This window comes from Phyllobates terribilis, unplaced genomic scaffold (genome assembly GCF_046119375.1).
Source record: "Phyllobates terribilis strain yellow unplaced genomic scaffold, ASM4611937v1 Scaffold_2__4_contigs__length_985480577, whole genome shotgun sequence".
Lineage (NCBI taxonomy): Eukaryota > Metazoa > Chordata > Amphibia > Anura > Dendrobatidae > Phyllobates > Phyllobates terribilis.
In genome coordinates, this window is record NW_027362762.1 from 517,259,031 (window position 1) to 517,403,209 (window position 144,179).

At 46.3% G+C, this 144,179-nt stretch overlaps 1 protein-coding gene across 1 annotated transcript; it reads left to right on the plus strand.

Annotated features, from left to right (window-relative positions):
- The first annotated feature begins 32,363 nt into the window (after nt 1-32,363).
- On the plus strand, nt 32,364-94,477 carry CLSPN (claspin). Its single transcript, XM_073665941.1, has 25 exons — nt 32,364-32,480; nt 35,171-35,303; nt 38,495-38,916; nt 39,666-39,821; nt 45,670-45,735; nt 45,977-46,049; nt 46,127-46,235; nt 46,510-47,045; nt 51,183-51,374; nt 51,475-51,668; nt 52,365-52,522; nt 82,601-82,659; nt 82,790-82,986; nt 83,133-83,293; nt 84,553-84,785; nt 87,258-87,363; nt 88,940-89,015; nt 90,017-90,135; nt 90,269-90,433; nt 90,510-90,631; nt 91,199-91,335; nt 91,440-91,539; nt 92,817-92,896; nt 92,985-93,146; nt 93,894-94,477. Exons 1-25 carry the CDS (start codon nt 32,457-32,459, stop codon nt 94,002-94,004), a joined length of 3,891 nt encoding a protein of 1,296 aa, XP_073522042.1. The 5' UTR covers nt 32,364-32,456; the 3' UTR covers nt 94,005-94,477.
- Nucleotides 94,478-144,179: the final 49,702 nt, after the last annotated feature.

The following is a 144,179-nucleotide window of genomic DNA, read 5'->3' on the forward strand; positions in this document are numbered from 1 at the left end:
CATGTCATTGGTGGCCAGTGGTTACCTAAAAGAAATTAGTTCATACATTACCTGTCCCCGCCGATCGCCACCTAAAATAAAGTAAAAATAAAAAACTACACCTATACTCACCTAGACACCTAATTCCCCGAAGCCATCGATCTCCTGTAATAAAATATAAAATAATAAACCACAACCTTATCCTTACCCCTCCGGAGTAGTCCACGAGTGTCCCACGAAGATCTCCAGTTCAGAGCAGCCACATAGAATGTGACCGCTCTGAACCGCTGCCGCCGCTAGAATGACGGGGCCGTAAGGGTTCACCGGAGTTCAGGCAGCGCTGCTCCGGTTAGCTCCTTTACGGCCCTGCTGTATCGTGAGAAATTCCCACGGTACAGCAGTGCCGTAAACGAGGTCTCCGGAGCTGCGCTGACTGAATGCACTCCGGTGACCTCAGTCAGTGGCTCCCGCTGCCGGGAGCGGATGTGTTCCCGGCAGTGTGAGCTTACAGCAGCCATGCACAGCTGTCACCTTCTCCAGATGTGACAGCTGTGCATGGGAGATCAGCGCAGGAACGTGGACAGGTAACTTATTTTTAGTAAACTAAGAATTAAATAAAATGGTGTGTTTTATTTCAAATAAATTATTTTTTTCTGGGTGTAGTGTGTTTTTTCTTTTTAACACTTTGTAGGTTAGTAATGGGGGTGTCTTATAGACGCCCATCATTACTAATCTGGACTTCATGGCAGCTGGCGCTGACATGAACCCCACCACTATTACCCCCTGCCACCGCACCAGGGCAGCGTGGAAGAGCGAGGCTAAGTGCCAGAATTGGCGCATCCTATGGATGCGCCATTTCTGGGGCGGCTGACGGCTGGTGTTTCTAGCCTGGGAGGGGGCCATTATTCATGGCACCCTTCCTGGGCTATTAATATCAGCCCCCAGCTGTCTGCCTAGCCTTTGCTAGCTATTAAAATAGGGGGGACCCCACGTCATTTTTTTGGGGGGGTCCCCCATTTTAATAGCTAGTAAAGGCTAGGTATTCAGCTGGGGGCTGATATTAGTAGCCTGGGAAGCTCCGTGGGTTTTACCCCCTTCCCAGGCTTCAAACATCTGCCCCAGCGGTCTGCTTAACCTCCGCTAGAGACTAAAATTATGGGGGATCCCACGCCATTTTTTTTTTAAATAAATCCTTTATTTTAACACTAAATGACATTTGAGGAGTTAATAAAGATGCAGTCCCTAAATTATTATTTATTTTTTAATTAATTTTTCCCAAAACTTTTGACGTGGGCTTCGCCATATTTTTGTATGCCAGCCAGGTACAGCATCCAGCTTCTATGAACGCGCCATTTTCCGGGGCGGCTGCGGACTGCAATTTTCAGCGGGGGGGGGGGGGGGCAGAAAGCTTGGGCCTCCCTGCGCTGCAGATTCCATCCCCCAGCTGCCTAGTTGTACCTGGCTGGACACAAAAATAGGGAGAAGCTCCACGTTTTGTTTTTTTTTAATTATTTCATGAAATTCATGGAATAATTAAGAAAAAAAGGGCTTCCCTATATTGTTGTGTCCAACCAGGTACAAATAGGCAGCTGGTGGTTGGGGGCAGCCCGTTCCTGCCTGCTGTACCTGGCTGGACACAAATATAGTGCAAAGCCCCACGTCAATTTTTTTTTAATTATTTCAGGAAATTCATGAAATAATTAAAAAAAAATTATGTGGGGCTTCGCTCTATATTTGTGTCCAGTCAGGTACAGCAGGCAGGAACGGGCTGCCCCCAACCACCAGCTGCCTATTTGTACCTAGCCGGACACAACAATATAGGGAAGCCCTTTTTTTCTTAATTATTCCATGAATTTCATGAAATAATTAAAAAAAAAAATACGTGGGGCTTCGCCCTATTTTTGTGTCCAGCCAGGTACAATAAGGCAGCTGGGGGCTGGAATCCGCAGCGCAGGGAGGCCCAAGCTTTCTAGGCCCCACCCGCTGCAAATTGCAGTCCGCAGCCGCCCCAGAAAATGGCGCGTTCATAGAAGCGCCATCTTCTGGCGCTGTACCCAACTCATCCAGGGCCCTGGTGCGGTGGCTCACTGGGTAATAAAGGGGTTAAGGCCAGCTTGGCATTATCAGCTGGCCCTAAGCCCGAAATTCATGGGGTCACGCCAATATTAGACATGACCGCCATGAATTTCTAGTAAAGTATTTAAAAAAAACACAAACACCCAGAAAAAAGTCCTTTAATTGAAATAAAGACACAATTCTTTATTGTTCTAAATTAAACCATACTTACAGTCACGCCCATTCCAGCTGAAGCCAACGATCTCCTGCAATAAAAGTAAAATAATAAAGCAACCTCATCCTTACCTTTCCATGGTTCCCACGACAGCTTCAGCTCTGCTACATCGAGATGACAGGCTGGACCGCAGCAGAAAGCTGCCATCCAGCCTGTCATCCCGCAGACACTGAGAAGCGCAGGCTTGCTTGCACGCCTCAGTGTCTGGCTGTGACGGCATCCAGATGAGCCGAGGTCATGTCCAATGAACTCAGCTCACCTCATGCACGTCACTGACAGCGTGGGAGAATTCTCCTGCACTCAACGCTTCAGCGTGAGACTTCTCCCACGCTGTCAGTGACATACATGAGGTGAGGTCATGTCCAATGAACTCAGCTCACCTCATGCACGTCACTGACAGCGTGGGAAAATTCTCCTGCACTCAGCGCTTCAGCGTGAGAATTTTCCCACGCTGTCAGTGACGTGCATGATGTGCGCCAAGTTCATTGGACATGACCTCGGCTCATCTGGATGCCGTCACAGCCAGACACTGAGGAGCGCAAGCATGCCTGCGCTCCTCAGTGTCTGCGGGATGATAGGCTGGATGGCAGCGTTCTGCTGCGGTCCAGCCTGTCATCTCGATGTAGCAGAGCTGGAGCCGTCGTGGGAGCCATGGAAAGGTAAGGATGATGTTGGTTTATTATTTTTCTTTTATTGTAGGAGATCGTTGGCTTCAGCTGGAATGGGCGTGATGGTAAGTATGGTTTAATTTAGAACAATAAAGAATTGTGTGTTTATTTCAATTAAAGGACTTTTTTCTGGGTGTTTGTGTTTTTTTTAAATACTTTACTAGAAATTCATGGTGGTCATGTCTAATATTGGCGTGACCCCATGAATTTCGGGCTTAGGGCCAGCTGATAATGCCAAGCTGGCCTTAACCCCTTTATTACCCAGTGAGCTACCGCACCAGGGCCCTGGATGAGTTGGGTACAGCGCCAGAAGATGGCGCTTCTATGAACGCGCCATTTTCCGGGGCGGCTGCGGACTGCAATTTGCAGCGGGGGGGGCCCAGAAAGCTTGGACCTCCCTGCGCTGCAGATTCCAGCCCCCAGCTGCCTAGTTGTACCTGGCTGGACACAAAAATAGGGCGAAGCCCCACGCATTTTTTTTTTAAATTCATGAAATTCATGGAATAATTAAGAAAAAAAGGGCTTCCCTATATTGTTGTGTCCTGCTAGGTACAAATAGGCAGCTGGTGGTTGGGGGCAGCCCGTTCCTGCCTGCTGTACCTGACTGGACACAAATATAGGGCGAAGCCCCACATCAATTTTTTTTAATTATTTCATGAATTTCCTGAAATGATTTAAAAAAAATTGACGTGGGGCTTCGCACTATATTTGTGTCCAGCCAGGTACAGCAGGCAGGAACGGGCTGCCCCCAACCACCAGCTGCCTATTTGTACCTGTTTGGACACAACAATATAGGGAAGGCCTTTTTTTCTTAATTATTTCATGAATTTCATGAAATAATTAAAAAAAAATAATACGTGAAGCTTCTCCCTATTTTTGTGTCCAGCCAGGTACAACTAGGCAGCTGGGGGATGGAATCTGCAGCGCAGGGAGGCCCAAGCTTTCTGCCCCTGCCCCGCTGAAAATTGCAGTCCTCAGCCACCCCGGAAAATGACGCGTTCATAGAAGCTGGATGCTGTACCTGGCTGGCATACAAAAATATGGCGAAGCCCACGTCAAAAGTTTTGGGAAAAATTAATTAAAAAATAAATAATAATTTAGGGACTGCATCTTTATTAACTCCTCAAATGTCAATTAGTGTTAAAATAAAGGATTTATTTTAAAAAAAATTGATGTGGGGCTTCGCCCTATATTTGTGTCCAGCCAGGTACAGCAGGCAGGAACAGGCTGCCCCCAACCACCAGCTGCCTATTTGTACCTGGCCGGACACAACAATATAGGGAAGCCCTTTTTTAAAAAAATTATTTCATGAAATAATTAAAAAAAAATTGACGTGGGGCTTCGCACTATATTTGTGTCCAGCCAGGTACAGCAGGCAGGAACGGGCAGCCCCCAACCACCAGCTGCCTATTTGTACCTGGCCGGACACAACAATATAGGGAAGCCCTTTTTTTCTTAATTATTCCATGAATTTCATGAAATAATTAAAAAAAAAAATGCGTGGGGCTTCGCCCTATTTTTGTGCCCAGCCAGGTACAACTAGGCAGCTGGGGGCTGGAATCCGCAGCGCAGGGAGACCCAAGCTTTCTGGGCCACCCCCGCTGCAAATTGCAGTCCGCAGCCGCCCCAGAAAATGGCGCGTTCATAGAAGCGCCATCTTCTGGCGCTGTACCCAACTCATCCAGGGCCCTGGTGCGGTGGCTCACTGGGTAATAAAGGGGTTAAGGCCAGCTTGGAATTATCAGCTGGCCCTAAGCCCGAAATTCATGGGGTCACGCCAATATTAGACATGACCACCATGAATTTCTAGTAAAGTATTTAAAAAAACACAACACCCAGAATAAAGTCCTTTAATTGAAATAAACACACAATTCTTTATTGTTCTAAATTAAACCATACTTACCATCACACCCATTCCAGCTGAAGCCAACGATCTCCTGCAATAAAAGTAAAATAATAAAGCAACCTCATCCTTACCTTTCCATGGCTCCCACGACAGCTTCAGCTCTGCTACATCGAGATGACAGGCTGGACCGCAGGAGAACGCTGCCATCCAGCCTGTCATCCCGCAGACACTGAGAAGCGCAGGCATACTTCCACTCCTCAGTGTCTGGCTGTGACGGCATAAAGATGAGCCGAGGTCATGTCCAATGAACTCAGCTCACCTCATGCACGTCACTGACAGCGTGGGAAAATTCTCCTGCACTCAGCACTTCAGCGTGAGAATTTTCCCACGCTGTCAGTGACGTGCATGAGGTGAGCTGAGTTCATTGGACATGACCTCACCTCATGTATGTCACTGACAGCGTGGGAGAATTCTCACGCTGAAGCGCTGAGTGCAGGAGAATTTTCCCACGCTGTCAGTGACGTGCATGAGGTGAGCTGAGTTCATTGGACATGAACTCGGCTCATCTGGATGACGTCACAGAGAGACACTGAGGAGCGCAAGCAAGCCTGCGCTTCTCAGTGTCTGCGGGATGACAGGCTGGATGGCAGCGTTCTGCTGCGGTCCAGCCTGTCATCTCGATGTAGCAGAGCTGGAGCTGTCCTGGGAACCATCGAAAGGTAAGGTTGATGTTGCTTTATTATTTTTCTTTTATTGCAGGAGATCGTTGGCTTCAGCTGGAATGGGCGTGATGGTAAGTATGGTTTAATTTAGAACAATAAAGAATTGTGTGTTTATTTCAATTAAAGGACTTTATTCTGGGTGTTTGTGTTTTCTTTTAACTTTGACTATGGGGTTAGTAATGGGGGTGTCTTATAGACGCCTCTCCATTACTAACCTGGGCTTGATGTCATCTGGCATTATAAGCTGACATCAACCCCAGCCCTATTGCCCCACTGCCACCGCTACAGGGCAGTGGGAAGAGCGAGGCTAAGTGCCAGAATTGGCGCATCCTATGGATGCGCCATTTCTGGGGCGGCTGACGGCTGGTGTTTCTAGCCTGGGAGGGGGCCAATATTCATGGCACCCTTCCTGGGCTATTAAAATCAGCCCCCAGCTGTCTGCCTAGCCTTTGCTAGCTATTAAATTAGGGGGGACCCCACGTTATTTTTTGGGGGAGGTTCCCCCATTTTAATAGCTAGTAAAGGCTAGGTATTCAGCTGGGGGCTGATATTAGTTGCCTGGGAAGCTCCGTGAGAATTACCCCCTTCCCAGGCTTCAAACATTTGCCCCAGCTGTCTGCTTAACCTCCGCTAGAGCCTAAAATTAAGGGGAACCCCACGCCAATTTTTTTTTAAATAAATCCTTTATTTTAACACTAAATGACAAGTACAGTAATCAACACTGTCACTGTACTTCATATATATGTGACTGACATGTTTCTATCTATCTAATCTATGTGTGATTCTCTATTCTTTCTATTCTAAATTGTCGGGTACAGATGCTGAATTGCCGGCCGGCTTTCTTAAAGAGACGGTGCACGAAAACACTAATATTTTTTTACATAAATCCTTTACACTAAATGACAAGTACAGTAAGCAACACTGTCACAGTACTTCATATATATGTGACTGACATGTTTCTATCTATCTAATCTATGTGTGAAGCTCTATTCTGTCTGTTATAAATTGTCGGGTACCGATGCTGAATTGCCGGCCGGCTTTTTTAAAGAGACGGTGCACGAAAACACTAATATTTTTTAAAATAAATCCTTTACACTAAATGACAAGTACAGTAAGCAACACTGTCACTGTACTTCATATATATGTGACTGACATGGTTCTATCTATCTAATCTATGTGTGAAGCTCTATTCTTTCTGTTGTAAATTGTCGGGTACCGGTGAATGCCGCTGATGAATTGCCGGCTTTTCATGTCATTCTACATTATTCTTAGTTGTTTTACTTCATGTAGAATTAACCTACAAGGAAAGAAAGGGTTTATTTTCATTCCGATATTTGTGTCCCATTGACTTGCATTGGTTTCCGGTATCGGAATCGGCGATATCCGATACTTTTTGGGTATCGGCCCGATCCAATCCGATACGATATTTCCTGATATCGGAAAGTATCGCTCAACACTACTCGTGACGCCACCTGTGGTTTCCGGTAATGGTTACTGGTGCTGCTGCAGACCTCCGGGGGGTGATGGGATGGCAGCTGGGATGTTTCTGCTCCCCACAGGCGGAGCGGGCCCCCGGGGCAGTGTAGGTGCAAATGGTGGTGATGCTGGGGCTTGTAGTGCAGGAGAGATGGCGCAGCAGGAGTAACTGCCAGAGACAGGGGATTCACTTCGGTACCTTTACTGGTGCGGATGTCAGGTATGGTCCAGGGTACTCGGTAGGAAGGGTGCACTTCAGGACTTCTCCCAAGTGAGCGGGTTTAAGACCTCCTGGTCCGTGTCTCCCTCTCTCTAAGCTCCTGGCCAGCCTGCAACTGGGCCTAGCTTCTGTGTCGTGCTGTTCCTTCACCTGTCGCTTGGTAGTAGGACCTTTTTCTGGCAACCACTATCCCTGGACGCCGGGGCCTTCGTGGTTCCTAGTCCTGTCAAGGGTTTAGCTTCAGGTCGACCAGGGACTTGTAGTCCTCTTGGTATGCCGGTGATCCCTATTGGGTATAAAGGACCCTGTAGGCGCGGACCCGGTGTCCGGTTTGTGTCTTGGGGTGAGCCTATGTTGCTCCTCTGTCCCCTCAACTCCTTTCTCCTCTCCTCTTTGCCTCCGGCCACACTCGGGGCCCTCAATACAGCAGCAGCCGTGCTACATCTTCACTGCTCTCAGTGGCAGCACACTCTCTCTCACACTGAGACTCTCTGACTGAACTGCCTGACTCCACCCTCCATATATATATCCCTAATGAGCTCCCTCTGGTGGTATGAGGTGGAAGGGTGGAGGTGTTTGTTTGTAATGAGGGCCTCTTGTGGAGAAGTCCATCCATGCACCCTTTTGGGTCCTGTGGTACCTGTGAACAGCAGGGTGCCACACATACATAGTGATCTTTTTCGACTGTTTGACCTCAATTACAAACCCTTACTTGGTCAAGTCCATAAGGACTTTAATTTATGGACTGTAAAGAATTTCCCATGGTTTGGCAGAGTAAATATACTGTATTAAAAATGAATATTTTACCTAGACTGCTTTACCCTTTTCAAACTATCCCAACCAGAATCACTTTAAATTTATGGAAACATCTACATAATAGCTTTTGTAAGTTCATCTGGTCGTCCACGTATTCGTGGTGATATGTTAGTCAGGTCTAAACAGATGGGAGGCCTCAGTCTTCTGGATTGTAGAAAATACTACATGGCGGCAGTCCATGTCAGAATATTTGATTATTTTCACCATCAACATGGGAACCTTTGGGTTCATATAGCACAAACTATATGTCCAAGGGCATTTACTACACTCCCCTGGAACTCACATCCCTCAGTCCTAAAACCCTCTTAACAATCCTACAGCACATACTGTACAATCCTATCCCTACGTCGAGACAATAAGATGATCTTTCTAATTGACCCACAGGGCCCATTATACACTATCTCAGACAATCCTACCTTTTTACCGGGGCTATCTTCCAATTGATTTCTGGGTAGAAGTAAATATCGCCCTCTTCACTTTGCTCATGTACTATCTAACGCATCTTTAATACCCCTCAACGAGATATTTCAGGACTGCTCTATCCCTCCAAGAGCCGACTATGACTATAGACAATTGCAACATTTCTATTCCCATGTTAGAAAAAATAGATAGCTCAATAGGGATCTTACAAATTTTGAAAAACTGTGCCTGTCGTCGTCTCCACCCTTGCACTCCATCTCATTGCTCTACAAACACCTAATAGCTCATACTACAACTATCAAACCACCCTATTGCGATGCATGGGAAAGAGAACTGGGCAAATCTGTTGAAGACTCACAATGAGCTAAATGTTTTCAACTTGCTCACAAAACTTCAATTGCAACCAAAGCTCAAGAGACCTCCTTTAAGATAATCTCCAGATGGTATCGGGTTCCCGTATTACTTCATAAGTGGTTTCCCGCAGTATCAGATGCTGGAGATGTGGAGTGGAAGAGGGGACGATGACACACATTTGGTGGAGCTGTCCCATAATAAGAGGTTTCTGGACTCAGGTAATTCAGACTATTAAATAAATGACTAGTCTCTCTGTGCCCGACTCTCCTGAATCTCTTTTGCTCTTTATGATCCCAACTAGTCTCACCAAATACAAAAGGTCTTTAATAAGCTACCTTATACAGGCTGCTAAGAATATCATTCCTCGTCACTGGAAAAGTACTTCACCTACTCTGGAGGAGTGATTCTGTGAAATAACCCTTCTAAATAGGATGGAATATTTGATTGCCCAATCCCCCAAAGATTGTGATAGATACTGTGAGACTTGGAGAGACTGGATTGAAAGTGAAATGTTTCCCAGTTCCATTGGCTGCAACACAACCTCAACGCATGATTGATCCACCCCCATGCTTAATGGTTGGCGAGATGTTCTTTTCCTGAAATTTTGTGCCCTTTTTTCTCCACATTTACCTTTGATCATTGTGGCCAGTTTTATTTTAACCTTATCGTTCCACTGGACTTTTTTCCAAAATGCATCAGGCTTGATGTTCTTTTGCATACTTCTGATCCCCATGGCTGCTGTTTTTTGGCACATGGTTAGAGGAGGCTGGGTTTTTATAAAGCTGGGAAATTTGCATCACCTGACCCTTCCTAACAATGATAGTGGAGAAGCCATAACCTTAACAGGCTAATTAAGGTCTGAAACCTTAGTCAAAGTTATCTGAGCACACAAATCTCCAAGGGTGCCCATTTTCCTTTTTGTAACTTTTAAAATGTAAAAATGACAATATTTTTTTTTTGCCTAAAAAAAAAAGGAAATGTGTCATCTTTAACTTTAATCTTCAACTTACATACCTGTTCACAATAACAGTAATTTTGACCATGGGTGCCCAAACTTTTACATGCCACTGTATTTATGACTACAGTGACTATTTTGGCCCCTCAGGTGTTTTCACTCTGCAACATCCACGCCAAATATTTTTCTGGAAAATTACAAATGTACAGTAAGAGCTAAGTGCCTATACTTAGTGTCCATCTTGTCCTTCTGAAGTCTTTCCCACTACAGTAGTGCTATTTATGTGAATGTTAACTGAGTTTTTGCACACTGTTGGGCTCGGAATGGCAGGGGACATTTGGATTTGGTAGTGCAGATTTCATCTGTGGGAAGGGGGAAGGATGGGACTTGGTTGCTTTTCCAGAACCTTTGAACTGCAAAACAGATTGAAACTCCCCTATTTTCCTTTGTATTTGCGGTACATAACTATTTTTTCTTCATTTTTTAAGACTTTGCTCACATAAATCAAAGGGTTCCCACTAAATCACAAAAAAATAAGACTCCGACAAAACCTCCGAATGAACCATTCACTATAATGAGACAGATTGTAATGCACACGCCCGGACTGACTGGCGTGTGCGTGTTTAGTGGTTCCACTGTGCCATGAACCGGAGAGTGCCTGGAGGGGCGTAACTAAGTATCTGCCCGATCCGACCAAGGTCGCACGACGGCATACGACGCCAGTGCACCAGGGAGGAACCGAGCAGAGGGACCAGGGTCTACTCCAGGTCAGACTCCGGACACGGCTGTTGACCCACACCGGGGAATACAGGAGCAGGCAGACTAGAGCGCAGGCTGGGTAGGGTCCAGTACAGACTGGGAGACAAATTCAGAGCCGCAGATGCGGTAAACAAACAGAGTAAAGCGAAACCGCAGGTGCGGTAGACAAGGCTGAGCAGAGCAGAACCGCAGACGCGGTAGACAAGGCTGAGCAGAGCAGAACCGCAGACGCGGTAGACAAGGCTGAGCAGAGCAGAACCGCAGACGCGGTAGACAAGGCTGAGCAGAGCAAAATCGCAGACGCGGTAGACAAGGCTGAGCAGAGCGAAACCGCAGACGCGGTAGACAAAGCTGAGCAAAGCGAAACCGCAGACGCGGTAGACAAATCTGAACAAAGCGAAACCGCAGATGCGGTGGACAGGGCTGAGCAAAGCGAAACCGCAGACGCGGTGGACAGGGCTGAGCAAAGCGAAACCGCAGACGTGGTGGACAGGGCTGAGCAAAGCGAAACCGCAGACGCGGTGGACAGGACTGAGCAAAGCGAAACCGCAGATGCGGTGGACAGGGCTGAGCAAAGCGAAACCGCAGACGCGGTGGACAGGGCTGAGCAAAGCGAAACCGCAGACGCGGTGGACAGGGCTGAGCAAAGCGAAACCGCAGACGCGGTGGACAGGGCTGAGCAAAGCAAAGCCGCAGACGCGGTGGACAGGGCTGAGCAAAGCGAATCCCCAGACGCGGTGGACATGGCTGTGCAAAGCGAAACCGCAGACGCGGTGGACAGGGCTGAGCAAAGCTAAACCGCAGACGCGGTGGACAGGGCTGAGCAAAGCGAAACCGCAGACGCGGTGGACAGGGCTGAGCAAAGTGAAACCGCAGACTCGGTGGACAGGGCTGAGCAAAGCGAAACCGCAGACGTGGAGGACAGGGCTGAGCAAAGCGAAACCGCAGACGCGGTGGACAGGGCTGAGCAAAGCGAAACCGCAGACGCGGTGGACAGGGCTGAGCAAAGCGAAACCGCAGACGTGGAGGACAGGGCTGAGCAAAGCGAAACCGCAGACGCGGTGGACAGGGCTGAGCAAAGCGAAACCGCAGACGCGGTGGACAGGGCTGAGCAAAGTGAACCCGCAGACGCGGTGGACAGGGCTGAGCAAAGCGAAACCGCAGACGCGGTGGACAGGGCTGAGCAAAGCGAAACCGCAGAGGCGGTGGACAGGGCTGAGCAAAGCGAAACCGCAGACGCGGTGGACAGGGCTGAGCAAAGCGAAACCGCAGACGCGGTGGACAGGGCTGAGCAAAGCGAAACCGCAGACGCGGTGGACAGGGCTGAGCAAAGCGAAACCGCAGACGCGGTGGACAGGCAGAGCGGGCAAGAACCGCCGGAGCGGTAAGCAAGGCAGAGCAGAGGGGACAGGGCTCTGTTCACACGGAACAGACTGGAAGGGAAAGGTAGAACCAGGTACACACAGGATACTTGCAATGAAGTAGCGAGTGGACTCTAAACTCACAAACGGGAGTACAGAGACAATGAGTAGGAGATAGGTACGGGATCAGATTCTGCAGGAAAAGGGAAGGTACTTACATAGAGAAAAACAGGTAACAGGCTAGGAGAGTATACAGACAAGAACAGACACAGCAGCAAGATACAGGAGCGAGTCTAGGTATGCGACCCCTAGAAGGCGGAACGAAAAGGCTAGGAGCGTGTTCAGACAGGAACAGGCAAGATACAGGAATGGGTCTAGGTATGCGGCCCCTAGAAGGCGGAAAGAACAGGCTAGGAGCGTGTTCACACTGGCCTGGAAATACAGCCTCCAGGATAGGCAGAAGACAACAGGCTAGAAGATAGTTCAGACAGGACATAGTTCAGACACGGGAACTGATACCGCAAAGCAGGAAACATAGACAGGACCTGGCACATCAGTGACCGGAAACCAACTGACAGAACACAATGCTCAGGCAGGGTTTCTTGGGAGGAGCTGGGTTAAATACCAGGTGACAGACAGCAATAGGCTACCACACGTATGCATTAAAAAGACAGATACCACTGGAACAGAGGCCAGACAGTCCAGTGACTTCATCTGCCCCATTATAATGAATGGTTCCATTGGGGGTATTTGTCTGAATGTCATTTTTTGGGGCTCTAAACAAAAATACCCAGATAAGTTCTTGGCATAAAGTAAAGGATAAATGTGAACCAAGCCTTTAAACTGACTTTTGAGAGGCACAATGAACAAATAAACAGCCGTTCAAAAATTATTTTTTGTTTCAGTACTTTTGCACTAAAAACGATTTCTTATAAAAGTGTTTTGTTACCATATTCGAGGGCTATAAGCTTTATGAGAGCTTGTTTTTTTCCGAGTCTAGTTGAAGTTTTTATTTGTAACATTTTTTTTTTCAGTTAAAGATTTATTGTTTTTTTGCAAAAGATAATATGCAGCATTAAACAGAGGGAATAGATTTAGTAAATCACACACATTAGAACAAATGCTCCTCAACACTCCAATTCAACAAATAGCAATGAAAACAATAGGACTTCTGTGTGTGCGCCACACATTTATTATGTCATAAATAGAATACTGAAGTGCAGGGTGCATTCAAAATACGATTGACAATAAATTGGAAAAGAGTATAAAGAGCAATCAAACAAGGAGGACTGAAATTCTGTGAAAGAATTAGTAGGTCACGTTCCCACGATGAGCTTTTGGTGCGTTTGTGATGTTGCAAAATTTCTGCACCTATTATTTTAATTAGGTTACTTGCGTTTTTTCATTGCGTTGTTTTGTGCATTTTTAGGCTATGTGCCCACGTTGCAGAAATGCTCAGGATTTTTTCCTGAGCGTTTCTGCATCTCCCTGGCAGAAAAAACGCATGCGGATTGTACATGCGTTTTCCTGCCAGGGACATGCGGATGTGAAGCGTTCTTCACATGCATTTCCGCATGCGGGTTGACAAGCGCTTTCCAAGCGATTTTAGCATCACTTGGAAAGTGCTTGTCAACTTGGTCACACTATATAAATCCATTCAAACGGCATGGATTTATATAGTGTGACCGAAGAATGGTAAAAAATAAAAAATAAATATATACTTACCTTCTGATGGCCCCCGCAGTCTTGCTTCACTCCGTCCTGGCTTGCCGGCAGCTCGCGGTACCTCACTGAAGGACCTGCCATCACATCATGACTATGACATCAGCGCAGGTCCTTCAGTCCACCGCGAGCTGCCGGCAAGGGAGGACAAGCGCAGCGGGGGCCGTCAGAAGGTAAATATGATATTTATTTTTTATTTTATTCTTTTTTTTACAGGTTCTATGGTACCCGGGTCCGGAGGAGAGTCTCCTGTCCTCCACACCCGGGTACCATCCGCACATAGAAACGCTTGGATTCCGCATCTACAGATGCAATGATGCGGAATCCAAGCGATTCAATGCAAGTCAATGGCGGCAAAAACCCAGCGCTTCCGCAAAATAATTGGTAATGCTGCTTTTTTTTCCGCAATGATAACCCGCAGTGGAAATTTCCGCAGCATGTGCACAGCACATGCGGATTATCATTGGGGAACATGGCAGACCTTCTACCATGCGTTTTTTAAGCGTTTCTGCAGCGTTTTTACCGCTGCGGAAATGCTTAAAAAACGCATCGTGGGCACACAGCCTTAGCATGCATTTTTATCTCTTTTTTTGACACTGCATTTTTTTGTCTCTTTTTGGTGTGTTATGCTTTAAATAATGCTGCTTTGTTTTTGATACTTCCTGTTTTTTTGTTTTGACAAAACTTTATTGGCATACTTAGGATGCGTTTTTGATGCGTTTGAATGCAGTCTAAGGAAATCAAGACATACTACTCTTTTAGCAAAATTTGTACAATGCAGGTAGTGCTTTCTTTTACTATGTAAATAAATGAGAAAAAAACTAGAGTAGTTTCCAGCACAACTGACTGGATAAAAAATGTAAGTGTATTGAATCAAGTTAAAAGTCCATTAAAAGTTAAAAACCTCAACATCTGATGCGTTTCTGGTGTGCTAGGACACCCTTAGTCATAGGATAGCATGTGAGGTAAATAAGCAAGTATATAGAACCAAGGAACCAATAACCATTGAAACAAATAGATTGCATTGGAAAAATGTTGCTGTGTTTGTCCCCATATGTTAATGCGATGGAAGAAAAGTACCACACCTATGTTAGTGCAATTAGAAAGAATTGTACCATACATGAATATTAGTACAGTTGTTCTCAAGAGTTTACATACCCTGGCAGAATTTTTCCTTTCTTGGCCTTGTTTCAGAGAATATGATTGATAACAAAAAACTTTTTCTCCACTCATGGTTATTGGTTGGGTGAAGCCATTTATTGTCAGACTACTGGGTTTTCTCTTTTTAAATCTTAATGACAACCAAAAACATCCAAATGCAAGATGCCTGTCTATCAGCCGTGCCTGCCAGCCTGTTTATCAGCCGTGCCCGCCAGCCAGTCTATCAGACGTGCCCGCCAGCCCGCCTACCAGACGTGCCCGCCTGCCCACCAACCGTGCCTATCTGCCGTGCCAGTCAGCGCCTGTCATCAGTCCCGTGGGATTCATTTGCTCTCACACGAGGTCGGTCCTGGAGTAGCACCTAGTCCACCTGCCCGGTTCACGGAGTCGACTAAGCTTCCATATAGCCAAGGTCGGTCCAGGGTAAGGTCCCTAGTTATGCCCTCCGGTCCCTCATTGTACCACGGCACAGTAGTTCCACCATCCAGACCCGTAACAGTTTGCTCAGGCCATGAAATCCGGTGGCTCCCAGGCTCCTTCGGTCTCGGACCTATATCAAGAGGTCTCCCGCCAGAGATCGCAACAGGATACAATCCTGTTGTTCCAGCGGACTGTGCACCCCCGCCTGGATGCACTGTCTACCCCGGCTGTGTCCACCTCTACCCAAGCGGCAACCGCTCCGGTGGCATCTCAATCCAGTGGTGGTGTGGTACCCGGCTTCGGACCCCGACTGTCTGCACCTCCACTCTTTGGCGGTGATCCTGCCCTATGTCAAGGCTTCGTCAATCAGTGCACGCTGCACTTCGAGCTCCTGGCTCATCTGTTTGCTTCTGATCAGGCCAAAGTGGCCTTCATTATGTCTCATCTCACAGGAGAGGCATTGGCGTGGCTCAATCCCCTGTGGGAAAGGGGGAATCCTCTGGTGTCTGACCTCCAGGCTTTCCTTGCGGTCTTCCGGAGGGTTTTTGATGAGCCCGGCTGCACGTCCTGAACTGTCTCCTCTCTCTTCCATCTACCCCCTGTCGTTGGCCGAGACCTGTGCCATGTCTGAATACATCGAAGAGAATCTTGCCAGGAGATTTATCCAAAAATCCACCTCTCCGGCTGGAGCAGGATTCATCTTTGTCAAGAAGGACGGCTCTCTTCGCCCTTGTATCGACTATAGAGGTCTAAATCCAATTACTATCAAAAACAAGCATCCTCTGCCTCTCATCTCCGAGTTGTTAGATCGCCTCAAAGGCACAAAGATCTTGACTAAGCTTGATGTCCGTGGCGCATACAATCTGATGCAGATTTGCCAGGGTGACGAGTGGAAGACGGCATTCAACACTCGGGATGACCACTACGAGTACCATGTGATGCCCTTCGGACTCTGCAACGCACCAGCAATCTTTCAAGAGCTGGTGAATGACATCTTCCGAGATCTTCTATACTCATGCGTAGTAATGTATCTGGACGATATCCTGGTGTTCTCTTCTGATCTGCCCTCACATCGAAGAGACCTTCGACAGGTATTGCAGAGGCTCAGGAAGAATTGTCTGTATGCCAAATTCGAGAAATGCGTTTTTGAACAGACTTCTCTTCCCTTCCTGGGATACATAATCTCGGAGACCGGGCTTTAGATGGACCTCGAAAAAGTGTCTGCCATCCTAAAGTGGCCCCCACCCGAGGGGCTCAAGGCTATTCAGCGGTTTCTGGGATTTGCTAATTATTACCGCCTGTTCATGCCTCATTTTTCCTCCCAGACTGCTCCCATTTCTGCCCTGACCCGCAAAGGGGTTAATCCCAAGGAATGGACTCCCGAGGCGGAAAGTGCCTTCATGTCCTCGAAACAAGCCTTCTCTTCTGCTCCGGTGCTTCATCTTCCTGACTGCAGTTCTCCCTGGAGGTTGATGCCTCTTCCTCTGGGGCCAGAGCAGTTCTCATCCAGAAATCCTCGTCCAGGCGAATGGTGACCTGCGGCTTCTTTTCCAAGCTCTTCTCTCCCTCGGAGGCAATTATTCCATTGGAGATCAGGAATTGCTTGCCATCAAACTGGCGCTGGAAGAGTGGCAGTTCTTACTAGAGGGGGCCCTGCATCCGGTGGTTATCTACACGGACCACAAAAATCTTGCCTACTTGCAGTCCGCTCAACGACTCAATTTTCGTCAGGCCAGATGGTTTCTGTGATTTGCCTGCTTCAATTTCACTCTCCATTTTCGTCCAGCAGATAAAAGTATCAAGGCAGATGCGCTCTCCCGATCATTTCTGTCTACCGACCAAGAGGAGGAGCCTCAACACATCATTGAGCCCTCCAGAATAATTACTGTCGACCCATTTGATCTGTCTCATCTTTCTCCTGGTAAGAATCTTGTGGCGGCTCCGGATAGGAAGAGGGTCCTACTCTGGGGCCATTCGTCTAAACTGGCAGGCCATGCCGGTCAGAGGAAGACGCTTCTGCTAATTTCCCAACATTATTGGTGGCCAACCCTGCGCAAGGACATTGTGGATTTTGTCTCTGCTTGCTCTACCTGTGCCCGAAAAAAGATGCCTAGGCAACTCCCGACTGGTCGACTTCTTCCTCTACCTGCGCCTTCCGCTCCGTGGAAATATTGCAATGGATTTCATCACGGACCTTCCTGTATCGGCCGGTTGTACTGTCATTTGGGTGGTCGCTGACCTCTTCTCCAAGATGGCTCCCTTCATTCCCTTGCAAGGTCTTCCCTCTGCGGCAGTGCTGGCTAAAAACTTCATCCTTCACATCTTCCGTCTCCACGGCCTACCTCTTCATATAATCTCGGATAGTGGAGTTCAGTTTACTTCACGCTTCTGGAGAGCCATGTGCAAGCTTCTGAATGTCGCATTGGATTTCTCATAGGCCTATCATCCACAGTCCAATGGCTAGGTTGAGCGGATCAATTAGATCCTCACTAGCTTCCCCTGGCACTTCGCCAACACTCACCATAACGACTGGGTGGAACTTCTGCCGTAGGCCGAATTTTGCTACAATAGCCATGTGGGTGAATCCTCAGCCAAATCTCCGTTCTTTGTGGTGTACGGACAGCATCCCAATATTCAGTTTCCTGTTTCTACTTCCGTTGACAATCCTGCTGCGGAGTCTCTCGTCAAAGACTTTTTGGGAGGGCCCTAAATCTACGCTGCTGCTGTCCTCTGAGCGGATGAAGAGGCACGCCGACAAGAGACATCTGGACCCGCCTCTATTCCGTCCGGGGACAAGGTCTGGTTATCCTCCAAGTATGTACATCTCAAGATACCTTCATACAAGTTGGGTCCACGCTTAATGGGTTCTTTCGAGATTATGAGTCAAATCAATCCAGTGGCGTACAAGTTGAAACTCCCTGCCTCGTTACGGATCCCCAATTCCTTTCACATGTCTCTCCTGAAGTCTGTCGTCCTCAATTCCTTCTCTGACTATCCAGGTACCACTCCAGCTCCAGTCTCCGCTAAGGACGTTTTTGAGTGTAAGAGGAAAGACTTTCTTTCTTGTGGATTGGAAGGGGTTTGGTCCTGAGGAGAGGTCATGGGAGTCCAGGAAGAACATTCATGCTCCTCTTCTTCTGGAAAAATTTCTTGTGAGCTTGAAGAAGAGGGGGCATAAAGGGGGGGTACTGAAGCATCGCATCTCTGCCTCCTGCACGGCAGAGACGCCAATCCCTTTACCGCCACGGCCCTAGTCCAGTGTCCACCGCTCCTCCTCCCCGCTCCCTCTCGCAGATCCCCGGGCACTTTGCTTAGGGCGCACAAGTGCGTGCTCCCTGCTTCTTAAAGGGACCGCGCGCCGTCCTAAAATGACCCCAGCCAATGGCCAGAGGACATCTGCTATTTAAGGCACCTCCCACAAAATGGAGGTGCCTGAGCAATGTTGTCAAGTTGTGTTTAAGACGCTTGTCAGCCCTTAGGTACCATTGCTGCCTGACAGCCTGTCTTTCAGCCGTGCCCGCCAGCCTGTCTATCAGCCGTGCCCACCAGCCTATCAACCATGCCCGCCTGCCTGCCTACCAGCCGTGCCTATCGTCAGGCCCTTCATCAGGTCAAGAGTGGTGATGTACCTTGTCGGTCCAAGCCTTTCAATGAGTTCGTCGATGCGGGGCATCGGGTATGCATCACACTTGGACACCTCATTCAGCCAGCGGTGGTCGTTGCAAAACCTCCACTCTCCGTTGGGTTTTGGCACGAGGACGATTGGGCTCAACCGCTCAACTTCATCGGGGGTTCTTCTCCTGGGACCTGGCTTTTACCGACGCTACTTAGTCCGGTTCCCTTTCCCCACAAGTCCCAAATCAAAGAAAAATCACGGCCCAGTATAACGGGATGTATCAGGTCCTTAACTACTCCGACCTTGTGGGACTGAGCACCACAGTCTGTCCCCACTGTTACTGTGGCCACGGGGTAGTCCTTGGTGTCCCCATGGATGCACCGAATGCCCACAATTTTGGAAGGGACCAACTGGTGTGGAAGGGTAGCTCTGATTAAGGTCACCAGACTCCCAGAGTCTAACAGTCCAAGCACCTTTACTCCATTAATGGACACAGCACATGCCTGCGGCCCCTCGCCGGGTCGACAGTCCACACTGCAGGCTGGATAAGCATAATAGGTCTGCTGTCTGCCGAGACTGCAGTTCATGGGCTCAGGGGACATATGACACCAGGCGGCTACGTGCCCGGGGTTGTGACACCGCCAACAGACTATATCCTTAACAACAGTCCTTGTGGCACCTTCAGTGGAAGTGGGACACCCCCAGTTATGGCTCTAAACGCCTTCCGTGGTGAACCCGCCCCCTTTTAGGTATCCCAGTACGGGGAAGTGACTATATCCGGTTTCCCAAGGGATTTCTCAACCACCTGGTACCTCTCTATCAGGCCGATGAATTCATCTGCGTTCTAGGGATCGCCCTGGGTAACCCAAGCCTGTACCGACTTGGGAAGGAAGTGCATGAATCTATCAATCATCACCTGCTCGACCATCTGGGCTGGAGTGGAGGACTCTGGCAGAAACCACTTCTGAATGAGATGCAGTAGGTCAAACATCTGTGAGCGAGGGGGTTTGTCGCCGGCATACGCCCAGTGGTGGACTCGTTGGGCTCTCACTGCCATATTTACTCCTATGTGTGCCAAGATCTCTGTCTTTAGTTTGGCATATTCCTTGGCATCCTGCAGTGCCAAGTCATAATATGCCTTTTGGGGTTCACCCGACAAATATGGCGGCAGAACCTCTGCCCACTGTTCTGGTGGAAGTCTCTCCCGATCAGCCACTCTCTCAAAGACTGTCAGAAAGGCTTCTACATCATCCCCGGGGGTCATCTTCTGCATGGCCCGTCTTACCACCTTCCGGACGTGTGAGTCAGCAGTCGGCCCTGGGGGTGGTGTGGTTGCTCTGCCATGGATAGCGTCCGTCAGAAGTTGAATCTGCTGTTGCTGCTCCTGCTGGTGTTGCTTCTGCGCCTTTTGCTGCAATTGGATCTGTTGCAGCAACAGTTTGGTCGTCTCCTGATGAGCTTGCTGCTGCAGGATCTGCTGCTGTAATTGCTGCAAGTGCTCCTGGTGTTGCTGCGCTTGGCTCTGGACTAAATGCTTAATAAGTTCCTCCATGTTGCCGGACATCTCTGACTGGCTGACGGCCTTCACCCAGGACATCCACTGTTCTCTATGGCAGGTACAAGTGTTCCTGGAATCTTGCCAGCATTCTCACACCAACTGACGTAAAATGACTTGCTTGGCTCTCCAGAGGCAGACACAGGACACACGGTTCGGGTTAACTTCCTGCTGGTTTATTGCGTGCCATAAACTCCAGAGTCCATTAGCAAGAGAGGCTTTGCCCGCTCCAGGTAGGACAGTGAAGTCTCACCAACACCAGTCCTCCGGTGTTGCTCTCTGGCTTCACCAAACACAGCCTGGAGACTTCACTCTCCAGACTACAGACTACAGACAAAAAAACAGTGCCTGAGGATTTAACTTGCTCAGCCACACCCTGAGGGGAGGTAGTGTGAATAGCTTCCCACCCTCTTTGCCATTCACAACAAAACACACCCTTTAAGTGAGTTAACCCCCAGCATACACCTGTGGTCAAAATTGTTGGTACCCCTCGTTTAATGAAAGAAAAACCCGCATTGGTCATAGAAATGACTTGCATCTGACAAAAGTAATAATAAATTAAAAATCTATGAAAATGAACAAATGAAAGTCAGACATTTATTTTCAACCCTGCTTCCACAGAATTAAAAAAAAAAATAAACTCATGAAATAGGCCTGGACAGAAATGATGGTACCCCTGAAAATAATGTGACAAAGGGGACATGTTTATTCAAGTTGTGTCCGCTAATTAGCATCACAGGTGTCTATAATCTTGTAATCAGTCAGTGGGTCTGTATATAGGGCTACAGATACTCACTGTGCTGTTTGGTGACATGGTGTGTACCACACTCAACATGGACCAGAGGAAGCAAAGGAAAGAGTTGTCTCAGGAGATTAGAAAGAAAATTATAGACAAGCATGTTAAAGGTAAAGGTTATAAGACCATCTCCAAGCAGCTTGATGTTCCTGTGACTACAGTTGCACATATTATGCAGAAATTTAAGATCCATGGGACTGTAGCCAACCTCCCTGGACTTGGCCGCAGGAGGAAAATTGATGACAAATCAAAGAGACGGATAATACAAATAGTAACAAAAGAGCCCAGGATAACTTCTAAAGAGGTTAAAGGTGAACTTTAAGCTCAAGGAACATCAGTGTCAGATTACACCATCCATCGTTGTTTGATCCAAAGTGGACTTCATGGGAGATGACTAAGGAGAACACCAAAATCATAAAAAAGCCAGACTGGAATTTGCCAAACTACATGTTGACAAGCCACAAAGCTTCTGGGAGAATGTCCTAAGAACAGATGAGACAAAAATTGAAGTTTTTGGCAAGGCACACCAGCTCTATGTTCAGAGACGGAAAAATGAAGCATATCAAGCAAAGAACACTGTCCCTACTGTGAAACATGGAGGAGGCTCTGTTATGTTCTGGGGATGCTTTGCTGCATCTGGCACAGGGTGTCTTGAATCTGTGCATGGTACAATGAAATCTAAAAACTATCAAGGGATTCTAGAGAGAAATGTGCTGCCCGGTGTCACAAAGCTTGGTCTCAGTCACAGGTCATGGGTCTTGCAACAGGATAATGACTAGTGTTGAGCGAGTATGTTCTATTAACCCTTTCGGCGAGTATGCTCGGGCCGAGCTCCGAGTATTTATAGCTGCTCGGTGATATGGTTGAATCACTCCTGTGTGCATGATTTGCAACTGTTTGACAGCTTTATTACATGTGAGGAATGTCTATTTCTTACACATTCCTCACATGTAATAAAACTGTCAAACAGTTGCAAATCATGCACACGGGAGCGATTCAACCATATCACCGAGCAGCTATAAATACTCGGAGCTCTGCCCGAGCATACTCGGCGAAAGGGTTAATAGAACATACTCGCTGAACACTAATAATGACCAAAAACACACAGCTAAAAACACCCAAGAATGGCTAAGAGGAAAACATTGGACTAGTCTGAAGTGGCCTTCTATGTGCCCTGACCTAAATCATATTGAGCATCTTTGGAAAGAGCTGAAACATGCCGTCTGGAAAAGGCAACCTTCAAACACGAGACAACTGGAGCAGTTTGCTCATGAGGAGTGGGCCAAAATACCTGTCGAGAGGTGCAGAAGTCTCATTGACAGTTTCAGGAATCGTTCGATTGCAGTGATTGCCTCAAAAGGTTGTGCAACAAGATATTAAGGTAAGAGTACCATCATTTCTGTCCAGGCCTATTTCATGAGTTTAATTTTTTTTTTAATTCTTTGAAAGCAGGGTTGAAAAGCAATGTCTGACTTTCATTTGTTCATTTTCATAGATTTTTAATTTATCATTACTTTTGTTAGATTCAAGTTATTTCTGTGACCGTTGTGGGTTTTCCTTTCATTAAACGAGGGGTACCAACAATTTTGACCACGTGTGTATAACATGCTGGCAGAAAGTTTGTAGGTTTCAGTTCACACAGGCTAGCAGCTGGAATGACACATACCTCCACTCGTATATCACACCAGTGACTCTGTCACAAGAGATAACACAGTGATGTCACACTACAGAGATAATAAACAGTGATGTCACAATACAGAGATAATAAACATGGTGATGTCACACTACAGAAATAATAATCACTGTGTAATGTCACAGTACAATGATAGTAAATACAGTGATGTCACAGTATAGAGATAATAAACATGGTGATGTCACAGTACAGAGGTAAATACAGTAATGTCAAAGTAAATGGATAATATACATAGTGATGTCATGGAGATAGTGATGTCTCCATGTTACATAGTGATGTCTCAGTACTGGAATGATAACTGTTCAGGAATAAACTGTTCATTATAGGGATAATGAACAGTGATGTCACAGTATAGGGATGATCAACACAGTGGTGTCACAGTACTGGAATAATAAACAGTGATGTCACAGAACAGAGATAATAGACATAATGTCAAAGTGCAGAGATAACTTAACATAATGTCACAGTGAGGAATAATAAGTGAAATCACAGTACAGGGAAAATAAACACAGTCATGTCACTGTACAGGGATAATGACAGTGATTTCACAGTACAGTAACAATAACCACAGTGGTGTCACAGTACAGAGATAATAAACACATTGATGTTAGAGTACAGAAGTAATACACACAGCAATGTCACAGTACAGGGAAATAGACACAGTCATGTCACATTACAGTGATAATAAACACAGGGATGTAACAGTAAAGGGATAATAAGGACAGTGGTTTCACAGTACAGAAACAATAACCACAGTGATGTCATCGTACTGGGATAAAAACAGTGATATCAGAGTATAGGAGTAATTCTCACTGTGATGTCACAGTAGAGGGATAATAAACACAGTGATGCCACAGTACACGAGTAATACACACAGTGATGTCACATTACAGAGATAATAAACACAGTGATGTCACAGTTTTGTTTTTTTTTAACGGCCTTCGGCTCGATCTCGAGTCATGGCAACTTGATGGATGAACTATCTGTAGGAAGATCGAACTTGTGCAAGCCTAGATAGGTCCACCAGGGTCTTCTCCGCCATCATCTTAATAGTAGAAAGCTATCAGGTTGCTGGTATTCCTATTCACCTTGTTCCTTCTATTCTTATGACCATAATGTCCTTCTCCAGTAATTGCTCTCTTCGGATGATGTGTCCAAAGTAAACCTAGCGAATCATAGCTTGGTGATCCTTGTTTCGAGTGATATGTCTGGCTAGATTTGTTCCAAAATTCATTTATTTGTTCTTCTTGCCATCTATGTAATTGATAACATCCTTCTCCAGCACCACATTTTGAAGGCGTTAATTGTTCTTCTGTCTTGTTTCTTTATCGTCCAGGTTTCGCATCTGTATGTTACCACAGAAAAGACCAAACTATGTAAGAGCCCTGTCTTCTTTGTCAGTGAAAGGTTCCTCAAATTGTTGATTTGCCCCACAACTATTCTCCTATTGACTTCCGGTGTCGTTGCTGTATCTTGAGTGATCCCTGATCCGAGTAGGTTGAAGTCCTTGACAGCTTCCAGTTCGTCCATCTGAAATGTGTTCCGGTCGAACCTGGCAGTAGCCAATAGCTTTGTCTTCTTTAAATTTAGTAGCAGTCCCATGTTCGAGCTTTCCATTTTGACACTCCGTAATAAATCCTTCATTCCATCTATGCTTGTTGCTAGAAATATTGTATCGTCTGCGTATTTAAGATTTTTGATGATTCGTATAGCAGTTTTGATTCCTCCTTCTTTTTCGTTTAGTCCAGCCTAATGAGGGTGATCAGATGGTTCGGTACAACCATGTCCTTCATGGTATTCCAAAATTTCTGAGGATCAACACAGTTGAAGGCTGTGATGTAGTGGCTAAAGCAAAAATAGATCTCCTTGCTGTATACTTTGGCCTTTTCCATTATCCATCCAAGGCCACGGTCCCACTGTCAGTATTTGGTCAGTATTTTTTCTCAGGTGTGGGAGCCAAAACCAGGAGTGGGTGATAAATGCAGAATTGGTGCACTTGTTTCTATTATACCTTTTCTCTGATTGTTCCTCACCTAGTTTTAGCTCCCACTCCTGAGAAAAAATTATTCTGACAATACTGACCGAATACTGACCAAATACTAATAGTGGGGCCGTGGCCTAATGTTAGCAATCACATCTCTCTACCTTTTATGAATCCTGCTTATTCCTCTGGCAGTTCTTTGTCAAAGTACAGCTGTAACCATCTCTGTAGGACCTTCAGTTGTATTTTGCTGGCATAAGGTATGAGTGCAATAGTCCGATAGTTTAGCACCGGCGTCTCTGCCTCCTGCCCGGCCGACACGCCGTCACAGCGGCTCTGCTTCTGCGTCCTCCGCTCCTCTGGCTGTGTGTTCCCGGTGTGCGCACGCTGCGAGCAGATCCCCGGGTACTGCGCTTAGGGCGCGCATCATCTCCCTGCTTCTTAAAGGGGCCGTGCACGCCGTCCTAATATGTCCCTGGCCAATGGCTAGCCGATATTTTAGGCACATTCTCCAAAATGGAGGTGCCTGTGCAATGTTGTAGTTTGTGTGCTAACACGCTCTCGGTCCGCCTGCCTACGAGCCGTGCACATCTGTCTGCCCATCTGTTGTGCCAGTCCGCTTCGGCTATCAGCCCCGTGGGAGTCGCCTGCTCTCACACGAGGTCGGTCCCAGAGTGGCACCTGGCTCGCCTTCCCGTCCCTCCTTGGTTCACGGAGTCGACTAAGCCGCCGTGTAGCCAGAGTCGGTCTGGGTAGGCACTTAGTTACGCCCCTCTGGTCCCTCCTTGTACCATGGCACAGTGGTTCCACCATCCGGACCTGTAACAGATAGTTTCCAGAATCGGTAGCGTCTTCCTTTTTCGGGATATGAATAAACATCGATCTTGTTCAGTCCTTGGGTCTCTTACCAGTTGTCCATATTTGTTGATACAGGGGAGTGATGACATTAACTGCTGCTTCAGAAGACTTTATTAGCTCTATTGGAATATTGTCACATCCAGGCGCTTTGTTGTTTGACACAAACTTTATCACAGCAACAACTTTGTCTTTCAGGATGTTCGGCTCTCTATCATTTCCAGTTTCAGTTTCTTCTCGTATCACTGAGTCGTTCTTGTAGAGTTGCTCCATGTACTCTCTCCATCTTTCCTTGATCTGTTTTGGCTCAGTTAGTTTTTCTTGTTGGCATCTTTCAACATGCCCACTCTTGACTGAAACGTTTGTTGTATCTTTTTGATCTTTAGGTATGACTTCCTCGTCTTGCTGTCACGCACGGTGTGGGAAAGACTAAGTGCAACACAAAGGGATGAGGGGAAGGTAGCCCAAACGCTAGGGAAAGGGAGAGTGGAGACCTCTAGGCAGATCTAATATCACCCTACCTATCCTACCATCCCTATATAGGTTCCACATCTATCACCGAACAGGAAACCTAATCCCTCTATATCCCTTGAGCTTGGCCCTAGATAGGGTGGGGGGTGACCACTTGTCAGGCCCAACTATAAACTAAAGACTAAGGTAGACAAACAAAAGGGGAAAACTTAACTTGTGCAGAAACCAGAGATAACAACAAACGTCCTCCAAGGGCAACAGAGAGGAAGCTAGCCGACTGCTATTGCTCTAAGCCTGCACAAGGGAAAATGGAAATATCACCGGCGACACCCTGAAGCAGACTGAGAGTTTATAAACACCCAGACCAGGGTGTGTCAATCAGAGCAGGAGGGAAGTTGCCGCTGTTTCCAAAAGTAAGAAGGATTAAGAAGGTGTCTGCAATGGCAAATTATTATTATTATTATAGCGCCATTTATTCCATGGCGCTTTACATGTGATAGGGATATACATAGCAAAAACATTTACTTAATCTTAACAAAACGAGTCAGCAACTGGTACAGGAGGAGAGAGGACCCTGCCCGCGAGGGCTCACAGTCTATAAGGGATGGGTGAGGATACAGTAGGTGGGGGTAGAGGAGGTCATGCAGTAATGTGGTGGAGCGGTGGTTACTGCAGGTTGTAGGCTTGTCGGAAGAGGTACGGCTTCAGGTTTCTTTTGAAGGCTTCCATGGTAGGCGAGAGTCTGATATGTTGGGGTAGAGAGTTCTAAAGTAAGGGGGATGCGCGGGAGAAATCTTGTATGCGATTGTGGGAAGAGGAGATAAGAGGGGAGTAGAGAAGGAGATCTTGTGAGGATCGGAGGTTGCATGCCGGTAAGTACCGGGAGACTAGATCACAGATGTGTGGAGGAGACAGGTTGTGGATGGCTTTGTATGCCATGGTGGGTTTTGAACTTGAGCCTCTGGGCAATGGGGAGCCAGTGAAGGGATTGACAGAGGGGAGAGGCCGGGGAATAGCAGGGGGACAGGTGGATTAGTCAAGCAGCAGAGTTTAGGATAAATTGGAGGGGCACAAGAGTGTTGGAAGGGAGGCCACAGAGCAGGAGGTTGCAGTAGTCAAGGCGGGAGATGATGAGGGCATGCACTAGTGTTTTTGCTGAGAAATGCACAGATCCGGGAGATATTTTTGAGTTGGAGTCAGCAGGAAGTGGAAAGGGCTTGGATATGTGGTTTGAAGGAGAGATCAGAGTCCAGGGTTACCCCAAGGCAGCGAGCTTGTGGGACTGGGGAGAGTGAACAGCCATTGACATTGATGGATAGGTCACATGGGGGATATGAATGAGAGAGTGGAAAGATGATGAACTCTGTTTTATCCATGTTAAGTTTTAGAAATCTGGCAGAGAAGAAGGATGAGATGGTGGACAGACATTGTGGGATTTTGGTTAGCAGGGAGGAGATATCGGGTCCAGAGAAGTAGATCTGTGTGTCATCAGCATAGAAGTGATACTGGAAGCCGTGAGACTCTATGAGCTGTCCCAGGCCGAAGGTGTAGATGGAGAAGAGCAGAGGTCCTAGAACTGAATCTTGGGGAACACCGACAGATAGGGGGCAAGATGAGGAGGTGGTGCGTGAGTGGGAGACTCTGAATGTCCTGTCTGTTAGGTATGAGGAGATCCAAGATAGGGTCAAGTCCGTGATGCCAAGAGATGAGAGAATCTGTAGTAAGAGGGAATGGTCGACTGTGTCGAAGGCAGATGACAGGTCTAGGAGGAGGAGGATGGAGTAGTGTCGCTTGGATTTGGCGGTTAGTAGGTTGTTGGTGACTTTGGTCAGGGCAGTTTCAGTCAAGTGATGCGGGCAGAAGCCAGATTGTAGGCGGTCGAAAAGGGAGCAGGAGGAGAGGTGGGAGGACAGTTCAAGGTGGACATGTTGTTCTAGTAGTTTTGAGGCATAGGGGAGAAGTGATATAGGGCGGTAGCTAGTCAGAGAGGATGGGTCAAGGGAGGGCTTTTTGAGGATGGGTGTGATTGAGGCATGTTTGAAACATGAGGGGAAGACACAGGTTGTTAGTGACAGGTTGAAGAGGTGGGTTAGGGTTGGGATGAAGACTGTGGTAAGGTTAGGGATGAGGTGGGATGGGATTGGGTCAAGTTCGCAGGTGGTGAGGTGTAATTTGGAGAGTAAAGAGGAGACTTGACCTTCTGTAATGGTGGAGAAGTGGGGTTTGGAGGAGGAAGGTTGAGTAGATATGAGGAGGGGTTGTGCAGACTTTAGGCAAAACCTTCGTCTGATGGTGTCAATCTTCAGCTTGAAGAATGAGGCAAAGTCTTTGGCTGAGATGAGAGAAGAGGGAGGAGGTGCTGGGGGACGAAGGAGAGAATTGAAAGTGTTAAATAGCTGTTTAGGGTTGTGGGACAGGGAAGATATGAGAAGTATGTTTGTTTTGCTGCAGTGAGTGTGGACTTGAAAATAGTGAGGGACTGTTTGAATGCAATGAAGTGCTCGATGGAGTGAGACCTTATCCACCTCCGCTCCGCAACCCTGGAGGCCCATCGCAGTTCTTTAGTAAGTTTGGTGTGCCAGGGTTGCCTGTTGATTGTGCGAGCTTTGGTATGTGTGAGGGGGGCGATCGAGTCGAGAGCTGCAGCTATTGTGGTGTTATATAAAGCGGCAGCAACATCTGCATTGTGTAAGGAATTTATGTCTGTAAGAGGGAGGAGGGATTCAGAGAGTGAGTGTAGGTCAAGGTGTTTGAGGTTTCTGCGAGCATGTGTAAGTTTGTGGAGTGGGGATTGCGCACCTGGAGAGGAGAGGGTAGAGAATGTGAGGAGGTTATGGTCAGAAAGAGGGAGAAGTGAGTTAGAGAGGTTAGATAGGGAACAGAGGCAGGTGAAGATGAGGTCCAGTGTGTGGCCATCTTTATGAGTAGCTGCAGAAGACCATTGAGCAAGGCCGAAGGAGGAAGTGGGGGATAGGAAATTAGAGACAGATGGGGATGTTGAAGTCACCCATTATGATAGTGGGGATGTTAGCGGAAAGGAAGTGAAGCAGCCAAGTGGTGAAGTGGTCTAAGAAAGTGGTGGCTGGCCTTGGGGGTCGGTAAATGATGGCCAGTTTGAGGTCAGATGGGGAATAGATGTGCACACAGTGCACCTCAAAAGAGGGGAGTGTAACGGATTTGGGTGAAAGCGCAGGTATCTGACAGGAGAAAACCTACGCCTCCACCATGTTTGCCGTTGGGGCGGGGGGTGTGGGAAAGGTGGAATCCGCCACACGAAAGTGCAGCTGGGGAGGCTGTGTCAGAGGGGGTGAGCCAGGTTTCGGTGATGGCGAGGAAGGAAAGTTAGTTAGTATGCAGTGACCTTCTGCAGCCAGATCCAGAGCGACTGTCTGTTACACCTGACACACCCGTGACACTTGCCCCGCAGATGTTCGCTTTCTATCTCTGTACATATATTTTGGTAATTAAGTTCTTTGTTTCCCAAATGGCTCTCTTTAGTCTTTTACTGATGTTGTCAGCATCCTACTTGTTACCTTTTGCCATTCATTTTTCTTCGATGATCTTTAGGGCCTTCTGTTAACCATGGCATCTGGGGTCTCTTCTGCATCTTTTTTATTGTCTTACTGGCTTCTTCAGTAATAATAGTCTTTATATGTGTCCATAATTCCTCAGGCTTTCTTTCATCTGTGTCCAGGGATGTAAATCGGTTGTGCAGACCGTTCCAAAAAACTTCAGGTATGTTGGTCAAATCGAAGTTGGAAATGGCCTGTTGGTTAGTCTGTTTGTCCAGCTTGACTCTATTCTTTGATCTCAAAAGCTCATGACCAGTTCCACAGTCAGCGCCTATTTTTTTTTTCACGGTAACGATTGACGACTTCCATCTTTAGAGAACACATATGTATTCATTCTGATTCTTATAGGTCCCATTTGGGTGATATTCATGTCTAGAGTCTCCATTTGTGATTTTGGAAGAAAGTTTTCATGATGGACAGTTGATTTGTCGTACAAAAGTCAATGAATCTTCCTCGAGCCTCATTAAGTTCACCAAGTCCAAAGTTTCCAACAAAGGTTTGTAAAGCACCGGCTTTCACAATAGTGGGGTAATGAGGAAGTTATCCAAGATAATTCAACTCAAATGTCTTTATTTTGGCAACTCACGAAAATAAACTCAAACTTCATCCTCCGGTTTGCAGCCAGATCGTGCGTATCAATCTGTTGCCGTGGGCGACTGCACCACCATGTAACTCGTGGGTGCAGCAATGGCTTTTCAAAATCAAATACTGACACACCTAATCCTTAACTGAAAGTTTAAATGGGAATCATGGACATGGGCCACTCCCAAGACTCGGAGTGGAAGGAGAGATCCGTTCCACTACCTTCCTACAGATCTCTACAAAAATAAAAGCCCATGTCAGATTTTCCTAAATCTGACATGGTCAAATAGCTTGACCAAGTCCACACTCTCTTTTACTTTGCATTGTAACCACAGCTGTGGCTGTAATTACAACACTCTCCAGCGGGTTTAGTATGTTTCTATGCACATGTAACGACCCTTGACCCCCTCTTTGCCTCACAGGTTCCATGTTTGCCGTGGCCCACTTTGGCATTCAAGTCTCCCATGATAAGTAAAGTAAGCTTGTTTTGGCGTCTTGTCGATTTCCTCTTGAACTTGATTGTAGAATAGTTCAACGTCCTCCTCCTCTGCAGCTGTTGTTGGCGAGTAGACTTGTATAATTGTGACATGGATATGCGCTCCCTGTAGTCTAGTGGTAACGGGATGACTCTATCACTGACTGCATTGTACTTCAGGACAGTGCCGGCAAATCTTCAATTGAGAATAAAAGCAACACCATCGCGTCACGATGTCACAGTACTGTTATAATAAACACAGTGGTGTTAGTCCACTGGGAAAAAAACACGGTGATGCCATCAAGCATTAAAAAAAACAACCCGCCTCTCACCTATCTCGCTCCGACGACAAGCGGTTCTGACATCTTCCTCCTCCAAGTGTTGTTAGCGCAATACAGTGACATTACTGCGCCACTTGCAACAGGACACTGATGGACACAGCTGCTGAGGGCCTTTGACAGTCTGATAATTTGCAGAGTTAGGGTATATTCACACTGCGTCTTTTTGGCACATTTTTTTTTACACGGGAAATGCAGCAAAAAATACTGTTCTCAAGAATGAACATATTAATTTCTATGCAAAATGTGTTACTGTTAAAATATTCAGGCTTTTGAGCTGTTTTTTTCTGTTTTAGTTGCATCACTTTCTAGCATAAATAATAGTATGTTTGTTGGGGTGTGGTGGCTTCTCTCCTATTGATAGGCTTCACCCACTTTTCAGAAAAGTGCCATGTGTGGCGGTAAAGTTGCACATTTTTTTTCCGCACAACAGTTGAGCTCTAAATTTGCAACTTTTGTCTGCATTGTCTTAAACTTATGCAAGTCCGTGAGTAACTCTGTCCTCCCTGTATTGTCAAAATCCACGGGATTCCCCTAGGTCAGACCCCCACTGACAGTAATGTAATTGTGCATCAGACCCTTCTACCCTTGTATAAAAAGAAAATGGTGGCATTTTCTTGTATTACTAGTTTTACAAAAACACAACGAGATGTAGTTCTAGTGGAACCTTTATTTTGGGAATGCATACGTCTTTTTATTCTATTTTATTCAGAACTAACGAAAGGAACTGGTCAAAAACATGACATAATACTTTATTCTTTTGGATTGTTATGAATGCAGCGATATTTTTTCCATTGTGTGGGGGCTGTTTTCTGGTTCCCCAGCTCAGACCCTAGTGCAGGGAATAGCATCTGAGCAGCAGTACCTGAGAAAGCCATTATACAGTGGAAGGCCACAGTGGTAGCCACAAACACATGGTCGGGGAGGGTGTTGGACCCCCAGGATTTGATATTGATGACCCATAGTCAAGATAGGACATCAAAATACCAGGCGTTGCCGAGCCTTCAAAGGAGCAAGAACAACTTTTACCCACAATGCCATGGACTACATTATACATGTTATGTAATAATATTATAATTATACAGGTAAATGTACAGTTGGGAGACCTGACTATACACGACACACAGCACTAACGCCAGCACCAATCAGGAACAGCTGTCGCCTTTCTGGTGACAACAGATGACGTCACCAACTCCCCATCCCGGTGTAGGCGCAGTCACGCAGCTGCTTACGTCAGCCCGCAGCCCTCAGCCCATTGGTGGATCAGCTCTATGCCCCGCCCATCTTTCGGGGCGCGAATTCCGAGGCGGCTGCTGCAGGCTGTATTGGCGGGAGCTGTCACCGGAGAGCGCGATGGCCGCCAGCTCGGAGTTTCAGGTGAGCAAGAGCAACGCCTTCACTTACCGCCATTTAATACAGACAGCGGCTTTTCTGATGTGTGCACGGCCGTATACACGGCATTGTGGAGCGCAGGGTCTGCAGAGTAATAATATAAATATCATAGTGTGTGTGTATATATCTATCTATCTATCTAGCTACATGTACGTTAGTCACACATACTATATATGTATATATAATACATTCCCATAGCCTTACATGTATATACCTTCATGTACATTAGACACACACACTCTTCCTGTGTGAATGACGCCTTACAAATTCTCATACCCATACTACATTATGCTGGGACTTCATGCGGCTTTGGCCAGTAATGGCGCTATGTAGCGACACCGCAGCTTAAAATGAGTGAATGTTGTCGCATTGCCACCGGGAAAAATCCTGCTGTTCCTAAGTTTTGTGAGGTTGGCAGCCCATTGTGCGTGGCAGTGCGGCCCTGCTCATTAACACTACTCTGCGTTTTAGCACGGTCTTTGTCTGTAGCTCCAGACTCACTGGTCACTGCTGCTGCGCCGCCATGTTTTGTATTAATTAGATTTTAAAGTTTTTATTGTAATATTACAGTCAAAAGAAAAACATAAATTTATACACAGAGCATCTTTCCTTTCACTGTTGAGAATTTAAAGTATTTTACATGTTATCTCTAAGGGCCGTGCGGGTGTCAAAAATCTGTCTAGTTGCTGTACAATCTTCTTTCACAAATATGCTGCCATTGTCCCGCCGTTGGGCAGAGCTTCTGCCGGCCCCAGCACATTGGGTCACGTTTGCACTGGTTCTGATCTGATAGTTTGTTTGACTTAAGGGGTGGACTGGAGGAGAGGTTGGTCCTCCACTAAGGACTGGTTTGGATTTTTAGGGGGTCATGTTTCATTACTGTCACAAACTATAGAAGCTTCCATTCCTGCTATTCATGCCTCATTTTGTTTTGACCAGGGTTCATAACCGGAGGCCACGTGTAGCCTCCCCCATGCCATTCAATGCATGCAGCCTCAACCATCCTGACATAGAAGGGTTCATACCCAGGGGCCACATGCAGCCCAAACCATCGTGACATAGAAGGGTTCATAACCGGAGGCCACATGCAGACCCCCATGCCATCCCATGCTATGCATGCAGCTCCAACCATCGTGACATAGAAGGGATTATCACAAGGAGCCACATGCAGCCCCCCTTGACACTCTATGCAGCCTCCCATGCCATTATATGTAGCCCCAACCATTGTAACATAGGTTTTATAACTGGAAGGCCACATGGAGCCCCTCATGACATTTTACGCTGCCCCATCCATTGTGACACCGAAATGGCAGGTAGTAATGGTGCACTGAGGAGCCATCTCTGGGACTCCATACATTTGCCAGGAGTAACTGAGTGTGGGTATTTCACACGATGTCGTATTCTAATCCACTATAAAAATGACATTGCTGTGCACATGTTCAGTCTTTTGTTACTACTGTTAACTTCTTCATAGTTTGAAAACCGTGAAACGATTAAAATTAGTAGCATGTTTATCCTTTGTGTGCCTTCTGTTAGGAAACTGTTCACTAGTTATAGTTTAAGTTTATATAAAAAAGTCGCTGGTGATGGAGCCGCCGCACAATGGGAATACTGTCACCAAGGCCGCTTCAGAAAAAAGACCGCTGGCTTTTTCTTGAAGTGGAGTAACCCAGGGAAACTGTGGTGGCTCCACCATTGTCTTAAAGATGCCGTGTGCACATACCCTTTGATGTGGCCATTTATGCACGTGCATCTCTCCATTGTAGTTTATGGGAGTTGAGAGATTCTAAACTGTTACTGTACCACCCATTATCTTTAATATGGAAAGCTGAAAGTATGCATGGTCTCCTGTGCAGTGGGGAACCCTATTATCCTGGTACAGGCAGGTAAAACTTTCAGGACTGCCTATATATCAGATATTGATGGCTTATACTTTTGTTATGCCATAAATGTTAGTGTGCTACCACTTTAAGGCCAGTTACACACATCGGCGTGTCGCAGTCAGATTACGATTGCTTGCGGATCTCCTGACCTGAAGTTGACAGCCTTACTCGCAGCCTGTCAGTGAATCGTTGACCGTGATACACGGATGTGTGAATGCAGCAGGAGGTTTTGTGGAATCGTTCATTATTATTATTGGAAGTGGTATAGGATGATGATGTGGTCTTGAGACCATAAAATGTTGTGAACCTTTGGTCAATACTTATGATACTACTCCTGTCAGTTAAGGGCTACCTTGGCTCTGCACTCACAGAACATCTTAGCCACCAAAAGTGTCCAGCTTAGTTCTTTAATTTACACGTTCCTTGAACTGTTTAAAAAGTAATAATGCATATGTCTCTGGGTCTTAAGCACAAACTGAGACCCCAATTTAAAAAAAAAAAAAAAAATTCAAGCTTTGTTGTTCTTTGGCTATGACAAAATGTATGCCCAAAAAAAGTTTCACAAAAATGCAAAAAAAATAAGAGTATAGTCTAATAAAAAAAAATGTATTTTGTTGCTGTTTTACCAAAAACATCTTTCCTCATGAGTTTGAGAATTCCAGTATAAGAATACCACAAAACTAGCGTGTGTGACTTCACCCCTGTACCTTTGCATGGTCAAGCTGATAAATACTTTATGGCTGCTCAATTTCCTTTTATTTTTACTGAATTGGTTTATTATGTCAACATTAGGTATATCTGGCCTCAGAAGATAACAGTATTGGACCAAAAGTCTTGGAGAGTGATACGGATAGTGGCCAAGGCAGCTGCAGAATGGGTTCTCCTGGAGGCCAGCAGGAAAGCATGAACTTGCTGGAGAATGAAGGTACTTTACAGACAGACCTGTATGCTCGTGTCACATGTCATTTAATAAAAACTTAGGCTGTGTGCCCACGATGCTTTTTTTAAGCGTTTCCGCAGCGGCAAAAACGCTGCATAAACGCTTAAACGCATGGTAGAAGGTCTGTCATGTTCCCCAATGATAATCCGCATGTGCTGTGCACATGCTGCGGAAATTTCCGCTGTGGATTATCATTGCGGAAAAAAACGCTGCACTACCAATTATTTTGCGGAAGTGCTGTGTTTTCGCCGCCATTGTCTTGCATTGGAACGCGCCAATTCTGCAAGACTGCATCTGTACTTGTGTAATTGGCGCATTCTAATGTGCGGATTGTACCCGGGTGTAGAGGAGAGGAGAGTCTCACCCACACCCAGGTACCATTAAAAAAGCTGAAAAAAAAAATAATAATAAATGTATATTTACCTTCCCGCGGTGCGCTCCTCCTTGCTTCCCGGCACTTCTTGATGGAATGAAGGGCCTGCGCTGACGTCAGAGTCATGTGACGGGTCACGCGACGCTGACGTCGACGGGTCACGCGACGCTGACGTCGACGGGTCACGCGACGCTGACGTCGACGGGTCACGCGACGCTGACGTCGACGGGTCACGCGACGCTGACGTCGACGGGTCACGCGACGCTGACGTCGGCAGGTCCTTCAATCCACCGCTGCCGGGACGGTGAAGCAAGACAGCGCGGGCCATCGGAGGGCAAGTATAGATTTTTTTTTTTTTTTGACATTCTTTCGGGTCACACTATATAAATATATGCTGTTTGCATGGATTTATATAGTGTGACCAAGTGACAAGCACTTTCCAAGTGATGCTAAAAGTGCTTGTCAACCCGCATGCGGAAATGCAAGTGAAGAACGCTTCACATCCGCATGTCCCTGGCAGGAAAACGCATGTACAATCCGCATGCGTTTTTTCTGCCAGGGAGATGCAGAAACGCTCAGGAAAAAATCCTGAGCATTTCTGCATCGTGGGCACATAGCCTTATTGTCATTTCATAGGGAAAACACGTGATGATCTTTTCATAGAATTCAGCAAATTGCCATTGTTGTCGTTCCCTACAGGGAATAGAACAATAAATTGTTACATGTGTTACTCTTCCATATTACACACTATAAGTATTGAATGGACAGTCAGTGTATAAAGACGCAGCTTAGTCGCTCACTTTATTCTTCCATTCCATGAAGATGATAGAGGAACTACTTAAGGCAAATATCTAAGAAAAGATCATCTAGATCTGCTATTTTATTGGCAAGTACAAGTATTTCACAACAAACCGCTTAGAAAAGCTGGCAGTTTTTTAAATGTACTTCTGGGTTCCTCCCACAAAGTTAATTTTTAACCCTAAAGGGATTTTTCTCTTTTCTGAAAGTATACTCCAATTGATTCCTGTAATGTAAAATTGTACTCACTCTTTCTGGTACCAGCACTGTTTGTTTGCTTCTGCTCAGAGCTCTGTGTTTTTGCTGCAGTGGTGATGTCATTGCTGCAGGCAGTCAATGAGCTCAGCAGCTCTGCTGATGTTGATGGAATGAGCTGCTGGGCTCAGTGAATGGCTGCAGCTAATACTATCTGGCTTTGTTTTTTAAAATTGTAGGAATTGTTTGGAGTCCACTTTTCGTGCATTGCACTTGAAGGGTAAGGGTATGTGCACACGATGCAGAAATGAAGCAGAAAATTTCTGCATCATTTCTGCATCTCCCTGGCAGAAAAAACGCATGCAGATTGTGCATGCGTTTTTCCTGCAGAATACATGCGGATCCACATGCAGATTCACATGCGTTTCCGCATGCAGATTGACAAGCGCTTTCCAGGCGATGTTAGCATCACCTGGAAAGTGCTTGATAACTAGGTCACACTATATAAATCCATGCAAACAGCATGGATTTATACAGTGTGAACCGAGAGAGTGTATATACTTACCTCCGATGGCCCGCGCTGTCCTGCTCAATCTGTTCTCCCTCGCCGGCAACTTTGAATTGAAAGACCTGCCGACGTCAGCGTCACGTGACCCGTCACATGACTCTGACGTCACCGCAGGTCCTACAACTCACTGCAAGTGCCGGGAACCAAGCGGGAGCGCTGTGCGGGCCGACAGATGGTAAGAATACATTTATTTTTTATTTTATTCTTCTTTTACAGCTTTTTTAATGGTACCTGGGTGTGGATGAGACTCTCCTCTCCTCCACACCCGGGTACCATCCGCACATTAGAACGCACCAATTACGCAAGTACAAATGCTGTCTTGCGGAATTGGCGCGTTCTAATGCAAGTCAATGGCGGCGAAATCGCCGCGTTTCCGCAAAATTAATTGACATGCTGCGGATTTTTGACCGCAGCGTTAACGCTGCGGAAAAATCCGCATCATGGGCACAGCACATGCGGATTTCCATTGGGGAACATTGCTTCCCTTCTACCATGCGTTTTTCATGCGTTTCCGCGGCGTTTACGCAACTGCAAAAACGCCGCGGAAACGCATGAAATACGCATCGTGTGAACACAGCCTAATGCAGGAAAATTATTCAACAACCATTTTCTTCCCCAGCAGGGATCTTTTGTTGTTTTTGTAGTAATTAAAAGGATTGAGCACTTTCTGAAACAATCTCTAGAATTGCTAACCATGGATCCAGTGTATAAATGTTTGGCACTGGCATTGCTGCATTCATAGCACTCAATATGGCACTAGGCACCTGATTTGCCCATGCGACCATCATGAGGGGGTTTAAGGAATTTCGATGCCAATTTATGCAGTTTTGCAGATTTTATCAGATAGTAGTGAACCTGTTTAGAACCTCATTCAGATGTCAGTGTACAGTATGTCATGCATGGACTGTCCCGATCTCATGACCTGAATTTAACAGTCTCCTATATTAAACTGTCAAGTTTGGGTCAGGAGACCCTTGGTCTGTCCGTGCATCACAGATCGTGTTACACGGAGTTCTGAAATGAGACTAGATTGTAAGATTTGTGAATACCAAGAGATTTCTTGGTGCTCATGACGAACATAAAACAAGATTCTAGCTGAGCCTAATTTGCTCGTATACTTTACAATAACAATATTTGGCCGCAGAAGAAATATTTTGAAAAACGCCAACAAAAATTCCCTACAACTGCTTCAAAACATTGTGTAACTTTAGCTTTATAATGCAATTTTATTTTTCTCTGAAGATTCAGATGATGAAATCCTGGTACATAAGAAATCTAAAAATAAGAAAGTGTTTGAAGAAAGTGACAGTGACCCTGAATGTGACACCAATGTTATCACCAACACTAAGCTGAGTCTTGAAAGTGATGAAGAGAACAAATCCACAGATATGGTAAAGCCCCGGAGGATCCAAGCAGCTCTTCTTGACAGTGATGATAGTGATGGTGACCTTGTGGCAAATAATGAAGTAAATTATGTAGGGGCAACCAGTGATAAAGACAGTCCACCAAAAAACACCTCCGTTAATAAGAAAAACAAGTCTTTGGACAATCAAACTGGTATAGAAATGAAAGAAAAGAGCAAATCAAAACGAAGAGCAGAGAAGGAGAGAGAGAAAATGGCAGCAATTGAAAAGATTAACAAGTATAAGATGCAGAATACGTATGTAAGTAATAAGAGGTTTGGTAATGGGGTATTGGAGTCACAAGACTCCCTCATCTGAAATCGCCATCAGGTGGTTATTTTACTCACTTGCAGTATATAGAGCCATTAATTCCACAGCGCTTTACAGACAGTATCTGCACTATCCCCATTGGGACCCATTTGGAAAGGTCAATCATTTTCAGTTTTTGCTACATGTTTGACCTTATGTTCATCTTTTTTTAGTCACTTTGGTCATGACATGATATGTAAAATATTGTCCACCATATTGTATTACTTCTCTTGCCACATCCACATGTCTAGAACGTCTTAATGCATTCAGAAGTTTGTCTATTAAATTCCATTTAAATATGACAGAATATAATTGTGCCATGATCCACAGCTTGCCTTATTACAGCCCCATACAAGTTGCCTTATTACAGCCCCATACAAGTTGCCTTATTACAGCCCCATACAAGTTGCCTTATTACAGCCCCATACAAGTTGCCTTATTACAGCCCCATACAAGGCATGTTATAACTAAAGCCTTGTTTTTGAGTGATCTCATCTCATTCACACGGTTCCTGAGTGAGCATAGTTCCACTTGTACACCAAATTTGTGGTGCTCTGCATGACCATACAGTCTTTCGTGTTTTTAAGCTGTTTTGACTTGAAAATGTAACCAAAGTTATACTTTAACTTCCAATGTGTTATCCTATCAAAATGCACTCGAGTGTTTTGCCCTTTTCAATTGTGAATATTTTATTTTCTCAGCCACAAAGGGAAGGGGAACAGCCTCCTTTAAATGATAGTGGCTGTCTTTTAGCTGATGGTGATCTTTTTGATAAAGATGAGGAAAGTGATAATCCTGAAGAAGAATCCCTAGATGCTATATGTGCCAATGTGAAAGGCAGATTGAAGAGTCGTTATGTAAGTATTACTGAAGAGTCCAATGATCAAAAGTTTGAGACCTTTAGCCACTCTTGAATGAATTCAGCATAGTTTGGTGTCTGATATAAGGTGTATAATTTTTTTTTTTATGCCTCATTAAAACAGAGACATCGAACCCAATACATATGCGCATGAAGCCTATATGTACTTACAGCAGCTTGCAAAAGTCTTAACCTCCTTGGCATTTTTCATGTTTTGCTACCTCACAACCTGGAATTTCATTTTTTTTTTTTTTTTTGAGGGGTTCACATCAGTTTAAAGAACATGCCTACCATTATGAACATTTAGTTTTCATTTATTGTGAAACAAGCAACAAATAGGACAAAATAACTGAAAACTTCAGTGTGCATAACTCTTCACCCCACTAAAGTCAGTACTTTGTAGAGCCTCCTTTTGCGGCAATTGCAGCTGCAAGTCACTTTGGATAAGTCTCGCTGAGCTTTCCACATCTTGTCACTGGGATTTTTGCCCATTCCTCAAGGCAAAACTGCTCCAGCTCCTTCGAGTTAGATGGTTTCCTCTTCAAGTCTGACCACAGATTCTCAATTGGAGTAAAGGGAACCTGTCATATTGGTTGGAGCATGTAAACTGCCCCCAGGTTGTTGTTAGTGATTCAATATGCAGCACTAACACGCTTTTTTCATGAAATCGGTGCTATAATCTTTTGTAAAAAGCACTTTATGTACTTGTATCATACCTGCTCGTTTAGTCATAGGGGTATTCTTCACTTCATTCAGCCCCGCTTGTCTCCGCCCACTCAATTTGAATAGTTTGCGCCAACGTCACATGAATGTTCCTGTTGAAATCCCACGCTTGCGCACTGTATACTATCAGTCACGCTTGCACAATGTGTATTTTAAAGCCGCGCTTGCTCATTCCTGATCGGCTATCCGTGCGTGCGCTGTGATGAGCGGCTCCCGCTTGTCATGCGACATCAGTGCAAACCCGGGGACAGTTCAAATTGAGTGGGCAGCGACAAGACGGACTAAATCAAGTGAAGAACACCCCTATGACTAAACAAGCAGGTATGATATAAGTACATAAAGTTCTTTTTACAAAAGATTATAGCTCAGATTTTAATGAAAAAAGCGTGTTAGTGATGAACATTGCATCACTAACAAAAACAACCTGGGGGCAGTTTACATGCTCCAACTGACATGAAAGGTTCCCTTTAAGATCTGGGCTTTGACTAGGCCACTCCAAAACATTTACATGTTTCCCCTTAAACTACTCGAGTGTTACTTTAGCAGTATGCTTTGGGTCATTGTCTTGTTGGAAGGTGAATCCCTGTCTCAAATCACTGACAGACTGAAACAGGTTTTGCTCAAAAATACCCCTGTATTTCGCACCATCCATCTTCCGCATTGACTCAGACCATTTTCCCTGTCTCTGCTGCTGAAAAACATTCTCACAGCATTATGCTGCCATCACAATGTTTCACTGTGGAGATGGGTGGGTGATGAACTGTGTTGGTTTGGTGCCAGACATAGCGTTTACCTTAGTGACCTGTGAGGGGTGCAGGGTGGTAGTCATGGCGAGGGGTTGCTGTTCTTCTCCCACACCCTGGCTCCCCACAAATAAAAAATAAAGTCCTGTTCTTCGTGTAGTTTGTGTGTATTTGATAACACTCAGTTTTCCTTGAGGGTCCTATCTGCTCTGGAACTCCGACCTCAGCTGCAGGCAAAAAATCAAGCACAGTCTCTTGTTCCTTATTTAACAGTTCAACTTTACTTAGGCTGCGTGCCCACGTTGCGTATTACAAGCGTATATGCTGCGGAATTTCCGCAGCGTAAACGCTTGTAAAACGCATGTATATCCGCACCCCATGGTCCCCAATGGCATTCCGCAATGTCAATGCCCATGCTGCGGATTTTTCCGCAGCGTATATGCTACGGTCAGAAATCCGCAGCATGTTCATTAATTTTGCGGAAGCGCAGCGGAATCAATGTGCGGATGGTACCCAAGTCTGGATGAGAGGAGACTCTCATCCAGACCTGGGTACCAAAGAACCTGTAAAAAAAAGAATAAAATAAAGTTTATACTTATCTTCTGATGTTTTCCCTCCGTCGCGCTGTTGTGTGAAGGACCTGCCACGTCATTGAGTCATGTGACCCATCACATGACTCAATGACTTCACCGCAGGTCCTGCACACAACAGCGTGAGCCGCTCAAGACTCCGGACGGGGCAGAGAATGCATCGGAAGGGGAGTATAAACTTTATTTTTTTATTTTTTACCATTCTGATTCTTTTTTTTTTAACTATTACTTGGTCACACTATATAAATCCATGCCGGTTGCGTGGATTTATATAGTGTGAACAAGTTGTCAAGCACTTTTCCAAGTGATGCTTAAATCACTTGGAGAAGTGCTTGATAACCCGCATGCAGAAATGCATGCAAAAACGCTGCAAAGACGCCTCACAAACGCTTCTACCTGGCGGGAAAACTGCATGTAAAATCCGCATGCGATTTTCCCGCCAGGGAGAAGCGTAAAAAATATGCTTCAGTTCCGCAACGTGGGCACTTAGCCTAAAAATGTTCAGTTCAGTTTTGGACTCAGTTACAGCACATTGGGGTATAACAGACACCGTTTCAGCCTTCTTCAATACCCCTTTCACTCCTAACTCTTTGTTCCCCAGGTATGATCCACCTGGTACTGCAGCTTTCCAAAACCCGGTGCTGCTTCCTATATGGATATCCCCGTCCGTTTCCCCTTCTTGGGAAGTAAGGCTGGCTCCTCCAGGCCGTAGACCCTGGATGTTTAGGGAAGATTCCTTGCAGTTTACCGCTCCCTTTTCCATAGTGCTGCTTCTCTTTCTCTGCCTCTTGCTGCATCACTGTCGACCTTCAGCCCACTGGCCCTGAACTTCTCCACTCTGTTATCCCTCCTGCACATAATTCAACGTTTTCACCAACCACTAGATCTTTGACTGACTGAAAGAAACATTTGTGTACTCTAGCCCAAACCCCTCTCACTTTTAACTGGACCAATCACCAACTGTCTCCATTGGTTGCTGGGCAAACTTTACCCTTCACCACTTAACTGCAGTCACTATCCTTTAACAACGTGCATTGAACTTCTTATATCCTTATCTCTTATACGCTAATAGGCCCACCTCTGCTTATCTATCACTAACTAAACCCTAAACTGTATCCTATGCTTTCCCTATACACTATACATGAAAAACATTATACATTAATCAAAATAAATTACAGTAACTGTGTACATTAGTGCCTATGAAACAATTTTGATTCACAAAAATATAATAAACCATACAATCGGTACAAACACTGTTTAGAGAGGGAGAGGCAAATGACAGCCCCTTGTCACACACTTACAGGCCAAAAAGTTCAATTTTGGTCTCATCTGACCACAGCACCTTACTCCATACATTTGGGGAGTCTCCCACATTTGTTTTGGCAAACTCCAAACGATCCGGACAATTTTTGTAAGTAAAAGCTTTTTTTCTGCCCACTCTTCCAAAGGCCACCTCTGTGGAGTGTACGGCTTATTTTGGTCATATGGTCAGATACTCCAGCCTTTGCTTGGGAACTCTGAAGCTCCTTCAGGGTTATCTTTTGGTCTCTCTGCTGCCTCTCTGATTAATGCCCTCCTTGCCCGGGCTGAGAGTTTTGGTGGGCGGCCCTCTCTTGCCAGGTTTGTTGTGGTGCCATGTTCTTTCCATTTGATGATAATGGATTTGATAGTGCTCTGCGGTGATGATCAGAGATTGGGATATTTTTTTTTTTATAACCCAACCCTGACTTGTTCTTCTCAACAACTTTGTCCTTTACTTGTTTAGAGGTCTCCTTGGTCTTCATGGTGTTGTTTGGTTAGTGGTGCCTCTTGCTTAACCCCTTCCCTTCCTTTCACTAAACATGTGACTTATGAAGGTAATTGCTTGCTCCAGAAATTTTTAGGGGCTTCATCGCAAAAGGGGTGAATACATATGAACAAGCCAATTTTTAGTTATTTGATCCCATAAATGTAATTTATGCCTATATATTTCTCACTTCACTTCTCCAACTAAGACTATTTAGTGCCGATGCATCACACAAATTGGATTACAAAACTATTTAAACACCGGTTATAATGTAACAAAATTGGTAAAAGCAAAGGGGGTGAATACTTTCGCAAGCCACTGCACCCATACTCTGGATTTGCAACTTTTGAGCCTTTCCTTTAAAGGGAATCTGTCCCCCCCCCCCCACCCAGGGAGCTATCAGACCACTAATATGGGCTTACTGGTTATAGAAATGTGAATCTAGACATAGCTGTATGTCCCATATTAGCGGGCTTGTGCCTATGAAATTGCTTTTTATAAAATCCTTTCTAGGCTTGGCGTCTGGGGGACGCCAAGAAATGCCCGCCTATATGCTTAATTTAAATATTCCCCCCTCTCCCCTGCACGTCACATGACCCTGCTCTATCTTACTGATCTGCTCTAGTGCGCGTGCGCAACAATGAGGTTTGGTCCCCACTTCCAGGATGCCGGGAAGGAGTGGGGACCAAACCTCATTGTTGCGCATGCCGGAGGTCAATGGAGCGGAAGTCAGTGACTCCCGGCGCCTGCTCAACTAGAGCACAGCAGTGTAAAATAGGGCAGGGAGAGAAAAAAATGCGCATTGCGCATGCGCTGGATGTGCAGCCCTAGACTGCACATCACAGTGCCCTGTGACGTGCAGGGGGGAATATTTAAATTAAGCATATAGGTGGGCATTTCTTGGCATCCCCCGGACGCCAAGCCTAGGAAAAAGGATTTTTATAAAAAGCAATTTCACAGCCACAAGACTAAGTGTTTAGTTTTATTGCAATGTTAAAACTGCATGTCATTTGATGACAAACGCCTTTAATTTACATCCCACAGGTTACTTGGGGTTCTGACATCTGCTGTGTAATTTTTCTTCACAAATAATGATCTATATGGAGATTTAAGCCTGCATCAAATAGCGTATGTAACTTGCTGCAATTTCTGTCAAAAATCCACAGCATTATTTGAATGTTCCACTTGCGGATTTTGCTGCAAGTTCGTTGTGAATTTGCAGAGAAACCTGCAGGTGGATTATTCCTTCATGTGTTGCTGTACCCTTGAAGGGTTGAGCCACTACTGGACACATCCATTCTGAATAGCCCCGAGGTGCTTCATAACATAAAAAAACTCTTTATTTACCTCCCGGACCGGTGCGGCCTCTATGATTAGTCTGCAATCAGAGTGGCGCAGTTCCAGGAGGTAAGTATTGTGTAAATGTAGCATTCCCTCCTCTTTGTTCATGAATAAAGACAGTTTGATATTTTTATTTTTTTTGCTTGGGTTATTCATTTCCATAAGTCTGCCGGTAGAAAAGGGAATCTGCATTCTGATGGAAGATGCTACCTTGTCTAATAAGAGATAATTTTCTTTTGTTAAGGTTTTGAGCATAATATCTTGAGAGAATGGGTGCATGCTGTTTACACACAAACATCTCTTAACTGCCAGTCCGTGGGCAAGCTGCTCATATGCTATTTGGCTTGCATCGAGACCAACCAAGTGGTGATTCCCCTATGAAGCCACCCTACCTGGGGCCCTCTAATTTCTTCCTGCTGCCTCCTCTGCTGAGTTTGGTCTTCTCAAACTCTTGCTTTCAAGATGGCAGATGCAGTGGCATGTGGAGTGCAGTGGTAACACTAAACCACACCTTCCCTGCTTTCCTATCCCACAGCACAGGAATGGTAGGAGAGGTGGGATTTAATCTTACCACAGCAATTGCCATCTTGAGGGTTGAGGGTGCTTTAAGAACTGTACAACTTCATTACTCATTAACCATGTGATCATTTTTATGCCTCGCAGTCTCATTTATCTGACGGAGCAGAGGAGGAAGATGTGTTTGAGGAAAAAAATTCTGCAAAAAGAAAGGTTAGGCGTTTTGCTCTTTTTAAGTGTTTTCCAAGATTTCACATTATTGGGCTACCCTGATGTATGGCCAGTGGGTATCCAACCTTGAGTCTGTTATTATAAAACTTTTGTGGTTTTCTTTTTCACTGTTTAACATACAGCCTTTCTATGGTAATGATGGAAATGTACAAATGGTCACAATTTTCTAATCTTTTTCCCCCTAAATACAGTTGATCTAACTATAAAGTGTTTCATATTTAAGGAGAGAAAAGCAGCCCGAGTAAGTAAGGAAGCCATAAAGCAGTTGCACAGTGAGACACAACGAATCCTGAGAGGTAAGCTTTCACTGTTATCTGTGTGGATGGTTGCACAGCGTCTAGCCCAAAATTAACTGTACAACCGTTTTTCTTAGAGTCTGCAGTGTCTCTTCCATATCACCTACCTCAACCTAAAAGCATTCATGACTTTTTCAAGCGTCGATCAAGACCAGTTTGTCAAGGAAATGCAATGCAACTAATCAAGTAAGAACATATCAATAAAAAAAAATGTGTATTACTTTTGTTACGCATGACCAAATAGCGCCTAGCTTGTTCTGTCACACTCGTGGGTGTGAAAATAGAGCATCAGTGTGCAAAATATACTGGGATTTGATTGCAGTCTGGGACTGCATCTGGATGGGAGCCAGTGCAGCCACTTTTTTAATGAACTGTACTTGTAGGGAAGTTCTACTGATAGATCCATGTGGGGGACTATTTTGTACTCTTGTCATTTATTGTAACACTTTGTATCTTGTAGGTCCCCAGCCTACCATCTATTAAATGAAGATAAAATGGAGACTGACACAAAACCCTCAGAGCATGCTAGTTGTGACTCTGCATCCGCACCAGATTGCGACGTAAACTCTGAACTGCCTCTCCAGAATCCTCAAGCAGCTGTTGTACAAGAAGGTGTGACAAATACTGCTGCAGATAGTGAATGTCAGTCTGTGGGCGACTTGGAATACAAAGCAATTGATGTTGACAACTCAGAAAAATCAACATTATTTTCTGCTACTGTCAGTGCATTTAATAATCAGGAAACTAAAGATTGCAGTGAAGAAAAGACCACTGAAGTGTTACAGGATGTTTCTGAGCCAGAACTCAAGAGTACAACACATGACCATGGTGATGAAACTGAGCACAGCTGCTCGAATGTTACTGGAGCTCAGGAGAAGCCCAAGATTTCAAAACTGGAAAAACTACGTGCCCTAGGAATCGACCTGTCAATAAAACCTCGCCTCTGTCCAGATGATGGGTCTTTTGTGAACTTGGATGAGCCAAAGCCGAACAAAGGTACTCAATTGCTTTCAGAATGAGGGTTTTCAGGAAGGTGTGAATGAGCTCTGAGCAGTCCTCGCCCACTTCTACCCACTTATTTCTTGTTACCTTGTTTTTTTCCCCATTAGATTAAGAGTAAAAAAAAATGCAAATGCTTATCTAATTGAGGGACTTCGGCATGTGGAGTATGCAGCTGCTTTGGTGACCATAAACTTCTGCAGAGTTTGATGCTAAGGGTTCTCCAGGCTTAATATATTGATGACCAGCTCAGTTCTGACACCCACCACCCCACCGATCAACTTTTTTTTTTCTTTTTTATATAGCTCTGGCAGTGGTTGGATATAAGAAGGAATTGAGCCAAACATCTGTGTGGTGGCCATTCTCAAGTGCTGCGATAGCTCCTCTTGAAACAGATAGGAATGGCACTGCAATACCTGGGCATCGCTACCACACATTACATAGAGCAGTAATGGTTAATTCAGTTCACTCTATGTATCCAGCTGGACCTGAAAACAGCTGGTTGGTGGGGTGTCGGACCAATCTGACATTGATTGCCTATCCTTTTAACAACTATGAAACTAAAATATTTCCAGATCTGTGTGACTAGTCAATAGAAAGTAATTTCCAGGCTTTTTCTACCCATTGATTGGTAAAAAATGAACAGCATTTGGATAACACACAAATGGCATCAGGGTTAGCCATTATTATTTTTTTACAGACCTACTCACTTCAATGAGCTAGTTTCATCTGCAAATCAAATCAAAAACGAACAGTTTTTTTTTTCACCTGGGCAATTAGTGTGCAAAAAAATCCCTAAAACATGTAAACATTTGTGTGGACTAGAACTTGTTCTACCTGTGAAAAACCATACATGTAAATGCGGACTAAGTGGCAATGTTTCCATCACTGCCCATTGATTTTAATGATAGTGACCATATGTATGCTTGGTAAATGAACCCGAATAATGGATGTGGATGGTAGCATTTATTATACTGTTTCTGGAGACGACATTGTGCAGCGGGTGGGTTTCAATATTGTACTACATGTAGAAGGCACAACTAAATGTACTGGGGTATTATTTATACTGGGTTGGTGGGTGGATTTATTTTGGTGTGATTGACAACAGTTGTTGACCACTAAATAGTGTCTCTTAATTTATTACCGCTCTGATTATACGGTAAAAAATAAATAAATCCAGCATACAGTCCTAGAGTTATGGACCTTTTTATTTAGTGCTAATTTTTATGGTCTTTACTAAAGGGGTGTAGCTCACATATTTTTGGGGGGATGTGTCTTTTGGCTGCATAAAAATTAGACCAAATTAAAAAAAACATCTCTGGAATTGTATATCGATTTAAAAACCAAAACTGAATTCTCGAGCAGTGGTAATAAATAAAAGCCACTTTTGATCTGCTGACATGTTCTGTTTAAATATATTCTGGACAGATGCAATAAATAAGAACTAAATTGTAACATAGCATATTCTGGACACTGAATGGTAGCATTTATTGATAATTGTATGGAATAGTTTGTATTGTGTGAGTGACCTCAACTCTGGCCTCATTCATGTTTGATTTTGTTGTATGTGAGCTAACCATTTTTAGTTTTTAAATGGATAACACAGGAACACAGTATAATCTATGGCCCCTCTCGCGTCTGCTTTTTTTTTTTTCTCTGGACCATTGTAGCAGTATTCTAGGTTTGGTCCCGTTCGGAACATGGATGCCATTCACATATTGTCCATGTTTCACTGGTTGGTGGCTGAGGAGAATCTTAAGCCACTGTTCTTATTTATTTTTTTGCATTGGAAAAAATTGAATGGCATATGGATGAAAATGGATAAATATCCAGCACACTGATAAGAATCAGTACTTTTTTGAGTACAAGAAAAATCTGATATATGAATTTGTTGTCTTTGTTTTTATACTTATTGTATTTATGATTCATGCATTCATTTTCAGTAATGGCAACATTGTTGTGCAGTATGCTCTGTGCTGAGAACTGTTGGTAAAGAGTGCAATGAAAAATAGTAAAGGAACTTTGTTTTAAAGAGTTTTTCTGACCCCTGGCTGGTTTATAATTTTTGTTTAAAAACAAAAACAAACAGCTGTACTCACCCTCTTTGAGTCTGGTCTTTGCCGCTGCTCCTGTAGTCTTGTTTGCAGCACTGACATCATGATTAGCCATAGTGTTGTCCACCCGACATCAACCATGCAGACAATAAATACACACTGGGTGCTGGACCCGAGAAGGTTATTTAAGTAAGGCTGGTTTCACACGTCCGCATATCTCCGGATAAAACCGGTACCGGAGATATCCGTGTATCCGAGTGTCACATGTGGCAACCGTGTGCCGCATCAGGACCACACGTTTCGGCGCCTGGGAATCAGCGCTACAGTTAACACTGTTCCCAAGCACCGGTGCTGAACACTACCCTCATCATGGTTGCCTGCCGGCGCTGTGATCAGCAACAGCAGGGACAGTGATGAGGGTAGTAGTGTCTGCTCCCGGAGTCCACCTGTGTAAAAATAAGAATAAAATCAATATACTCACCTGTCTGGTGATGTCCCCCTCTGTAATTCATGCGACCGCTGCTGCAGAGGAGCCGGGGAGAATGAGCCGCTCCGGAGCTGCGCTCAGTGAGTGACTGGACACCGCTCCTGAGCTGCAGAATGGCTCCGGAATGGCTCATTCTCCCTGGCTCCTCGGCAGCAGCTGTCACATGGATTACAGCGGGGGACTCCTAGGAGAGGGGTAAGTACATGGATTTTAATATTTTATTCTTTTTTTTTTTTTTTCACATGTGGACACTGCGGGAGAAGACTACCACTACCTAATCATTGTCTCTGCTGGTGCTGATCGCAGCGCTGTCAGGGGACTATGATGAGGGCAGTGTTAAACACACGGCGCTTGAGAAGAGCGCTGACTGTAACACTGATTCCCAGGCGGCGGTACATGTCACACGGATGGCATCCGTGTGCGGCACGTAATTACACGGACCCATTGACTTGAATGGGTCCGTGTGATCTGTGCTGTCGTCCAAAAAACGGACATGTCTCCTTGTGAATCACACAGACACACGGTCCGTGAAAACACACTTGAGATGTGTGTCAGTGTCTCCGGTACATGTGGATACTGTCACCACTCGTATCGGAGATGCTGATGTGTGAAAGAGCCCTAAAGCAGTGTCGTCTTTTGTTTTCGTTTAAAAAAAAAAAAAAAAAAAAATGCAGCTGGGGACAGGGGTTTCTAAAACTGGAAAACCCCTGTAAGTTTCTTTAAATTTTATTGACTAGGGTTTACTTGGCATAAAAGACTGATAAACACAGCTTCAATGAATACTATATATTAGCTCAAACACCTTCTCTTGATAATGAAGAAATTTTTTTTGTGCATTTTGACTAATAACTTTGTTTTCCCCAATGACTGGTACTGCAGTGGTAGCTGCATATGCATGCTACTTTCTCCGTTGTAGTGTATGGGAGTTGTGAAATGCCAGGCTCTTATCACAACACCCCAGGGATCGATTCAAGACTGGCTTAGTGCAAACTCGTGCTACACCAGGTTTGACAGCGTACATACCGCCAGATTCATTGAGGCACCTCTAGTTAGTGGCATGCGTCTAACACAAATGCTAGTCCCGTAGCATTTCTGGGGTAAAAAACGCCCTGTAATGGTTTCTCCAACTCCACCCATTTTGTTGAAGCTGGTCCAAAGTGTAGTGAAAACTCAGTGGCATAAAAACTTTGAATCTGCTCCATCATCTTTAAAAAGGAGAGCTACATGCATACCGAGTCTTCTCATCTCTAAAGTACTAAATGTGTTAAGTCTCCAGAATGGTTAAGTTTCATTTCCAGGACACTCACCATCAAACATTTGACATATATTTATGATATCCAATAATAGGCTCAAGGTAACATCCCTTTAAGTTTTATTGTGGCCCTTGTACCAGATATGAGTGTGCTTCCATGTCCTGGACCGTTACAGCATCTGTTTTACACCTGAAACATGTAAAAATGTTCCCATGTCTACCGTCCCGTAACTTTATTTTCATTGTCTATTCAAATTTTATCTTAATGTATGTGATTTTATTTCTTTTATTTCATTCTCTAAAGTTTTTTTTTCTTTACTCTCTTTCCAATGCTGTCTTAGATCTTGAAGCATTAAAGGAGCGATTCCTGAAACACAGCTTGCGCAAAGTAAAGGCTGTGACTGAGAAGAAAGTTATTCTGAACATTGTCCGCAAAGAGATTACTGCTGATGGTAAAGAAGAGCTAAAAGCAGATGTTGTACCTGTCACTGTAGAGGGTGAAAACCTTGAAGACAAAGTACATGGCAAGCCAGGTAGTGTGTATTATAAAATAAAAATTTCTGCATAAACTTATTTGCATTTTGTTTTGTATTTTATTCTTACTAAAATGTTGTTGTTTTTTTTTTTGACCAGGTGAGAAACTTCATGCTCTTAAAGCAAAGCTTCAGGTGGCAATGAAACAAAGACGATCTGAAGAGCGTCAGAAGCGCATAGCATTGTTTAATCTTGATAATGAAAATGGCTATGAAGATGAGGAGGAAGAAGAAATGACAGATGAATCTGAAGAAGAGGAAGAACAAGGGTATGAAGAAGAGGGCAATGCAGAGGTAAGTGTAAATTTAGAGCAGATTGTATCGTCCTAGGTAACTCCTTAATGATGTACGACTTTGCTTTACGACCTATGAAGAAATTGTAAGTATGAAGCTGGCTCAGGATCTGTCCAATGCCGGCTGTATTAAAATAGTCGCTACCTGCATGTATATGCAGTAACCAAGAACTTGTTGTGATCGCTGCAGTTCAACCATTTGAAAGCTGCTCTTAATGACAGTCGCACTTAAATGACGCCGCTACCATTGTGGCGAACAGATGTATTCCTATGGCAGCCTGGAACATGGTGATTCAAAGCCCAAAGAAAGACCAAAAATATTTTAAAATTTCTGGTGTATATAAAAATATTTAACGAAAAAATCCGAACACCACAAGTACCAATTTTCGGTCTCCTCACTTCTAATAAAAATCTATCAAAATGACATTTACCCAAAAATGGTTATCAATAAAAATGTCAGCTCACAACTCAAAAAGAAGCCCTTACCCAGCTCCTTCAATGAAAAATTTAAGTTACAAAAACTGTAGACACCATTATTTTTCCTTCTAAATTTCAGGTATTTTTTTTTACCACTAAAATAATAATAATAATAAAAAAAGCTGCAGCAAATTAAAAAAAATAACATATTGTACACGTTTTCTCTGACGCAATGAATAAACATATCAAATGTTCCATGTTTCTATTCGGACTTTCATAGACTTTAGAGTATCTCCTTGGAGAAGATGGCACTGAAGAGGAGTCTAAAGATGAAGGTCTGGAGGAAAGTGGTATAAGTAAAGTGACAATCTCTGTGCCAAGGCCTGTACGAACAGAATCAACTTTGATGCTGTTTAAAGACAGTTCAACTAAACTTGGGTAAGTGTAAGTGTTTATAGTTGGTTGCAGCATCTGTCCTCATTTTCTCTCGTTCTTTCTAGTTGAGGATTTGTGCTGTTATACTATTAACTCTTGCTGGCTGGAAACTTTTTACACATTGAAACACAATTACCTAACTCCTAAAATTAAATCATAATCATATTATACCCCACATAACCATATTGTTTCTGAAAGTAGATAGGTGGCGCAGTGTGTAGATGACAGCCAGCACTTGTGACGCGCCCCCTTGGCCATGTTCAAGGGATACCCGGAGCCGGATCTGGATGGGGGTAGTAGTCCTTGTGGCGGTGACCCGGTCCGTGCCCAGGGTGTCAAACTAAGTGTGTGGCAGTCTTGGTAGATGTTGTTTCTGTGTCGACTACGCCACCCGTTGATTTGCGGTCACAAGGCCGCCGCTGCAGAACAGTCCGCTGAGGCCGGTAGTATGTGTGCAGCAATGGTGGTATAACCCCCAACGGGAGGGGTATGGCCTCAGGGCAGCTGGTGCGGATGATGGAGGTAGTGGTAGTGCAGAAAGAGTCAGAGACGTGAGATGCAGTTTCAGGGTTTTTACTCACTGATGTTGCTTTAGTCACTTCGGCCGGGAGTGACCACCCGAGCCGTACTGCATTCACCAGGTGCGGGACTCGGCTAACCCCCAGGCAGTTCCGGAGCGTGGTCCTGAGCTTCCCTCTCACTCTCTTTCTCCTGGCCGTCCCCACCAGGGATCCACCTTTGTCCGGTTCCCTTGGGCCTTCTACGGTAAAACCTTCTCTGGCTTTCCTGACCCTACTCGTGGTGTGCCTTCCTGGTGGATGTGGTGAGGGTCGCGCCAAAACTTGACCACGACCTCCGGTTCCTGGCTGAGGATCATTAGCCTCCACCAGTTTGGGTTCCGGTACCCTTTTCTGCCAACCCTTCACCCTTTTGGCTTAATTCTGGGATCTTAGGGTTCCCTCTCTTCTGCGTCTCTGGGCCTTCCTTCTTCCTCTCCACTACAAGCCTGGCCCTGGAGCTGGGCCCAGCCGGAGCCACAGCTCCTAGTCAGCCCTCCTGGCTGAACTCTCCTTCAGCTTCTCCTCAGACTGACTGACTGACCCTATCCTAAGATGGTGCCCACCATATATACTCCCTCTATGTGTGAGCCCAGGTGACCAGCACCCAATGGGCTCCTATCTCTATGCCCAGAGCCCCTCCCCTATCTGCCCCTACACTACTGGGATGTTCCACCCCCCCTCCCACTCCAGCCAGGGACAGACGCTGTCGTACCTGCACATTTACTTGGTGGGAGTACCGTAGTTCTGTCCCCCGGAAATGGGATGTATGTAGTGCATGCAGCCTACTGAGCTCAGTCCCACACTCCATCCTTACCCGGGAGTGGAATACCACACCTCTGGAGTGAGGTGCAATACCCCTGTAGCAGCCGAGTCCTCAGGGTGCTACACTTGCAGTCATAGGTGCTTTAATGCAAGTAGTGTCTGAGATGCATAGCACCTACATCTTGGGAACTTTCTTCATGATGGCACTTATTTGCTGCTTGTCCCCTCCCGTAGTGTAACACAAAACATTTGTCGTGCAGCTCCTCGATGTGAAATGATTTCTGTGCCAAAAATATTACACTGAGAATATTGCGCTTGAAAGGTTTCATTCTGTTTAGCTGTGAGTGTTGCATAGGACCTCAGCAAGATCACAATATTTTTTTTTTTAACTGTCATCAATATCCACCATATAGCCTCCAGTGCCCACTAGAAATTTTTCTCATGTTGGGGAGGGTATATTCTGTCTACCGTGCTTAGGGAGCTAGTGTGATACGATGTTGAGGATGGCAATGTTTTTTTCATTTTCAACTAAAAAGCATTTTGGCAGATAATTATTTGTCTATTTATTGGTCTCTTTCTGCAGTTTGTGTAAAATTGTGTTCATCAAGTGTAAAAATTGTCTTAGCATCTAAAGTGTAAAACATTTAGTTACACTAAGCCAAAAGTTTGTGTAAAACCCTCAAGTGCTTATCGGAGGTAAAACAAAATCAAGCATATAGCTATGCAACCTCCTTAGACAAGTATTGGTAGTAGCATAGGTGGTATTGAAGAGCTTAGTCACTTTAAAAAATGGTACTGTCATAGGAGTCAAATTCTGAACTGCTATACATGTGGCCAGCTGTAAATGCTGTTAATAACTAGAATTAACTTCAACACGTGATCAGAGTGTTGAAGTCCTTCAATACATCACTCACTACAGAACTCCATAGTGAGAGACCTGTCAATCAACTGGAGTGGGGCTGGGAAACGTCGGCCGGTGGTTGCTCCAGACTAATCTTGTTTCCGGCTGAATCTTCGATCTATATTTTCTCTGAAATGCTAGTGCGTTTCTGAGAAAATATACCTGGCTGCAATCGTGCCCGTGATTTGGGCAGCATGACTCAAGTGACAGGTTCTCTTTAAAGAAGTGCACGGCTCTTAATGAATTTGTCACATCTGACTCTAGTGCTCCCATTGGTAAAGGGAACCTGCCAGCAGGATTTTGCTAAGTAAACTACAGGCAGTGTCATGTTGGGGTTGTTGCACTGATTAATATGATACCTGAGGTGAAGAAATCGATCTTGGGGTTCTTGTGTAACCAGTGTTCGCAGTTTTGAGTTAGAGATGCCTGTGCTCCAGGGCAGGACTGTAGGCAGCACAAGTATGTTCCTCATCATAGAGACAGCCAAACACAAAGCAAGATAGGGGCAGGTCTTTTCTTGCTGATCTGGCCTAGAGTACCAAGGAAAGACCCTGCCTACAGTCCTGCTTCGGAAAACGGGCATCTCATTAACTCAAAACTGCAAACACTGATTACACAAGAACTGCAAGATTGATTTCTTCACCTCAGGTATCATATCAATCAGTGCAGCAGCCCCAACATGACACTGCCTGTAGTTTACTTAGCAAAATCCTGCTGACAGGTTCACTTTAAGACTGGCATACAAAATGGCAGTCTTGAGTCTGGGCCATTGTCTGGTGGTTCCAGGCATATATGCTGTTTTTTTTTTTTTTTTTTCTATCCATCCTTGCATGAGCGTGTTGGACCTCCTGATTGCTGACTTGATTTCCTTTCCCCCAGGCCTTATTCCTACATACCTCTTGCATACCATTTTACTCAGTGGTTAAAATCAACAAACATTATGGGCCACATCATTACTTTGCTCTGGTCAATTTGTGGCACTCCAACAGTCATCAGTCATCCCTAGGGTGACATGGGCCACTCTTCAGCCTCAGGTGGGACTTTCTACAACCTAATTGTTTAAAGGGAATCTGTCACTCCCTGGGACTTATGACCTACTAATATGGGAATACAGGTGATAGAAATGTATATCTATTTCTACCTGTATGCCTCATATTAATAGTCATGTTTTGTGAAATGTAAGGTTTTATCTTTATGGTAATGATCCCTTGAGTGCCACGGGCCCGTAAGAAATCCCCGCCTCCTGTGTTAATTATAATGTCTTCCCCGTCCCCTGCACGTCGCAGTGCCTTGTAAGGTGCAGTTGCAGCGGCCAAACACTGCGCGTATGCACTTCACTCTTTACATAAGGCGCACTTCTTCCTCCCGTCTATGGGCATTGTACTTAAGGGATCTTGTGCTCAGGTGAATCACTGTGACCCAATGATGTCTTATTGTGACCCATGGGTTTGTTTCAATATGGCCTTCGGACCAAAAACTGTTTGATTTAAGTAGGGAAATACGTCATCTGGTCAGGGATTGATATGCAATGCCAATCCACTTGGCTACCTGTCATAAATTTTCCTAAGGATTTGTTTAACATGGATTCCAATTTGCTTCATTCTGGTCCCAGTCTCAAGATTCAATAAAACTGTGGAGGGTGCTCTGGTCACCCTTGACAGTGATTGTTTTCTACTCCACTTCTACAAGTTTTCAAGCAGAAAGCATTCCAGTTCTTTGTCTCTCTCCTGACTTGCATCGCCTAGGCAAGTACCCTACCAGGTCACTCTGCTCTTGGCCTTGGTCTTTGCTGGAACCAATTCTTTCAGGAGAATGGAAACTCTCTTCCATCGAAGCTACTAAACTTTCATTTAGTTACATGGCTGTAGTAACCATCATACTAGTTCACATGTTCCTTTTCTTTTTTGAACTCCCTTAAATGAGTTGTGCCTGGCTTTCATTTGTGAAAAAATCAGAAATTTGGCAAAAATTTTGAAAATTTCGCAATTTTCAAACTTTGAATTTTTATGCCCTTAAATCAGAGAGATATGTCACACAAAATAGTTAATAAATAACATTTCCCACATGTCTACTTTACATCAGCACAATTTTGGAACCAAAATTTTTATTATGATAGGAAGTTATAAGGGTTAAAAGTTCACCAGCGATTTCTCCTTTTTCCAACAAAATTTACAAAACCATTTTTTTAGGGACCACATCACATTTGAAGTGACTTTGAGGGGCCTTTATGACAGAAAATACCCAAAAGTGACACCATTCTAAAAACTGCACCCCTCAAGGTGCTCAAAACCACATTCAAGAAATTTATTAACCCTTCAGATGCTTCACAGGAATTTTTGGAATGTGGAAGAAAAAAATGAACATTTAACTTTTTTTTTTTTTTCAATAAAATTTTACTTTAGATCCGATTTTTTATTTTTTTTTCCCGCAAGGATAACAGGAAAAAATAAACCCCAAAATCTGTTGTTCAATTTCTCTTGAGCACGCCGATACCCCATATGTGGGGGAAAACCACTGGGCGAACGGCAGGCAGGGCTGTGGAGTCAGAGTTGAAGCCCATTTTGGTTGAGTCGGTATAAAATGGATCCACTCAGACTCCTAAAATATATAATAAATTGGGTACAGTAGTTCAATGCAGTTTGTGGGGAATATTTTTTCATAAGAATTTGGGAAAGTTATGAAATGTCCTATAAATGTCTGTCCTATTCCTGATCTAAGGGTCTAGACTTTTAGCTGAGATAAATTGACTGTAGCACAGATTCATCACTTAACCCTTTCGCAACCCTGGGATTTTCCTTTTTTGTTTTTTGCTCCCCTTGTTCCCAGAGCCATAGCGTTTTTATTTTTTGGTGAATATGGCCATGTGAGGGATTATTTTTTGCGGGACGAGTTGTACTTTTGACCGATATTACTGGTTTTACCATATTGTGTGCTGGAAAACGGAAAAAAAATTCCAAGTGCTGTGAAATTGCAAAAAAAGTGCAATACCACAGATGTTTTTTTTTTTTTACCACGTTCACTGAATGCTAAAACTGACCTGCCATTATTATTCTCCAGGTCATTACGAGTTCGTAATTCTGGCGTTCAGATTTTTTCTTCTCGTTGCGCCGTTTACCGATCGGATTAATTTTTTTATATTAATAGTTTAGGTGATTCTGAACGCCGTGATACCAAATGTGTATGTGTTTTTTTTTATTTTATTTTGAATGGTGCTAAAGGGGGGTGATTTTAAACTTTTATATATTTTTTAAAACCATTTTTTTCACTTTTTGCTTGCTTCTATAGTCTCCATAGGAGACTAGAATCAGCACTTGTCAGATCACCACTATGTAGCAGAAATGCTCCTGTGCTATGAGCGCCGACCAGTAGGTGGCGCTCATAGCGATCAGCTCATGACAACAACTGGAGTCTGCCCACTCATCGGTGACCCTTCTGTCGGAGATTGACAGCGGCATTTAACATGTTTACAGCCGCGGGTGGATCGCAATTCCACCCGTGGCTGTTGCGGGCACATGTCAGTTGTAATAATCAGCTGACGTGCCCGGTTCAGTGCGGGCTCAGCGCCTGAGCCCTCACTAAACCGGGGATTACAGCCTGGTGCGTGCTAATACGTCCCAGGCTACGAGGGAGTCCGTGTCGAAGGTTTGGCTTACCGACTCCACAGCCCTGACAGCAGGGCTTGAAAGGGAAGGAGCGCCATTTGACTTTTTTTATGTAAAATTTGCTTGTATAATTAGCGGATGCCATGTTGCGTTTGGAGAGCTCCTGATGTGCCTAAACAGTGAAAACCCTCCCCCACAAGTGACACCATTTTGGAAACTAGACCCCTAAAGGAATTTAATGTGTGGTGGGCACCTTGAACCCACAGGTGCTTAACAAAATTTTACAATGTGGATCTGTAAAAATGAAAAAAATATATTTTTCCCACAAAAATCTTATAGCCCCCATTATTTTCATTTTCACAAGGATAGCAGGAGAAAATGGACCCCAAAATTTGTTGCGCAATTTTTCCTATGTACGCCGATACCCCATATGTGGTCGAAAACTACTTTTGAGGCACAGTGCAAACCTCAGAAGGGAAGAAGCGCCATATTGAAGTTCAGATTTAGCTGGACTGGTTTGATGCTGTTATGTCACATTGGCAGAGCCCCTCAGGTGCCAGAACAGCAGAACCTCCCATAAGAAACTCCATTTTACAAACTATACCTCTCAATGAATTAATCTAGGGGTGCAGTGAGCATATTGATACCACAGGTGGATCACAGAATTTTATACCATTGGGCGGTGAAGAAAGAATAATATTCTTACCACCCAGATTTTATATTTTCACACTGGGAAATGGGTAAAAATGGCATCAAAATTTGTCACACAATTTCTGCTGTATGTAGAAATACCCCATATGTGGCTGTGCAGTACTGCTTAACTACACGGCAAGACTCGGGAGGGACTGAACGACTATTTGCCTACTGGAGCACAAATTTTTCTAGAATAGTTTGTGGATGTCATCAGGGTCGGACTGGGGCCCACAGGGAGAACTGACTCTAGTGGCCCACCTACAGCCATATGCAAATATCTGTTATCCGCTATCCCTGTTATAGTGGAGCATTGACTGGCGGCTCCTGCACATCTACTGTGCACCACTATAACTGGGATGTACAATTACGGTAGTTTGCGTTAAAGGGCTTCTTTGGTTAAAACAAGTTATCACCGATCCATGGGATCCACAGGATCGGTGATCACTTATTGATCGTTTGGGTCCGAACATCGGAAAACACGCCTATCAGAAGAATGGGGAAGTTTCATCCCTGACAGGACACTTATCCCCATTTTAAAATGCAGCTTCCAAAAAAGAGCAGCGCTCACAGTCACTGAGGGAATGACTGGATGAGTGGTCGCATCTCACATGCCGCTCCAGTCTAATGGGGAGAAAAGCTCCACATTCTGCCGATTGTGTCCCAGCAGTCAGACCCCCACCAATCAATATCATCACTGATCCTGTGGAGAGGTGATTACTTGTTTTCACCAGAGAACCCCTGTAAGTGCATCTCTGCCGCTCTGGTCCAAGTATTTAATCTCTAAGGCTGCGGCCCCACTATCAGTATTTGGTCAGTATTTTTTCTCAGGAGTGGGAGCCAAAACCAGGTGAGGAACAATCAGAGAAAAGGTATAATAGAAACAAGTCACCAATTCTGTATTTATCACCCACTCCTGGTTTTGGCAGCTACTCCTGAGAAAAAATACTGACCGAATACTGATGGTGGGGCTGTGGCCTAATGGAAAAAAATCTTTTCCTAGTTAATATCAGCAAGAACAAAATGACTGCCATACACAACACAGTCCACTATATCAACACCAATAATACCACATACAAAAGAGACAAATATCGCCACACCATGACTAGATCACATATTACCACCACATAGTGACCGAATAATACTACATACAAGGAACAAATACGGCCACACCATGACCAGACCACATATTACCACCCCAAAGTGACCAAATACTACAATACTGATCATGAATACAAACCACAATACTAACAACACTGTTATTACCACCAGTGACATTATACACTGGAGCTCAGTATATAGTGTCAGTGTACAGGTAATACAGGGTTCACCAGTGACATTATACACAGGAGCTCTGTATAGAGTGTCAGTGTACAGGTAATACAGTGATCACCAGTGACATTATACACTGGAGCTCTGTATTTAGTGTACAGGTATTACAGTGGTCAGTGACATTATACACAGGAGCTCTGTATATAGTGTACAGGTAATACAGTGGTCACCAGTGACATTATACACAGGAGCTCTGTACATAGTGTATAGTGCACAGGTAATACAGTGGTCACCAGTGACATTATACACAGGAGCTCTGTATATATTGCACAGGTAATACAGTGGTCACCAGTGACATTATACACAGGAGCTCTGTATATAGTGTACAGATAATACAGTGGTCACCAGTGACATTATACACAGGAGCTCTGTATATAGTGTACAGGTAATACAGGGATCACCAGTGACATTATACACAGGAGCTCTGTATATAGTGTCAGTGTATAGGTAATACAGTGATCACCAGTGACATTATACACTGGAGCTCTGTATATAGTGCACAGGTAATACAGTGGTCACAAGTGACATTATACACAGAAGCTCTGTATATAGTGTATACATAATAGTGATCACCAGTGACATACACAGGAGTTCTGTATATACTATATACACACGTGGTCAGAATTGTTGGTACCCCTCGTTTAATGAAAGAAAAACCCACAATGGTCACAGAAATAACTTGAATCTGACAAAAGTAATAATAAATTAAAAATCTATGAAAATGAACAAATGAAAGTCAGACATTGCTTTTCTGCTTCCACTGAATTTAAAAAAAAAATTAAACTCATGAAATCGGCCTGGACAGAAATGATGGTACCCCTGAAAATAATGTGACAAAAGGGACATGTTAAATAAAGTTGTGTCCACTAATTAGCATCACAGGTGTCTACAATCTTGTAATCAGTCAGTGGGCCTGTATATAGGGTTACAGATACTCACTGTGCCTGTATATAGGGTTACAGATACTCACTGTGCCTGTATATAGGGTTACAGATACTCACTGTGCTTGTATATAGGGCTACAGATACTCACTGTGCTTGTATACAGGGTTACAGATACTCACTGTGCCTGTATATAGGGTTACAGATATTCACTGTGCCTGTATATAGGGTTACAGATACTCACTGTGCTTGTATATAGGGCTACAGATACTCACTGTGCTTGTATATAGGGCTACAGATACTCAGTGTTGTTTGGTGACATGGTGTGTACCACACTCAACATGGACCAGAAGAAGCAAAGGAAAGAGCTGTCTCAGGAGATTAGAAAGAAAATGATAGAAAAGCATGTTAAAAGGTAAAGGTTATAAGACCATCTCCAAGCAGCTTGATGTTTCTGTGACTACAGGTGCACATATTATTCAGAAATTTAAGATCCATGGGACTGTAGCCAACCTCCCTGGACGTGGGTGCAGGAGGAAAATTGATGACAAATCAAAGAGACGGATAATATGAATGGTAACAAAAGAGCCCAGAATAACTTCTAAAGAGATTAAAGGTGAACTTCAAGCTCAAGGAACATCAGTGTCAGATCGTACTATCCACCGTTGTTTGATCCAAAGTGAACTTCATGTAAGACGACCAAGGAGAACACCATTGTTGAAAAAAAAAAAATAGTAAAAAAGCCAGACTGGAATTTGCCAAACTACATGTTGACAAGCCACAAAGCTTCTGGGAGAATGTACTATGGACAGATGAGACAAAAATTGAAGTTTTTGGCAAGGCACATCAGCTCTATGTTCACAGATGGAAAAATGAAGCATATCAAGAAAAGAACACTGTCCCTACTGTGAAACATGGTGGAGGCTCTGTTATGTTCTAGGGCTGCTTTGCTGCACCTGGCACAGGGTGTCTTGAATCTGTGCAGGGTACAATGAAATCTCAAGACTATCAAGGGATTCTAGAGAGAAATGTGCTGCCCAGTGTCAGAAAGCTTGGTCTCAGTCGCAGGTCTAGCAACAGGATAATGACCCAAAACACACAGCTAAAAACACCCAAGAATGGCTAAGAGGAAAACATTGGACTATTCTGAAGTGGCTTCTATGAGCCCTGACCTAAATCCTATGGAGCATCTTTGGAAAGAGCTGAAACATTCTGGAAAAGGCAACCTTCAAACACGAGACAACTGGAGCAGTTTGCTCATGAGGAGTCGGCCAAAATACCTGTCGAGAGGCGCAGAAGTCTCATTGACAGTTACAGGAATCGTTTGATTGCAGTGATTGCCTCAAAAGGTTCAACAAAATATTAAGCTAAGAAGAAGAACCATCATTTCTCTCCAGGCCGATTTCATGAGGTTAATTTTTTTTTAAATTCTGTGGAAGCAGAAAATCAATGTCTGACCTTCATCTCTTCATTTTCAAAAATTTGTAATTTATCAGATTGAAGTTATTTCTGTGACCATTGTGGGTTTTTCTTTCATTAAACGAGGAGTACCAACAATTTTGACCACGTGTGTAGTGTAAGTGTACATGTAATACACTGACTCACCAGTGATGTCTCTAGGTGAAGTCCTTCATCTTCGCTTTTCTTCTTCATCTGGCACAGACAGCCATCACTTCTTCCAGCCAGGAATCATCTCTGCAGAAAATAACACACAGTTATTATTAACTGATCTCTTCTAGAGAATATTCCCACTTTCCCCCCCCCCGACCTCTACACTACACCAGTTGAAGAAAAAAAGCAACATAGTGCCGTCCTGCACAGTAACAGGACCTCTCTTTTGTCCCATCCCATGGAAAACAATTTCCTAAAAAGTAAATTATATTACAGAAGTAATAATGTAATAATAATAATTGGAATCTAAAGTAATAATGTTCCCCACTGGTCACCATAAACTAATAAAGTATGTTCCTCAATCTGGCTCCCAAACAGTAATTAAGTCCCTTGTCTAGCCAGGCACCCCCATGTGTCCCTTCTGGCCACCATTTGTCTAGTGTGACCCCTCCATATATTTATCCTAGCACATGTGTATCGAGCCTGCCCCCTCCCATATACCCATCCTAGCCCCCCCATGTGCCAGTCTGCCCCCCCACATATCCATCCTTGCCTCCCCACATATCCATCCTTGCCTCCATGTTTCCAGCCTGCGTCCCCATATGTCCCCCCCCATATATCCTCCATGTGTCCAGCCTGCCCTCTACATATTCATCCTGGCCTCCATGTGTCCAGCCTCTCCCCTCATATATCCATACTGCCCTTACCCCCTGCATATATCCATCCTGACACCCCCCATATATGCAGCGTGCCCCTCCATATATTTATGCTAGCCCATGTGTATCAAGCCCGCCCCCCCCACATATTCATCCTAGCCCCCCATGTGTCCAGCCTGTCCCCCCCCCCCCCCTCCCCCATATATCCATCCTGGCCTCCATAAGTCCAGCTTGCCCCCCCCCATATATCCATCCTGCCCCCCCATATATCCATCCTGCCCCCCCATATATCCATCCTGCCCCCCCATACTGCCCCCCCCATATATCCATCCTGCCCCCCCATATATCCATCCTGCCCCCCCCATATATCCATCCTGCCCCCCATATACCCATCCTGCCCACCCCCCTTTGCCTGGGTCCACCTTGGTTCCCCCTTGTGTGTCCAGCCAGGGCTCCCCTCCCTTGTGTGTCCAGCCAGGGCTCCCCTCCCTTGTGTGTCCAGCCAGGGCTCCCCTCCCTTGTGTGTCCAGCCAGGGCTCCCCTCCCTTGCGTGTCCAGCCAGGGCTCCCCTCCCTTGCGTGTCCAGCCAGGGCTCCCCTCCCTTGCGTGTCCAGCCAGGGCTCCCCTCCCTTGCGTGTCCAGCCAGGGCTCCCCTCCTTGCGTGTCCAGCCAGGGCTCCCCTCCTTGCGTGTCCAGCCAGGGCTCCCCTCCTTGCGTGTCCAGCCAGGGCTCCCCTCCTTGCGTGTCCAGCCAGGGCTCCCCTCCTTGCGTGTCCAGCCAGGGCTCCCCTCCTTGCGTGTCCAGCCAGGGCTCCCCTCCTTGCGTGTCCAGCCAGGGCTCCCCTCCTTGCGTGTCCAGCCAGGGCTCCCCTCCTTGCGTGTCCAGCCAGGGCTCCCCTCCTTGCGTGTCCAGCCAGGGCTCCCCTCCTTGCGTGTCCAGCCAGGGCTCCCCTCCTTGCGTGTCCAGCCAGGGCTCCCCTCCTTGCGTGTCCAGCCAGGGCTCCCCTCCTTGCGTGTCCAGCCAGGGCTCCCCTCCTTGCGTGTCCAGCCAGGGCTCCCCTCCTTGCGTGTCCAGCCAGGGCTCCCCTCCTTGCGTGTCCAGCCAGGGCTCCCCTCCTTGCGTGTCCAGCCAGGGCTCCCCTCCTTGCGTGTCCAGCCAGGGCTCCCCTCCTTGCGTGTCCAGCCAGGGCTCCCCTCCTTGCGTGTCCAGCCAGGGCTCCCCTCCTTGCGTGTCCAGCCAGGGCTCCCCTCCTTGCGTGTCCAGCCAGGGCTCCCCTCCTTGCGTGTCCAGCCAGGGCTCCCCTCCTTGCGTGTCCAGCCAGGGCTCCCCTCCTTGCGTGTCCAGCCAGGGCTCCCCTCCTTGCGTGTCCAGCCAGGGCTCCCCTCCTTGCGTGTCCAGCCAGGGCTCCCCTCCTTGCGTGTCCAGCCAGGGCTCCCCTCCTTGCGTGTCCAGCCAGGGCTCCCCTCCTTGCGTGTCCAGCCAGGGCTCCCCTCCTTGCGTGTCCAGCCAGGGCTCCCCTCCTTGCGTGTCCAGCCAGGGCTCCCCTCCTTGCGTGTCCAGCCAGGGCTCCCCTCCTTGCGTGTCCAGCCAGGGCTCCCCTCCTTGCGTGTCCAGCCAGGGCTCCCCTCCTTGCGTGTCCAGCCAGGGCTCCCCTCCTTGCGTGTCCAGCCAGGGCTCCCCTCCTTGCGTGTCCAGCCAGGGCTCCCCTCCTTGCGTGTCCAGCCAGGGCTCCCCTCCTTGCGTGTCCAGCCAGGGCTCCCCTCCTTGCGTGTCCAGCCAGGGCTCCCCTCCTTGCGTGTCCAGCCAGGGCTCCCCTCCTTGCGTGTCCAGCCAGGGCTCCCCTCCTTGCGTGTCCAGCCAGGGCTCCCCTCCTTGCGTGTCCAGCCAGGGCTCCCCTCCTTGCGTGTCCAGCCAGGGCTCCCCTCCTTGCGTGTCCAGCCAGGGCTCCCCTCCTTGCGTGTCCAGCCAGGGCTCCCCTCCTTGCGTGTCCAGCCAGGGCTCCCCTCCTTGCGTGTCCAGCCAGGGCTCCCCTCCTTGCGTGTCCAGCCAGGGCTCCCCTCCTTGCGTGTCCAGCCAGGGCTCCCCTCCTTGCGTGTCCAGCCAGGGCTCCCCTCCTTGCGTGTCCAGCCAGGGCTCCCCTCCTTGCGTGTCCAGCCAGGGCTCCCCTCCTTGCGTGTCCAGCCAGGGCTCCCCTCCTTGCGTGTCCAGCCAGGGCTCCCCTCCTTGCGTGTCCAGCCAGGGCTCCCCTCCTTGCGTGTCCAGCCAGGGCTCCCCTCCTTGCGTGTCCAGCCAGGGCTCCCCTCCTTGCGTGTCCAGCCAGGGCTCCCCTCCTTGCGTGTCCAGCCAGGGCTCCCCTCCTTGCGTGTCCAGCCAGGGCTCCCCTCCTTGCGTGTCCAGCCAGGGCTCCCCTCCTTGCGTGTCCAGCCAGGGCTCCCCTCCTTGCGTGTCCAGCCAGGGCTCCCCTCCTTGCGTGTCCAGCCAGGGCTCCCCTCCTTGCGTGTCCAGCCAGGGCTCCCCTCCTTGCGTGTCCAGCCAGGGCTCCCCTCCTTGCGTGTCCAGCCAGGGCTCCCCTCCTTGCGTGTCCAGCCAGGGCTCCCCTCCTTGCGTGTCCAGCCAGGGCTCCCCTCCTTGCGTGTCCAGCCAGGGCTCCCCTCCTTGCGTGTCCAGCCAGGGCTCCCCTCCTTGCGTGTCCAGCCAGGGCTCCCCTCCTTGCGTGTCCAGCCAGGGCTCCCCTCCTTGCGTGTCCAGCCAGGGCTCCCCTCCTTGCGTGTCCAGCCAGGGCTCCCCTCCTTGCGTGTCCAGCCAGGGCTCCCCTCCTTGCGTGTCCAGCCAGGGCTCCCCTCCTTGCGTGTCCAGCCAGGGCTCCCCTCCTTGCGTGTCCAGCCAGGGCTCCCCTCCTTGCGTGTCCAGCCAGGGCTCCCCTCCTTGCGTGTCCAGCCAGGGCTCCCCTCCTTGCGTGTCCAGCCAGGGCTCCCCTCCTTGCGTGTCCAGCCAGGGCTCCCCTCCTTGCGTGTCCAGCCAGGGCTCCCCTCCTTGCGTGTCCAGCCAGGGCTCCCCTCCTTGCGTGTCCAGCCAGGGCTCCCCTCCTTGCGTGTCCAGCCAGGGCTCCCCTCCTTGCGTGTCCAGCCAGGGCTCCCCTCCTTGCGTGTCCAGCCAGGGCTCCCCTCCTTGCGTGTCCAGCCAGGGCTCCCCTCCTTGCGTGTCCAGCCAGGGCTCCCCTCCTTGCGTGTCCAGCCAGGGCTCCCCTCCTTGCGTGTCCAGCCAGGGCTCCCCTCCTTGCGTGTCCAGCCAGGGCTCCCCTCCTTGCGTGTCCAGCCAGGGCTCCCCTCCTTGCGTGTCCAGCCAGGGCTCCCCTCCTTGCGTGTCCAGCCAGGGCTCCCCTCCTTGCGTGTCCAGCCAGGGCTCCCCTCCTTGCGTGTCCAGCCAGGGCTCCCCTCCTTGCGTGTCCAGCCAGGGCTCCCCTCCTTGCGTGTCCAGCCAGGGCTCCCCTCCTTGCGTGTCCAGCCAGGGCTCCCCTCCTTGCGTGTCCAGCCAGGGCTCCCCTCCTTGCGTGTCCAGCCAGGGCTCCCCTCCTTGCGTGTCCAGCCAGGGCTCCCCTCCTTGCGTGTCCAGCCAGGGCTCCCCTCCTTGCGTGTCCAGCCAGGGCTCCCCTCCTTGCGTGTCCAGCCAGGGCTCCCCTCCTTGCGTGTCCAGCCAGGGCTCCCCTCCTTGCGTGTCCAGCCAGGGCTCCCCTCCTTGCGTGTCCAGCCAGGGCTCCCCTCCTTGCGTGTCCAGCCAGGGCTCCCCTCCTTGCGTGTCCAGCCAGGGCTCCCCTCCTTGCGTGTCCAGCCAGGGCTCCCCTCCTTGCGTGTCCAGCCAGGGCTCCCCTCCTTGCGTGTCCAGCCAGGGCTCCCCTCCTTGCGTGTCCAGCCAGGGCTCCCCTCCTTGCGTGTCCAGCCAGGGCTCCCCTCCTTGCGTGTCCAGCCAGGGCTCCCCTCCTTGCGTGTCCAGCCAGGGCTCCCCTCCTTGCGTGTCCAGCCAGGGCTCCCCTCCTTGCGTGTCCAGCCAGGGCTCCCCTCCTTGCGTGTCCAGCCAGGGCTCCCCTCCTTGCGTGTCCAGCCAGGGCTCCCCTCCTTGCGTGTCCAGCCAGGGCTCCCCTCCTTGCGTGTCCAGCCAGGGCTCCCCTCCTTGCGTGTCCAGCCAGGGCTCCCCTCCTTGCGTGTCCAGCCAGGGCTCCCCTCCTTGCGTGTCCAGCCAGGGCTCCCCTCCTTGCGTGTCCAGCCAGGGCTCCCCTCCTTGCGTGTCCAGCCAGGGCTCCCCTCCTTGCGTGTCCAGCCAGGGCTCCCCTCCTTGCGTGTCCAGCCAGGGCTCCCCTCCTTGCGTGTCCAGCCAGGGCTCCCCTCCTTGCGTGTCCAGCCAGGGCTCCCCTCCTTGCGTGTCCAGCCAGGGCTCCCCTCCTTGCGTGTCCAGCCAGGGCTCCCCTCCTTGCGTGTCCAGCCAGGGCTCCCCTCCTTGCGTGTCCAGCCAGGGCTCCCCTCCTTGCGTGTCCAGCCAGGGCTCCCCTCCTTGCGTGTCCAGCCAGGGCTCCCCTCCTTGCGTGTCCAGCCAGGGCTCCCCTCCTTGCGTGTCCAGCCAGGGCTCCCCTCCTTGCGTGTCCAGCCAGGGCTCCCCTCCTTGCGTGTCCAGCCAGGGCTCCCCTCCTTGCGTGTCCAGCCAGGGCTCCCCTCCTTGCGTGTCCAGCCAGGGCTCCCCTCCTTGCGTGTCCAGCCAGGGCTCCCCTCCTTGCGTGTCCAGCCAGGGCTCCCCTCCTTGCGTGTCCAGCCAGGGCTCCCCTCCTTGCGTGTCCAGCCAGGGCTCCCCTCCTTGCGTGTCCAGCCAGGGCTCCCCTCCTTGCGTGTCCAGCCAGGGCTCCCCTCCTTGCGTGTCCAGCCAGGGCTCCCCTCCTTGCGTGTCCAGCCAGGGCTCCCCTCCTTGCGTGTCCAGCCGGGCCCCCCCCTTGCGTGTCCAGCCGGGCCCCCCCCTTGTGGGTCTGTCCAGCTGGCCCCCCCCCCCCCTTGTGGGTCTGTCCAGCTGGCCCCCCCCCCCCCTTGTGGGTCTGTCCAGCTGGCCCCCCCCCCCCCCTTGTGGGTCTGTCCAGCTGGGCCCCCCCCCCCCCCCCCCTTGTGGGTCTGTCCAGCTGGCCCCCCCCCCCCCCCCTTGTGGGTCTGTCCAGCTGGCCCCCCCCCCCTTGTGGGTCTGTCCAGCTGGGCCCCCCCCCCCCTTGTGGGTCTGTCCAGCTGGGCCCCCCCCCCCTTGTGGGTCTGTCCAGCTGGGCCCCCCCCCCTTGTGGGTCTGTCCAGCTGGGCCCCCCCCCCCCCCTTGTGGGTCTGTCCAGCTGGGCCCCCCCCCCCCCCTTGTGGGTCTGTCCAGCTGGGCCCCCCCCCCCCCTTGTGGGTCTGTCCAGCTGGGCCCCCCCCCCCTTGTGGGTCTGTCCAGCTGGGCCCCCCCCCCCTTGTGGGTCTGTCCAGCTGGGCCCCCCCCCCTTGTGGGTCCAGACCATTACATACATACATACACACACACACACACACACACACACACACACACACACACACACACACACACACACACACACACACACACACACACACACACACACACCTCTTACCTTCCTGCGATCCCGTGCGGTGTCCTCCTTCTCCTGAGTTGCGCGCCTCCTTCACAGCAGGCGCATGACGATGACGTCATGCGCCGGCCGGCGAAGGGAGACACGCAGCTTCAGCTGCTTCACTGGGACGTGCGCCGCGGTGGTTCAGGTAATGAACGCTGCGTGCGCGCGTCCCTGCATACACTGTGCCTGCGCTTTTAAAGGGCCCGTGCCCCTTAAAACCGCAGGATTTTTTTTTGTTCTCTTCTCCCCCCTCTACTCTGCAGCAGGGGGCGGGGCCCACCGGGAAATTTCCCGGTATCCCGCCAGCCCAGACCGACCCTGGATGTGATATACAGAAACCCTAAGTGCTAGAAGAGCAGAATCTCCCCTCAAGTGACCCCATTTTGGAAATTATACTCCTCTGGGAATTTATCTACAGGTGTAGTGATGATTTTGACTCCATGGGTATTTTCCAGAAAGAAGCAGCAGTGGTTGCTGCTGAGTGAAAATTGCAAATCTGCCATTGTAGTGACCAGTACATTATGCCCAGCTCATGCTTCTGGAGACATGCACCTATAAATTAGAAGGGCTCTCATCGCTACTGAAATGCTAAACATGTGGACTCTAACTGCGGTTTAGGTACACTGGAGCTCAGACGGGAGGGGGCACTTGGATTTGGGAGTGCAGAATTTGCTCAATTTGCCATGGTGCTTTTCCAGAGCTAAAATGGAACCCCCTATATTTCTGAAAACAGATGACGGACCTGAGTGGGGACTTGCTTTTTTTTGAGGATTGAGTTGAAGCTTTTGTTGGGAACATTTTACATAACATTTTGGATCACATTTAGCCTGCGCTTTACGCTGAGCACTTATATTTGGGTTTCCATCTAAATCTCCAAGTGACGTGATTCAGATAAAACCCCCGAGGAATCAATTCACTATAATGAGGTGTGGTGCCCCTGAGGGTTCAGTCGCCACAGGGGTACTGCACCTCAGATAGAGGTGTGGTATCTCCTCTTCCAGGTAAGGATGGAGCATCTCACAGGACCCCACTTCACCACTCAACACTACACCACTCCTGTCCTGTAGGGGGTCTAAATGCACCAGGGTGCTGCCCCGTCCTGGGATAGAGGAGATGGGGGGAGAACCAAAGATAGGGGGAACCAGGTAGTGGATGAGGGTGGAGGAAACACTTACAAGAAACACATACAGAATCATATATAATCTACGGCCATCTTAAGTTCAAGGTCTTTTGATTGTGGTCTTCTGTCAGGGTCCAGCAAGAGTCTGTAGCTGGCTGAAGATACACGGTCCTCGTACTCTGGCCTTGAGACGAGGAGCGGGTCATAGTTAACCAGTGTCTCTGCCCAGTCAGGGTCTTGTTCTAAGGCCTTGGAGGGGAGCTCCACAGGCAAAAGGATCCCAGGGGTTACGGACGGAGCGGAGTCGCCACCTGTATTCTTCACTCTGGCTTAGTCAGAGGGATTCCTGCTGCAAGAGGGGTAACCGGCCCCCGATATCTGACTTTGTCACTTCACGTCTCAGTCAGAAAAGCCCGGAGGCTTAGTGGATCCCAGGGGGATACAGACGGAGCTGATTCGCCACCTGTATCTCTCAAACCTGCTTTTATCCAGTGGGACCCTGCCTTACACAACATTCATACCACACACAGTCAGGAGAAGACTCAGTGGGAGAACTTACTAAGGAGAGGAACACACTAACGGGTCTTGACAGGTGCTCCTGATCTACCTGGGGAGCGCTGAACCCCCCTCCTGGTGGTCGCAGTACGCCGTGTGTAGCAGAGAGAAGCTTTGCGGCTGAAAGTTCATCTAAAGTGAGTAAAGTACTCGGATGACATCATTCACCGTCTCCGCTTGTTTATTCCTGCACGGCACTGCACCCACCATTCCTCCACAGTTCATCAATCACTGCCCTGAGGCCTACTCCGCCTGTGGGGAGTAGTACCAACCAAGCTGCCATAACATCAGCCTCAGAGGACTGTCGCAGCGCTAGTGGCCTTCACCAGAAACCACAGGTGGCGTAGTCGAACAACCACTCATCCAGAAGCCCAATTTTTGTGACAGCCCTGGGCACGGAACGGGTCTAGGCCACAACTGCATCACCCCACAACATCCGCAAGGCCCGGCTCCGAGTATCTCCCCCAATTCGCTCAGGGAGGGCGTCACAGAGGCAGCAGAGTTACTCTGGACTCAGTCTGGCCTCTCTTCAGCATTGTCCTTTTTTGAAGTTAACAAAACTGAGCGATGGCACTTTTATGCTTGCCTAATAAAAAGATGAACGCCGACAGATCATAGGCCAGCAATACCAGATTTATAGCGGGTTTTAATGCTTGGCTGCTGTCACACACTAAAAGACACTTTTTATTGCACAAACTAGTTTTTACATCGCCATAGTTTGAGAGCTATAATTTTTCCATATTTTGACCGACACTCAAAAACCTTCTTCGGGTCAGTACTATTACAACGGTACCACATTTATAGCGTTTTGTTAGTTTTTATTGTGCAAAAGCACCAAAACATTTTTTAGAAAAAAAAAATTTTTTGCAGCGCTTTATTCTGAGAGTTATAACTTTTTTTTATTTTTCCGTTGATGGAGCTGTATGGCAGCTTGCTTTTTGCGGGACAAGATGACATTTTCAGCCGTCACATTTTTATTTACATTCGTCTTTTTGATCGCGTTTTATTACACTCTTTGTTTGGTGGTATAATAAAGCATCGTTTTTGCCTCCTCTTTTTTTGCGCTGTTTACTGAAGGGGTTAACTAGTGGGACCGTTCTGTGTCAGGTTGTTCCGGATGTGGCGATACCAAATGTGTACTTTATTTTTATAGGGAAAAAAAAGGTTACTTATGGGTACAATATATTTTCTCCTTCCCCCATGACGGCACCACGGAGAGAGGGGATCCGCCCTTCAAGGACAGGAAACCTACAGATAAAAGGGCGGTGCCTCTCTCCCGCATCAGTTGGTTTCTTCTCCTTGACGGGATCCTACAGTCAGGAGGAGGTATACCTGCGGGGTGCCAGAAGATGGTCGTCGTGGAATGCCAGGCCCGGCCAGTCCGATCCAGGCAGCGGGGGTCCCCCTGCCCGGCTGGTGCGGTGCCCTGAAGCGCCACCGCTGAGGTCAGTGGGCCTTTAGGGTGTGCGGAGGGGGGTCTGGACGAAGAGGAGGCGCAGGACTGTGCTAAGACCCCCCCTGGTTGCGGAGGTGAGAACGCACTCGGCCCGGCAGCATGCATTTAAGCTTCCGGGTTCACCGCGCATACGTGGGCGCCCCTGGATGATGCGGCGCCGCAATGCATGACTGGGTAGCCAGTCTTGGCAGGCGCGGACGTCCGCCCCCGGTTGACGCGGCGCCGCAATGCATGACTGGGTAACCAGTCTGCATGGGCGTACCTCCACAGGTGCGGGGGAGGAAGGGGGGGGGGCGGGTCACTACAGGCACCTTGGGAGGGACTCCCAGTGCCTTAAAACACAGCAGAGGACCCCAGTATTTGCTCTTCTGGGCTCTGGCACGCTGTGTGAGAAAAAAAAAAAAATATATATATCTCACATCCTCAGTCGCCGCCACCACCGCCAACCCAACGGAAAAAGGGACCGGAAGAGACGGGGCGCCAGGACCGGAGTGGAAGCGGGCGCTCTGGCAGATCGTCGCAGCGCTGCAAGGACTCCACCTCGGCATCTTCCAGGAGGACTCCGGCTACAAAGATGGCTCCACCTCCTGAACCGGTACCTGCTCTTCCGTCTGGTTGGTAAGTGAGCTTCGTGAAAGTCCACTTTGTAACTAGGGGCCCTTGCTCTCTCTTGTCTCCCGTAGGGAAAAAAGAGAAAACAAAAAATAGGACTTGTGCATTATGCACTGAGGTCTTGCCCACTACTTGGGAAAAGAGACTCTGCAGCTCATGTATTGAGCAGACTATATGTGAGGGAACCCCGAGATTTGCCTCTGAAATTTAGAGACCTAATTAAGTCGCAAGTCGAAAACACTATTAAATCTTTTCAGGGCAAAAGATTAAAGAAAACTAAAAACATATCCCCCGAGTCCACGTCTAGTAGTTCTGAGGATGATGGGGATTCGGACTCTTCCTCCTCCTCTTCCTCGTCTACAGTTAGAGGAGGTCGGAGCTGTTTTCCCGTTGAGGAAACAGCCTCATCAAGGCAGTCAGGTCTACCATGGGTCTAACAGATCCCCGGCCCAAAAAATCCATACAAGACATGATGTTCAGCGACCTAGAACAGAAAAAGGAGATCTTTTCCACTCAACGAACATGTTCATTCGCTGATTATGAAAGAGTGGAAAAGACTGGAGAGGAAGGGCTTCCTTTCCCCTAAACGAAAGTACCCGTTTGAGGACCCCGTATGCTCCTTTTGGGAGAAAGCACTGAAACTGGATGTCGCTATAGCCAAAGCCTCAAAAAAAAATACTCCCTTCTATTTGAGGACATGGGTGTCTTAAAAGACCCCATGGATAAAAAGGCAGACACCTTCTTAAAGGGTTCATGGGAAGCTGCCGGGGAGGGGGGGGGTTTAAAACCGGCGATAGCTGCCACGTGTACGGACAGATCTCTAATGGACCAGCTAAAATCACAACTGAGGCAGAAGACATCCAGAGACACAATCCTTGAAGCTATCCCGATAATGAAAGGGGCAGCGGCCTTCCTGGCAGACGCCTCGGCGGACTCCGTCAGGTTAAGTGCTAGAGCGGCAGGGCTTGCTAACGCGGCTAGACGAGCCCTCTGGCTCAAATGTTGGCCACGGGGAACCTACAAACTAAATCCAGATTATGCTCCATCCCCTGTGAGGGCGAGTTTCTATTTGGGCCTGCCCTTGATGACATCCTGGATAAAGCAGGGGATAACAAGAAACGGTTTCCTGTCCCGTCTGATACTGCCTACATGATGCCTTTTCGGAGTAGAATATTTATGCGTAGAAAACCCCCCCCCCAAAGAGCAGGATAGGTGGGAAGACAGGAGAAGGAAGACCAAGGGATTCCTATTTAACAAGCCCTCCAATGATAACAGAAAGGCCCCCCAATGAAGATTTGCCCCAGGTGGGGGGAAGGCTATCAAGTTTTCTCCCGGCCTGGGAGATAATATCCAACAGTTCATGGATTCTGAGCCTAATACAATCGGGCCTGAAACTCCAGTTCCTCAAAGTCCCGCAGAGAAACTTTATCATAACCCCCGAAAGATCTTCAAACGAGGAGCAGGGAAAAGGTAGGGAAAGCAGTCCTCCAGGAGGTCCCGGGGGGGAGGAAGGCATGGGCTTCTATTCTCCAGTATTCCGGAGAAAAAAAACAGATGGGACATACAGGACGATTGTGAATCTGAAAAAGCTGTTGAAGGTGGAACCCTTCAAATTGGAAACAATAAAATCTTCAATAAAAATGCTGTTTCCTGGTTGTTTCATGGCCGTCCTGGACTTAAGACATTTATTATCACGTCCCGATACACAAGGACTACCAGAAGATCCTCGTTGGCTGTTCCTATGGGTGGAGTGGTCAAGCACTACCAATATACAGCCCTCCCATTCGGCATCGCCGTAGCCCTGAGGGTCTTCAAAGTGGTTGCAGAGGTGATGGCTCATCTAAGGGAACAGAACACCCTGGTCGTCCCATACCTAGACGACTTCCTGATAATAGGCAGCTCCTTCCTAGACTGCAAATCCCATCTGGAAAAGGTCATGGATTCCTTGACTCGCTTAGGGTGGCTTTTGAATCTGGAAAAGTCCAAGACCGAACCATGCCTGATACAGGAGTACCTAGGCGTCATACTGGATTCAAAAATTCAGGAGTGTCGTCTCCCCTCAGGGAAAATTCAAAAAATCTTAAACCTGATATCACAGGCAAAATACTACCCGTCTATGTCCCTTCGGAAGGCCATGTTCCCTGACAGCGTGCTTTCTGGCCGTTCAATGGGCTCAAATACATACCAGAACCCTTCAGTGGGAAATCCTAGAGGCAGAAAAAGCACTAAAAGGGCGTTTAGAAGGGCTGTTAACGCTATCTGTAAAAACCACACTTTCCCTAGAGTGGTGGGGGAACATACACAATCTGGCCCGGGGGATTCCTTGGACAATCCCGACACCGCAAGTCCTGACCACAGATGCAAGCCCCGGGGGCTGGGGGGCCCACCTCAACAACCTGGTGGCTCAGGGGGTCTGGACAGAACGCCTGAAACTAATGTCCTCAAACATGAAGGAGCTCCTAGCAGTAGAGCAGGCACTCCGGGAGTTCATGCACACACTACAAGAACATCACGTCAGGGTCTTCTCAGACAACCGAGTAGTAGTGGCATACCTGAACCACCAAGGGGGTACACGATCCCATTCCCTAATGCATACGACAGAGATCATCTTTCACTTAGCCGAGGAGAACTTGCAATCCCTATCCGCTCTACACATAAAAGGGGTAGAAAACCGCACCGCAGACTTTGAGTCGGACTCAGTTGAAGCAGGGCGAGTGGGAATTAAGTCAGGCGGTTTTTCGGCAGATTGTACAAAGGTGGGGCCGGCCCTCCATAGATCTGTTTGCTAACAATCAGAACAAAAAAACACGCTCTTTTTGCTCCCTAGATCCCAAAGGGAACCCGGTAGCCGTGGATGCCTTTATGATCCCTTGGAATTACCCTCTAGCTTACGCTTTTCCTCCAACCGCTCTGATTCCAGCTGTTCTGAGGAAAATCAGAGAAGAGGAAGCGAGGGTAATCCTAATAGCCCCCTTTTGGCCAAAGAGAGCATGGTTTTCATGGCTGAGGAGGTTGTCAATCTCCGATCCATGGGTTCTCCCGGAGCTTCTTTCTCAGGGTCCGGTCCTCCATCCTCAGGTGTCAAGCTTACACTTGACAGCCTGGAATTTGAGAGGGCTCTTCTGAAAGACAAAAGGTTTCTCCCCAAATTTGATCACCACACTACTTCAAAGTAGAAAACCAGTCACCACCAAACTATACGGGAAAACCTGGAAGAAATTCCTTTCAGTCTCAGGTTCCAGGTTGGGTGGGGAGGTTCCTTTGACAGCTATCCTGGAATTTTTACAGAGGGGTTTGGAGCAGGGCCTGGCCACAAGTACCTTAAAAGTTCAAGTTGCGGCCCTGGGAGCGCTCTATAATTTTGACCTAGCCAGGGATAGATGGGTATCTAGGTTCATTAAGGCATCAGCTAGATCCCGTCCTATCCCATCCCGAGATACTACACCCTGGGATTTAAACTTGGTCCTTTCAGCCCTAACAGAGGCACCTTTTGAACCCCTGTCAGAAGCATCCCTAAAAACTCTGTCTCTAAAAACAGCACTCTTGGTAGCCTTCACATCCGCACGTAGGGTTAGTGATATTCAGGCCCTATCGGCAGGCCCCCCGTTCACACAAATCTTGGAGGATAGGGTTATTCTGAAAACTGACCCTGCCTATCTACCAAAGGTGGTGTCAAGATTTCACAGGTCCCAGGAAATCACCCTCCCTTCTTTCTGCCCTAACCCTAGGAACATGAAAGAGAGGGTCCTGCATACACTAGATGTCAGAAGGTGCCTAATCCAGTATCTAGAGGCAACACAAGAGTGTAGGCAGGATAGTTCTTTGTCTGCTTTCAGGGTCCTCGTAAGGGGAAGAAAGCTTCTAAGGGCATGCTGTCCAGATGGATAAGGGAAGCCATCACATTATCCTACTCCTCACGTGGAGAAGCTGACCCGGAGAAACTGAAGGCCCACTCAACAAGATAGAGCAGATATGTAGAGCGGCAACCTGGTCTTCCCCCTCTACCTTCTTTGATCACTACCGGCTAGACTTAACCTCTTCTTCAGACCTTACTTTCGGGAGGAGGGTTCTGGAAGCTGTGCCCCCCCCCCCCCCCCCCCCTAATGAGTCACTTCTCTGCAATTCTCTCCATGGTGCCACCATGGGGGAAGGAGAAAGGCGTAGTTACTTAACGGTAACGGGATTTCTCAGAGGCCATGACGGCACCCGTACATTCCCTCCCTTCACGTGTGGGTGTGCACGTTTATTGGTTAATTTTTGTAGCCACGTGGTGTGTCTAGCGAGGTCTTAAATTGTAAAATTTTGTGTTACTAACCTGGTTGTCCTCTCATGCTCTGTAAACAACGGATGCAGGAGAGAGGTACCGCCATTTTTATCTGTAGGTTTCCTGTCCTTGAAGGGCGGAGCCCCTCTCTCCGTGGTGCCGTCATGGGCTCTGAGAAATCCCGTTACCGGTAAGTAACTACGTCTTTTATTGTGATTTTTATGTATGTGTGTGTGTAATATATATATATATATATATATATATATATATATATATATATATATATATATATATATATATATATATATATATATATATATAATTGTACAAGCTTTCTTCCCTCTGCCTGCACACTAAATGCTGCGATTGCAGCATTTAGTGTGCAGGCAGAGTCCCGGCTGTCACAATCAGCTGACATCCAGCGGCGATCAGAGGCTGCGCGCGCAAACTCGCCTAGACGTATCCATACGTCCCTGGTCAATAAGTACCAGGCCACAGGGACGTATGGATACGTCTCATGTCAGAAAGGGGTTAAAGTCACCTCCTTGATCTGCCATTAAACACACAAGTCCTTATGCGCTGGTGTAAATTAAGATACTCTACTTTTCACTTCTTGATGACCAAATCCTTTCCATTAATATGTTCATATAACCTTAATCCTTTAGCTGATAGGGCTGTGTGACATTTTGCATCTCTGGTAGCAAGGACAATTTTCACATATTGGACATGTACAAGTAAAGTCTTATAAATTAAAACGCTGCAGCCCTTTCCTCCTCCTTTACAAGCTGATGGGTGCTTTTATAGGCTTTCTCTCAGCCTGGATCACAGATACAGAAGCAGTTCAGAGCTCATTTTTAATAATTGTTAGCATTAAAATGAGAGCAGAATCTCGGCTGTAGTTGCAGTCATGCCCGTGATATCATGGGTTAAAGAGAGTCAGGAGTGCCTATTGCCACACACCTGCAGTTTTCAATTTAACCCCAGATATCTTGACCTGGGTCACTATTACAACGGCCATTCTGGCTCAGCTGGCTAAAATATGACATAATATTAGTAGTTACTGAGTTGCTACGCTTGGCACAGCGTATGAGATACATTCTTGGATGGGAAAGGGTTAATCTGATCTTTGATTTATTAATATTTTTGGGGTGATCACCAGGACAAGGTGATTTAGACCTTGTTCCCCTACTCCCTAAGTAGGTTTTTAACCTTTTGTGTAATTGGGACATCAACCTCTTTTTCCTTCTGTCAGGCTTGTTTCTTCCACAGTGGCATAATGGGCTTATTTCCGCAGTGTAGACATCTTCCTGTTCAGAATAGCCGTTCCAGTGTAGCACAAGTTTTATGTTTCTAATCATCTTAAATCAGGGGTCTCAAACTCGGCTGGGTATATGGGCCGCACATGGAAAAAATTTGAATTTGGGGGGCCGCATTCTTTGTTCAATGTGACATTTTTAGCGATACCATTTTTTTTTGTATACACCTTTTGAACATTTTTGCCGTGTTTATTTTCTTATGGCTTGGGTCGTTATGGATGTGGCGATAATAAACGTGCACTTTTTTGTGTTTACTTTAGTTTACTTATAAAACAGCATTTTTAGTGCCCAATATTTTTTCATGCTTTATTTTATTTTTTATTTTTTTTACAATTTTATTTCCCCCAATTGGCCACATACAGTAATATTGTCTTACAATTAGCATCATATAGTAATAATGGAAAACATCTTGTAGTAATGTTCCCCATCCAAGTCCCCATCTTGTACTAATGTGCCCCATCCAGGTCCCCATCCTGTGGCTATGTGCCCCATCCAGGTCCCCATCTTGTGGCTATGTGCCCCATCCAGGTCTCCATCTTGTGGTTATGTACCCCATGCAGGTCCCCATCCTGTGACTATGTGCCCCATCCAGGTCCCCATCCTGTGGCTATGTGTCCCATGCAGGTCCCCATCTTGTGGCTATGTACCCCATCCAGGTCCCCATCCTGTGGCTATTTGCCCCATCCAGATCCCCATCTTGTGGCTATGTACCCCATCCAGGTCCCCATCCTGTGGCTATTTGCCCCATCCAGGTCCCCATCCTGTGGCAATGTTCCCGATCCAGGTCCCCATCTTGTGTCTATGTGCTCCATCCAGGTCCCCATCTTTTGGCAATGTTCCCCATCCTGGCGCCCATCTTGTACTAATGTGCCTCATCCAGGTCCCCATCTTGTGGCTATGTGCCCCATCCAGGTCCCCATCTTGTGGCTATGTGCCCCATCCAGGTCCCCATCTTGTGGCTATGTGCCCCATCCAGGTCCCCATCTTGTGGCTATGTGCCCCATCCAGGTCCCTATCTTGTGGCTATGTGCCCCATCCAGGTCCCTATCTTGTGGCTATGTGCCCCATCCAGGTCCCCATCTTGTGGCTATGTGCCCCATCCAGGTCCCCATCTTGTGGCTATGTGCCCCATCCAGGTCCCTATCTTGTGGCTATGTGCCCCATCCAGGTCCCCATCTTGTGGCTATGTACCCCATCCAGGTCCCCATCCTGTGGCTATTTGCCCCATCCAGGTCCCCATCCTGTGGCAATGTTCCCGATCCAGGTCCCCATCTTGTGTCTATGTGCTCCATCCAGGTCCCCATCTTTTGGCAATGTTCCCCATCCTGGCGCCCATCTTGTACTAATGTGCCTCATCCAGGTCCCCATCTTGTGGCTATGTGCCCCATCCAGGTCCCCATCTTGTGGCTATGTGCCCCATCCAGGTCCCCATCTTGTGGCTATGTGCCCCATCCAGGTCCCCATCTTGTGGCTATGTGCCCCATCCAGGTCCCTATCTTGTGGCTATGTGCCCCATCCAGGTCCCTATCTTGTGGCTATGTGCCCCATCCAGGTCCCCATCTTGTGGCTATGTGCCCCATCCAGGTCCCCATCTTGTGGCTATGTGCCCCATCCAGGTCCCTATCTTGTGGCTATGTGCCCCATCCAGGTCCCTATCTTGTGGCTATGTGCCCCATCCAGGTCCCCATCTTGTGGCTATGTGCCCCATCCAGGTCCCCATCCTGTGGCAACGTTCCCCATCCTGGCGCCCATCTTGTACTAATGTGTCTCATCCAGGTCCCCATCTTGGGGCTATGTGCCCCATCCAGGTCCCCATCCTCTGGCAATGTTCCCCATCCAGGTCCCCATCTTGTGGCTATGTGCCCCATCCAGGTCCCCATCCTGTGGCAATGTTCCCCATCCAGGTCCCCATCTTGTGGCTATGTGCCCCATCCAGGTCCCCATCCTGTGGCAATGTTCCCCATCCAGGTCCCCATCTTGTGGCTATGTGCCCCATCCAGGTCCCCATCTTGTGGCTATGTGCCCCATCCAGGTCCCCATCTTGTGGCTATGTGCCCCATCCAGGTCCCCATCTTGTGGCTATGTGCCCCATCCAGGACCACATCTTGAGGCTATGTGCCCCATCCAGGTCCCCATCTTGAGGCTATGTGCCCCATCCAGGTCCCCATCCTGTGGCAATGTGCCCCATCCAGGTCCCCATCTTGTGGCTATGTGCCCCATCCAGGACCACATCTTGTGGCTATGTGCCCCATCCAGGTCCCCATCTTGTGGCTATGTGCCCCATCCAGGTCCCCATCCTGTGGCAATGTTCCCCATCCAGGTCCCCATCTTGTGGCTATGTGCCCCATCCAGGTCCCCATCCTGTGGCAATGTTCCCCATCCAGGTCCCCATCTTGTGGCTATGTGCCCCATCCAGGTCCCCATCTTGTGGCTATGTGCCCCATCCAGGTCCCCATCTTGTGGCTATGTGCCCCATCCAGGTCCCCATCCTGTGGCAATGTGCCCCATCCAGGTCCCCATCTTGTGGCTATGTGCCCCATCCAGGACCACATCTTGAGGCTATGTGCCCCATCCAGGTCCCCATCTTGAGGCTATGTGCCCCATCCAGGTCCCCATCCTGTGGCTATGTGCCCCATCCAGGTCCCCTCTTGTGGCTATGTGCCCCCTGTGCTGTTCTTCACACACATAAAATAGAAAAAAAAAGATGATTCTCACCTGTCCTCCGTTCCCTCGGCGGCCTTCCTGCAGATGTGGCCCGCAGGCACCACAGAGTCCGACCCCTTGACGATCCCGACCTGGTCCAGGAGGAGCCGCCGACAGCAGCGCTGCATTTCCGCACAGAGACCGTCTCCCAGCACAGCATTTTCAATGTCAGCCGCTGGCCAATCAGAGGCCAGCAGCTGACATCTGCGTATGGCAATGACGTCATACTCACTGCGCCGACACGCAGATATCAGCTGCTGGCCTCTGATTGGCCAGCGGCTGGCATTGGAAATGCTGTGCTGGGAGACAGTCTCTGTGTGGCAATTCAGCGCTGCTGTCGGCGGCTCCTCCTGGACCTGGTCGGGATCATCTAGGGGTCTGTGCCTGCAGGCCGCATAAAGCAGCCTCAGGGGCCGCATGCGGCCCGCGGGCCGCGTGTTTGAGACCCCTGTCTTAAATGGAGCTCATTCTGTACAAATGTTATCTAGTACACTTTAGAGTTCCATAGGGTGCATAAATGTGCATTCTGTTATACATTTCCAGATCGCGTCGTTCAGTGACAGCCGTGTGATCATTCATTTTTTTTCTTGCCTCCTCTAGGGACTGCTTTTGAACGTCCCATGATCTGTGTCCACCAATGACACTCATGAGAAACATTGTTTTTCATTTTTTTTTTCTTTTTTTTTTTTTTTGTTCCACAACAGAAAACCCATTTTTTGTCAAGTTTATTGGGGGATCTAACAGCCATCCAAATTTTTTACCTGTAAGGTGCAGTCTTAATTTTCCTTTAGAGTAAAATTGTTCCCAGTAGATCTCAATGTTCTGTTGATTATTACTTGTGGTGACCATCGAGGTTTCTCTGCTTCTCCTACTGCTAGCTACAACTCTAAGTTGCACAAAATTTTTGAGACTATTCAAACTGTATAACCCCAGTTTTGTGGCGTAAACATTTTTAGGTATCAGTCCCTTAAAGTCCTCCTGCAAGTGACATCAAGTTAGTAACAAAATATCCTTAAAAACACAGCAAAACCTTGCAAAAATCCTTCTCCGAAGAGCCCAGGCTGCTGCAATTACTAAAGGGGGCTGGATGTTATATTAACTCCTCTGATTTTATTTTCATAAATATCTAATTTTCTTGCAAGTTAAAGAGAACTTGTCAACAAAATTTTGCAAGTTGACGTAAAAACATGGCCGTAATAGCACTGTTATACAGATTAAATTGATTTCTTTGAAGAAATTTGCTTTGTTCTTCTTCAATCAGCATTTGACGTTTAACTTTAAACATCATGCTGACAGGTTCTCTTTAAATGAATGTATATTATGTACTACTGAATAACAATTTGATATAAATACGAATTATAATCCTTTGGATTGTTGTATTGTCACAGCTACAGAGGCATGTGTTAATATGGATCTGTTTTTGTCATGTAGTGATTCCATGCCTGATAAGATGGAGCATGACGAGTGTAAAGGCAGTGATGATAAACTCGGTAATTAAAAGTACTTTTTAGTAAATTTAAAAGGAAATAAAAAAAGAGAAAGCATTTCACTGAAACTTGTAGCTTCTACATTCATATTTTTTTTTTTTTCCCCTTCTCCTCCCCCTTAAAATTTGTTCAGCGGAGGACGATTATTTTACTTTACCCATGACAAAAGACAGCAGCCACAACAGCAGTTTTGAACTTATTGGATCCATGATTCCTTCATACCAGCCTCTTAACAAAAACGGGCGAAGCTCTTTCCTTTCTGGCATAGGGGGATTCCGGTCACCGTCCCCTGTTACCTTCAAAGCCAACTTCCTCAACTCTGCATCAAAGGTACTTTACTTGTTGCTGCATAACTTCTGGCTTTCACTTTTTTTTTTTTTTTTTTTTTTAAGTGATGTGTAAGTGGATTCTGTTTTTGGCTTTGCATACTTTTAAGACCTTAATAGTGACTTAATGGACTTTAATGGTGAATTTAGAGTTCAGGGAAGATGTCAGAACCATCGCTTCCCGTGGAAGATTCCCAGGATCTGTACAATGCTTCACCTGAGCCTAAAGAGTCTTTTGCCTGTGCTGGTGTCGACTCTCAATTCCAGTTTTCCTTGGATGACACGCAAAGCCAGTTACTGGATGCTGATGGGTAAGAACTACTGTGTATCAATGTAATCACTGTTTATGCTCCATTCATACTGTTTGTGATTATTTGGGTGTAATGGGAATTTTTGCATCAGGCTCAATTTGTGTAATATAGTGCTTAGCAAAAGTTACTGGCAGGGAAAAAATGCTACAAAGTAAGAGTGCTTTAAAAAATAGAAGCTTTTTTTTTTATCAATGAGCAAAAGAGAAATCTAAATCAAATCAATATTTGATGTTACCACCCTTTTGATTCTGTACGAATATAGTCTGGTATATGATTGACCAGTTATACCAAACAAGTGCTAATGATCATTTAGGTTGAAAGTCATTAACTGAAGCAGAAACATCTGTGTAAGAGGCTTAAAACTGGGCGTGGTACAGCCAAACTCTGCTACAAAGGTGAGGTTATGGAAGACCGTTTCATGTCACAGGTCACATACACCATGGCAAGACCTAGCACACCAACAAGACTCAAGGTAGTTGTACTGCATCGGCAAGGTCTCTCCATGGCAAAGATTATGAAGCAGACTGTGGTTTCAGGATGTGCTGTTGAAGCTTTTTTGAAGACTCCTCAAGAAATAAGCAACATTGAGGAACTTAGATGGAGTGGTTGGCCAAGGTAACTTGGTGCAGCAGATCAAAGACACATGCTTATTTCCATTCTTAATTGGAAGATGTCCAGCAGTCCAATCAGCTCAGAACTGGCAGCAAGCCGATTGAGCCCAGCTATACCCATCTACTATTCGTAGAGGTCTGGCCAAAAGTCGTCTTCATGGAAGAATTGAAGCCAAAAAGACATACTTTTGACTTGAAAACAAAGCCAAAAGACTCATCTGCCCAAAAACATAGGGACTGGGTTGCTGAAAATGGATAGAAGTAGGTGGTGTGGACTGATGAGTCAAAATCTGAAATATGCCCTGATTGACACTCCCTCTACATTGGGGCGCAGCTGTTAGTCAGTGCCGAGGGCGCAGTTACAGCCGCCTCTCTGTATTCTCAGAGCGTTGACTGAACCTGCGCTGACCCCGTGACTAAAATGGGAACGCTGCTGGGGAGAATAAAGATAATTTTCTCCTTGCAGCTTTAGGCTAAGTGCGGGAGTCTGGCAGCATAATAATGCTCTTAACCTGCTGATTAACCCCATATCTTCAGGTTAATAGCGTTTTTTCTGGTGACAGGTTCCCTTTAAGGGGCTAAATTGTTGTTGTGTTGGATCATTTTACTGTGGTGTTGTATTTAATGTCTATATTTGCCTTTTTAAAGGTTTCTAAACGTAGGGCACAACAGGACTAAATACAGCTCTGCTAAGCAAAGGCTAGTATTGGATACAATGGATGAGAATGCTATGGATGCTAACATGGGAGAGTTGTTGGACCTGTGCTCAGGAAACTTCAGGGGCTCCCTCTCAGACTCCAGTCAGCATGATGACGAAGTGTCCAAGAAAGATGACATGGATGAGCTGCTGGGGTTATGCTCTGGAAAATTTGTGTCACAAGGTAAGACAGGCTGCTACAAATACAATGGATGCAATATTAAATGCTTATGTTTAAATCTATTATTTAGGTTTGAGCTCGTCTTTTTTTAAAGCAATGTTTTTTGGTCGAATTGCTAGATTACATTTTATTTGTCACTTAAACCTAAATAACAAATGTATTGCCCCACCATGTCATATGTGGGGGAAGAGTGGCCAGAAGGATGGGTTGAATTTCAATTTTTCAGATTTTCAGAGGTTACCTTAAAGGTTTACATAGTAAAGGTTGCCATACACCATAGCTGCCAGCTAATTGTATGTACATCAAACAGGTATTCTTAAAGGGGTGTTTCCATCTTCAAGATCCTATCCCAATATGTAGTCGGTGTAATAATAGCAAATACCTCCTATTAGAAATGTAGTATAGTTCTTCTGATTCGTCACTTGCGCCATGTGCAGGGCATTGCAGTAGCTTAGGTATCAATGGTTACGACCACTTGTATTGTGACAGTTGTTAGTGGTTGTTACCATGGATACATAAGCTACTGCAATGCCCTGCACATGTGGTAAGCGACAGCTTATCAGAAGAACTATACTACATTTCTCTTTGTATTTATTTGCTAATATTATTCTTACTACACCTGCTACATATTGGTACAGGATCTTGGGAGACTGGAATACCTCTTTTAACCTTCTCATACTCTATGTGCTCTATGATTGCTAGAAAAGATAAAAAGACCTCCCAAAATGTAACAGTTTCACACATCATTTCCTGCACCTAATGAGAACATTTGTTGACACACTGACATCAAAAAGATTAAAAGCTTTTTTTCCAAGAACAACAAAAATTGGGCTAAAGGCAGTAAATTGGATACATTAACAAAAAAATCATTACTTGATGCATACCCTGTTGGTTCAGTGCTGCCTCTGTGGATGCTTCTCTTAGGTCTTTTTACTTCTCTACGACCACCACATGTTGTCTACCAACATGACCACTGCAGCCAATCATTGAGTTTTTAGCACTGTACAGCTTTTTTGATACAGAACACCTTTAAAGTGTACCTGCACTATTTTCTCCTACTTGATCAGACATTAGACATGCACCGACACCGAGTGGTATGTTTTCAACACAAATGCAAGATATCTGGCAAATACTGTGCACCAGTTTGATTCCAATTAATAGGACTTGTGAACAATTTTTGCCAGGAGTCGTACTGTTGCCAACTGTACTGCAGACTGTCTCTGATGGATGATCAGATCATGTGAGGGTTTCATTCAATTAAAGCTGTGCATGGATTTTTTGATACACTGACCTAATATCAAGAATGCCAATTTTAATTTTAAGTTCCGTTATATAGTTCTTCAATGATGGTCTAATACAATCTAAAATGATGAACTTCTGCTGCAAATTTTATTAGTAGAAAACTCAGTTAGTGACTACACGAGACTGGGAACTAAGGTGAAGTAAAACCAAGTTTTGGTGCTTCTTATGTCTACTCAAAAGATACCAATGTTTAACAACTGATGTTAAATATTCTATTACCTTTTTCATGGCCTAAGATGTAAACTTACGCCATATGTCGTGTACATGTCTTTTGATGATGGCTCACGTGCCGAGGCTGCATCTTTTCCTGTATATGACAGCGGATTTAATCAGCCATCGTGTGCCTCTAACAGTCGCAGGTCGATCGTAGCTCCGTTCGCGGCTGTTAACCTGTTAATTCCAGCTGTTTATCTTTGACAATGGCATTCAGCATGCACCGACAGGGGCATGTGGTGTTCCACGCACCCATTGGTACGCCTGTGACGTGATTGCAGGGTGCCGATTGGGTTGTACTGACAGACCCCCGTGCCTGTCAGTACGGCACTCTAAAAGCCAGCTCATGGCCGGCGTTCATAGTAGATTGCGATTTTCGCTACACATATCAGTGCTAGTGCACTGCTATGTATAGCACAAGCAATCAGATGATCGCAGCTTCAAGTCCCCTAGGGGGACTATTAAATCCAGTAAAAAGTGAAGGAAAAAAAAGAAAAAGGTTCAAATCACCCCATTAAAAATAAAACTATTTAAAATATATATACATGTTTGTTATCTTTGTACTCGTAGTGACCTGGAGAATCATATTACTAGGTCAGTTTTACCATATAGTGAACATGGTAAATAAATAAAATTGCACTTTTTTTTTTTTGCAATTTCAACACAGTTGGAATTTTTTTCCCTTTTTCTAGTACACTCTATGGTAGAATGAATGGTGTCATTCAAAAGTACAACTCGTCCCGCAAAAATACAAGCCCTCATACTGCTATATTGATGGAAAATTAAAATAGTTATGGCTCCTGGAAGAAAGGGCAGAAAAACAGAAAATGGCCATGGCGTGAAGGTGTTAAAAGTAAAATTAACCTATGCACAGACTAGTTTATTTTTTTATAATGCTGTAATGTCATGTTTCTACTCTCAGACTTTACACACACATAACTATGTCCTTCTTTTGTTCAGCTGCTTCCTTAACACAGAAGTCCTCAGATGTGGTCAAAGTGAACCCCCACACACATAAAGAAGACCAATTGTCTGAAGCTGACATGGCTTCCTTCCCAGTGGAACGGTAATTGGCTAAGTGAACATTTTAACGAAATCTAGGAAGCAATTTATTCAAGCAGGTTTTATCAGAGAAAAAATATTCTTTATTATCTGCATAGTTTAGCTCTAGTTTATGTTGACATGCTATGTGTGCTTTTCTTTTTCTTTTTTTTTCTTCTTCTAAGATTTGTACTGTCAATTATGAGTTATTTTTCCTTGCGACTTTATTTCCCCGCCATTTATTAATCATACTTTTATTTTTTCTCTTGCCTGAAAATGTGGTTTTTACTCTTCCATACTCGTAATTTTCTCTATTTTGCTAAGTTCTATCAGTGTAAGTTGGCAGTAAAGTTTGATATTTGAGGTTATGAACTTAAAGCATTGCTGTATCTCAGGGATGTCAAACTTAAACACACAGGGGACCAAAATGAAAAACTTAAAGTAGCGGGCCAACCAGTATACAGTATAATGGGCCTCACACAGTCCCCCATACAGAATAATGGCCTCACATCGTCCTCCATACAGAATAATGGCCTCACATCGTCCTCCATACAGAATAATGGCCCCACATCGTCCTCCATACAGAATAATGGCCCCACATCGTCCTCCATACAGAATAATGGCCCCACATCGTCCTCCATACAGAATAATGGCCCCACATCGTCCTCCATACAGAATAATGGCCCCACATCGTCCTCCATACAGAATAATGGCCCCACATCGTCCTCCATACAGAATAATGGCCCCACATCGTCCTCCATACAGAATAATGGGCCCCACACTGTCCTCCATACAGAATAATGGGCCCCACATAGTCCTCCATACAGAATAATGGGCCCCACATAGGTTTCAATACAGTATAATGGGCCCCACATAGTCCTCCATACAGAATAATGGGCCCCACATAGTCCTCCATACAGAATAATGGGCCCCACACAGAATAATGGCCTCACATAGTCCTCCATACAGAATAATGGGCCCCACACTGTCCTCCATACAGAATAATGGGCCCCACATAGTCCTCCATACAGAATAATGGGCCCCACATAGTCCTCCATACAGAATAATGGGCCCCACACAGAATAATGGCCTCACATCGTCCTCCATACAGAATAACGGGCCCCACATAGTCCTCCATACAGAATAATGGGCCCCACATAGTCCTCCATACAGAATAATGGGCCCCACATAGTCCTCCATACAGAATAATGGGCCCCACATAGTCCTCCATACAGAATAATGGGCCCCACATAGTCCTCCATACAGAATAATGGGCCCCACATAGTCCTCCATACAGAATAATGGGCCCCACATAGTCCTCCATACAGAATAATGGGCCCCACATAGTCCTCCATACAGAATAATGGGCCCCACATAGTCCTCCATACAGAATAATGGGCCCCACATAGTCCTCCATACAGAATAATGGGCCCCACATAGTCCTCCATACAGAATAATGGGCCCCACATAGGGGGTGGAGGTTCTCATGCCTCGGGCCAAATAAAACCACCCTGCGGGCCAGAGTTTGACATGTATGCTGTATCTTAATCACTTTGTTACTCTGCCAGTGTTAGGTTGGTATTCATTACAAATATTTACAGGGAGAATAATGATGAAGAGGAAGAAGAGTTTGGTGATTTTCAGCTGCTGCCATGTGATGAATCAAGCAGTGAAAAGGTTGGTGAATTCGTGTAGTTTTAAATGTGCTGGGGAGAATCAAAAGTCTGCAGTCAGAGTGACTGCAGACTTTTCATTTTAGACCGGACAACCCCTTTAAAACATTAGGTCCAAGGTGAAGGCTCAAAACAAAAATACATTGGTAACCGGTCATGGCGTCTAGTAGAATCAGATTAGTACAGATGTGAGTGATACTCGTAGTCAGAAGAGAATACCCATGGGCCACATATCTAAATGTAAAATTGCTGTGACAAACTGGTCCATCTAAGTAATAAGCATCATAAAGGCATAAATTCGCAAGCACCCGAAAGTACCAAAATATTAGTAATTTTAAATGTACTAATGCTTACCCATGATCTGAAGTGCACCTATGTGTGCCCTAAACCGTGTTGCGCATGGTTAAACCCCCTGAGAAAGCCCACTAGAAATGCACATTGGGGTTGAGGACACGCATAGAGGCACTTCAGATCATGGGTAAGCATTAGTAGCTTTGAATGCAGTAGTGTTTTTGTACTTTTGCATGTTTGCAGGATTATACCTCTGTCGTTTTATTACTTGGCAGGACCAGTTTATCACCGCAATTATTTTATGTGTATTTCTACTTTTTGGCTTTGCACTTCTGAGCGACCTATGGGCATTCCCTGTGCCTGACTACAGATATCACTCGCATCTGCACCATTCTGATTTTAATTGATGGTATGACATGCTGCCCATGTATTTTTGCAACTGTGTGTCCTTTTTGTTTTGACCCTTCACCTTTGACCTCTTGTTTTAATCATTCTATTGTTGTATTAAACCTTTTTTGACTCCATAAATTTATAGGATTTATATTTGCACTGGAGTTTTTCCCCATATAATTGAGTATTAAGAGCTTATGTATTACCTTTTTGTTTGGATGATTAAAACAATAATGTAATACAACTGTGACACAGACCAGTAGTTTTTGATAGCCAAGAGATAGTCTCAACTAATGTTTTCATAAGTAATGTCTTCTAATCTAGGAAGGAGAGGAAGAAAGTGAAGGAGAGGAGAAGGATTATGATGGTGATGAAAAAATAAATGAAGACTTGTTTGATGATGAAGAGGAGATTTTGAGAAAACAAGGGAAAAAAAGAAAACTGTAAGTAGTTGAGTAACATTCTAAAAACAAACTACAACAAGTAGATACAAATCTGGAGTTAGCAGTTACTGCACAATGTCATCTGCTTATCCAAAAACTCAAACTAACATTGAAATTGGTTTATAAATTGCAGCAAGCTCCAGGATTTCATGGAAGATGAGGCAGAGCTTTCTGGAAGTGATATGGGGAGTGGAGATGAGGATGAAGGAGATGAGGATGATGAATATGAAGACGATGCCATAGACGAGGAGCTGCCTTCAGATGAAGAGCTTCAGGACCAAGTCAACAAAATCCACATGTATGTATCCGTTCCTGAAGTTCACAAGTCAATCATTAAGGCACACCGTCACTTTGACTTGGCTTTTTATTTATAGGAAAGTAACTATGGATGAAGACAAACGCCGCTTGCGGTTATACCAGGAGCGGTACTTGGCTGATGGGGACCTTCACAGTGATGGTCCAGGAAGAATGAGAAAATTCAGATGGAAAAACATTGGTATGTTTTGAGATGTAACATCGGTGCCGTAGTTGAACTGTTTAGATTCTATGGTTTTGACCCCCAAATAAATGAACTGCTCCATAACGTGAAGCTCCAGACATCACCAAGAACTTTTGTTGTGCTTTATCTTCATGTTTTTATAGACTGTGACATATGTCAACAAAATTGTTGTTTCTAAGTAGATTATATTGGGGTTTAAAACTGTAGAGAAATGATGCCTAGCTGGAGAAGATATGATTTCTGTGATTCATGCCACGACACAGAACTTCAGTCTTGATTGTTTGAACAATTAGAAATGACAGTTTTGTATTGTGCTACTTTTTACTACTACTGTTGGGTAAATTTAACTACCTTAAATTTGTAAGGCCCCTTTCACCATGATTTTGATTTGACAACAAATTTTTAACACCAATCCGCATCCCATGCATTAAATGGTTGCATGTTCAAGCTCATTCACATGCAGCACTAAATTTCTGGCTTCTTTTGACATCGCTACTGAAAAAATTCTGGGTATTTCACTTTTACTGATTTGCATTACATAATTTATTTCTTGGGTATCTTTAGATGACGCCTCTCAGATGGACATGTTCCACAGATATTCGGAACTGGAAGATCAGGAGGCAGAGAATGAGGAAATGGATGAGGCAGAAGCTAAAAGGAGGAAGGAACGGTATGAGCGAGAGCAGTGGTTGCGTGAACAGGTAAAAGGCTGGATGTCTGTTTTGTAAGACTACAACGAAATGTCATTGGTTATTGCTTGCATAACACATGCAAAACCTGAATGTAATTGTTTATTATATTTTAGTCTGAAAGTGGCAAAAAGGAAGAAGAAGAGGAGATTGGAGAAAACAGTCAGTTTATGAAGCTGGCCAAAAAAGTTACTGAAAAGGTTTTACAGAGGAGAGGTGATGAATTGATTTTAAGTCAAAAACTAATTATAAGTGATCAGCAGATCACCTTGTCAAACTAAAAAAAAATGGCTTTAAAAACAAAACACAAATGACACTGCTACAATTATAACTATCTGAATATTGAAGTGAACTTATTTAATCCCCATAGTGAACATCCTTAAGAAATACAATGTGGACTATAAAAATGGAATTTTTTTTCTTTACTGTGTCCTCCTCAAAAATAAAGGGGTTGTCCATAACACAGTATACTGCCCCCATCAATTTAAACCTGATAAACAAGTGTTTTTGTAAATACATACTGCTGCCAATTGTGCCTGTGAGCGGCGCTATCGCTGACCGCTCACAGGCATCACGTGACCCCATCCGCTGATGTCAAGTTCCGGATTCATATAGGCATATGACCCAGTGACGCGCTCCCCCCCTGATTGATGGGCTATGGGCGGGGTCTCACCGCACGTCAATCAGGGGGGGGTGCGTCACTGGGTCATGCCTGCATGAATCCGGAACTTGACATCAGCAGACATGGGGTCACGGGATACCTGTGAGCTGTCAGCCCCAATTGTCAGCAGTATGTATTTACAAAAACACTGGTTTGCCAGGTTTATATTGATGGGGGCAGTATACTGTGTAGTGGACAACCTCAATCCATAATTTGTGTACCCCAAAATGCGTCTATTAAAAACCTTGTCCTGCAGAAAGATGAGTCACATGTGGCAACATCGAAATAAAAAGCTATGGCACACAAAAGTAGTAAAATATAAAAATAACTATATTGTTTTTCTTACTGTGTGCCTAAGAACTAACAGGTAGGTAGTTGCTACCTACCTGCCTATTCTGCCAAGCGCAGATCTCTGCTGGGACAGCGGTCACTGACCGGTTCTGCAGCTCTTCTTCCACTCTGCTCTGTGGACGAAGCGTGATTGCTGATTTTATGATGATTGACAGCCGGCTCCCCACTGTATAACTGTAGGAAGCTGGCTGCTAATCAGCATGATGTTGGCAGTCACGCTCTGACGACAGATGGAGAGCTGCTCTGTTGACGTGAAGCAGCTGATTCACCGGCAGGAGCACTCTGCAAATAGAACAGGCTGGTAAATTACTAACTAGTTAGCAACTACCTGCCTGTTAGTTTTTTGGCTAATAGTAAAAAATAAATTAATCCTGAATATCCCCGTTAAAAGTTAACAGGGATTAATAGGCATGCCACTGATAAGTAATGTGTTTGTTTTTGAGCATACATTAAGTAATCCAGCTTTTAACTTTATCTACAGCAACCATAGAAACTACTGAGCCCAAAAAGCAAGATATTAAAAATCCATTTGAAATGCACCTACCCTTTAATCTCCCAAAGGTGAGTTTTTCTAAAAAAAAAAAAAAAAAAAAAAAGTTTAGGAATTGTTCAACCTTTTTCTTACATATCGCAATTAACTCTTCATCAGATGAAAACGGGCTCCTTATTAAACAAGCCTAAAGAAGTTCTTCAGAAACTGGCTGCAATGTCGGACCTAAACCCCAAAGCACCAAGAAACACAAGGAAATTTGTATTTCACACTCTGTCACCCCAAAAGAAAGAAGAATCTGCAGATAAATCAAAACCGAAGGTAATGTGCTGTATTTGCTGCAATCAGTACTATGGGAATGCAGTGCAGTTACAATTCCAGGGTTCTACAGTACATGCTTAGACACTTCCAGGAGCATGTCAGTATGTGCGGAGTATTCCTGCTCTGTCATACTTATGTGCTACCTTTATGGCAGTCCCTTGGGTCAATAGTTTCTAATGTCATAATCCTCACTTATTTTCACCCCGTAGTATTGCTATACTTTTTATGCTGCTCTATCATTAATTTTCTAAATACAAAGGAAAGTCCCCTGCAAGTTATTCTTGTGGTAATGTAATCAATGCTCTATTTCTATAAAATGTGTTTTTTGATTCCGATATAATCCAACATGAACTCAATTTCTCAGACTTTCTTTGCATGATCAAATATTGTGTAAAAAAAAAAAATGCAGTACGCTCTTGCATAGTTTATTGGTGCAGCATTGCCTCCACTTGTTTGCTTAGTCTCCAAGCTCAAGGGGATTGGTGCATTGAATCATTGAATGAGGCATTATTTTTGTCCTATGACAAAGGTAACAGTTCAAGGGTCCCTACTGATGTGATCTAAGATGTCAGAAGTTCTTTGCAATTGGTTGTTCAGATGACTGTACTCAAACTTGCAGGAACAATGGGGTATAGTTTTAAGAGAAACATATTCCATGAGTAATGAGATCAATGACTGTATTAGGGTCTTGGTTCTATGAAAGTTTATTTTCTAACCTGAAATGTTTTTACTTCTTCCTATGTGCAGGTCAGAAAAAGCCTCAGTGTTGCTACCCCTTCACCCAAACGTTTTAAGTCAGACCGTTTTAGTACAACGAACAGCAAAAATCGCAGTATCTTCCCTTTTCTTGAAAACTAAGTAGCCTTCTTCCATGTTCAGTAAATTGGTGAACTAAGCAAGCTTTTGGATGTGTGGACACATGCACTGAATGTTACCTGGTTGTGTTACTTCCATGTTTGAACTGTTGGCTGAAAAATCACTTTTTGCCATGTAAAGATTTTCTTTTGTAAAATGTTTTTTTAGTCTTTATGCTTTTATGCTTATTAAATTCACTCATTAATGTTCTTGCAAGAGATGTTCATAAGAATTGAGATACCTCGAGCAAATACAGACACAGATTTTAAATGTAGTCATAAGTTTGTCAATATATTAGAGGCTAGTCTACATATTTGAGAAGGAGTGCCAGTTTTGAAGTCTTATTTGCTGCACATTATCTACTTGAAATTCATAACAGGCAATAGATTTCCTGCATATATTGAAGATACAGAACACTATCAGAGTTATTAGAAATAAAATGTGCTTCTCTCAGCATTTTATAATATATGTGTATCAGTTTTAATAATGTATATTGTTTGTATGTACTTCTATTGTTTACTTTGTAAAATATTTATGTAAATTGTTATAAATGTAAATTTTTTTTGCATTTAAGAGCTGTGTTTTTATAAATAAAATTGTCTTTCTAAGTTATGCATGTTCCTGGTTCCAGTTATGGAAACTTGAGGCAGGTCAGTGGACTTTTAACCGATTCCCGACCGCTCACTGTACATAAACGTCGGCGCTGCCTGGGCTCTGTGCAGCGCCGACGTTTAAAAACGATGGGCGGTCCCGCAGCGCTCAGGACCCCCAGGGTCCTGCTAGCGCTCCGGTACCGGTTCAGAGCGATAGCTCTGACATGTGGCATCATGGGGACCTAATTGGATCAGGTCCCCATGATGTTAACCTGTTCCTATCTTCTAGATGCCGCGATCCATAGCGATCCCGGTGCTGTGACCTCTGACATCATCGAGACCTGATTGGCTCAGGTCTCGATGATGTCAGCGTCACACCAGCCAATCTGAGAGATCACCAGGGAAGTTTGTTTTAGCAACAAACTTTCCCGGGCGATCTGCCTGATAAATACATTGTTTCTCCTCCGATCTCAGTGAGCGAGCAGAGGAGAAACACTGTGACAAGAGCTGTCAGCCTTGCCACAGTAAAAGTGAAAAAAATAAAATAAAAAAGAAAGTAAGAGTTAGGGTTAGTCAGTCCTGTCAGATGAGTCAGTCAGTCCTGTCAGATGAGTCAGTCAGTCCTGTCAGATGAGTCAGTCAGTCCTGTCAGATGAGTCAGTCAGTCCTGTCAGATGAGTCAGTCCTGTCAGATGAGTCAGTCAGTCCTGTCAGATGAGTCAGTCAGTCCTGTCAGATGAGTCAGTCAGTCCTGTCAGATGAGTCAGTCAGTCCTGTCAGATGAGTCAGTCAGTCCTGTCAGATGAGTCAGTCAGTCCTGTCAGATGAGTCAGTCAGTCCTGTCAGATGAGTCAGTCAGTCCTGTCAGATGAGTCAGTCAGTCCTGTCAGATGAGTCAGTCAGTCCTGTCAGATGAGTCAGTCAGTCCTGTCAGATGAGTCAGTCAGTCCTGTCAGATGAGTCAGTCAGTCCTGTCAGATGAGTCAGTCAGTCCTGTCAGATGAGTCAGTCAGTCCTGTCAGATGAGTCAGTCAGTCCTGTCAGATGAGTCAGTCAGTCCTGTCAGATGAGTCAGTCAGTCCTGTCAGATGAGTCAGTCAGTCCTGTCAGATGAGTCAGTCAGTCCTGTCAGATGAGTCAGTCAGTCCTGTCAGATGAGTCAGTCAGTCCTGTCAGATGAGTCAGTCAGTCCTGTCAGATGAGTCAGTCAGTCCTGTCAGATGAGTCAGTCAGTCCTGTCAGATGAGTCAGTCAGTCCTGTCAGATGAGTCAGTCAGTCCTGTCAGATGAGTCAGTCAGTCCTGTCAGATGAGTCAGTCAGTCCTGTCAGATGAGTCAGTCAGTCCTGTCAGATGAGTCAGTCAGTCCTGTCAGATGAGTCAGTCAGTCCTGTCAGATGAGTCAGTCAGTCCTGTCAGATGAGTCAGTCAGTCCTGTCAGATGAGTCAGTCAGTCCTGTCAGATGAGTCAGTCAGTCCTGTCAGATGAGTCAGTCAGTCAGTCCTGTCAGATGAGTCAGTCAGTCAGTCCTGTCAGATGAGTCAGTCAGTCAGTCCTGTCAGATGAGTCAGTCAGTCAGTCCTGTCAGATCAGTCAGATCAGTCAGTCCTGTCAGATCAGTCAGATCAGTCAGTCCTGTCAGATCAGTCAGATCAGTCAGTCCTGTCAGATCAGTCAGATCAGTCAGTCCTGTCAGATCAGTCAGATCAGTCAGTCCTGTCAGATCAGTCAGATCAGTCAGTCCTGTCAGATCAGTCAGATCAGTCAGTCCTGTCAGATCAGTCAGATCAGTCAGTCCTGTCAGATCAGTCAGATCAGTCAGTCCTGTCAGATCAGTCAGTCCTGTCAGATCAGTCAGTCCTGTCAGATCAGTCAGTCAGTCCTGTCAGATCAGTCAGTCAGTCCTGTCAGATCAGTCAGTCAGTCCTGTCAGATCAGTCAGTCAGTCCTGTCAGATCAGTCAGTCAGTCCTGTCAGATCAGTCAGTCAGTTCTGTCAGATCAGTCAGTCAGTCCTGTCAGATCAGTCAGTCAGTCCTGTCAGATCAGTCAGTCCTGTCAGATCAGTCAGTCCTGTCAGATCAGTCAGTCCTGTCAGATCAGTCAGTCCTGTCAGATCAGTCAGTCCTGTCAGATCAGTCAGTCCTGTCAGATCAGTCAGTCCTGTCAGATCAGTCAGTCCTGTCAGATCAGTCAGTCCTGTCAGATCAGTCAGTCAGTCCTGTCAGATCAGTCAGTCAGTCCTGTCAGATCAGTCAGTCAGTCAGTCCTGTCAGATCAGTCAGTCCTGTCAGATCAGTCAGATCAGTCAGTCCTGTCAGATCAGTCAGTCAGTCAGTCCTGTCAGATCAGTCAGTCAGTCCTGTCAGATCAGTCAGTCAGTCCTGTCAGATCAGTCAGTCAGTCCTGTCAGATCAGTCAGTCAGTCCTGTCAGATGAGTCAGTCAGTCCTGTCAGATCAGTCAGTCAGTCCTGTCAGATCAGTCAGTCAGTCCTGTCAGATCAGTCAGTCAGTCCTGTCAGATCAGTCAGTCAGTCCTGTCAGATCAGTCAGTCAGTCCTGTCAGATCAGTCAGTCAGTCCTGTCAGATCAGTCAGTCCTGTCAGATCAGTCAGTCAGTCCTGTCAGATCAGTCAGTCAGTCCTGTCAGATCAGTCAGTCAGTCCTGTCAGATCAGTCAGTCAGTCAGTCCTGTCAGATCAGTCAGTCCTGTCAGATCAGTCAGTCCTGTCAGATCAGTCAGTCAGTCAGTCCTGTCAGATCAGTCAGTCAGTCAGTCCTGTCAGATCAGTCAGTCAGTCCTGTCAGATCAGTCAGTCAGTCCTGTCAGATCAGTCAGTCAGTCCTGTCAGATCAGTCAGTCAGTCCTGTCAGATCAGTCAGTCAGTCCTGTCAGATCAGTCAGTCCTGTCAGATCAGTCAGTCCTGTCAGATCAGTCAGTCAGTCCTGTCAGATCAGTCAGTCAGTCCTGTCAGATCAGTCAGTCAGTCCTGTCAGATCAGTCAGTCAGTCCTGTCAGATCAGTCAGTCAGTCCTGTCAGATCAGTCAGTCAGTCAGTCCTGTCAGATCAGTCAGTCAGTCAGTCCTGTCAGATCAGTCAGTCAGTCAGTCCTGTCAGATCAGTCAGATCAGTCAGTCCTGTCAGATCAGTCAGTCCTGTCAGATCAGTCAGTCCTGTCAGATCAGTCAGTCCTGTCAGATCAGTCAGTCAGTCCTGTCAGATCAGTCAGTCAGTCCTGTCAGATCAGTCAGTCAGTCCTGTCAGATCAGTCAGTCAGTCCTGTCAGATCAGTCAGTCAGTCCTGTCAGATCAGTCAGTCAGTCCTGTCAGATCAGTCAGTCAGTCCTGTCAGATCAGTCAGTCAGTCCTGTCAGATCAGTCAGTCCTGTCAGATCAGTCAGTCCTGTCAGATCAGTCAGTCCTGTCAGATCAGTCAGTCCTGTCAGATCAGTCAGTCCTGTCAGATCAGTCAGTCCTGTCAGATCAGTCAGTCCTGTCAGATCAGTCAGTCCTGTCAGATCAGTCAGTCAGTCCTGTCAGATCAGTCAGTCAGTCCTGTCAGATCAGTCAGTCAGTCCTGTCAGATGAGTCAGTCAGTCCTGTCAGATGAGTCAGTCAGTCCTGTCAGATGAGTCAGTCAGTCCTGTCAGATGAGTCAGTCACAGTCCTGTCAGATGAGTCAGTCAGTCCTGTCAGATGAGTCAGTCAGTCCTGTCAGATGAGTCAGTCAGTCCTGTCAGATGAGTCAGTCAGTCCTGTCAGATGAGTCAGTCAGTCCTGTCAGATCAGTCAGTCAGTCCTGTCAGATGAGTCAGTCAGTCCTGTCAGATGAGTCAGTCAGTCCTGTCAGATGAGTCAGTCAGTCCTGTCAGATGAGTCAGTCAGTCCTGTCAGATGAGTCAGTCACAGTCCTGTCAGATGAGTCAGTCAGTCCTGTCAGATGAGTCAGTCAGTCCTGTCAGATGAGTCAGTCAGTCCTGTCAGATGAGTCAGTCAGTCCTGTCAGATGAGTCAGTCAGTCCTGTCAGATGAGTCAGTCAGTCCTGTCAGATGAGTCAGTCAGTCCTGTCAGATGAGTCAGTCAGTCCTGTCAGATGAGTCAGTCAGTCCTGTCAGATGAGTCAGTCAGTCCTGTCAGATCAGTCAGATCAGTCAGTCCTGTCAGATCAGTCAGTCCTGTCAGATCAGTCAGATCAGTCAGTCCTGTCAGATCAGTCAGTCCTGTCAGATCAGTCAGTCCTGTCAGATCAGTCAGTCCTGTCAGATCAGTCAGATCAGTCAGATCAGTCAGTCCTGTCAGATCAGTCAGTCCTGTCAGATCAGTCAGTCCTGTCAGATCAGTCAGTCCTGTCAGATCAGTCAGTCAGTCCTGTCAGATCAGTCAGTCAGTCCTGTCAGATCAGTCAGTCAGTCCTGTCAGATCAGTCAGTCAGTCCTGTCAGATCAGTCAGTCAGTCCTGTCAGATCAGTCAGTCAGTCCTGTCAGATCAGTCAGTCAGTCCTGTCAGATCAGTCAGTCAGTCCTGTCAGATCAGTCAGTCAGTCCTGTCAGATCAGTCAGTCCTGTCAGATCAGTCAGTCCTGTCAGATCAGTCAGTCCTGTCAGATCAGTCAGTCCTGTCAGATCAGTCAGTCCTGTCAGATCAGTCAGTCCTGTCAGATCAGTCAGTCCTGTCAGATCAGTCAGTCCTGTCAGATCAGTCAGTCAGTCCTGTCAGATCAGTCAGTCAGTCCTGTCAGATCAGTCAGTCAGTCCTGTCAGATCAGTCAGTCCTGTCAGATCAGTCAGATCAGTCAGTCCTGTCAGATCAGTCAGTCAGTCAGTCCTGTCAGATCAGTCAGTCAGTCCTGTCAGATCAGTCAGTCAGTCCTGTCAGATCAGTCAGTCAGTCCTGTCAGATCAGTCAGTCAGTCCTGTCAGATCAGTCAGTCCTGTCAGATCAGTCAGTCAGTCCTGTCAGATCAGTCAGTCAGTCCTGTCAGATCAGTCAGTCAGTCCTGTCAGATCAGTCAGTCAGTCCTGTCAGATCAGTCAGTCCTGTCAGATCAGTCAGTCCTGTCAGATCAGTCAGTCCTGTCAGATCAGTCAGATCAGTCAGTCCTGTCAGATCAGTCAGTCAGTCAGTCCTGTCAGATCAGTCAGTCAGTCCTGTCAGATCAGTCAGTCAGTCCTGTCAGATCAGTCAGTCAGTCCTGTCAGATCAGTCAGTCAGTCCTGTCAGATCAGTCAGTCAGTCCTGTCAGATCAGTCAGTCAGTCCTGTCAGATCAGTCAGTCCTGTCAGATCAGTCAGTCAGTCCTGTCAGATCAGTCAGTCAGTCCTGTCAGATCAGTCAGTCAGTCCTGTCAGATCAGTCAGTCAGTCCTGTCAGATCAGTCAGTCAGTCCTGTCAGATCAGTCAGTCAGTCAGTCCTGTCAGATCAGTCAGTCAGTCAGTCCTGTCAGATCAGTCAGTCAGTCAGTCCTGTCAGATCAGTCAGTCAGTCAGTCCTGTCAGATCAGTCAGTCAGTCAGTCCTGTCAGATCAGTCAGTCAGTCCTGTCAGATCAGTCAGTCAGTCCTGTCAGATCAGTCAGTCAGTCCTGTCAGATCAGTCAGATCAGTCAGTCCTGTCAGATCAGTCAGATCAGTCAGTCCTGTCAGATCAGTCAGTCAGTCAGTCCTGTCAGATCAGTCAGTCAGTCCTGTCAGATCAGTCAGTCAGTCCTGTCAGATCAGTCAGTCCTGTCAGATCAGTCAGGTCAGTCAGTCCTGTCAGGTCAGTCAGTCAGTCAGTCCTGTCAGATCAGTCAGTCCTGTCAGATCAGTCAGTCCTGTCAGATCAGTCAGTCAGTCAGTCCTGTCAGATCAGTCAGTCCTGTCAGATCAGTCAGTCCTGTCAGATCAGTCAGTCAGTCAGTCCTGTCAGATCAGTCAGTCAGTCCTGTCAGATCAGTCAGTCCTGTCAGATCAGTCAGTCAGTCCTGTCAGATCAGTCAGTCCTGTCAGATCAGTCAGTCAGTCCTGTCAGATCAGTCAGTCCTGTCAGATCAGTCAGTCAGTCCTGTCAGATCAGTCAGTCAGTCCTGTCAGATCAGTCAGTCAGTCCTGTCAGATCAGTCAGTCAGTCAGTCCTGTCAGATCAGTCAGTCAGATCAGTCAGTCAGATCAGTCAGTCAGATCAGTCAGTCCTGTCAGATCAGTCAGTCAGTCCTGTCAGATCAGTCAGTCAGTCCTGTCAGATCAGTCAGTCCTGTCAGATCAGTCAGTCAGTCCTGTCAGATCAGTCAGTCAGTCCTGTCAGATCAGTCAGTCAGTCCTGTCAGATCAGTCAGTCAGTCCTGTCAGATCAGTCAGTCAGTCCTGTCAGATCAGTCAGTCAGTCCTGTCAGATCAGTCAGTCAGTCCTGTCAGATCAGTCAGTCAGTCCTGTCAGATCAGTCAGTCAGTCCTGTCAGATCAGTCAGTCAGTCCTGTCAGATCAGTCAGTCAGTCCGTCCTGTCAGATCAGTCAGTCAGTCAGTCCTGTCAGATCAGTCAGTCAGTCAGTCCTGTCAGATCAGTCAGTCAGTCAGTCCTGTCAGATCAGTCAGTCCTGTCAGATCAGTCAGTCAGTCAGTCCTGTCAGATCAGTCAGTCAGTCAGTCCTGTCAGATCAGTCAGTCAGTCAGTCCTGTCAGATCAGTCAGTCCTGTCAGATCAGTCAGTCAGTCAGTCCTGTCAGATCAGTCAGTCAGTCAGTCCTGTCAGATCAGTCAGATCAGTCAGTCCTGTCAGGTCAGTCAGTCCTGTCAGGTCAGTCAGTCCTGTCAGGTCAGTCAGTCCTGTCAGATCAGTCAGTCAGTCAGTCCTGTCAGATCAGTCAGTCCTGTCAGATCAGTCAGTCCTGTCAGATCAGTCAGTCAGTCCTGTCAGATCAGTCAGTCAGTCCTGTCAGATCAGTCAGTCAGTCCTGTCAGATCAGTCAGTCAGTCCTGTCAGATCAGTCAGTCAGTCCTGTCAGATCAGTCAGTCAGTCCTGTCAGATCAGTCAGTCAGTCCTGTCAGATCAGTCAGTCAGTCCTGTCAGATCAGTCAGTCCTGTCAGATCAGTCAGTCCTGTCAGATCAGTCAGTCAGTCAGTCAGATCAGTCCTGTCAGATCAGTCAGTCAGTCCTGTCAGATCAGTCAGTCAGTCTTGTCAGATGAGTCAGTCAGTCTTGTCAGATGAGTCAGTCAGTCCTGTCAGATGAGTCAGTCAGTCCTGTCAGATGAGTCAGTCAGTCAGTCCTGTCAGATGAGTCAGTCAGTCAGTCCTGTCAGATGAGTCAGTCAGTCAGTCCTGTCAGATGAGTCAGTCAGTCAGTCCTGTCAGATCAGTCAGTCAGTCAGTCCTGTCAGATCAGTCAGTCAGTCCTGTCAGATCAGTCAGTCAGTCCTGTCAGATCAGTCAGTCAGTCCTGTCAGATCAGTCAGTCAGTCCTGTCAGATCAGTCAGTCAGTCCTGTCAGGTCAGTCAGTCCTGTCAGATCAGTCAGTCAGTCCTGTCAGATCAGTCAGTCAGTCCTGTCAGATCAGTCAGTCAGTCCTGTCAGATCAGTCAGTCAGTCAGTCCTGTCAGATCAGTCAGTCAGTCCTGTCAGATCAGTCAGTCAGATCAGTCAGTCAGATCAGTCAGTCAGATCAGTCAGTCCAGTCAGATCAGTCAGTCCTGTCAGATCAGTCAGAACTGTCAGTCCTGTCAGATCAGTCAGTCCTGTCAGATCAGTCAGTCCTGTCAGATCAGTCAGTCCTGTCAGATCAGTCAGTCAGTCAGTCCTGTCAGATCAGTCAGTCAGTCCTGTCAGATCAGTCAGTCAGTCAGATCAGTCAGTCCTGTCAGATCAGTCAGTCCTGTCAGATCAGTCAGTCAGATCAGTCAGTCAGATCAGTCAGTCCTGTCAGATCAGTCAGTCAGTCCTGTCAGATCAGTCAGTCCTGTCAGATCAGTCAGTCAGTCCTGTCAGATCAGTCAGTCAGTCAGTCCTGTCAGATCAGTCAGTCAGTCAGTCAGTCAGTCCTGTCAGATCAGTCAGTCAGTCCTGTCAGATCAGTCAGTCAGATCAGTCAGTCCTGTCAGATCAGTCAGTCAGTCAGTCCTGTCAGATCAGTCAGTCAGATCAGTCAGTCAGATCAGTCAGTCAGATCAGTCAGTCCTGTCAGATCAGTCAGTCAGTCCTGTCAGATCAGTCAGTCAGTCCTGTCAGATCAGTCAGTCAGTCCTGTCAGATCAGTCAGTCAGTCAGTCCTGTCAGATCAGTCAGTCAGTCAGTCAGTCCTGTCAGATCAGTCAGTCAGATCAGTCAGTCAGATCAGTCAGTCCTGTCAGATCAGTCAGTCAGTCAGTCCTGTCAGATCAGTCAGTCAGATCAGTCAGTCAGATCAGTCAGTCCTGTCAGATCAGTCAGTCAGTCCTGTCAGATCAGTCAGTCCTGTCAGATCAGTCAGTCAGTCCTGTCAGATCAGTCAGTCAGTCAGTCCTGTCAGATCAGTCAGTCAGTCAGTCCTGTCAGATCAGTCAGTCAGTCAGTCCTGTCAGATCAGTCAGTCAGTCAGTCCTGTCAGATCAGTCAGTCAGTCAGTCCTGTCAGATCAGTCAGTCAGTCAGTCCTGTCAGATCAGTCAGTCAGTCAGTCCTGTCAGATCAGTCAGTCAGTCCTGTCAGATCAGTCAGTCAGTCAGTCCTGTCAGATCAGTCAGTCAGTCAGTCCTGTCAGATCAGTCAGTCAGTCCTGTCAGATCAGTCAGTCAGTCCTGTCAGATCAGTCAGTCAGTCCTGTCAGATCAGTCAGTCAGTCAGTCCTGTCAGATCAGTCAGTCAGTCAGTCCTGTCAGATCAGTCAGTCAGTCAGTCCTGTCAGATGAGTCAGTCAGTCAGTCCTGTCAGATGAGTCAGTCAGTCAGTCCTGTCAGATCAGTCAGTCAGTCAGTCCTGTCAGATCAGTCAGTCAGTCAGTCCTGTCAGATCAGTCAGTCCTGTCAGATCAGTCAGTCCTGTCAGATCAGTCAGTCCTGTCAGATCAGTCAGTCCTGTCAGATCAGTCAGTCAGTCAGTCAGTCCTGTCAGATCAGTCAGTCCTGTCAGATCAGTCAGTCCTGTCAGATCAGTCAGTCCTGTCAGATCAGTCAGTCCTGTCAGATCAGTCAGTCCTGTCAGATCAGTCAGTCCTGTCAGATCAGTCAGTCCTGTCAGATCAGTCAGTCCTGTCAGATCAGTCAGTCAGTCCTGTCAGATCAGTCAGATCAGTCAGTCCTGTCAGATCAGTCAGTCAGTCCTGTCAGATCAGTCAGTCAGTCAGTCAGTCCTGTCAGATCAGTCAGTCAGTCAGTCAGTCCTGTCAGATCAGTCAGTCAGTCAGTCAGTCCTGTCAGATCAGTCAGTCAGTCCTGTCAGATCAGTCAGTCAGTCAGTCCTGTCAGATCAGTCAGTCAGTCAGTCCTGTCAGATGAGTCAGTCAGTCAGTCCTGTCAGATGAGTCAGTCAGTCCTGTCAGATGAGTCAGTCAGTCAGTCCTGTCAGATCAGTCAGTCAGTCCTGTCAGATCAGTCAGTCAGTCAGTCCTGTCAGATCAGTCAGTCAGTCAGTCCTGTCAGATCAGTCAGTCAGTCCTGTCAGATCAGTCAGTCAGTCCTGTCAGATCAGTCAGTCAGTCCTGTCAGATCAGTCAGTCAGTCAGTCCTGTCAGATCAGTCAGTCAGTCAGTCCTGTCAGATCAGTCAGTCAGTCAGTCCTGTCAGATCAGTCAGTCAGTCAGTCCTGTCAGATCAGTCAGTCAGTCCTGTCAGATCAGTCAGTCAGTCCTGTCAGATCAGTCAGTCAGTCCTGTCAGATCAGTCAGTCAGTCCTGTCAGATCAGTCAGTCAGTCCTGTCAGATGAGTCAGTCAGTCAGTCCTGTCAGATGAGTCAGTCAGTCAGTCAGTCCTGTCAGATGAGTCAGTCAGTCAGTCAGTCCTGTCAGATGAGTCAGTCAGTCAGTCAGTCCTGTCAGATCAGTCAGTCAGTCAGTCCTGTCAGATCAGTCAGTCAGTCAGTCCTGTCAGATCAGTCAGTCAGTCAGTCCTGTCAGATCAGGTCAGTCCAGATCAGTCCAGTCCAGTCCAGTCCTGTCAGATCAGTCCAGTCCAGTCCAGTCCTGTCAGATCAGTCCAGTCCAGTCCTGTCAGATCAGTCCAGTCCAGTCCTGTCCTGTCAGATCAGTCCAGTCCAGTCCTGTCCTGTCAGATCAGTCCAGTCCAGTCCAGTCCAGTCCTGTCAGATCAGTCCAGTCCAGTCCGGTCAAAAAATATAAAAATAAAATGGCCCGTCAGACTTATACCGCAGAAGAGGTGTATGCCCTGCTATGTTCTGACACTGATGACTGTGCAATCTCAGATGGAGATGTGGATTTTGAGGGCTTTAGTAGCGGCGACACTGAGAGCTCAGAAATGAGCAGGGATTCTGTTCCATCCTCAAGCCCAAGGACCAGTACAGCAATAGGGGCAAATAGCGCTACTGGAGAAACGTCTCCAAATCAGGGAACACTGCCCAGTACAAGCGCTGTCCCTGCTACTAGTGAATTGGCGCACGCCAGTGTACAAGGGGCGTTGCCACATGATCTAGCATTTCCCAGATGGGAGGCTTCGGATTCGGCTGCTCCATTCAGCCCTGATTTCAACGCCATTCCTGGTATAAATGTGGAGGTGGAAGATTTTGGACCAGTTCATTTTTTTAATTTGTTTTTTACAGACAGCTTGCTAGAGCATATTGTCGTGCAAACAAATTTATATGCATCCCAATTCATAAGCCAGAATCCCCGATCTTACTATGCTAGGGCAAATTTATGGACACCAACTAATGTCCCGGAAATAAAAAAATTTTTAGGACTTATATTTGCCATGGGACTTGTTAAAAAACCGAGCATTCGATCCTACTGGTCCAACCACCCTGTTCAAGCCACCCCTATGTTTTCAGTCGTTCTGCCTAGGACCCGTTATGAAATGCTCATGCGGTTTTGGCATTTTAACGACAATAGTCAATGCCTGCCCTGAAATGCCCCAGAACATGACAGGTTATATAAAATTAGACCCATCATTGAAAATTTGTCAGAAAAATTCTTAAGCCTCTACACCCCAACACAAAATATTTCTATAGATGAGTCCCTTGTAAAATTCAAAGGAAGACTGCACCTCAAGCAATTTATCCCATCTAAAAGGGCAAGGTTTGGAATAAAGATCTATAAAATGTGCGAAAGTTCAACCGGATACACATCCGCTTTTCGCATATATGAGGGGAAAGATGGCCAACTAAACCCACCAGGATGCCCTACTTATCTGGGGACATCTGGAAAAATTGTTTGGGAGCTGATAAGTCCATTTTTTTCAAAAAGGCTACAATCTATATGTGGACAATTATTACACCAGCATACCCCTATTTAAAAGTCTGGTTGAACACAACATCGGGGCTTGTGGGACCATCCATAAAAACCGTCAGGGGTTTCCACAACCATTGGTCAATCAAAAGGGGCAGTCAGGGGCTGTACGCAACGGAGAGCTGCTTGCCCTGAAATATAGGGATAAGAGGGATATTTTTGTCCTCGGCTCGATCCACACAGATGCCACAAGGGCCACTGTAGAACTAGGATCCACCACTCCGAAGCAAAAACCTGTGTCAGTCATTGACTACAACAAACACATGGGGGGTGTGGACCTTGCAGACCAGGTTCTACAGCCATACCAGGTATCAAGAAAGTCCTATACCTGGTATAAAAAGTTGGTTATTTATTTGTTTCAGGTGGCCACATACAATTCTTTTGTGTTGTACAAAAAAGCAGGAAATTCAGATCCTTTTCTTGATTATCAAGAAAAGGTAATTGAAAATCTTGTCTTTCAAAGTGTTAGCCCCGCTCATCCATTAGAATCTGAGGATGTGAAAAGACTCACTGAGCGACATTTTATTGCACTTATTCCAGCAACGGAAACAAGAAGGAACCCCCAGAAAAGATGTCGTGTATGTACTAAGAGAGGAATGAGGCGTGATACCCGCTACTATTGCCCACAATGCCCATCATTGCCAGCCTTATGCGTCACTGACTGCTTTAAAATCTTCCACACAGAACCATGTTTTTAAACTGTAAAAATGTATCCCAATTTGTCATTCAAACATTTGGTTCATTTAGTGAATGACACATTCGAGTAGAGCTCACTTAATTTCCAGGGGGGGTTCTCCAGAATCTAAACCTTCCATTGCGTGCTTGTTTCTGGAAATCATCCATTGAGTTAAAATGGTTACTAAACCCATAGATGAATTCCCAGAGGGGTGTCATTTCCAAAATGGGGTCACTTCAGGGGGGATTCTTTAGCTCTGGTACTCTGAAAAGTGCCAGAACAGCATAATCCCCCCTGAAGTGACCCCATTATGGAAATGACACCTCTGTGGGAATTCATCTATGGGTTTAGTGACCATTTACCTATCTACTTATTTTCCCACCACTAGATTAATTTATACAGAGGAGTAGATTGTAAAATTCGGTCACTTGTTGTGGGTTTCCTCTGTTTAGGCACCTCAGGGGCTCTCCAAATGCAACATGGCGTCCACTATCCATTCCAGTCAAATTTCCATTCCAAAAGTCAAATGGCGCTCCTTACCTTCCGAGCCATGCCGTGCGCCCAAACAGTGGTTTTGCACCACATATGGGGTATCAGCGTGCTCAGGAGAAATTGCACAACACATTTTGGGGTCCATTTTTTCTGGCTGCCCTTGTGAAAATTAAAAATTTGAGGCTAAAGTAGCAGTTTTGTGTTAAAAATGTGTTTTTTTATTTTCACACTTCAACATTATAAAATTCTGTGAAGCCCCTGGAGGTTCAAGGTGCTCACCACACATCTAGATAAGTTCCTTGAGGGGTCTAGTTTCCAAAATGGGGTGACTTATTGGCGGTTTCCTCTATTTAGGCACCTCAGGGGCTCTCCAAATGCAACATGGCGTCCGCTATCCATTCCAGTCAAATTTCCATTCCAAAAGTCAAATGGCGCTCCTTACCTTCCGAGCCATGCCGTGCGCCCAAACAGTGGTTTTGCACCACATATGGGGTATCAGCGTGCTCAGGAGAAATTGCACAACACATTTTGGGGTCCATTTTTTCTGGCTGCCCTTGTGAAAATTAAAAATTTGAGGTTAAAGTAGCAGTTTTGTGAAAAAAAGTTAAATGTTCATTGTTTTCTTCCACATTCCAAAAATTCCTGTGAAGCACCTGAAGGGTTAATAAACTTCTTGAATGTGGTTTTGAGCACCTTGAGGGGTGCAGTTTTTAGAATGGTGTCGCTTTTGGGTATTTTCTGTCATAAAGGCTCCTCAAAGTCACTTCAAATAAGATGTGGTCCCTAAAAAAATGTTTTTGTAAATTTTGTTGTAAAAATGAGAAATCGCTGGTCAACTTTTAACCCTTATAGCTTCCTAACAAAAAAAAATTTTGGTTCCAAAATTGTGCTGATGTGAAGTAGACATGTGGGAAATGTTATTTATTAACTATTTTGTGTGACATAACTCTCTGATTTAAGGTCATGAAAATTCAAAGTTTGAAAATTGCAAAATGTTCAAATTTTTCGCCAAATTTCCGATTTTTTCACAAATAAACGCAAGTGATATCGAAGAAATTTTACCACTATCATGAAGTACAATATGTCACAAAAAAACAATCTCAGAATCAGGGGGATCCGTTGAAGCGTTCCAGAGTAATTACCTCATAAAGTGACAGTGGTCAGAATTGAAAAAATTGGCCCGGTCACGAAGGCAAAAACAGGCTCTGGCGCGAAGTGGTTAAAATGCTGCAATATTTTTTTTAAAAGGTAATTACAAAGAAAGGTTTGTTCTCAAACATACATGAGTGGTAAGTAAACATGATATTCGAAATGTTAATGTAGCGTACATGAAAGAAGCCACTCCTATCAAAGATTTTATTGCAGCCACCATATTATATAGCACTGTGTACTTACAATTGCTCATTTTGCCTTTCGTCACAGCTAATTCTTCTCTTTTCTCTGCTCTATGTACAAACAGCAAGTCTTTTCCCTACATAAATCATTCCCCTTTTCAATTTCCGATGCAGCTGCTCCCTCCTCCCACCTGCCAGGGACACTTACAGTGACTCATGACTCATACATGGAGAATTGACCTCCTGTTTCTACATAGAGCTTAGAAGGATTCAGCTAGTCAGTTTTTAATCACGTGATGTCATAGACCTAATGGAAAACAGAAGAATTAAGTGGCTAGAAGGGCAAAATGAGCAATTGTAAGTACACAATGCTATATAATATAGTTATTGCAATATATTAAGAGGATACAAACTTTACTAGGAGTGCTTCTTTAAATTACACATATATTTAGTTTGAAGAGATGCTACAGCAAGTGTCTCAGCATCTGCCCAATTTGTACAAGGAGGGTTTAGTGTATTTTTGAACTTCTTCTCTAGGGTATATGCACAACCTGCAGCCTTGGGGGGGGCCCACATGCGGCCCGCGATGCCATATTGTGTGGCCCCCAATCATATGGACAGAAAAAGGCTTGACTAACAGGTTAACTATATATGACTGGAAAGTGCTAATGGTGCCATGTGTAGATTAATCTGGATGCCTCATAAATCAGGAGAATGAAGTCTCTTAACCCGTTTGGCACTCCAGAAAGTAGTATGTGAATTAGACCGGTGGCCTCCCGTGTCTGTAGCTCCACTATAGTTTATGGGAGCTCTGAACCATTCGGCCATGTGCGTGCATGACCTCGTCCTCTTTAGTCTTTTTTTTTTTTTAACTAGTATTTTGAAGTAAAATCCTTTTCTAATCTACATAAACTAAAGTACTCTTTGAATATGCTTAGTTTTACTGGAAAAACAGTACTGTGCACTAAAGGAGTTATCCAGTACGATTCAGAGCGGATGTGACACAGTTTTTGATTTGGATTTGGGAGCAGAATTTATTTCTAATCCGCTTTAAAAAAAAAATTGTGTAAACGTACCATGAGGATTCCCCTGATGTATATGTGAGTTTTTTTATGTTGTAGATTTTCTGCACCTATTAGATAAATTATATTATTTGGATTTTTTCCATTGCGAATTGAGTGTTTTTCCGATCACCCATGACAGCACCTACGAGAGAGGGGATCCGCCCTTCCAGGACAGGAAACCTACAGAATAAAAGGGCGGCGCCTCTCCACCACCTCAGTTGGTTTCCTGTCCTTGAGGGGGAACCTTGTTAAAATGGCAGCAGAAGAAAGAAGAGAAGATTATTCCCAGACCTGGGCCGGTCGGTTTCCAAGCGCCATGGTGGGTCCAAAGGGGCCTGTCGGACGGGCGCGAGCAGCAGCCGCACCATTACCTTATGGTGGCCTGGCAGCCACGCATCCCGGTTGCGCAGGCCGCTATCCAGGAAATCGCGCCCTAAGACGCACGCCAGTGAGAAAAGAAGTAGCTGAGACCCATGTCTTCCAACATGTTTCCGGCTACTGTTTTGTACCAGCCTGCGGCCCTGATGACAAGTGTACCAGAGGGTCCTTGATGGGAGAACCTTAGACAGGCTTACCCGTTGAAGATCCGGATATGGCTGAGCAGCGCCCCTGCCTGGGGTCGGCAGCTCCAGCTCCGTGCGTCAGTGGTAAAACGGCTGTGGAACTGCGCCCCTGTCTGGGGTCGGCAGCTCCAGCTCCGTGCATCAGTGGAGAAGCTGCTGTGGAACTGCGCCCCTGTCAGGGGTCAGAAGCTCCAGCTTTGATCGGCGCACTATTGGAGGCGTCCCTGCCTGGGATTGACCACCCCAGTGTTGCTCAGGCATGGCTGGATGGAGAGGAACAAGCCCGTGACTTGGTCCAGCCTCCGAATCCGTACAGCTGGTGGTGAGTGATCTTCGTGAATGTTTACCTTGTTTATGGGGCCATTTCCTTGTTATGGATACTAGGAAAGGCTGAAGGATGTTAGCACAAAACTCAAAAATGTGTGTGTGTGTGTGTGTGTGTGTGTGTGTGTGTGTGTGTGTGTGTGTGTGTGTGTGTGTGTGTGTGTGTGTGTGTGTGTGTGTGTGTGTGTGTGTGTGTGTGTGTGTGTGTGTGCGTGCGCTGTGTAAGACCCCATCTTGGCCAAGGGCCTCGTGCTTTAAATTTGGCTTCAGGATGGAAGCTGGACCTTAGACCTTTAGGCTAAAGTTAGCCACATGTCTGGGCCGCACAGAGCCTCATGATTGGCCTTCAGAATTTACCACAAAAATGAGCCTCAAACTGCTCAGTAAATGTTAAAGTAACACTCAGAGGTTTTTACTGTTGTCCTCCAGTCTGTTTACTCCATCCATAGGACGGCACATGGTGTTAATACAGCACATGGTCTCTGTGGAGGTTTGCTGTCCAGCTGCGTCTCATCAGTTGGCTCCTTTGAGTGGAGTTAGTCTGACTGTTGAGATTTACCACCCAAAGGAAAGGTTTATCCTTCATTTAGGTGGATTACTCTATTAAATAAAAATCTGAGCGCAGTGCCTCACAGTGCCTTATAAAGCCTCTTTGCGCTTCACAAAGAGCACATCATAGCGCTTTATATCACATCTTAGTGCCTCATAGCATAGCGCTTCATAGCACATCATAGTGCCTCATGTCACATCATAGCATAGTGCCTCATAGCATAGCGCTTTATAGCACATCATAGTGCCTCACAGCGCCTCATGGCACATCTTAGTGCTTCATAGCATAGCGCCTCGCCTCATGGCATAGCATAGCGCCTCATGGCACATCATAGCATAGCGCCTCATGGCACATCATAGCATAGCGCCTCATGGCACTTTAGTGCCTCATAGCGCATCACAGTGCCTCATAGCACAGCGCTTCATAGCACATCATAGTGCCGTATAGCGTCTTATAGTGCCTCATAGCACTTCATAGTGCTTCATAGCATAATATATAGTGACTCATAGCATATCATAGTGCCGTATAGCGCCTGTTAGTGCCTCATAGCGCTTCACACTGCCTTTTAATACCTCATGGGGCCTCATAGTGTCTCTCCGTGCTTCAGGGTGCCCCTGTGTCTTGTACTGCTTTATAGGGTGTCTGTGCCTTGTAGCACCCCTGTGCCTCATAGTCCCTCTTTGTAAAGGTACTGGTCCACAACTAAGTTATGTCTGACAAAACCAAGTTCAGCGACTGTAAACTGTTCGTGGCAAGCTTACCGAATTCAGGGGGAAAAATATCCTAGCCTCTATTTTGAGACAGAGGGTGGCAGTATTTCTGGCTGGTGCTCAGCTGGCTCGGTCTAATGCCGATTGGGGGGCTGGTGACCATAAGATCACTTCCTTAGTTTTGCAGGTTAATAATGAACCTTGTAGGGTTTCACTTTTAAAGGTAGGAGGCATCATGTAGTGCTCATACAGCCATTGTGGGTTTGGTCCAATTGAGCACAGTTTTATTGCTTTTTACAGGTTGCACAGAAGTCACAAACATTAATATTTCTGGTCTTGTCCAAGCTCTGACTAAATAGGACAGACCCTGACTACTCGTATACAGCTCAGCTAACCCAGCTTGATCAAACAAAACAATATTTATCCAGGGCAACCACTGATACTTGTGGAGTCTGGCCTGTGTCTCTGATTAGCTCCAAGACACATACCGTCTGCTCTGCTCTCCAGCAGTCGGACTAAGGTGAATGCCTAGCCTGCTCTTGTACTTAGCTCTCCAGGTGCCCTAATCAAGACCTGTAAAGGTATTATTTAACCCAGGCCTACCTAGGTTTTGCTACAACCCGAATGGGCTGTACAGATTCCTGAGAGTTAGATCATTGGAAATGGACTCTATAAGACCTGCTAGTAAATCTGCAATTCCAGTTTGCTATATAGTAGTATAGGCGTTTAAGGAGGTATACATTCATGGCCAAAAGTTTTGAGAATGACACCAAAATTATATTTTCACATGATCTGCTGGCCTCTGGTTTTTATTAGTGTTTGTCTGATGTTTATATCACATACAGAAATATAATTGCAATCATATTATGAGTACCAATAGGTTATATTGACAGTTAGAATGAGTTAATGCAGCAAGTCAATATTTGCAGTGTTGCCCCTTCTTCTTCAAGACCTCTGTAATTCTCCCTGGCATGCTCTCAATCAATTTTTGGACCAAATCCTGACTGATAGCAGTCCATTCTTGCATAATCAATGCTTGCATTTTGCTAGAATTTGTTGGTTTTTGTTTGTCCACCCGTCTCTTGATGATTGACCACAAGTTCTCAATGGGATTAAGATCTGGGGAGTTTCCAGGCCATGGACCCAAAATCTTTATGTTTTGTTCCATGAGCCATTTAGTTATCACCTTTGCTTTATGGCAAGGTGCTCCATCATGCTGGAAAAGGCATTGTTGGGCGCCAAACTGCTCTTGGACGGTTGGGAGAAGTTGCTCTTGGAGGACATTCTGGTACCATTCTTTATTCATGGCTGTGTTTTTAGGCAAGACTGTGAGTGAGCCGATTCCCTTGGCTGAGAAGCAACCCCACACATGAATGGTTTCAGGATGCTTTACAGTTGGCATGAGACAAGACTGGTGGTAGCGCTCACCTCTTCTTCTCCGAATAAGCTGTTTTCCAGATGTCCCAAACAATCGAAAAGGGGATTCATCAGAGAAAATGACTTTGCCCCAGTCCTCAGCAGTCCACTCCCTATACCTTTTGCAGAATATCAGTCGGTCCCTGATGTTTTTTCTGGAGAGAAGTGGCTTCTTTGCTGCCCTGCTTGAAACCAGCCCTTGCTCAAAGAGTCTCCGCCTCACAGTGCGTGCAGAAGCACTCACACCAGCCTGCTGCCATTCCTGAGCAAGCTCGGCACTGCTGGTAGTCCGATCCCGCAGCTGAAACAGTTTTAAGATACGGTCCTCGCGCTTGCTGGTCTTTCTTGGGCGCCCTGAAGCCTTTTTGACAACAATGGAAGCTCTCTCCTTGAAGTTCTTGATGCGATAGATTGTTGACTGAGGTGCAATCTTTGTAGCTGCGATACTCTTCCCTGTTAGGCCATTTTTGTGCAGTGCAATGATGGCTGCACGTGTTTCTTTAGAGATAACCATGGTTAACTGAAGAGAAACAATGATACCAAGAACCAGCCTCCTTTTAAAGTGTCCAGTGATGTCATTCTTACTTAATCATGACTGATCGCCAGCCCTGTCCTCATCAACACACCACACCTGTGTTAATGGATCAATCACTAAAACGATGTTAGCTGCTCCTTTTAAGGCAGGACTGCAATGATGTTGAAATGTGTTTTGGGGGTTAAAGTTCATTTTCTAGGCAAATATTGACTTTGCAAGTACAGTAATTGCTGTTAAGCTGATCACTCTTTGACATTCAGGAGTATATGCAAATGGCCATTACAAAAAATGAAGCAGTAAACTTTGGAAAAATTACTATTTGTCTCATTCTCAATACTTTTGGCCATGACTGTACACTCAGGTTCCAATTCACATGAAACATCAAATTTCCTGAAAATAGTTCTTGGCATAAAATGAGGATTTAGGCTTCCATTCAGATGTTAATGAGCCTTAAGGCTTTATGGAGAATTATAGTAGTTAGGACAACTCTCATATCGAAGGAAGAGGCATTGACAATAGTTACCTCAACTATTTCGGGATTATGGGCAGATCCATCGAGCGCTGCAGAACTCACTGGGCAGTGAGTAAGAGTTGTGGTCTCCCAAGGTAGAATAAGGAGTCCTGCTATATGTCAAAATTAATAAGCAGTCTGGCCACAACTCTGAACAAGGCAATATTGCTGTTAATAGCTCTAATCTCCTACATTCCAGTAGTAGCATGGTCACAGGTACACACCCGTGGGCTGCCTCTAAAGATCCGGTTCCTCTAACCTAAAGAAGCTTTAGGCAGTATATAAGAAAGCTCCATTCATATATGTATGGTCACAATGTAAAGGTCTTGTCATACAACAGAGTAGCTTTATCTTACGTAAACCATTATGGAGGAACTCTCGCCAAGATCCCTAATGACACTTGTGTCTAATCAATTCAGATGGCGAAGTCTCACCTCTTTATCTTTAACAGCACCTCATATAAAGAGGAAGAAAATTGCAAGTGGACCTTTTTAGCCGTAGACTACTGGAACAGTGTCTAACCTGCATTGAATAAGCAAGGAATGTGAAAGTGAGTTTTGTATCTAGGCCCATTTTCAGTCCAAAGATGGCACCCTGGGATCTGAATCCAGTGCTTACGGCTCCAACAAGCCTTCGCTTGAATCTATGGATTCTGGGTCTTCACATTAAAGACTATTATCCCGGTGGCTCTGACTTCAGCATGGTAAGTTAGTGACATTCAAGCTTTGTCGGTTAATCCTTTGTTTATACAGATCCTAGAAGATGGGCCGGTTCCGGAGCTACCCTATCTTCCGAAGATGGCTTCCGATTTCCATAGAAGTCTGGAAATTGTACTTTCTGTGCTAATCCGGGGAATCCATGGCAAAACAATAAGAAAGCGGATGTCCCCATCAAGCATTATGTAAGGTTGCGATTCGGTCTTCACCTTGCACCTTCTATAGATACTATAGGCTTGATCTGGGATCTTCTGCGGTCCTTTCCTTTAGGAAAACTGTTCTACAGGCTGTGGTCCCACCCTAACTTTAAAGTTTTTTCTCTGTAAATCTCTCGCTGTAGGTGCTGTCATGGGTGATAGGAAAACACTAAATTACTTACCAGTAATGTGATTTTCCTGAGACCATGACAGCACCCTTATATTCCCTCCCATCACTGGTAGAAGTTGATCACTTCATTCCCTTCATGGTGTTTGATTCACGCGGTGTGTAGAAGGAAAAATCATGGGATATATAACTATTAAGTAGTGTCCTCTCATGCTCTGTAAACAAATGAGGTGGTGGAGAGGCGCCGCCCTTTTATTCTGTAGGTTTCCTGTCCTGGAAGGGCGGATCCCCTCTCTCGTTGTAGGTGCTGTCATGGGCTCAGGAAAATCACATTACCGGTAAGTAATTTAGTGTTTTTCTTTTAACGTGTGTTTTTATCATGTTTTGGACTCTGTGTTTTTTGTTTCTTTTTCATATGTCATGTTTTAAATAAAGTTACTGTTTCTGATACTTCATGGTATGTGGCTTTGACAACTGTTGATAGTCATGTGGGGATTACACATATAGTTTTTTCCTGCAGATTTTCTACATCTAAAGTAATTCTGTTGGGAAAATCTGCAGATAAAACTTAGTGTACCTCCAAGAGAAATTGACATGTTGCAAATTTGAAGCATGCACCGCAAGTCAGTTTATGCAGCATAAAAAAACAAAGCAGGGGGACATAAGATTTCTATGGATTTCATCAACTTTGCTAGAATTGTGCGTTTTTGATTCAGTGAAATACTGTTAGAGCCTCACCAAAAACTAATTGTAAGCGTGAGAGACATCATGTTAGGTTTAGGGAGCCAACAAAGACCTTGTCGCTGACTCTTGGGCGCATATGAATTGGCCAATTTGTGCGCTAAGTACCTTCATTATTTAACATGTTTTTTACAGCCGTAATGCAATTCCAATTTCATATATTCAATGTTTACATCTTATAGCGTTACAGAGTGCAGTTTTTAATTTGTTAGTTATATAGAGTGGCTCTCTTAGCTTGCACCTGTTCACACTTGTCTTTTTCTGTTTGGAAGTTTTTGTTGATACTCACCCAAAAAAATCATCATGGGCACACAGCTTTAGAGTGCTGATTGGTGCAGGTAAGAGTCCTGTAAGTAGAATTTGTACCTTTGTGACATTTATGGTATATACAGTTAGGTTCAGAAATATTTGGACGATGACCGATACATGCCACTATTTTTTATTTAAAGTGAAACGACGGAGATGCAATTGAATTGTTGACTTTCAGGTTTAATTAAAGGGATTCAACAAAAATATCCTGTAAAACTTTTAGGAATTGCAACCAGTGTTCTACAATGCCTTCTCATTTCAGGGGCTCAAAAGTAATTTTACAAATTGACTTTACCATAAATAAGTCATTTTTAATACTTTTCATTGTTTGCCTGCAAAGGATTCTCTACAGTCTGGAAGTCATGGACCATGGACATCAGCAAATGCTGGGTTTTCTCCTTTATATTCAATCTGATTTTATTAAAGTGTTTTACAAAGAGAATAACATCATTTATTTAGCATTTGGTATTGAAATACTTGAACAATTGTGCATATAAGCACATATACATACATACGCAATACTTTGGATGATTAATTATCAACTTTTAGTAGAAAATATGAAACATATCTAATATGAAGATAACCATAAAGCCTTCACATAGCTGGAATAAGCTTTTTAAGAAGTGAGGTCATCAGTCGAAGGCATGTAATGAGGGAAAAAATTAAAAAGGAGGGAAAGGAAGTGGAGGTTATGGGAAAGGGGGTCCCTAAAATCTCCTACATGTTGTTACATATTGTCCTATGTTCTTCTATGAGATAACGGAACAAACTTTGAAAGTCAGCTGAATTTTGAAATAAAATCCACATTCTCCAAAACTTATCATTGGTATCGTTATGATCTGCTGATAATTCCTCCATTCTACATATGTTAACCATTTCTTTAGAACAATCCATTATAGTAGGGGGTCAGTTTGTTTTCAAAAGCGCGGGATCACCGTCCTTGCAGCAATTAGGCAAAATCTAAGGATTATCTTTCGAGATCCTATTGAAGAAGGCAGTATCCATAGCAGGGCTATTTGTGGTGATTTCTCTATTCTATTTCCTGTAATCCATTGGTCAAAATCAACGGATGTCCAAAATGGTTTGATCTTTGGATATTCCCACCAAATACGGATCAGAGAGCCTATTACCCTTTCGGATCTCCAACATATTTCTGAGGTAGTGGGATATATTACGTGTAGTTTAGAGGGATAGTGATACCACCTTGTGAGTATCTTGTAATTTTTCTCCTGAGCAATGCACTAGAGAGTTTGAGTAAAGAGAAAACTTCTTTCCCAGTCTACAGGAGATATTTCGGCCCCTAAATCTTTCCCATGCCTGTTGAAATTTCAGTTTTCCCACACCTCCCTCCCTGCATACACCTCCCTCCCTGCATAAACCCCCCGTAAATCACTGATATGATGTGTTCTGGCCCAGTTTCTTGTAGAAATAGTTTTTCATAGAAGGTGAAATTTGAAATTAATAATTTATCAAATTTGTGCGCTACTAAAAAGGATTGCAGTTGTAGATAATAAAACCACTTGAGTTTCTTGTTTGGAGACCGTTCCTGTAGATAAACAAGAGGGCAACTTCCCATTTTCTAGTATCTGATATAATCGAGTGTCCTCCACTGCCTCCCGTACGAGGAAAGAACTGCACATGTATCCAGGTATAAAAGATGGATTAAGAAAAAGTGATGTGAGTGGACTAATTGATCTTCCAGGGAACACCTCTCTCCTCAAAGCCAGCAATGTTCTAAGAGTACTTTTAGTGATACTACATCTGACCAGGTCTATCAAATCTCCTGAGCCCTACGGTAGGTATCTCAGTGGTATATCTGAGCCCTCTTGTTCTATGCCGACCCATTATTTATTGTTCGAATGAAAATGCTAATCTAAGATCCTTGCCAAAGAGGCAGCTTGGAAATACATTTTAAAGTTTGGCAGACCAGCACCACCTAACAATTTAGGTCGGGAGTGGGTTTGAGTACTGATACGGGGTTTTAATTTACCCCAGATAAATCTAGTTAAGGCTATTCTCAACTTGCGAAAGAAATTATGGGGAGGAGAGATCGGGACTGCTTATCTGTTTAAGTGCTTCCTCCATAAACCTCTAGTGGGCTCTGTCCAAGGCCTTTTCTGCATCTACAGAGAGGAGACATAATGGGGTAGAGCTAAGTTTTGCCTTTGAGATAATTAATAATGTTTTTATGGTATTATCTCTAGCCTCTCGGCCCTTGACAAAGCCCACCTGATCGTTGTTGATCACAGAAGGAAGCAATGGAGTCAACCTATCGGCCACAATTTTTGAGAATAGTTTAATATCGACATTTAGTAGAGAAATTGGTCTAAAATTAGCTATGATCGAAGGGTCCTTACCTGGCTTAGGAAGCACACTAATATGTGCCTAAAGATTGAGGGACAAAGCCCACATTATCATCTATTGAGTTAAAGGTCTTTGCCAATATTGGAGAGAGCTGTTCCCTGAAATTGTTATAGAATGCCGTTGTGAAACAGTCTGGTCCTGGGCATTTACCCGATGGGGTAGACCGAATTACAGAGTCAATCTCTTCCAAAGAAATCTCTTTTAGTGCCTCCATGACCGAGTTATTGAGGATGGGTAGAGAGGTTTTATTGTATATACTCTTTAATCTTTTCAGAGACATCCAGAGGGGGCATATCTGCAATCTTGTTCTTAATATTATATAATTTCTCATAATGGGAGCGAAAAAGATCAACTATTTCCATTGGTTATGTGCATCACCACCATCTTGCCACTTAACATGAGAGATAAATTTGGCAGATGAGTGTGGGTGGAGCAATCTTGACAATGGTTTCCCACATTTGTCTGAAAAATCATAAAAAAAGTTTGATTTTTTCTTTTGATTGAATGAATTTTTTGGCCAAGATTCCTTTAAGTTCGCTTCTTTTTTTAATCAATTCTGCAAAGGTAGAGGCTTGTAAGGTTTGTTTGTGTGAAGTCTCAAGAAAATGGAGTAGGTGTAGCAAAAGATCCACGTTCTTATACCTCTCCCTCTTTAAGCGGGAACCGTGCTTAATTAGGATGCCTCTCATAACACATTTCAGAGCCTCCCATTGTAGAGGGCCTGAAGTTTGGTCAGAGACATGAACTTGGACAAAAGATTCAATAGCTTCCCTCAATCCAGAGGAGTATAAGATATCTCTGATAAGGCTATCATTCAGTCTCCATGTCCAAGGGCGTTGGACCAGGGATGGAAGAGTCAAATACAAACCGGAGCTTGGTCTGACCACAAAATATCTCCAATTGTAGCCTCCGGCTGCCAAGATAAAGCATAGTGGCTCAAGAGAAAGAGGTCTATGTGGCTATATAAATTATGTATATATGAGAAGTGTAATGCTTACCCTGAGGATTCATTATCCGCCATATATCAGTCAGTCGGAGGGCATGGAGGAGCTTCTTGAAAGAGCGCAGTTGCCTTAGAGGGACTGTTCCTCTCCCCGAGGATGAATACACCTTTGGATTCAATGTGAAGTTGAAATCTCCTCCTGCAATCAATGTACCTTCTGTAAAGTTAGAGAGTGAGTTTAGAAAAGAACGGCACACCGAAATCTGGTCTATATTAGGGAGATACCAGTTAGCAATCGTGTAAATGGATTCTGCAATCTTTAATTTGAGAAAGATGTATCTGCCCTGAGGAATCCATGAGTGTATCAATACGGGAGAATGCTAGAGACTTATGAATTGCAATAGAGGCACCCTTGGATTTCGAATCAGGATTTGTGCTATGAAACCAATGATTGTAATTGCTATCTTTAATTTTGGGAATATGTTCAGACTTAAACTGTGTTTCTTGTAACCTGAGGATATGTACTCTTTATGCATAGAGTAGAGAAATTGAGAGCGCTTCTGAGGGAAATTAAGACCTCTAGCGATTAATGAACAGAGCTTAACTGAGGACATTCTAAAGACTAGGTGTAGGGTTGAGGAAGGGGTTAGAAAAGGAGAGAAAGACAGAAAAAAGTGGGGAAGGGGGTGGAAAGGAAGAAAAAGTTAGTAAGGCTCTTTCCACCACCAGGTGAGTCCACTATAAGGTGGACTGGTAGAGGGAAGTATGTAATATACAATTCCACACCTGACCAGCGGGGTGCAGATCCCCTTAGTGGGAACGCGCTTTCTATAGAGGGTAGCTTCCCCCTGGGATCAGACCACAGACCCTTTGTAGTATAATGTATTAATTTGAACCGTATATTTTACAACTCCTACCCTGAACGTGGATATTCTAACCAGATATATCTTATGTTTCAACAACTGAACCCATTTATATGAAATTCTAAAGCATTAGGTATCACCCACCCTCCATCTTCTTTAATTCTATCAGACTCTTTTGAGCCCTTTTATCATGGACATTTCCAATTTCTATGAAGGATCACAAGCACCCAATAAAAAAGCAAGACAGCATATAATATAGTAGGAGTCTCAAAGGGAACCCATCAGTCTGGGGGTGGGGGATCCACTTCCTCCATACTGCGACCTCCATGTTTTGTGCCAGGATTCCAGTTCTTTCTCCTTTGTGGCCGAGGAACTTATCCCTTTCCCCAGCCCCCTGACACATCCAGCCAGTCCGATGAGGACACTGAGGCAGCCGGGGTCTCTAGACCCTCAGTGAACCTCGGCAGATCTCCCAGATTACGTAGGATATGTAGTGAACCTGATTTGTCTCACTTGAAGCCGAAAAGGGAATCCCCAGGAGTAGAGAATTTTGTGTTGTCTCAATGTCCAGCAATGGTCTCAGAGCCCGCCTCTTCTGTAGTGTGCGCCAGGACAGATCATGCATAACTTGGATAGTGGATTTTTATATGTAATAGAGTCCTTTAAACGAGCTTTAACCAGAATGGCCTCTTTCACCTTGTATCTATGGATCCTGCATATAACATTTCTCGGTCTGTTAATATCCGTGGATTTGGGGCCTAAGGATCTATGAGCTCTGTCAAATTCTATGTCAGAATCCCGAGGCACCTTTAAGATAGAGTTAAAGATGTGTCGTAGGGAGTCCTCTAGCTTATTTTGTTCTATTGATTCAGGGAGTCCTCTGATCCTTATATTATTACGTCTCCCTCTGTTCTCTATATCATCCACCATGTCAATCAAACAGTCAATTTGATGTGAATGAGCTGCAATTGTCTGTTCTTGTTGGGTTTTCTCCTTTGTGATGCTTTGCCAGGCCTTCACTGCGACTGACTTCAGTTGTTATTTGTTTGTGGGTCTTTCTGCCGTAAGGTTTGTCTTAAGCATGCTCAATGGGGTTGAGATCTGGTGATTGACTTGGCTATTGCAGAATATTCCATATTTTTTGGATTTAAAAAAATGTTGGGGTCTTTGTCCATCTGTACTGTGAGGCGCTGTCCAATCAATCTTGCTGCATTTGGTTCAGGGCTGTGGAGTCGGTAAGCCAAACCTCCGACTCCTCAATTTCCATGACATCGACTTCAACTCCGACTCCCTCATACATGGCTCATGTTTAAGTGATAAATTTACTGTAGAACAGATTCATCTCAGCTAAAAGTCTAGACCCTTAGATCAGGAATAGGACAGACATTTATAGGACATTTCATAACTTTCCCAAATTCTTATGAAAAATATTCCCCACAAACTGCATTGAACTACTGTACCCAATTTATTATATATTTTAGGAGTCGGAGTTGGTCCATTTTATCATGACTCCGACTCCACAGCCCTGATTTGGCTGAATCTGTATTCTGTATCTGTATGAAGTATAGCCCTGCACACTTCAGAATTCACTCTGCTGATTCTGTCTTCAGTCATACCAATAAACACTAGTGACCAGGTGCCATTGGAAGCCATGCATACCCATCCATCACTCTGCCTCCGCCACGTTTTACACAGAATATGGCGTGCTTTTGATCATGAGCCGTTCCAAGCCTACTCCATACTTTCTTCTTCCCCATCATTCTGGTATAAGATGATCTTAGTTTCATGTGTCCAAAGAATGCATTTCCAGAACTAGCCTGGCTACTTTAGATGTTTTTTGGCTAATCTGGCCTTTCTATTTTAAGGCTGATTAATGGTTTGCACTTTATCGTGAGCCCTCTGTATTTGCTCTCATGAAGTCTTCTCTTTAGACTTATATACTGAAACACCTAATTCCCCGAGAGTGTTCTTCACTTGGGTGGATGTTGTGAAGTGGTTTTTCTTCACCATGTACAGGATTCTGTGATCATCCACCACTGTAGTCTTCCATAGACGTCCAGGTCTTTCTGAGTTCCCAAGCTCATCAGTGCACTTTTTTTTTGCAGAATATACCAAACTGTTGATTTGGCCACTCCTAACTGTTCTGCTATCTCTTTGATGGATTTCATCTTCTTTTTTTTATTATTATTTCAGCCTAGCGATGGTCTGTTCTTCTTCCATTGAGAGCTCCTTTGACTGTATGTTGTTGGTTCACAGCAACAGCTTTCAAATGCAAATGCCACACCTGAAATCAGCTCCAGACCTTTTAACTGCCTAACGATGATGGATTAATGAGGGAATAGCTTATGCAGCCCATTTAAAGAGCTTTTGATATAATTTGTCCAATTACTTTTGGTCCCTTGAAAAAGAGGCAGCTACATATTAAAGGGGTATTCCCATTTCCAAGATCCTATCCCAATATGTAGTAAGTGTAATAATAATATTATTAGGAAATACCTCCTATTAAAAATGTATATTTTTTTCTGATTTGCTATGTCTTTCCTCATATGCAGGCACTGCAGGACCTTAGGTATCCATGGTTACGACCACTTATATAGTGACAGTTAGCTAGTTGCTAGTGGTTGTAGCCATGGATACCTAAGTTCCTGCAATCCTGCACATGAGGAAAGAGACATAGCGGATCATTTTTGGTGTTCTTTTTTTCCTCCCCTTCTTCCAGGAGCCATAACTTTTTTATTTTCCGTCAATATAGCCATATGAAGGCTTGTTTTTGTGGGACAAGTTGTACTTTTGAATCACATCATTCATTTTATCATGTGATGCATTGGAAAGCGGGAAAAAAATTCCAAATGCGTTGAAATTGTAAAAAAAAGTGCAATTTCACAATCGTTTGTTTTTTATTTACCATGTTCACTATACGATAAAATTGACCTGGCAATATGATTCTCTAGTTCAGTAAGAGTACGCAGACACCATAGTTTTTTTTTTCTTTTCTTAATTTAAGTGGTGAAAAAAAAATCTTAAAAACAACCTTTTCTTTTCTCCATTTTCCAAGACCCGTAACGTTTTCATTTTTCGGGATATGGTGCTATGTGCTGACTTATTTTTTGCTCCCTGAGCTGACATTTTTACTGATACCATTTTGGGGTACATACAATGTTTTGATCGCCTCTCATTGCATTTTATTGCAATGTTGTGGCAGCCCCCCAAAAAAACGTAATTCTGGCATTTTGACTTCTTTTCTCATTACGCTGTTTATGGATCGGATTAATTTACTTTATATTTTGATCAGACATTTCTGAACGCAGCGATATCAAATGCGTTTTTTGTGTTTTTAAATGTTTTATTTTTAATGGGGCAAAAGGGGGGTGATTTGAACTTTTTGGGGTTTTGTTTTCCCATATTTTTAACCCCCCCCACACTTTATACTGCATTTAATAGTCCCCTTAGGGGACTTGAGGCTGCAATAAATTGATCTCTTGTACTTGTGTGGCACCCCAGGGGTCTGGTTACCACAGTAATAGCAATATTACGTCTGAGAGCAGGTGGGAGGTCTCCCGGTCAGGAACCCTAAGCATGCAACACTTCCTGCCCAGTCCTGGGAGGGGAAGAACTTCCCCTATATAAACTGGGGCTGAGGCGGGGTTAGAGGAGAAGAAGAGGAGTCCCAGACAGAGACACAGTCTGGTCTGGAGTGGAGCAGATACAGGGAGAGCAAGATCAGGAGCTATGTGGGAGCAGTGATAAAAGGGGTCAGAGACTGGAAGCTATAGAGCTCGTCCTGACTGAAGAGATCTCACCGGACACGGAGTCCGAGGCAGTGGGGACTGATCCATACCCAGCAGCAGAAACCGACCGGCAGGGGATTTCAGGTCCTCTGGCCAAGAAACCCGAAGGCACGGTCACACGCAAGGGACCAGCACCGCCGTTGTGGAGCGGAGGCTACCAGAAGGCCCCGAGTCACCGGCCATACGGGTGAGCACCACACGGTACAATCAGGGACGTGGGCTACTTTTACCCGCTTCTAGCAAGGTAGCCAGGTAGAGTACAATAAGTTGGGGAGGCCTACAACTCCGCCTGGCCGGGGGAGATCCTATCTGCTCACGGACTGACCAGGCCCCGATCGCTAGCCAGTACTCCCGGGAGGGTCTACCTTTGCCACCAGTAAAGACCCTGAACTACACCGCACCGTCTCTGAGTGGTTCCTGGTGCCTGCGTGCAATTCTGCTATCCCCATCATCCACGTCCGCTGCCCTGAGGCCATACCCCTCCCGTTGGGGGTTATACTATCCACGCTGCACAACTGTACCACCGGCCTCAGCGGTCTGCCCTGCAGCGGCGGCTTCATAACAGCATTCAACGGGTGGCGTAGTCGAACACTATAACATCTTCTACTAAATTCTGCCACTTGGTTTGACACCCTGGGCACGGACCGGATCGTCGCCACGAGGACTACTACCCCTATCAGATCCGGCTCCGGGTAGTCCCCGCGTGCGCAACGCTACACAACAGAGGCCCAGGGGGCGCGTCAACTTTGGCGTAGTCGGCAGGATTCCGTGCCCGCAACCACCGGGTACTGCGTGCCTGAAAAAAAAAAAAAGACTGTTAAACTTACCTGTGGTGAGGATTCCCGCCATCCGTGGAGTTTTCCCGCCATCCGACGCCATCTTCTGCCTTCTTCCCGCCATCCGTGGAGTTTTCCCGCCATTGGACCCCATCTTGAGGACGCCGCGCGGGAAGAAGAGGGGCGTGGACTCCGAAAGCGGGCGAGAACTGAAGCTCCGCCTCACGTCCGGACGTTGCGTAAGGTCCTGGAAGGAGCCCAGCAGACGCCGACGTCACAGGAGCGCGACGGAAGGTCCTCAACCCTGACGATCCACTGCGGAGCCGCGGCCTACGGAAGAGGATCATCGCAAGGTAGGCCACGGTCCACTAGGGGGGAGGAGGATGTCGGATACAGAGGAGAGCTTCACTGCCACAGCCACCGCCAGCGCCACCGCTGCTGCGGTCATGCCTTTCACTATGCCCTATATCCCGGGGGCAGCCTGGCTACCCCAGTACTCAGGGGAGTCACATACCCTAAATGACTTCAGAGAAAGGCTGGATAGCCTCTTCCAGGTGTACCCCCTCACAGAGGAGCAAAAAGTGAGCATCCTGGTGGCTCAATTAACAGGGGCAGCCCAAAGGGAGGTAAAGTCCTGGCCACTCGGGAGGAGGAGGACTGTCGCAGAGATACTAGCCCGGCTGAAGGACACCTTTGATACCCGTACCTCAGCCGAGATCAAGCTTAGATTCTACGGGTGCAAGCAGCGAGCACATGAGAATATAAGGGACTATGCACTAAACCTACAAGAGGCCCTGAGAGCCATTAAGCAGGCCGACCCTGACGGCGTGGGAAGCGAAGACAAGCTGTTGACTGAACAATTTATAGAGGGTCTACATTGCAATGCCCACCGAACCCAGTTGCGGGCAATGGCCTTACAGGACCCTCATCTGGACTTTGCACAGTTCAAGGACAGAGCCATCCGGGTGCTCCGAGAACCGGCACCAGGTGGCGCTGTGACCCACAGACGCCCTACTACCACTTACCACCAGGAGACGGCGCCCTTGTCGGCAGGGCCTGTGGGAGCTGATGCGCAGGCTTTAAACAATGACCCGGCTACAGACCTGCACCATCAGGTCCAAGAGCTAACTAAAAGCGTTGCTGCGCTAACCCGAACTGTGCAGTCTTTACAGGTTTCTACTCCAGGGAAGATCCAGCTGGCATCCGGACCGGAGGACATCCCGTGGCGCCGACCAAGGAGGACCCCACCGGCCAGAGGAAAACCCAGCGACCGATACAACGAGGACGGACAACCCATCTGCCGCCGCTGCAATCAACCCGGACATATGGCAAGGTACTGTCCTTTAAACTGGCACAACCTGGGGTAGAGGGCCAACCCCTAGGAATAAGATCACCAGGCCCATCGAACTGGCGTGACAAATACGTGGGAGGACGTCCAGTCTTGCCTGTGGTACTGGATGGCATTCCTATGAGTGCCCTACTGGACACCGGGTCACAGGTCACCACCATCCCGTACGTGCTCTTCAAGCAGTACTGGAATGACTCGGATATAACCCGCTACCCTGACGACGACTTGAGTATCATCGCCAGCAATGGTCAGCCCGTGCCACAGATCGGATTTAAAGAGATGACCATTAAAATCGGTAAAGTCGAACTGGCAGCACAGGGACTGATCATTGTGGACATTGACAAGTGCGAGAGTCACCCAAAGATAACTCTAGGAACTAATGTGATTGAAAATTGTCTTGCAGAGGTGATTCTCATTTTACAGCAGGTTGCCAAGAACGCCAGTTCCGGCCAGCAGCGAGTGCTCCAAAAAGAGATCCGGGCACTGATGCGACGGCAACAGGTGGAACTCTCCGGTGGTGAGATTGGTAGCATGAGAGTGTGTGACCCTTTCCCTATTGCCATGCCCCCGAAAAGTGAAATGATGATTTGGTGCCGGGCAGCTATTGGTCTGAGAGGTAGAGATTACCAGGCAATGGTGGAACCAGTCTACTCAGACAGTAGGCCCACCATTTTGACAGCACGGGGGGTGGTCGATGTACGCCATGGGAGGGTGCCCGTTCGCATCATAAATATCGGGGAGAGAGAAGTACACCTGCCCCGGTATGCCACGCTAGCCAAATTGTTCATCATAAACCAGAATTCTGTACAGGCCGTGGAACCCTTGCCTCCATCTCAACCAGAGGAAGGTAACGGCTCTAAGCAACAAATGGAGGACTGGTGTCAGCAACTACATTTGGGTACCGACTCCACTCCCTCACACCAGAAACAGGGAGTCTATCGGGTGGTTCAAGAGTACAAGAGAGTGTTTAGTAAACACCCGTTAGACTTCGGGCGAGTAAAGGGGGTAGAACACCACATCCCCACGGGAGACCATCCTCCCATAAAGGAGAGATACCGACCCGTACCCCCTGCACACTACCAACACGCCAAGGGGATGCTTAGAGACATGAAGGAGGCTGGGGTAATCAGGGATAGCTGTAGTCCCTGGGCAGCTCCACTAGTCTTGGTTAAAAAAAAAGACAACACCATGAGAATGTGTGTAGACTACCGGAAAATCAACCGTATCACACACAAAGATGCGTACCCCTTACCAAGGATAGAGGAGTCTTTGGCTGCTTTAAAATCTGCTAACTTCTTCTCCACTTTGGATCTCACTAGCGGGTACTGGCAGGTTCCTGTAGCAGAGGCGGACCGGGAGAAGACCGCATTCACCACCCCGATGGGACTTAGCGAGTTTACCTGCATGCCGTTCGGACTCTGCAACGCACCAGGAACCTTCCAACGATTGATGGAATGCTGTCTGGGACACCGGAACTTTGAGACGGTCCTGCTGTACCTGGACGATGTTATAGTTTATTCCAAAACCTACGAGGACCACCTGAAACACCTGGCGGAAGTGTTTGAAGCCCTGGCAAACTACGGTCTGAAGGTGAAACCGTCGAAGTGTCACCTGCTAAAACCAAAAGTGCAGTACCTGGGACACGTGGTGAGTGCTGACGGAGTGGCTCCCGACCCTGATAAGATCACCGCGATTAAGGAATGGCCAAGACCCTCTAGCGTAAGGGAAGTACGGCAGTTCCTCGGGTTGGTAGGCTACTACCGAAGATTCATTCCCGGTTTCACCAAAAAGGCAGCTCCTATGCAGGACCTCCTGATAGGCCAGTCCAGGAAGGCCAAGAACCAGAAGCCGCCCTTCAGATGGAGAAGCTGGAAGAAGAGTCCTTCCGCCAGCTGAAGATGGCCCTCACGGGGGATGAAATCCTGGCATACACTGATTACAGCCAGCCCTTTATCCTCTACACCGACGCAAGTAACATCGGGCTAGGAGCCGTACTGTCCCAGATCCAGCAGGGGAGAGAACGGGTAATTGCTTACGCCAGCCGAAAACTGCGACCCACCGAAAGAAACCCTGAGAATTACAGCTCATTCAAGCTAGAGTTCCTGGCAGTGGTGTGGGCAGTCACCGAACGCTTTAAGCACTACCTCGCCTCTTCCCGGTTCACCGTGTACATGGATAACAACCCGTTGACACACCTGGACACTGCAAGACTCGGTGCCCTGGAGCAGAGATGGATGGCCCGCCTGTCCAACTATGAATTCACGATCAAATACCGGGCAGGACGCTCCAATACCAACGCGGATGCCTTGTCCAGAATGCCAAACCTACCGGACGTAGGGGAAGATCCAGAGGAACTGGAAGAAGTTGAACTCCCCGCGTTCCACCGTGATGGGACTAGCCATTATTCCCACCGTGTAAGGGGTAAGCAATCCGCTACGTTCAACCCCTTACCTTATTACAACTGGGCGGAAACGCAAGACAGTGACCCCGCCGTCCGACTGGTGAAGGAGATGCTGACTCAGCCAGATGCTCGCCTTGACCCAGACGCTCCGGAGGAAACCAAGCAACTGTGGGCTGAGAAGAGTCGACTGTTCCTTTACAAGGGGAAGTTGTGCCGTAGAATGGTTAACTCCCGGACGCATGAACTGATCTGGCAAGTAGTGGTGCCAAGAAGAGACGCGGCTATGGTACTGGAGGCATACCACGACGGAGCTGGGCACTTCGGATGGAAGAAGCTGGAGTTCCTGCTGCGCGGGCGGTTCCACTGGGTAGGCATGAGAGGAACCATCGAGAGGTGGTGCAGAGACTGTGGCCCATGCAACCTAAGAAGGAAGGACCGTGCCAGTCAGAAGACTCCCCTGCAGTCCATCGTCACCAGGCAGCCGTTGGAACTGGTAGCCTTGGATCATGTAAAACTGACCCCCAGCAGAAGTGGCTACGTCTATGCGTTAACCATCGTGGATCACTACTCCCGGTTCTTGGTTGTAGTCCCCGTCAAGGACTTAACGGCTCAAACAGCAGCTAGAGCCTTTCAGCAGCACTTCTGCCGTCCACACGGATACCCAGAGCAGGTGCTGACAGACCAGGGACCTGCCTTTGAAGCGGAAGTCTTCCAGGAGTTCTGCACTCTGTATGGCTGCCAGAAGATAAGAACAACACCCTATCATCCGCAAACCAATGGACTCTGCGAGAAGATGAACCAGGTGGTGATAGACCTTCTGAAAACGTTGCCCCTGGAAGAACGCAGTCTGTGGCCTGAGAAACTGCCTGATCTGGTGGACCTATACAACCACATCCCTGTAGGTTCTACCAACTGTACCCCGGCTTACCTAATGAGAGCAAGACCTGGTAAGCTGCCTGTTGATCTGGATATGGGAGTCGTGACACCCGAGGACACTTCACCAGAAGCAGACTGGGACACAGAGAGGCAGCAGCAGTACCGGAAAGTACAGGAGAGCGTTGAGCGAAGTCTCTGTCAAGCAAGAGAAAGACAGGAGAAGACTTACAACCAGTATGCTCCCGCTGTTCCCCTGGTACCTGGAGAGCAGGTCTTGAAAAGGAAGAGACGGCTCCACAAGTTGGACGACCAGTGGGAGAAGGACCCGTACACCGTACTGCCATCAAGCCATGAAAACCCAAAAATCTGCACAATCAGTAAGGATGGAGGAAAAACCACAGCCATTGTCTCCCGAGATCACCTGAAGAAGTGTCCCGAGCAGCTACGAAACCCTGAAGAAGATCAAGAAAACCCTCGACCCGCAGAGAAAAGGGAAGAAATGGTCAGTACTGTACTCGGAGACTTCCCTCGGTCTTGGACACAAGTAAATGGCGCTGTTGTGGTACCCGTCCTCACCTTCCTCCAGCCAGCATCCCAAGTGCCTACGGAAAAACAGGTAGAGCTGGAAGAGCAGCCGGTCCAGGAGGCAGAAGACCCCACACAAGCAGACCAGGAGAATCGACCCTCTGCTTATAGTGAGCCTGCCGTGCCCCTAGTGAGCCAAAGAACCCGTAGACAGCTGCCCAGCTTACCTTTGACAGCTCCTACACCCTGTAGCTTAGGACCGGTCAGTAAGCTCCGTAGGTCTACTAGGGCCACTAGAGGCCAGTTGCCAGTACGTTGGAGGATCTAAAGTGTTCAGACTGTTTTATTGGTATTTACCTGTTTACTGTTGCTTGTAAATAATTATGTTTTTCCAGTTATTTTATAGGTGTCTTTTGTGGATTAACCGGAATTCTTTGTATATATGTTTGGAGCGTAACCCAGGAATGGACTAAGACTGCTAAAGACTCGGGGTAGGACAGACCCCCACCTGGTTACGGCTCCCTGTTCTTTGGTGAAATGGACACCCTTATTGCTTCAAAAACTGCACCCGGTTGCGGACACGCTGTGACCGCCCTAACGTGTTTTCCCTTATTGTATTGTTCCTGTTTATACCCTGTTATGTTTTCAAAAATATGTTTAGTCCCGGAGTACTAAATTTTACTAGGGGAATATGTGGCACCCCAGGGGTCTGGTTACCACAGTAATAGCAATATTACGTCTGAGAGCAGGTGGGAGGTCTCCTGGTCAGGAACCCTAAGCATGCAACACTCCCTGCCCAGTCCGGGGAGGGGAAGAACTTCCCCTATATAAACTGGGGCTGAGGCGGGGTTAGAGGAGAAGAAGAGGAGTCCCAGACAGAGACACAGTCTGGTCTGGAGTGGAGCAGATACAGGGAGAGCAAGATCAGGAGCTATGTGGGAGCAGTGATAAAAGGGGTCAGAGACTGGAAGCTATAGAGCTCGTCCTGACTGAAGAGATCTCACCGGACACGGAGTCCGAGGCAGTGGGGACTGATCCATATCCAGCAGCAGAAACCGACCGGCAGGGGATTTCAGGTCCTCTGGCCAAGAAACCCGAAGGCACGGTCACACGCAAGGGACCAGCACCGCCGTTGTGGAGCGTAGGCTACCAGAAGGCCCCGAGTCACCGGCCATACGGGTGAGCACCACACGGTACACTCAGGGACGTGGGCTACTTTTACCCGCTTCTAGCAAGGTAGCCAGGGAGAGTACAATAAGTTGGGGAGGCCTACAACTCCGCCTGGCCGGGGGAGATCCTATCTGCTCACGGACTGACCAGGCCCCGATCGCTAGCCAGTACTCCCGGGAGGGTCTACCTTTGCCACCAGTAAAGACCCTGAACTACGCCGCACCGTCTCTGAGTGGTTCCTGGTGCCTGCGTGCAATTCTGCTATCCCCATCATCCACGTCCGCTGCCCTGAGGCCATACCCCTCCCGTTGGGGGTTATACTATCCACGCTGCACAACTGTACTACCGGCCTCAGCGGTCTGCCCTGCAGCGGCGGCTTCATAACCGCATTCAACGGGTGGCGTAGTCGAACACTATAACATCTTCTACTAAATTCTGCCACTTGGTTTGACACCCTGGGCACGGACCGGATCGTCGCCACGAGGACTACTACCCCTATCAGATCCGGCTCCGGGTAGTCCCCGCGTGCGCAACGCTACACAACAGAGGCCCAGGGGGCGTGTCACTTGCATCACCATTGCTATGTATAGCTGAAATTACAATCTCCTATGAATGCCGGCTACCGGCATTTAAAGATTCGTAATGACAGGCATCGTCAGAGATTGACCACACCCGCGGCTGTTAGAGACACGTTATGGCTGATTAAATGAGCCGTTATGTGCAGGGAAAGATGCGGGTTCACAAGTCATGGAGCCGACATATGATGTACCATATGACATATGATGATGTTGTCTGATCTTTTAATAAGTCTGCAGTCACTTCTGAATCCTTACAGTGTACGAATCATACGCTGTCACGATTCTCCAGTATTGCTGAAGTCATGTAAATGTATGGTCATGTGCTGGCTAGACATGCTTGGTCTCGCTCAATACAAGTGAACTAAGTGAGGCCGAGCATGTCTAACCCTAAGAATGCAAATTGCATACTTGCTGTCCCATGACCTCCCGTACTTACTGTCAACATAGGAGAATCCTGACCGTGTATGGTGCACACCTTGTAATGGTTCAGAAGTCTGCAGTTAGATAGTGACTGCAGACTTTTTTCAAAAGATTGGACAAACACTAGCTCAGGAGACTGGAGAAATATTGTACACTGAAAGTATTTTTTGTTCTGGACTTCTCAAGGGAGATTAGAAGGGAAAAACCCTCCTTTGTGGAAATAAAGAAAAGGCTCAGGACACTACAACATCATTGTCCCCATCGGGGCTTGCAATTTAAATTTCCTACCAGTATTATTTTTTGGAGTGTGGGAGGAAATCAGAGTATGCGAACGCTGCAAGGTGCTATGAGCCACCGTGCTTCCATATTTTCTGTCCTGCTAAACTTTACAGTTTCCATAATACTATCCCTTTATTTCACTGATTTCAATGAGGCCAGTAATTGGTTAGCCTGTAATTTCGGGATTACTAAATCTGTTTAAATGGTTATGTTTAAATTACTCTGAAGATATACTAAAGAAGGATAAATCAGAAGTTTTGTCTTTAGATAATCAGGAGATAAATCTGCGAATTTTGGATCTCCCAGGACGTCATAAAGTATCAAGGCATACAAATTTCTAAGAACCCTTAGAGCCTTGAAGAACTTAGCAAAACAACTGGTGTTTTTTTTTTTTAATCCTGTTCAAGGGATCTTTTCAGCCATGTAATGAGTAGATGATTCCACACCCTTAATAATAATATACTCCATTTTTTAAAATAAACATGATCCTGGTGTTTTGGAACGGCAGAACTGGTTAGTATTCCCAGTTTTTATCCATACTTCCTGCGACAAAGCTTTACAGTTAATCTTGTCGGCAGTGAGAAAAGAAGTAGCAAGAACCTTGACAACTACTACCACATGTTATAATAGGTGTTATACTTTCAGCATAACCCTATCAGGTGAGCAGTGAACTGTGCTTGGGGCGAATCACATACAGTAATTTCTCCAATAAAATAATATTAATAATTAATAATATTTCACATGAAAAGAGATTGGGAGTGATCAGGTCTATTTATCTAGCACAAAAGAGCATTTTAACTTGGATGTCTGAGAAAAAAAATCTTATTTATTTTATGGCTGAATTAATTGAAAAGTAAGATAAGAGAGAAGATATTTTATCTCTCACAACTAAAGATTTTTTTCTGGGGTTTCTGAATTTCCAAGAAATTCCATACCCAAGTATATAGGGTATAGTGGTGGAAATTGAACTCTCCTCCCTCACTCTGCACAAAACGGCAGTAGGGTTGGGTTTAGGGGATTGATGCTATTTTTTGTATATTATAAAAATGGAGTTAAAATTTATAAAAAAAAAGAAAGAAAAAAAGCATAATTGTTTGTTGTGATGTTATTCTTTTGGAAAATGAGTGAATGAGGACTTGCATACATGGAGATTTTTTGGGACACTTATAATTATTTTAACCATGGAGTATCCTGTACAGAGCAATAAAAGGAGTTGCGCATAATCTTGTGTACTGCAAGTGTAGCGCCCCGAGGACTTGGTCGCTACAGAGGTATTGCACCTCATCCAGAGGTGTGATATCCCACTCCCGGGTAAGGATGGAGTATGGATCAAGGCTCAGTAGGCTGCATAAAGCACACACACCCCATTTCCGAGGGACAGCTCAACGGTGCTCCCACTAGACCAGGGGTCTCAAACTCGGCTGGGTATATGGGCCGCACATGGAAAAAATTTGAATTTGGGGGGCCGCATTCTTTGTTCAATGTGACATTTTTAGTGATACCATTTTTTTTGTATACACCTTTTGAACATTTTTACCGTGTTTATTTTTTTATGGCTTGGGTTGTTATGGATGTGGCGATAATAAACGTGCACTTTTTTGTGTTTACTTTAGTTTACATATAAAACAGCATTTTTAGTGCCCAATATTTTTTCATGCTTTATTTTTATTTTTTTGATTTTTACAATTTTGTTTCCCCCAATTGGCCACATTCAGTAATATTGTCTTACAATTAGCATCATATAGTAATAATGGCAAACATCTTGTAGTAATGTTCCCCATCCAAGTCCCCATCTTGTACTAATGTGCCCCATCCAGGTCCCCATCCTGTGGCTATGTGCCTCATCCAGGTCCCCATCTTGTGGCTATGTGCCCCATCCAGGTCTCCATCTTGTGGCTATGTGCCCCATCCAGGTCTCCATCTTGTGGCTATGTGCCCCATCCAGCTCTCCATCTTGTGGCTATGTACCCCATCCAGGTCCCCATCCTGTGGCTATTTGCCCCATCCAGATCCCCATCTTGTGGCTATGTGCCCCACCCAGGTCCCCATCTTGTGGCTATGTACCCCATCCAGGTCCCCATCCTGTGGCTATTTGCCCCATCCAGATCCCCATCTTGTGGCTATGTTCCCGATCCAGGTCCCCATCTTGTGGCTATGTGCCCCATCCAGGTCCCCATCTTGTGGCTATGTGCCCCATCCAGGTCCCCATCTTGTGGCTATGTGCCCCATCCAGGTCCCCATCTTGTGGCTATGTGCCCCATCCTGGCCCCCATCTTGTACTAATGTGCCTCATCCAGGTCCCCATCTTGTGGCTATGTGCCCCATCCAGATCCCCATCTTGTGGCTATGTGCCCCATCCAGGTCCCCATCTTGTGGCTATGTGCCCCATCCAGGTCCCCATCTTGTGGCTATGTGCCCCATCCAGGTCCCCATCTTGTGGCTATGTGCCCCATCCAGGTCCCCATCTTGTGGCAATGTTCCCCATCCTGGCCCCCATCTTGTACTAATGTGCCTCATCCAGGTCCCCATCTTGTGGCTATGTGCCCCATCCAGGTCCCCATCTTGTGGCTATGTGCCCCATCCAGGTCCCCATCTTGTGGCTATGTGCCCCATACAGGTCCCCATCTTGTGGCTATGAAACCCATCCAGGTCCCCATATTGTGGCTATGTGCCCCCTGTTCTTCACACACATAAAATAGAAAAAAAAAGATGATTCTCACCTGTCCTCCGTTCCCTCGGCGTCCTTCCTGCAGATGTGGCCCGCAGGCACCACAGAGTCAGACCCCTTGACGATCCCGACCTGGTCCAGGAAGAGCCGCCGACAGCAGCGCTGCATTGCCGCACAGAGACTGTCTCCCAGCACTGCATTTCCAATGCCAGCCGCCGGCCAATCAGAGGCCAGCAGCTGACATCTGCGTATGGCAATGACGTCATACTTGCTGCGCCGACACGCAGATATCAGCCGCTGGCCTCTGATTGGCCAGCGGCTGTCATTGGAAATGCAGTGCTGGGAAACAGTCTCTGTGCGGCAATGCAGCGCTGCTGTCGGCGGCTCCTCCTGGACCTGGTCGGGATCATCAAGGGGTCTGTGCCTGCGGGCCGCATAAAGCAACCTCAGGGGCCGCATGCGGCCCGCGGGCCGCATGTTTGAGACCCCTGCACTAGACAGAAGTGCAGGCACGACAGCATCTGTCCCTGGCTGGAGTGGGGAGGGGGTGGAATACCCAGTGCTGTAGGGGCAGATAGGGGTTGGGTCCTGAGCATAGGAAGGAGCCCATTGGTTTCTAGTCACCTGGGCTCATGGTCAGAGGGAGGTATAAAAGGTGGGCACCATCTTGGCTCTGGAGAAAGAAGAAGAAGTTCAGTCTGTGAGGAGAAGTGGAGAAGGCAGGGAGCAGGGCTGCTGCATGGGCTCTGCTCCCTGGGCAGGCCTAGCACAGAGGCCGGGGCCAGAGAGAGAGAGAGAGAGGAGAAGGAACAGTGGAAAGGAAAGGGAACAAGACCAGAACAGAAGTAACAAGTGAAACAGAAAGGCTCAGTAACGAGAAGGAAGAGAGAACCCTAAGGACCCAGGAGATTGCGGGTGACGGGTTGGCAGAACAGGGTACCGGATCCCAAATTGGTGGAAGCAAATCATCTTCAGCCAAGAACCGGAGGTCGTGACCAGCCCTTGGTGTGACCCCTCGCTACACCTTGCTAGGAAGGCATACCATAGAGGGTCAGGGACGTGGGCACGTAGCCCTCCCAAGAGAAGGCCCGCGGGAGCTGGACATAAGCTTGGTCACTGGTGGGGCACGAGCCAGAGAAAGGACGGAAGGGAGCTTTGAGACATACTCCAGAAAGACCTGGGAGTTGACCGAGTCCCTTGCCTGGTGGACGCAGCACGGCTTGGGTGGTCACTGCTTCGCGAGAGTGACCTGGAGAATACAAACTGTGAGTAAAGGACATTGGATTGCAACACGTTGTCTGTGACTTCTTGCTCCTCCGGCACTATTGGTATTGGGACTATCTCCACCATCACTCCCATCATCCACGCTAACTGCCCTGAGGCTGTACTCCTCCCGTGGGGAGTCATCCCATTCTTAGCTGCACACATAACACCGGCCTCAGCGGTCTGCCTTGCAGCGGCGGTCCCCATTGACCGCAATCCACGGGTGGCGTAGTCGGACATCATCATAATACCAAGACTGCCACTGAATTGACCACCCTGGGCACGGATCGGGTCAGCGCCACGGAGACTACAACCCCTAGCGATCCGGCTCCGGGTATTCCCTGCACAACAGAGGCCCAGGGGGCGCGTCACAAGCATCACTGAAGAACGGTAACATCCAGATGTTAGTTTAATAAACTGTCCTCTGTTATTCCTCCTGGCATGTATTATGTGCCAGAGCTTCTTTTTAGTAGCATTTCACCATTGCAGCCATTTATTATATGCTGCTATGGTTTTACATTGTATGGTAGTAATAGGCACTAGTATATTTAATTATATTATCTGTACAGGTAACGTAACTATACAGTTGCTGACTGCAATTAAAAATATCACTTATATACAAATCTGACTGCTCGAGTTTAATTCAATGGCTGTATCTCCGACAGTTTCCACTATTTTGTAGTACACACCTAGGATCCCCACTATCCCCTATGCTATTGGTATGGAGCCCATGGCAGCCCATAAAGGCTGTGCTGCAGAGCTACATGGCTTTTCTCAACCTGTTAAATTACAGAATCAGTCTATACACTGACAACTAGAGATGAGCGTTGTTCTACTCGAACTGTTCGCCAATCTCAAATTCGAGCTGTTTTGGGCGGTGTTCGAGCCGTTCGGTGAACACGAACAATTTGAGAAAAATTCGGCTGTTCGAGGTTATGTTCGATAACTGTTCGTGCACCAAAATCATAACTGGATTTTTTCTCAGTAATGATGAAAATTAATGTTAATACGCAGTTTGAGTGTACAGCGGGGTGGGGGGAGGGGCAGGGGATGGATCTCTGCAGGAACAATGAAGATCTCCATTTTTTTTTCTCTTTCCCGCATTTACAGTGGGGAGGTGCAATCTGTCAGCCTATCAGCAGCGCACACACGGAGCGAAGTGCTTTTTTTCACACAAGCAAGGGCATGTGTCATTGGCAGTGTATGTCACATGTCCTTGCCCTATAAGACCAAGCCATTTTCCCCGTCGCCACCATTTTCTCACTGCTGCAGCTGCGTGTTAGACGGCACCGCTGTTGCTGTGTGCGCTATACCTTGTTAATTTCAAGCCAATTTTCGCACAAATCTACAGATAGCTTGGGAGTAGGGAATAGTTGTGATTGCAGTCCTTTTAAGGGCTAGGTTACAGCATTTCCTACGACTTTTATCAGGCAGGTCTGTGCTCTTAAATAGATAGATTGTGGGAGTAAAGACTAATTGTAATTGGAGTCCTTTTCAGGACTAGGTTACATCAGTTCCTATCAGTTTTTGCCAGGCAGGTCTGTGCCAGTGCTGTGCAAGTTTTTTTCACAGCATTTGGCTGAATCTAGCAAAGCTAATCCTTTTTGGCCTATTGCAGAGTGTGTTAGTCAGTGGAGTAGCCTATCTGTGTTGCAAGATATACCACCTGTGTATAGAATACCAATTTTTTTACTGCACCTAGTGAAGTAAAATCTTTTGGGCATAGCATCATTCTATTAGTCCATCTATACTGACCTCCATCAGGTTGCAAACTGAATCTAATTTTTTTCTGCATCTAGCTCTGAAAAAATATTTGGCCTTCTAGAAGTGTGTCGGACTTTCTCTATTAGTCCATCTATATTGACCTCCATCAGGTTGCAAATTAAAAATAATTTTTATCTGCACCTACAGTACCTCTGAAAAAATATTTGGGCTTCTAGCTGTGTGTGGGACTTGTATTAGTCCATCTATACTGACCTCCATCAGGTTGCAAACTGAATATATTTTTTTCTGCATCTACCTCTGAAAAAATATTGGGCTTCTAGCTGTGTGTGGGTCTTGTTCTATTAATCCATCTATACAGACCTCCATCAGGTTGCAAACTGAATATAATTTTTTTCTGCATCTACCTCTGAAAAAATATTGGGCTTCTAGCTGTGTGTGGGACTTGTTGTATTAGTCCATCTATACTGACCTCCATCAGGTTGCAAACTGAATATATTTTTTTCTGCATCTACCTCTGAAAAAATATTGGGCTTCTAGCTGTGTGTGGGACTTGTTCTATTAATCCATCTATACAGACCTCCATCAGGTTGCAAACTGAATATATTTTTTTCTGCATCTACCTCTGAAAAAATATTGGGCTTCTAGCTGTGTGTGGGACTTGTTGTATTAGTCCATCTATACTGACCTCCATCAGGTTGCTAACTGAATATATTTTTTTCTGCATCTACCTCTGAAAAAATATTGGGCTTCTAGCTGTGTGTGGGTCTTGTTCTATTAATCCATCTATACAGACCTCCATCAGGTTGCAAATTGAATATAATTTTTTTCTGCATCTAGCTCTGAAAAAATATTTGGCCTTCTAGCAGTGTGTGGGACTTGTTCTATTAGTCCACCTATACTGACCTCCATCAGGTTGCAAATTCAAAATAATTTTTTGTATGCATCTAGCTCTGAAAAAATATTTGGCCTTCTAGCAGTGTGTGGGACTTTCTCTGTTAGTCCATCTATACTGACCTCCATCAGGTTGCAAACTGAATCTAATTTTTTTCTGCATCTAGCTCTGAAAAAATATTTGGCCTTCTAGCAGTGTGTCGGACTTTCTCTATTAGTCCATCTATACTGACCTCCATCAGGTTGCAAATTAAAAATAATTTTTATCTGCATCTACAGTACCTCTGAAAAAATATTTGGGCTTCTAGCTGTGTGTGGGACTTGTTGTATTAGTCCATCTATACTGACCTCCATCAGGTTGCAAACTGAATATATTTTTTTCTGCATCTACCTCTGAAAAAATATTGGGCTTCTAGCTGTGTGTGGGTCTTGTTCTATTAATCCATCTATACAGACCTCCATCAGGTTGCAAGCTGAATATAATTTTTTTCTGCATCTACCTCTGAAAAAATATTGGGCTTCTAGCTGTGTGTGGGACTTGTTGTATTAGTCCATCTATACTGACCTCCATCAGGTTGCAAACTGAATTTATTTTTTTCTGCATCTACCTCTGAAAAAATATTGGGCTTCTAGCTGTGTGTGGGACTTGTTCTATTAATCCATCTATACAGACCTCCATCAGGTTGCAAACTGAATATATTATTTTCTGCATCTACCTCTGAAAAAAATATTGGGCTTCTAGCTGTGTGTGGGACTTGTTGTATTAGTCCATCTATACTGACCTCCATCAGGTTGCAAACTGAATATATTTTTTTCTGCATCTACCTCTGAAAAAATATTGGGCTTCTAGCTGTGTGTGGGACTTGTTGTATTAGTCCATCTATACTGACCTCCATCAGGTTGCAAATTGAATATAATTTTTTTCTGCATCTAACCCAGCCAATAGTTTTGGCCTAATACCACAGTTTGGCCACTCAGCTCTGCTCGGTTACCATCCATTGTTTTTTTGTGCAAACAACTCCAGAGTTGTGAATTAGTTAACCACCAAAATGAGTGGAAAAAGGCCTGCTGCTGGTGGAAAGGGGAATAGGCGTGTTGGGAAGGGGAAAAAAGGTTGTTTCCGTGGGGTAGGTGTTAAAGCAACAGTAACATCTGCAGAAGAAAGACCATCTTCCAGCCAAACTAAAATGTCTACTTCTTTTAGCGGACAATGTGATAAGATCCCTTTCTTACGGCCACGCCAATCGCTACAAATTCCAGATGAGGCACAAAAACAGCAGGTGCTTCAACGGATATCAAGTGCTCCTTTAAGTGGGCTCTCCTCCACATCAACTTCAACATCACAAATACTCCAGTCCTCAAAGGTGTCACCCAAATCGCACTTGCTTCCTCACAGCTCCCAAATCTCCAGCTGCCCGTCTGAGTATGAGGTAGAACAGATGGTTGAGTCTGCAGAGCTGTTTACTCATACTATAGCCTGGGAATCAGAGGTCGACTCCAGCGCTTCTGTGAATCCAGACGAGGAAATGATCTGCACTGATGCCCAGAATCTTTATGAGTCGGATCCAGGACCAGACGCAGAAGGTTCTGACCATAATGTAGACCCTCATTCCCAAACTGTAACTCCTGTTGGTGGAGACAATGAGGAAGACGATGATAAGACTCAAATACCTGATTGGAGCGACAACTTTAGTTTTTTGTCAGGGCAGGAACAGGTTGGCTCTGAGGACGACGGGTGTGATAACACACAGGGTGATGATGATGAGGTTGGAGATCCCAATTACTGTCAACCCACAGTCAGCCAAGAGATGAGGTCAGCAGAGGAGGTGGAGGAAGATGCTAGTGACGACGAGGTCAGGTTGCGCCTTCCTGGACAGAGACATAGTACTGGAAGCACGTCAACAACTGCATCCTCAAACACAACTCTGCCTCTCACCACAAGTCGTGGTGGCTCTTCAGGTCGCATGGGTGCTAAGCCTTGCATAGCCTGGGCATTTTTTCAGATCGATAAAGATGACCCAACTCGTGTTATCTGTAACATTTGTCAGCAAAAGCTAAGTAGAGGCCAAAAAATACATAGTTTGAGTACTTCATGCATGAACCGGCACATGGACATGAAGCATAAGTTGCAGTGGGAAGCTCAGTGTGCTACAATGCGGCCTAGCCGGCCGGGCCAACCACCGTCTGCCATATCTTGTGCATCCGCGGCCTCTTCATCCTCTGTGACTGGGGGGACAGCAGTCACACCTGTTTTGGGGCGCAGACCTGCCACCTCTTTACCCGCAACAGCCAGCGTGATTGGCAGGTCATCATTTTCTTTGGAGGTGGTAACACCAGCTGGTGTTGAGCGCTGTCCGACATCGATAGCACCACCTTTGGATCAAGGCAACCTAACATGTCCGCCTGCATCTTCCTCACAGACCGGCAGTTTGCCGGGGACACCCTTATCAACCCCGTCTAAGCACAATAGCCAGCCCTCGGTCCCTCAGATGTGGACAAGTAAAAGACCATTTCCTCCTAGCCATGAGAAAGCTAAGAGGTTGAATTTCACCATCTGCAAGCTCTTGGCTACAGAAATGCTGCCTTTCCGCCTGGTGGACACAGAGGATTTTCGAGACCTTATGTCCGTCGCAGTGCCCCAGTACCAGATGCCCAGTCGGCACTACTTCTCAAAGAAAGGTGTGCCTGCGCTCCACCAGCATGTCGCACACAACATCACCGCTTCTTTGAGAAACTCTGTGTGTGACAGGGTGCATTTCACCACAGACACTTGGACGAGTAGGCATGGACAGGGGCGTTACATGTCGCTGACTGGGCACTGGGTAACTATGGTGACAGCAGGACAAGGGGCTGCTGTCCAAGTCTTGCCGTCCCCACGAGTTGTGCGTCTATCCTCTTTATGTCAAAGTTCCTCCACTGCTTCTGCCTCCTCAACCTCCTCTCGGTCTTCCACCTGCACCCAAAGCCTGTCTGGTCATGCCACAAGCTTTCTAACTGCGCAGAAGGGATCCTGCACACCTCCTTACTATGCTGGCAGTAGGGCTCAACGTCATCAGGCGGTTTTTACTTTGAAATGTCTGGGAAATGTGAGTCACACAGCTGAGGAGTTGTGGTCAGCTCTGGAGAACCAATTTCATGAATGGCTGTCTCCACTGGACCTGAAACCAGGGAAGGCCGTGTGCGACAATGCTGCAAACCTGGGTGCGGCCCTTCGCCGGGGCAATGTCACACACGTGCCTTGTATGGCTCACGTGTTGAACCTGGTTGTCCAGCAATTTTTAGCCCACTATCCCAGACTAGATGGCCTTCTGCAGAGGGCACGGTCGCTGTGTGCTCACTTCCGCCGTTCGCATCCTGCAGCTCAGCGACTTACATCTCTACAGAAGTCGTTGGGCCTGCCACTTCACCGGCTAAAATGCGATGTGCCTACCCGGTGGAATTCAACTCTGCACATGTTGCAGCGACTGTGGCAGCACCGACAAGCCCTGGTGCAATACGTTCTGACGTATAGCCTGGGCCAACGAGATCCAGAGGTGGGGCAAATCACGCTGGAGGAGTGGTCTCAGATCAGGGACCTATGCACCCTTCTGCACAGTTTTGAAATGGCGACGAAGATGTTTAGTGCTGATGATGCCATTATCAGCATGACTATTCCGGTGATTTACATGCTGGAGCACATGTTAAACAGAATTCGGAGTCAGGTGGTGGCACAAGAGGAGGTGGAGGAAGTAGAGGAGGAGGAGTTGTATGCGGAAGGGCTAACATCTGCAAGGTCCAGACGGTCGGCAGCACCAAGGCGGCAGGCATGTGAGGGTGGGGGAGATGGTTTTACCAGGGCGCATGGTAGCAGCCAAACTAGTGAGGAAGGTGCAGGAGCCCAGGAAGAAGTGGAGGACGAACTGATGGAAGACTCATCAGATGAGGGAGACCTTGATCACATTTCTGTTGTGCGAGGTTGGGGGGAGAGGACAGAGGAAGGAAGCATGATTGTTACCTCGCCACCAACACAACAGGGACTTGGTGCTCCTGGATGCGCAACACACATGAGTGCCTTCTTGCTGCATTACCTGCAACATGACCCTCGAATTGTGAGAATTAGAAATAATCTTGACTACTGGGTTGCCACACTGTTAGATCCCCGGTACAAAAGTAAATTTGCCGAAATTATTCCTGCCATAGAAAGGGATGCACGCATGCAGGAGTATCAGCAGAGACTGTTGCAGAATCTTACATGTGCTTTTCCACAAAACACCAGTGGTGCACGTAGTGAATCTCACAGTTCCAACTTGCCAACCGTGGGACCGTCAAGTGTTCAGCACTCAAACCGTAACAGAACCACAGTATCTGCTGGTAACATCAATTTTGCAGAATCATTTCACCACTTTTTTAGCCCATCCTTTGCAAGGCCACAGGAGACAAGAAGTCTGACACATAGTCAACGCCTAGAGACGATGGTACAGGAGTATCTCCAAGTAAACATTGAAGCCACGACTGTGTCACTGGACCCTTGCTCTTTTTGGGCTTCCAATCTGGATAAATGGCCGGAGCTAGCCACTTACGCCTTGGAGATCTTGTCATGCCCTGCAGCCAGCGTTCTGTCTGAACGTGTGTTCAGCGCTGCTGGTGGTGTGCTGACAGATAAGCGCACGCGGCTCTCCACTGATAATGTAGACAGACTCACGTTCATAAAGATGAACAAATCATGGATCCGAAACGACTTTTCTACCCCTGTGTCATCCTGGGGAGAGTAAAAGCTTGATGATTGGTTAAAATCACCCTACCAACCGTTTTAAGCTTTCAAATTACTAATCATGTTTATCTGTATCTTGACTGGAAAATAATTTGGGCTTTGTAGCAGTGTGCAGCACTGATCCTATTAGGCCATCTATAATAAGCTCCACCAGATTTAAAATTAAAAATAATTTTTAGCTGCATCTAGCCCGGAAAATAATTTTGGGACTCCGAGATGCGCAAGACACATAAGTGCCTTCTTGCTGCACTACCTGCAGCATGACCCTCATATTGTCAGAAT

Coding starts and splice junctions, on each gene's coding strand:
- CLSPN (XM_073665941.1), top strand. CDS start 32,457: ATGGCCGCCAGCTCGGAGTTTCAG. Junction 82,987..83,132: donor TCCTCAACTCTGCATCAAAG/GTACTTTACTTG, acceptor TGGTGAATTTAG/AGTTCAGGGAAGATGTCAGA. Junction 93,147..93,893: donor CAGATAAATCAAAACCGAAG/GTAATGTGCTGT, acceptor TCCTATGTGCAG/GTCAGAAAAAGCCTCAGTGT.